Source organism: Buteo buteo, chromosome Z (assembly GCF_964188355.1).
Source record: "Buteo buteo chromosome Z, bButBut1.hap1.1, whole genome shotgun sequence".
NCBI classification, from domain to species: Eukaryota; Metazoa; Chordata; class Aves; order Accipitriformes; family Accipitridae; genus Buteo; species Buteo buteo.
Window position 1 is genome coordinate 6,597,013 of NC_134204.1, and position 144,179 is coordinate 6,741,191.

At 38.8% G+C, this 144,179-nt stretch overlaps 1 protein-coding gene across 5 annotated transcripts; it reads right to left on the reverse strand.

Annotated features, from left to right (window-relative positions):
• Positions 1–14,179: 14,179 nt before the first annotated feature.
• On the reverse strand, positions 14,180–95,423 carry PIK3C3 (phosphatidylinositol 3-kinase catalytic subunit type 3). Of its 5 annotated transcripts, XM_075021294.1 has the most exons (27): positions 95,243–95,374; positions 93,741–93,814; positions 93,291–93,479; positions 92,634–92,777; positions 90,229–90,358; positions 84,136–84,222; positions 81,889–81,984; positions 75,831–75,902; positions 75,302–75,391; positions 74,615–74,719; positions 74,040–74,132; positions 73,201–73,386; positions 71,751–71,905; positions 70,400–70,487; positions 69,122–69,189; positions 65,928–66,033; positions 64,962–65,078; positions 63,225–63,356; positions 60,767–60,895; positions 60,372–60,441; positions 59,633–59,697; positions 56,754–56,838; positions 55,574–55,648; positions 43,835–44,003; positions 38,187–38,277; positions 21,399–21,524; positions 14,180–14,965 (listed from the first exon to the last, which is right to left on the reverse strand). In XM_075021294.1, the coding sequence occupies exons 2-27, from the start codon at positions 93,755–93,757 to the stop codon at positions 14,951–14,953; spliced, it is 2,700 nt and encodes an 899-aa protein (XP_074877395.1). In that variant the 5' UTR covers positions 93,758–93,814; positions 95,243–95,374; the 3' UTR covers positions 14,180–14,950. The 5 variants fall into 5 exon arrangements, with proteins under 5 accessions (XP_074877395.1, XP_074877394.1, XP_074877396.1 ...); XM_075021293.1 differs by lacking the exon at positions 93,741–93,814 and having other exon boundaries at positions 95,243–95,420; XM_075021295.1 differs by lacking the exons at positions 75,302–75,391; positions 93,741–93,814 and having other exon boundaries at positions 95,243–95,419.
• Positions 95,424–144,179: the final 48,756 nt, after the last annotated feature.

A 144,179-nucleotide genomic window follows, 5' to 3' on the forward strand; every position in this document is an offset into this window, starting at 1 on the left:
AGCCAGTAAATCATTCCTCCTGGAAGCAGCGCATCATTTTTCATGTCTCTTGGACCAGGTGACCTGCAGACAGTAATTTCCTTTTGACAGAGGTCTCTTTTACATACTGAGAGATCACAGCATCTGGTTATAGTGGAACCCCAGAATGAACTCCATTGCCTTCAGGGGGAAACTATTCCTTCCAGAGCAGGCCCTTCTGTACTGCTGTGTCACTCTGGATTTTTTACTGTAGCATATATTATTTCCATATACTATAGCTAATCTGCTGAACAGGACAACTCCACCAGTTGAAAACATTGTTGTGAAAATAAACCCAAACTCAGTATACATGTACAAATATATCTATAGTTTTTACTTCTTTCTGGAAAGGGAGAAAACCCCAATTCCATTTGTCAGTGTGGCCAGGGTTTGCATTCATAGCAAATCCCTCCATGGAAGAATGATTAAAGAGAACAAAATCACTATATGCTGAGTTTTAGAAAAGTCTGTCCAAACTGTATGAGAGGCAATTGACTCACTGGAGTGTAGGCTTAACTTGACTGTTATGGACTAAAAGTGGTTTTTCAAAGCTCTTTGTGTTCATAAATGCTATCTATAACACCTTTCATGGTGCCTTTTCTGCAATATACGATAATGTGAGCTCACACACAGTTAATAATTAGCAGCCGATGAGCTAAGAATAATGGATATGGAAACAATTTCCAAGAGGGGATTTTTCCTCTTTTTCTCTCTTGACTTTTCAGGCGAGTATTTGAATAGTCAGACAGAGGAGGGATTATATCCTAAAGGTAATTAATATCCATCAGTCATCAAAACTAGCTGCTTTTGTGAGCTCTAATTACCGAGGAGTCCAACGGCTTGGTGGATCGTGCCGCACGGTGGGAGTTCTGGCCATCTCCTTGCTCTAGCCCCTGGAGTAATGGTGGACTTCCACTTAGTCATCCACTAGAGAGTTCTCTGAGGGAAATCAGGGAACAGTCTATGGAAACAAGCAGTGCTCTGGGAAAGGATGTCAGCCCCTGGTTTGTAGCCTGGAGCACAGAAAGGGCACAGACTGTGGCCCTCCTTCTGAAAAAGAAGTTTTATCAGCAGCAGACCACTGGTCTGATGTGGCTGGTGTGGCTCTGCATGATGTCCGAGTTTCCCGAAGGGCACTTTTTTTGTATTTCCTTGGAGCAAACCCATCAGATTGAGCCTGTCAGAAACTGAGAGGGTCACCTGCTCTCAGAATCCCTATTTAAGTTTCGGTGTTGTTTAAACCTAGCAAAACAGGCACTATATTGTGCTCATCTTGAGGCACAAACTTGAAGGTCAAAGAGAGCAACTGAGATTTATCAAAGTCCTGCCTGACTCAGTGGGTGGTGTCAGCACCACAGACACACAAATTCTGCTTAAAAGGCATTTTAAGCACTCAGGTTCCTCCTCTTTCTTTCCCTAAGATCTCAATATTTAAATAAAAGTATTTTCTATCCCGCTTCCAGCACTGCTTCACGCTTCTTTTTGTGTCTGTTGCTTTAAATGTTCTTTAATTGTCATCACACATGACAGAAGAGTATTATCAAAGCAATCAAACTACAGACAAAGGGACTTAGAACATTTACAGCTGCCTTCAGCTCTCCAGATCAAGCTCATGACAGCTTGAAGCCACAGCAAGCATTAGGCTCAGTTGCTGGCCACAGCAGGTCAGTACTTACCCAGGGCAGATGTGGAGGAAAAAAAAAAAAAAACAAACAACCAAAGAAGAAAAAAAAAAAGGGGGGGCAAAAAAAAAAAAAGCTGGACTATCCTGAATGAACATAGAGGAAGAAATAGATGTGATATTCCATGGGGCTCTACCTACCCAAACAAAACTAACAGCCTTTCCAGGTTAGTAACCTGCAGTTCCTCCTTTTTACCATCTCATTCCAAAGGCTTGCAATGCAGGCAACAGCAGGAAAAAAGCAGTCTTAAACCAATACCGACATATAATTGATCTGGGTTCCTAATCACTGCTCCACAGGGACCGGCAATGCTTTAAAAACAAGATGTATTTAATCACAGTGTCCCACTGACATCAGTTCAAAGGCAGCTTCAGCTGCTCTCATCTTCAAGAGAGAACTTTCTTGCCCAGACTTCAATTAATCCCCACGCTGTCTAATTTTTCAACATTTTCAACCTTGCACAGATTCTTTGCACAAAATGCTGTCACTTCCACTTGTTCTTTCTTCCTGGATTGAATGTACAGGTCTTTAGCCAAAAAAGGAAATAAACTCTCTTATCCAGATTTTTCCTTCCCTGCACTGTAAGTGAAGACTGTGGCTGCTTTTTGATTTGCTTTATTTGTCATAATCAGAACAAAAAATAACCCCCAGGGTTCAGTCTCCTCAATTTTAGTACATTACAGAGATTATCAGTTTTCTGTCTTGTGCAAATCAAGTTCTTCACTATTTTGCTTAAGAATTAATTATGATGAACCATTTCTTCAGCATATGCTCCAGATTTTCCTAAAACTGTATGATTTGCTTTTTAAAATGGGAAACTTTTCAGTCTACTAATATACAGCTATACTCCTGTATTTTGTAAAAGGAACAGTTTTCCTAATTCCCCTTTCACTCTAAGTCATTTAAGTAATTTTATTTATATTTACATACCTCAGAATTACACCAAGACTCTGAAAAGCATATTAAATTTTCACTTGTGCTTGAATAGTTTTCAGTATGGAATTTCCTGTATTATACATTAAATATCAATTAAAAAAAGGTCTCAAAATACAGCATTCATCAAAAGCAGACATGAGAATGGAACTTTCTTCCTCAACAAATCTGCTCTCAACGCAAATAATTTCTGTTGAAGGCATATTTTCTTTTTTTAAGATAGTCACCCATTTGTCTTATGATCTTTTCACAGAGCATTTGCCATGAAATGAATTACAAAGTGCACATTCCTTGTACTTCTAAACATATGACCAGCTATGCAAGGTCCGCTGTATTGTGCTGTCTTCAATTGAGACCAGTGAGAAATGTCAAAAGAAGAGTGAGGAAAAGAGTAAGAATATATTAGTATTTCTCTGTTGTATTTTCTCAGTTTCCAGTGAATTATAGTTTCAGGAAATTCAAGAAGTGTCGGTAATATTACATTTAACTGACCTTGATGAATGTTTCTTCCATGCATTTACCTAATTGCTATTTAGCATCCACAAAACACTATGATAAGGAGCTCCATAGTTCAATTAGGCACTGTGTGAAAAGCACTTCCTTTTATTTGTTTCAAACCTTTCTCTTGCTGAGTTCCTTTTGATACCATCTGTTCATTACGAAAGAGAAAAAACCAATCCTTTCTTGTTCACTTTTTTCCATATTACTCAGGATTTTCCACAGCATACCTTAGTTTAGAGGGGGCCTCTTGAGACCACCTAGTCCAACCCTCCTGCTCAAGCAGGACCACCCAGAGCAGCCGTTGTCCCGTTGGGTTTTGTGCATCCCTACTGATGGAGGCTTCAAAGCTTCTCTGGGCATCCTGTCTCCAAATCTGACTACCATCACAGTAAAAAAAAAAAAAAAAAAAAAAAAAAGAGAAATGTTTTCTTGTGTTCAGATTGAATTTCCTGTGTTTTAATTTGTGCCCATTGCCCCTTGTTCTGTCACTGGGCACTACTGAGAAGAGTCTGACACCCTCTTCTTCATCCCCAGCCCCCAGGGATTTATAGAAGTTGCTAAGATCCCCCTGAGCCCTTTCTTCTCCAGGCTGAACAGTCCCAGCTCTCAGCCTTTCCTCATAGGAAAGATGGACCAGTCCCTTAATCGTCTTTCTGGCCCTTTCCTGGACTTGCTTTAATAAGTCTGTATCTTTCTTGTACTGAAGAACCCAGAACAGGACACACTACTGCAGGTTTTGAAGACCTCTGTCTCACCCTTCTTCAGCCATCTCTTTTCTAGACTGAAGCTTCCTAGTTCAGCTATTGATCCCGTGTTGGGAGACATTTTCCCTTGCTTATCCTTCCTCAAGTTCCCTTGCTTATCCTTTTTACTTATCTTCATATTCTCTAGAACTAATATATCCATTTTGGGATGGGACAACCACAGCTTTGTTTGCATTCCGTGTGCGGATGCACATGCACACATGCAGCGGCAGGAGGATTTTTTTCTGTACATTCTCCATTCCTTTTCTAACAACTCTTAATGTTCAATTGCTCTTTGGCTGCTAGGGAGCATGAAAAGATGTTTTCCTAAAACTGTGTATTAGAACTCTGAGATCTCTTTCCTGAATAAACCTTTTAACAGATGGGGTTGTATAATGCAATTTTTTACTTACGGTATTATTATTAGAATCACTTTCAAATGCTTCCCCCTATTCTTCCTTCAGTTTTTGCTTTGCTTTCTTAAATAAAAACTGAAAAAGGAATTTGTTTTGCATTAGCATTTTTGCCCCCTTTCAATTATTTTTCTTATGGCAAAACAGAAAAGTGAATGAAAAGGAGGAAAAAAAGAGAAGGATAAAAGGGATAGAAATGTATGTGTAAAGGTGGAATATTGAAGTAATATATTGATCCTACAAGTTATTTTCTTTTTGAGATCGTTACAGCATAGCTTATGCAAACGCTTTCTACACTCACATACTGGTCTATGCAATGACAGAATAATTCAGACACCTCTATCATCAACACTGTGGGCACAATTTTGGACATATGTAAAGTAAGAAGTCCAAGGGCTGAAAGACTTTTGGCTTGTGAAATGGAGAAGGAAGCAGAACAGCCATGCCTTCACTACCTGCTTCTGCCATATAACTTGCTTTTCAAAGCCCAATTAGCTACCGTGACCTATGACTAGACACTTGGAGGGGTCTGAAGTCCTTGGATCTCCCCTTGTACCAGACAGACATGCATAGAGACTGCTTTACTGTAAATCTTTGCATCGTTTTCTTCCGTTTCACATTTCCAAGAAAGTCGTCTTGTCTTCTGACATGCAGATTAGTGGATGCAAAACTCCGTGGGATTTGATCAGAAACAGCTGCTTGTTAAAAGACAGGAGAGGTGTGTCACCCTACGGTGAGGTAGGACTTGGAGTACTTTAGAATTTCATTCCAAAAGCATGAGAAGCACTTAAAATACACTCACTACACTCATGGCCAAAGGCACAACTATTTTGTTACAAAGCTTGGCTATCTCTTTCTGCAATTCAACACACGGCTTCTTGGTGTGGAGACAGAAATTCACAGGAATGCATTACTGCCACCTTAACAATAACATTTTTCTGCCTCAAGTTTTAGACAAGACATTTCTTTCCAGCTCTATCCTACATAACGGTAAGTTATCTGAATATATTAATTGTTTTCTTCTCCACCAGCAATTATTGGGCAGAGTCTAGAAGGCACACTAGAAGGATTTCACTGGGTGATTATACAGTTTGCTTTAACAACAACAGTTGACAGTTCTTCTCACTGATTTAGAAAACAAAAAATGACATTTTTTTTTTCTCATGTTTTCAGGTTGACCAAAGTGAAAATATGTGAGGTCAGTTACTTCTAGCAGAAGGTATAAATTTTCTTCAGAAGGCTTCTGTATTCTATGCATATTCTATGCAGCTATCTAGCGTCCCTTCTCATTTTACAGTTAATTTAACTATCAAGATCCAGCTATGTTATTTACATGTGCCTTTTCATTTGGGCTTGGATTGCTGGTGTCTTCCGTAATTGTTTGTCTTATAGGAACACTCAGAGATTCTAGACCTATGGTGAGAATCATTATGCAAATGTAATGATATGGTCCTTGCTCGGAAGAGCTTACAAATTTAAAAGGTCAAGAGAAGACAACACAGATGTATGCAACAGGTGGAGTAAGAACCACTTGGATCTCTAATGGCAGATATATAGAATTTAAAGGAGACTGGATAAACTGTTCATACATGTGAAATGGCAAACAGCTGGCATGGTATCTGTGGAGCACTGGGATCAAGCCTGTCCTTTATTGCGCCAGCAGAAATTCACTGTAATGATTGCAAATTCAAGTAAATCTCCTTTCTTAAATTATTTAGATTGAAAATAAACTAAAAAAGAAAATAAAAATAGCCTCCTTCCCACTCTCAATCATGATGCATATTATGGAATTAAAAAATATAGGAGGGGAACAATCAATAAAATCCTCAAGAGACATTCAAAAACTGCAGTATCAGTACAAATACACATTTAACTTCAGATAAGTCATGCAAATCTCTACCTTACAAAAGTTAATAATTTATGCCTCACTTGGCATCTTTCCACTACCAGGACCTGAACACATTTGTTATTTTAAACTTCACAAAACACCTGAAAGCAGGTAAAGAATAAGAGATCAGAACAAGCACATCCGAAGCCTAGCTACCATGGCAATCGGATGCTGCATGAAGATTTAGAGCCCAAAGCTGGGCATAAGCTAGTTGATTTCCTAGAGCAATGTAATTATCTACTCTGTGATTTAAGCTTGGTTGATTGTGCCTAGTGGTGTGAAATGCATTTGACTCTGCTCTGGCTTCTGAGACGATGGCATTTCTAAAAGGTGGTATTCTCTCCTGCAACATCATCCACTAATAAATTTAGGTAAAATCAGTCTGTCTTCTTGGGACAGCACCACCTCCTCTGGTTCTGGCGGGAGACCTCTTATTCTAGTTAAGTTTATGGGCATTTGAATGTAGGAAAAGGATCTCAGTGTTCAGTGACAGGGCTGTACTCCTAATACTTTACTACATGTGAAGCTCTGAACTTCTGCAGAAGTTAGGCTCATGGAAACAATGATCTTTTCAAGGTAACCAGCTGGATGAAAATGTGATGGGATTAACCCTTTCTCTGAACATTCCTGTACCCATGACTCCTCTCAGAAAACAAATGTGGGACCATACAGTCAAATAAACGCGATTTGGATGCACACTTAATCCACATGTCACAGTGAATTCCACTGCTCAGAGAGTAACATCATGTCTGCATACCAAAGACTGTGACCTCCTTTTAGAGGAGTGCCTTGAACCTCTCCCCTGCCACCTAATAGGACCTCAGCCTCCCTTAATTATCCAAACTTCCATGGCTGGGAGATCCAGTTAGGGATACCCTCTCTTTGGTCCTTGCAAGGAACATGCCAGTACTGGAAAACAGAACTGCCACGCGTGTATTTCGGCTCCATATAAATACCTGCATCTAAGTTCCCAGCATGGTCCATGGAAATCCTACTCAGAACAGTCAGTGAACTATAATATTTCAGAGTCAGCTCATCCTAAAGTTAGGCACATAAGGCTTGATTCAATTTGGTTAAAACTAAGCACACAGTGCCATTTGAAATGGCCTGAGGTAGCCAAGACCTCCGTGACAGGCTGGCAAACGTAACATGGAAAATACGTGTAACCCGTGCTCTTCTAGAGTAATAGCTAGAGTCCAGGAAGGATACTGGTTAGATCTGGGACCTACCTTAAACAAACCTCCTTCAGAAATCCTGATCTGTGATCCAAATATCACAATATAAAGCTAAGGGTAATGATCCTTACCTGCTTGCCTGGCAAGACAATGGGAAGGAAGAGATTATTCGTTAACCAGGGACGGCAAAGAATTTAACAGGATCCTGTACATACTGTAATCTGCAGGATTAGAACACACATACACCTGGCAGCTTTATCTAGTACCAATAATTGCCCCAAATCTGTGTCTGTATGGCACCAACTGCAATGGTCCAAGATTCCTTTTTCATGCTCCCGTATTACAGTACAGTACATTGTGTACACTGTAGTCAAGTATTTAAGCAGTGATTGCACCTTCAGAGATATTCTAGTCCAGGGTCAACAGTCTGCAGCCACAAAAATTAGGATAGCTGGTAACCCTACCACCACACCTGTGCTTGCCTTTGCACTAGGACTAACACCATGGCGGAAAAATGGCAAGCTACAATAGTAATGCACTAGAACTCAATATGCAAAAACCCGAGTAACAAAGAGAACAATCTTTATGATTGCACAAAAGGCTCAACACTAAAACTGCCATTGAGGAACATTAGTTGGTACATGACCAGGGATATTAATACGGGCAACAAAATAATGAAATAATGGAAAAACATATGCTAAGTAAGCCTTTTGTATACATACATAATGGAGATGTAAGACTGAACTGTGGGTGTCCTGATTTATGCTGATTTACACATCTAAATGAGCTGGTCTTCTTGCTTATTATATAGCTCTAACTGTAAATGAGAAAATAATCTCTGGAACTTCTCAGTTGTTCTTGTACACCCCCATTTACAATCCATATGGTGTTAAACTAGAAAAAACGTACAGCCTTTAGCTACCCTTCTGGCTATATCTCTTCATTGAACAAAAAAAATAATTATCTGTTGCAGCTTTTTAAATCAGCATCAGGTACCCATTAAGCTGGATGATGCGGATGCAGAAAACGTGGACCCTGATAAAAAGGCCTGACAATGTATCTTGTGGCTATTGCTTGCTTAAGCTGAAAACCTGATCATTTTATTTTGCTGTGTTTCAGTTAAGCTTTCTTTTTGCACATACTGAACTTCAGGATTAGTTAATGAAAGCAAAGAAACATTTTCCTTCTCCCTATTTTTACTACATCTTTCTAAGACAGAAGGATGGAGAGAACCGCCAGAACAGTGTTTGACAGGAACAGGAGTTCCAGCAAGTACATTTCTTCAGGCATCTTCAACTCTAAGGTATGGAACAAATACAAGCCAACAAACCAAGGCTGAATGGAAAATGCAATCAAAACGCATTGCTATTTGGTAGATTATAATGGCACTTCCCTGATCCATCTGAAATTAAAGCCCCAAGCTATGGTACCTCCCGTGTGAGACAAGTTAAAAACGGGTCCTGCACCACTGAGTTTACAGAGCTGGGAGGGAAACAGAAGTTCAAAAAGTGAAAAATCTTCAAGGCCAACGGACAACAAAAGCCACAGCCAGGGCTGTAACACAGTCTCTCAGCTCTCATTTCAAAAGTAGCGTCTGTCAAGTTAGAAGCAGAATGAGAGCTAAGACCTGTCATCTCCTCGTTTGCAGAGTAAGATGCCACTCAGCACCTTGTTATTGGCATGTTGTTTGCAACTTGGAAAAGATAAATGCAATATGGCCCAATATCCTTGAAAAGATACCACCTACAGGTTTTAGTAAATTGTGCAGACTAACTGTGCAAAACACCTCTGAACTATACAACCACATTTTTTCCCCCATTCAGGATTTCAACAAGTACAGCTCTTATGGTAGCCAGCTCTCTGCCATGTATTTTATTTTTAAGACCACCTCATTCACTGTCCCGAGTTCTGTTGTTGTGCTTTCCCTTGGAAAAGAAACTGAATTAGCTTCCATTGTAATGCTGCCTTGGCAGAACCTGGTCAGAGACCTCAGCTGAGTCACTCCTTTCAAGAAAGAGCTTTCTGCCACGCAGGCTGCTGTCCTCACCCTTGAGGTTGGTGAAAGAATCAGATAATCATTACAGCATCAACCACCTCCCCTTCACCTCTGCTGGGTCAGAAAACTTAGTACCCGAGTCAGTCACTGCATGATCAGACCTGAGCGTTAGAAGCGAAACAGTTATCCACACAAGAATGGCTCCCAGCAGGGACAGCCAGAGTGAGAAAAATCTCAAATTCAAGCTGAAATGGAAGCTGCCTACTTCAGGGAATAGACACCGCTACTAGACTAGTTGTGCTTTTATCAGCAATCTCTCCCTCGTATGTCAGCTGACGACAACACAGCATTAGAAAGGTGACAGACAGCTGACTGGACTGAATGAGTACAGTTGACACCACCAGATATAGGGAAAAAAAACAATCCAGTATTTACTGAAAGAGAAAAAAAGCTCTGTCCTGTCCTACGGACACAGTGCCCTTGTCACAGCGTGCTACAACACCAGCTAGGCAAGATTAAGTAGGCACCTCTCTATACCTGCACGTAGACATGGAGCTTGTTATTCCACCTCAAGTTCAAAGGGAAGTAGTTTGTGAATGGTTTGTTAAAAGTAGTGATTTTTCCCTAATTACTTCCCACCTTCTCAGCTAGAAAACTGTTATAGATGACTGTGCCAGAAAAGAAACCTATTATAAAAAAAAAGCTATTTTTCTTCCGCAATATGGGTTCTTCAGTCTCTAATCAGCGAGAAATGTTATATTAAACAGACACGGGAGATAAAAGCCTTTGGTTACAATTAACTTCACAATCTGATTCCCAGTGAAAGAAGACACACTGAAGAAAGGACTGCACAAAAACTCTTCCTATTTTATAGATCAAGGACAGATGAAGCAGCTTGTTTGACACTGTGGAACGTGTATCCATATGATTTACCCATTACATATTCCAATTAAAGTCTAAGCACCTAGCGAGATGGGGAAAAGTGCCGTTATCCAACTGTCACTGTGAGGACTACAGGCTGGAGCAAACTGAATGGCTCACCCACGGAAGAACTGATCTCAGAGTTCCCCTGAGTCCCCACATTGGCTCAGCCCTCCCTTCACATCACTTTACTTTCCGTGCACCGTAGTTTATGAATTGAACACCCTCCTCAGAGCAAGTCTGTAAAATCTCCATCTTCTGATCCCTCGCCATTGATGAGGGCGATGGGGAAAAATTTAGGACAAACACATTTCTGTCAAGGGAAGGAATTCAAAGTGGCTCTGTTAATTTTTGCACAACCGCTAGCTGTGGAGAGGTTTTATTCAGAATTTAAGTACCTCCCTGTGGTATAGCTTAATTCACTTTGGAAAGGACCATCCCACACACAGCTTAACTGATTAATGTCTGTGCGCAGATGAGCTATTACCTCCTCTCCAAGCACTGTTCCTGCCATTTCAGGTTTGAACCCATGCAGGTGAACTGTGTCGCTGCTCGATTCTCTAGAACCAAGAGGGGTTCGGTATTTTACCCTCCAAAGTGAAATTTCTTCCTCCCCCGGGAAGAGTCCTTTCTAAATCACCGATGCTTGGAAGGACAGGAGGACACCAATATTGCACTTCAAGTAGCTTCACTATTACAAAGAATCATCACATCAGCTGAAGAGGTTACAAAAATCTATTTTAACACAATCCACCTGCAATCTGTTTTCGATGACTCCCTTAAGACTCCTTAAATGTACGCGCTTCAGATACTTCATAATAACCACAGTATTTTACTATCCAGTGATGACACCGGGTCTTGCGAGTAAAACCTCTGCTGACTACAAAGGGAAGGCCATTTAGTGATACTACCTCTCTTTGCTGCTACCCCCACTCTGCGAGGTGTTAAGATTCCCATTCTCTGTTCCTCCTTCCCTTTTCCATAGCCATTATTCCTCCAAAGCCTTGCAAAAGTGCTTTTTATTTTAGACTGCACACAAGAAGAACAAAGACAGGTAACTGCAAGAACCAGGACATTTTGTGCCAAAAGGGTATATGCCTTTTCTATTAAAACCAAGGGCCCATCCCTCTCTTTCTTACTCCCCTAACTCACCACCCCACCCAAAATACTACTTTGGCAATTACTGCTTCCTCCCCCAAAAAAAGAAAAGAAGACTGTGCCACTTTCTGCTCCTGAAGCACTGGCAGTTGAAAGCAACCAGTGACAGTCTATAGGTAGGGGAGAAAAAAAAAAAGGCAAAAAAACCCCCAAACAATTTCTTTCACTTCCCTCACCCTCGATCCCAAGGGAAAGACCACTAGAGATTCCAGAAGAAAATAAAATCAGGATGAAACCAAGATAGATGTTGAAAGGCAAATAAAGCACCCACAAGCTGGCTTTATAGTACTTTTTACCTCTAGTTATACAAAATACAACTGCTAGGTAAAACAAGGCCATGACAAAAAATATTTTTTGACTGTTCTGTTCTTTTTCTCTGCAGTACTTCCTGGAGAGACTTAATAGGATGACTTTTGACAAGTTATTCTACAACACAACTGGTACAGCCTGGTTTCCTACTAGCTACTGCATCATGCTTTGATACATGTGATGGACCTCACAGCCTCACTCTACGCAGAATTTTGTGTGTGTATGTAGGCCCACATATGCATACATGCAAATACACGTGCAGGGTGAAACTGCTGTCTGACATCCCCCGGGGGACCTTCCTCTGACTGGGGATCTACCTTTGTGAAACGCAGAAGGATTTCACCTTTAAGACTTGTACTCCTCAAGACAAAATCAGTAGTAGTTATTCAAGGGACTCAGAAGTTATTAGAGACAGATAAGTAAGATACTCACAGAACTGGATTACAAAGATATCGAGCCACGATAGATAAACTATTAAACATTCTTACTCCAGTAAGTAGAAGCTTTAGACTAACATACCGAAAAAGAAAACCCTTCATTTAAAACAAAATAGCTTACTCCCCCCAGTTTTGTTTTTTTCTGTTTTACTTTAAATAGATGATGCTGCACGAAATGCTAAGAGCCATCAGATTTTGCAGAATAGTCAGAACTTACTTTGTATATGAGGAATAAAAAGATATATATATATATAAATCTTTTGATGTGTGGACTTCTAAGAACAATTTTCAAAAATATTTGGTATTTACAACACAAGGCTTAAAGTAATAAATTTACTTACATCTAGTATATTGTAGCTGTCCCAGTGCTGTCCTGTTCTTCATGCTGTAAGGGTTCAGAGCAGCTGAGAACAGACTATGCAGATCAGCCCCCAAAAAAGTCACTAGTTGGATCAGAGACATATCCAGTTAGTTTGTCAGTGCTCAGCTGGTACATGTTCTACAAAATTGTTTGGAAAATACATTGAAAATATAAGCAGGGTGACTCAACAAGCAGAAAGAACACACTGGTTAGATTATGTTCCACTGACTCAGGCAAGCTTTTCCATTTCTGTGCCTGATGTTCTCCATTTAGAAAGCAGTCAGTGATTTACAGTGAAGTCAGGGTCTTCTTAAGCCTTACCTGTGATACTCAGATTCCATTTTGGGTTCACATGCTAACATTTATAACTGACTTAGTGTACAGTTTTAACAGGCTGTTGCATAGTCCAGCATATGAACAGGTTATTGTGTTAATTTTAAACCACAAGACATAGTGAAAAAACATGTATTAATCCATAATGTGTTTACAAAAGTTATATTTAACACTTTATAAACCTCTCTGCAAAGTGGAATGTGCTGTAGGATCCGGTTGATGATGTCTTTTGGGTTTTAACAAGGAGTAATCCTTGGCCTGTCTGGTCAACTGGTACAGAGCGGCTCATGGCCATAATTAGTCTTGGGCAGGGGGAAGAGGAAGTTTTCTTCAAAAGAAATAGAGGAAAAATCTAGAGGAATATATACAGTGGGAAGGGCTGGGGATCAGGACTTCAGAACTCAAGTCAAATAAAGTGTGGCTACAACATACAAACCAAAGTTGTGTGAGCATGTAGGATGCCCCTTCAAAACAAATTAAAAAGACAATTTTTTTTTTGCAGAATTTACTCTGAATGTCTGAGAAGTCCATGCTCTCAGAAATATCCTTGGAAGATACCACAAAGTACTGTATGTAAAATGAGTTCATGAGAAATGGAGGCAGTAAAGAAATAGGTATTTCTGCCAGATGAAGTAAGACCAAAAAAAAAAAACCCCACGAGAAAATGGTAATTACTACTTCTCAGAAGAAAAGCCAGGTAAAGATAAGAGGTACTACTGTGGCTCCTCTGTGGCATTGTGTTTTGCCAGCTAACACAAGCACTAAGTAACTACGGTAACATAGTTCCTCTAAGTCGCAGATACAGGGGAAAAGAGGGGCTGAACCAATGTTGTGGTTAACTGGCAAATTTGGGTAATATGCTAAAATAACTAAGGGCCCATCACAGCCCTAGTAGATTTTCCTCCATCAAAGCTCTTCTGGTGTTTGCTAGCAAAAGCAGCACAAAGCAAGACTGACTCACAAATATCAGTCAGATTCAGATTCAAATCAGTCCTTCTTATCTTTGTAATTGGGAGGGATTTCTTCCTCACTTGAATTCTTATTAAAAAAAATAATACAGGAGTGTAAGAGCACTCTTTGAAGAGATCCACACGTTTATGAAGAGCTAATTACATTGTTGATCATTCAAACCAGATTCATTATGAACTCAACATGTGGCACAAAAGTCATTTTATGAGTGGCCTTATTCCTGCATCAAGCGAAATGAGAAGTGAAAATCCTTGCAAAAAGCCAAGAGTTATGAACATAATCCTCTAGTATGCCATGTCTCAGCAGGTAAGATTAAAAAGACAAAACAGAACACCTCAAGACTGCAACAACAAAGACTTTATTAGAGTCAAGAATATATAATCACTGTACAGAAAACATTCAGAGTTAAGGTGTGAAATACTGAACCGCTCACTGTGCATTCTGGTTGCTGAGCCTGTTAGTGATGATTTAATTGGCTGCCTACAGCTGGCTAACTTATCAGCACTTAAAAACATTTTTGTAAGCAGGGAAGAAATGATTGTCCTTTCTAACTGATAACATTGCCCAAGGTGGGAAATAAAGGATCATACGCATTACATTAAAACTTACTCACGGAACAAAGCTGGTGGGAAGGGAAGAGAGGAGATTGCCGTAGTTTTGTGTTTTTTCCGCACTGAGGAACTGTAACCTCAATGTTCTAACTTTGTACATACTCTTGTTCAGTACAGCAATAATTTCTATTTTTAAATAAGAAAATATATTAACAGGTACAAGAATTTACCATCAAATGCAGCCTCTTCCAGTTATCTTTGGCTTGAGAGGAAGTTGCTTACTTCAACTTTTGAGGCTCAAATGTTTTCAGTGGAAAGAAATGCCATAGCATCTGAGCCCCAAGGATGATATAAACAACCATTTTTCTGTAAAAAATGGTTGTTTTTAAACCTTCAATGAACAGAGACTCAAAAAAGCCTCTCTACCTCCTGAGCTCTCAATTCTCCATGCTACCAAAACTGCAGCTTTTGCCTTCCAAAACTGTTTGGTGAAGTCCACAAGGGCTTGAGAAAGTCTCTTTCTTGAGCATTTGCTTGTTTCCACCACAGGTAGGCAAAAGGCTTATTTTCTCCAATACTAAAAGAAAACAAAAAACAGATAGAACAGCATTTATTCAACTTGGCTTACTCTCAGAAACAGAAGTTATCCATAAATTGAACTCTGTGTTTAAAAACATGGTGAAATGCCTAAGGGCATGCGATTTTCACAACCCTTCAGGAGAGCAAACAACATGGAAACCAACTCTATCTGCCTCTTCACAAACAGTTTCATCCAATCTACACAATCCTGCTGGCAGACGTTCCCTATTTTATTTTGGCATCCAAGAGAAGGAAAACAGAAGCCCTGTCCTGAAGGAAAGGAACCACAGCTGCATTCCAGAATGCAACAGCACTGGGACCACAGCTTGGAGATATTCTAAAGCCAGGTAATATTTACAGCTTAAACTGAGTCTGCTCCTAAGCAGACAGCAGCCAAGCATTAGTACAACCCCAAATTGGACACCTACATTTTAGGTGGGACACCCATCATCTCCCAAGCTTTTACTTTTTTAATCACTGCTTAGCACGAGCCCTGAATGTAACTGACTTAACTTGTAAATTTACAAGGGAAATAAAATGTGAAATTAGTCACTTCAACTGGAGATTGTTTCCTTCCTCTACAGAAATAAATAATGCTGTTAAAATGAAAATGACTCTCCAGGGAGAAATGGCTATCCAGTCTTCATTAGTATCAACTAAAATTAGTATGCACTTTTTCTCCTCTTGAGCACTATTGTACAACTCCATTAACTTATTCTAAATGTTAAATTTATTTACTTTTGAGACAACAGTTTTTTGATAACCATTAAGAAGGAGACAAGTACTACATAAAAAGATCTGTAAAATATCTGGTAAGATAATAGATTAGAGATACATTAGAAACTAAACTAAAAGCTTCATAACACAGCTTTAAACTGAACTCAGTTTACAATACTGTTACAAAATAACAATACTAAGCCAATACCAAAATATCTAGACTGCTTTATCCAAGAGCTTTACTTACTACAGAGTGACATATAGAATGGTGATACACAACAGTTACTATAATAAACAACCTTATTAAAAAGCTCTTAAGTGTTGCAGTAGACAACACACATTGCTTGTAGACCTATTTTGAAGGCAGTAAGAGAATAAATATCTATCGATAAACAAAAAAACATGTTGAAGGGCATTTCAAAGGAAAAATTGTGTGGCAGCATTAGGCCAAAATCTGCTGTTTATGCTTGTGTCATAATACCTGTATAGTGTGGGTTGTTTTTTTCTGGGTTTTTTTTTTTTTTGACAACTTACATTACTATTAAGAGCAAGGCCATTGGCAATTCATTGCAGCATTACACATGAACAAATTGCAAGCTTCAATTGGCCATTGTGTAAGATGACCCCTTTACAGCAAATTCAATGATGCATTAATTGTTCATTTGTTCAATGATTTACAGACTCTGTGAAGACTCCAGCAGCAAATTCTTAAGACCACCTCAGACAAAAGGGAAAGATCATGATTTTGGCTAATGAAGTACTAAATATCACTAAAAAGTGTCCTATTTCACTTGTAATATAAATAGACATTAATTACATTTTATTCTGATGGATTTTTCTGGTAAGTTTTTTAAAAAAATACATACATAGAGCTCAGATTCTTAAGACTTGTCAACCGCTGATTAATCTGTGACTATTCTTTTTGTATCCTTCTCACTCTTATAAACATCCAGTATTCTTGCAGGGGGAAGCCTGCATGTGTAATTGTTTACAGAACATAAATGAAGGCAATAATCTGAACTCCAAAACTAGCAGAAGAATCCGACATCACATGGAGCCAAGAGATGCCTTAAGCACTTACAGAGCAACACACTATTGTTTTCATTTTAGGCACCTGATCCCAAAAGTAGAAAGGAAAGCTAAAGGCATATAGGTAGCAAACTCCGCAGCAGTGCACGAGGAGAATTCAGGGCCTCAGGAAAAGCAGCCCAAAAGTCTCCATGCTGGAACTCAGCATCAGCCAGCTGGAGAGGTAAAAACCCCCAAATGAGACAACTGGATCAAGCCTGCATTAGTGGCTGTCATATCTGCTTATTTGGCATCCAAAGTGCAATACACACTGTGGGCTTGCTTTTTAACTCCCCAAAATGTGAAGGGAAGATGCAACTGGTGCCTGCTGCTGTATGTATCAGCCTCTTGCTTAGAACACCATTCCTGGCAGCTAGAAGCCTGGGGTTCAAATTCTTGGGTACTTTTAAATATTCTGAACAAATCTGTCCTGTGATTTTAAAAGCAGTTTTAAGTGCTGAAGAAAGGTCAAGCAAGAACAAGTCTGAATGGAAAAAGAAAGGTCACCTAAATCAAACCTGTAAACTCTGACTTACTAATACAGCTTCACAAATGCAATAACAATTATCTGGGAGAGTCTGGCAGTCACCTAAAACCAATGAAGTAAAAAGACATGTCTTAAAAAAAGTGACTGTCAGTATGGGATTAAAAGCAAGGTCTACACACATATTGGAAGCACTTAAAGTTTTAATCTTGAATATTTGTAAAGGCTGGGTTGGTTTTTTTTGTTTTTGAACCCCAAGGTAGATACTAGGCATTTTTCACTTTGTCTTATGAAATTATGGTCCTCCATCCTATGATCAAAGCAATCCATAATGAATGACAGCAAATTTTGCAACATTTTCACATAATTACATTCCTTTTTTTTCACATCATGTAAAAGATCACCTTTATTAAATATATATGCAGATGGAAATGACATTTTTGCTTCTTACCCTGCACTATAGTGCAGTTCTTCAAAATAAAAATAAAGTTTGCAGGAAACAACATATTACTTGGAACACCTTTAGCAAAATCCATAGCCATAAAAATACTTTTCCTTGGTTCATATCAGAATTTGATCAGTCTTTTGAAGAAAGAATCAATAAAAAAACCTGAGATAAAGACTGGCTTTTCAGACTGGTTTCATTTTTCCTCTCAATTCCGTTTCTTGTCATGAGTCTAATACTTAAGGCAAACAATGTAATATCTTAAATCCCTGATAAACACAAACTAAATATGTCAGATGATTTTAGGGAAAAACCATTGTAAATTCAAAGAAGAAATGCTTTTGTGAACACAGTTTTATTCAACATGAGAATTAAACATTTTATTGTCTTACTGTGGCTTGTAGTAAGACAGCACACATAAGTGTGGTTAAACATTTCATTCTCCATACTAGAGCAAGGGTAAATTTTAATAATAAAAACAGTAAAGACAATAATTTATTGTCACCCCAGACCATTAGCAAGAATCAGATAGTGTGTGAGGGTGCATGGAACCTCCAGAGATCATTTAGTCCGAACCCCCTGCTCAAGCAGGATCAAACACAATAGGCTGCTCGGGACATTGTGCTGTTGGATTTTAAGTATCTCCACAGACAGAGACTCCGCCACCCCTCTGGCAAACCTGTCCCAGCGTTTGATTACCCTCACAGTAAAAAAAAAAGTTCTTTATGTTTAGATGAAGTTTTCTGTCTTTCAGTTTGTGCCCATTGTCTCTTGTCCTGTCACTGGGCACCACTGAAAAAGAGTCTGACTCCATCTTCTTTACTCCCTTCCATCAGGTATTTATAGACATTGATAAGATCCCCCTGAGCCTTCTTTTCTCCAGGCTGAACAGTCCCAGCTCTCTCAGCCTCTCCTCGTATGACAGATGCTCCAAGTGCTTAATCATCTCCATGGCCCTTTGCTGGACTCGCTCCAGTATGTCCATGTCTCCTGTATTGGGGAGCCCAAAAGGGGCACAGCACCTTTTGGTGTATCTCATGTAGCACTGGGTAGAAAGGAAGGATCACATCCCTCCACCTACCAGGAACACTCTGGTGGCCCTTTTTCACCATGAGATCATGTTGCTGCACAGAATCATAGAATAGTTTGGGTTGGAAGGGACCTTTATAGGTCATCTAGTTCAACCCCGCTGCAGGGGATCATCAGTAAGCAGGGACATCTTCAACTAGATGAGGTTGCTCAGAGCCCCATTCAAGCTGACCTGAAAAGTTTCCAGGGATGGGCCATCTACCACCTCTCTGGGCAAACTTGTTCCAGTGTTTCACTACCCTCATCGTAAAAAATTTCTTCCTTTTATCTACTCTGAATCTACCCCCTTTTAGTTTAAAACCATTACCCCTTGTCCTATTGCTACAGGCCCTACTAAAAACTCTGTCCCCATCTTTCTTATAAGCCCCCTTTAAGTGCTGAAAGGCCACAATCAGGTCTCCCCAGAGCCTTCTCTTCTCCAGGCTGAACAACTCTGACTCTCTCAGCCTGTCCCCATAGGAGAGGTGTTCCATCCCTCTGATCATTTTTGTGGCCTCCCTCTGGACTCACTCCAACAGGTCTATGTCTTTCCTGTACTGGGAACTCCAGAGCTGGACGCAATACTGCAGGTGGGGTCTCACCAGAGTGGAGGGGCAGAATCCCCTCCCTTGACCTGCTGGTCATGCTTCTTTTGATGCAGACCAGGATATGGTTGGCTTTCAGGGTTGCGAGCACACACTGTCAGCTCACATCCAGCTTCACGTCCACCAGTACCCCCAAGTCCTTCTCCACAGGGCTGCTCTCAATCCCTTCATCCCCCAGCCTGTACTGATACCAGGAGTTTCCCAGACCCAGGTGCAGGACCTTGCACTTGGCCTTGTTCAACCTCATGAAGTTCACATGGGCCCACTTCTCAAGCTTGTCCAGGTCCCTCTGGATGGCATCCCATCCCTCAGGCTTATCAACTCAGCTTGCTGTCATCTACAAACTTTCTGAGGGTGCACTCGATCCCGCTATGTCACTGATGACGATATTGAACAGTACTGGTCCCAATATGGACCCCTGAGGGACACCACTTGTCACTAATCTCCATCCAGACATTGAGCCATTGACCACTACTAGTGGTCAGCATCATGTGCAACGCGTCCACCAGAACCTTCCGGGCTTTCTCTGAAAAGCTGCTTCGCACCTTATCACCTAACCCCGCTTGCCCATGGGGTTATTCCACACCAGATGCAGTACTCGGCACTCCCCTTTGGTGAACTTCAAGAGGTTCCTGTGCAGTCATTTCTCCAGCCTGTCAAGGTCCCTGTGAACGGCAGCACACACTTCTGGTGTATCAGCTACTCCTTGTGGATTTGCATTGTCTGCAAACTTGCTGAGGGTGCACTTCAAACCATCATCCAGGTCATTAATAAAGATGTTAAACAATTTTGGCCTCAGTATCAACCCTTGGAGTACACCACTAGTGAATGACCTCCAGATGGAGTTCATGCCACTGATCACAACCTTCTAATCCCAGCACACTGACCAGTTTCCAATCCACATCACTGTCCAGTTCTCTAGTCTGTATTGCTCCAGTTTGTTTATGACGATATTATGGAAGACAGTGTAAAAGCCTTGTGAAAAATCAAGACAAAGAACACCTAAAGCTCTCACCCAGTTCACTGAGCTATGCTTTTTATCTTAAGTGGCCATCAGGCTGGTCAGGCATGATTTCCCTTTTCTAAATCCATGCTGACTACCCCCAATCACCTTGAATCTATTCTGCAGATCTGCATATAGAGCAGAAGCCATCCCTCCTAATGCCAGAAGTCTCAAGGTTCCAGCCATCACCATCCCAGGAGTCTCCATTTCCTAACTCGATGAGCACAATGTATTCTTGCTCCTCCTTCAGTGCAGCTGGAGGTTCAGGCTCTTCTATCTCAAGGTCTCTGTGAAGTTCTGGTCAATCTCTTTCTTGTCAGCCCTGATACTGTGCCGTTCGCTGACCTCCTCCCACAGCTCCTTTACTTGGTGATATAGACATTCCACCACCGCACACCTCCTGCAAGCAAGGAGCCCAATTCCCACTGCCCCAGCGAAAGGTCTCAGCCACCCCCTACAGCCCCAAATCTGAAAAACTGCATTATCCCTCAGGATCTCCTTCTGTGCCGACGCCTCTGACATAGGGGATAGCTGTCCACGTAGCTGCTAGGGACCATGTTCTATGGTACGGTATCAACATTGCAGAAGATGTGGATGCTGTTACGAGCAGAGTTCCTGGCCCCTTCTGCGCAAGCTGCTACGTCTGTCAATGATCAAAATGACTAGCTGGAATGCACACTCAAGGAAGTCTAGCAAAGGTATGAAAGAAAGGAAGTTATCTTCACTCATTTACTTTGGGAATGAAAGCTAAGGAAGTTGTGGATCCTTCCCTCAGAACTCCAGCTTTCCAATTTGCAGTTCGTACCCTTAGTAATACAACCAGTTACATCCCACTTAGCATGTCTGCTAAGGTGCTTTAAAAAATTTTCTAGAACCACCAATGACTTGCTCTCCAGTCCTGGCAGCAAGAACACACTTTTAACTTGTTGGAAAATGAACTAAAAAGATCATAAACAATGAAGTTAAGTGTTGAACTTACCACTCGCAACCTCTCACCTTACTGAGCTTTCACAGAGACCACCAACTGAGAAGATATCTCACCTGTGCAAACTTGTGTATCTGCTCCACCACAGCTGCAAAGAGGGCATGGACACTTTCATCAATTAGACTCTGCATATAATGGACAGCTTCTTCATCAGACAGGTCCAAACGAAACTTGTCCTGCACCTGGAATGGAGGCAGAGATGACAAAAATTAATTCAACAGTTAACACATGCACTATTCTATCTGAAGTATACAGTAGCAGACGACGACTTCAGTTATGAAAGTTTAGTAAAGAATCACTCTTTCACTTCTAAATGACAGCAGATTACTGGAAATTTACAATGTTATGTAAAACACCCATTTTTCACTGCTTCATAAAAACAGGTATTTAAATAAGCTAGAAACATCCACCTGCACCTTATCCTTCCAACTAGTAATTTCAAAGCTTGAGGCCAGAGAGTCAAGAGAAGTACCTGGACATAAGAGTTTAAACAGAACTAAAATGCTCTGAGAAAAAGAGAAAACACTCTAAGTTCACTAAAAAAGAATTAAATGTCACTTGAGAAAAAAACCCACACAACTTTGCATATTAAATACAAAGTTGGAAAAGTCTGGACGATCCTAAACGTTCTTGAAAGTATGTAACAATTCCTTATTCTAAACTTATTTTCAGGTAACACTGGCTTTCAGAAACTGTAAGACTATTAAGTAAAGAATACATAATCAGAGGAAGGGGTGGGCAAATCAACCACGTCAAAACTGACCTTTATATGGCAGGTGAGAATTTCATTAACTTTTATTATATTCACCATCCATAAACAGTTAGCTGGCGACACTGCTACCTACCCCTTACATTGTTTTTCCTTTTGACGACAACATATTTTTATTATTGTACCAATAACACATTTTGCAATTTATACATGAATTAAAAGGGGAATGCACTATTAATTAAGAATACAGCAACATCTATACTTTTCTATTTCAGCCTTGGCAAAGCCTTGACCCATGAATATTTACAAAGGTGCAGTGGATGCCTTTCTGTGAATTCCAACTAATTCCATGGCAATTGTTCAGGACTGCTCCAGATGGCAACATCTTACAAGCCTCGTCACGACAGATATTCCTTTGGTAATACTCAAAAAACTTCTGTGCATAGAACTGGCAAGAGCTTAAACAGATCTTTCTGGAATAAAAATAAATAAAAAAAAAAATAGAAAAAGATTTTGCTTTAGAGGAGCCAAGTAAGTTTTGCAGACGTGCCTTATCCCTCAAAACATTTATGAGAGGCAGATGCATAAACAAGCATTTTGGATGAGTTCAAATATTCTGATGCATGGACCTGAGGAAGTGCTACAGATGCCAAAACATCACTTTGAGTTTTCTGAAGTGCTGGCTGTGCAGCAAAGTCTGCATATAGGAATGGCAAGTGTTCAGATTCTTTTGGGGGCGGGGGAGGAAATCATCACACTGGTCCAAAGGTGCACCAGGGGAAGTTCAGACTGCATATTAGGAAGCATTTCTTTACCGAGAGGGTGGTCAAGACTGGAACAGGGTGCTTAGAGAGGCTGTCAGTGCCCCAAGCCTGTCAGTGTTTAAGAGGCATTTGGACAATGCCCTTAACAACATGCTTTAACTTAGTTAGCCCTGAATTAGTCAGGCAGTTGACTAGATGATCATTGCAGGTACCCTCCAACTGCAACAGTCTATTCTACTTTTTGCATTAAAAAGCCCTTGAGGTGTTGAATTTGGAAAACCATTTGTGCTGTTGAATACCTCCTAGCAAGTCCATGATCTCTCAGAATTAAGAGTCAAAGACAGATTCATAGAATCGTTTAGGTTGGAAGAGACTTTTAAGATCAAGTCCAACCGTCAACCTAACACAGGCAAGTCCACCATTAAACCATGCCCTAAGTGCCACATCTACACATCTTTTAAATACCTCCAGGGATGGCAACTCAACCACTTCCCTGGGCAGCCTGTTCCAGTGCTTGACAACTCTCCTGGTGAAGAAATTTTTCCTAATATCAAATCTAAACCTCCCCTGGCACAACCTGAGGCCATTTCCTCTTATCCTATCGCTTCTTACTTGGGAGAAGAGACCGAGGCCCAAAACCTCCTTTCAGGTAGCTGTAGAGAGCAATAAGGTCTCCCCACAGCCTCCTTTGCTCCAGCCACAAAGTTTGCTTTGTGCCCAAGCCACAAGTAGCCAGTTTCTCCAGGAGAATGCTGGAAACAGTGTCAAAGGCATTACTAAAGTCTAGGTAGACAACATCCACAGCCTTTCCCTCAACCACTAAGCGATTCACCTTGTCATAGAAAGATACCAGGTTATTCAAGCAGGACCTGCCTTTCATAAACCCATGCTGACTGGCCCTGATTGCCTGGTTGTCCTGTATGTTTCATGTGGTGACACTCAAGATGATCTGTTCCATAACCTTACCCAGCACTGAGGTCAGACTGACAGGCCTGTAGTTTCCTCATCCTCCTTCCAGCTGTTCTTGTAAATGGGTGTCACACTTGCTAACCTCCAGTCAACTGGGACCTCCCCAGTTAGCCAGGACTTCTGATAAATGATTGAAAGTGGCTTGGTGAGCACTTCTGCCAGCTTCCTCAATACCCTTGCGTGGATCCCATCTGGCCCCATAGACTTGTGTGTGTCTAAGTGCTGTAGCAGGTCACTAACCATTTCCCCTTGGATTACGGGGGCTTCATTCTGCTCCCTGTTCCTGTCTTCCAGCTCAGGGGGTTGGGTACCCAGAGAACAACTGGTCTTACCACTAAATATTGAGGCAAAGGTGGCGTTAAGTACCTCAGCTTTTTCCTCATCCTTTGTCACCATGTTTCCCTCCACATCCAATAAAGGATGGAGATTCTCCTTAACCCTCCTTCTGTTGCTAATGTATTTATAGAAAAATTTTTTATTGTCTTTTACAGCAGTAGCCAGATTAAGTTCTAGTTGGGCTTTGGTCTTTCTAATTCTCTCCCTGCATAACCTCATGATGTCCTTGTAGTCCTCCTGAGTTGCCTGCCTCTTCTTCCAAAGGTCTCCGAACTCTTCCCCCCCCCGCTAATTTCCAGCCAAAGCTCTCTGTTCAGCCAGGCTGGTCTTCTTCCCCACCAGCTGATCTTTTGGCAGATGGGGATGGCCTGCTCCTGCACCTTTAAGATTTCCTTCTTGAGGAATGTCCAGCCTTCCTGGACTCCTTTGCCCTTCAGGACTGCCTCCCAAGCGACTCTGTCAACCAGGCTCCTAAACAGGCCAAACTCTGCCCTCCAGAAGTCCAAGGTAGCAGTTCAGCTGACACCCCTCCTTACTTCTCCAAGAAGCAAAAACTCTATCATTTTGTGACTGCTATGCTCAAGACAGCCCCCAGCCATCCCATCACCCACAAGTCCTTCTCTGTTCTCAAACAACAGGTCCAGCAGGGTACCTTCCCTAGTTGGCTCACTCACCAGCTGTGTCAGGAAGTTCTTCCACACACTCCAGGAACCTCCTGGACTGTTTCCTCTCCGCTGTGTTGTATTTCCAGCAGATATCTGGTATGTTGAAGTCCCCCGTGAGAACAAGGTCTAGTGATTGTGAGACTTCTCCCAACTGCTTATAGAACAATTTTTCTCCCTCTTCATCCTGGTTGGGTGGTCTATAACAGACTCCCACCATTGTATCTAGCTTGTTGGCATTCCCCCTGATTCTTACCCATAAACACTCAACCCTATCATCACCATCATTAAGCTCTAGATAATCAAAATACTCCCTAACATACAGGGCTACCCCACTGCCTCTCCTTCCTTGCCTGCTCCTTCTGAAGAGTTTATAGCCATAAATTGCAGCACTCCAGTTGTGCAAGTCATCCCACCGTGTTTCCACGATGGCAACTGTATCATAGTTTTCCTGCTGCACAATGGCTTCCACCTCCTCCTGTTTGTGGCCCATGCTGTGTGCATTGGTGTAGATGCACTTCAGTTGGGCTATTGATCCTGCCACCTTTTTGAGAGAAGAAGCCTTAATTCCTACGTGACCATTCTCAGGTTCTTCCATGGTTTCTAACACATCAATAACCCTTGTGGCTTTGCTGCCGCATGGATCTCCATCCCCCACCTCCACTGAGATGGCAGACTGAACGGCCTCATGAGCATGCCATCCCTCAAACATTGGCATGCTGTCCCAGGCTTACCTCTAGGGAGCCTGGTTTTATCCCTTTTTCCCTTCAAATCTAGTTTAAAGCTCTTTCAATAAGCCTAGATCCTCGTGTTCTCTAATCAACCCTATCCCCCAAGTTTAAAAGTACTAGTCACCTTGCAAAGTAGTGCTGATAACAATATGAAAATTGCCCAGCAAATTCACATCACTTGCAGAAAATTAATTGCTGCCATCTAATCACGTGCTTTATTCTCATAAATTTCAAATGATGCAAGCTCTTGTGGAGACCATTGTGTTCCTCTAACTTCAGTCTCCTGCATAATGAGCTAGGTAAAATGGTATAAAACAATTTTTGCATCAAATATGTAACTTCTAGTTTATCTCTAAGATTGAGAGAGAAGAATCTCTTTTACAGAGTCTTTATACTGAGATAGAATGCTTCACGTCCTAGGTAAATTGTTTCAAAGATTAATTGCCCCATTTAACAATTGTGACTTATTTCCTATCTGAATTTGTCCGATTTCCATCTCAAACAGTTGAGCTCATTAAAACTTTTTACATTAAAGAACTGTCCATCAGAAATCTATCTCATGTAGGAAAATATCAAATTATTTAAGTTGCTTCTTAACCTTCTCCTGGATATGACTAAGGAGACTGACTGTTAAGACAGAATCAAGTCTTTCCTGAACTTTTTCCATGCATTCACTTTTTTTAAGCACTGACAAAAATGCGAGCCAAATTATTTCAACAACGTTCTTAATAAGGTCACATTTGTGAGATGACACTACCTTCTCTTCCCACTCTGTATTCTTTCTATGCACCAAGGATACTGCATATACAACCACCCTCTTTATGATAGCAAAATACTGAGATTTCAGTTTAGTATTACTCTGCATTCTTTTCAAAGGCAACGTATTCCAGAACAGCACCCTTCCAGCTCTACAATAAAAAGCATGTTAGCCTGCCAAGTATGGAAAGATAACGCTGCTTTACTCAAAATACTGTTATAACTCTGTTGCTGATATGTTTGAAGTAATCATAAATAGACTTTTTCCTCAACTTCCCCTCAAATAGAAGATTGATCAATATGAAAGAATACATTAAGCCAAAAAAGTTCAAACTCTCAAGGAAGCAAGTAGCAAGGAGAGATTTAGAAGATATTTCAGGCTAGTATTTTACTACTTTTATCTTCATAACAAACATGATGAGAAGGAAGTTTATTATCTCCTGCAGACATATTAGAAGTTTGACAGCCAACGAAGCACACAGTAGAATCCAACTGAATTTAATGGACTATTCACATGCTTGCAATTACACACAAGCTTAAATACTTGCCCAAATTAGAGCACAGACTTCTATCAGATCTATTTTCACGCTCACAGAAAAGGCGATGTAATGAGAATTCAGCAAAATTGCTAACTGCAGTTTCAAAAAAAAAAAATAATTCTGTAACATGCTTTTACACAACTCTAGTAACCAAGCACTTCAGTGATCTTCTGCTTTGTTCATAGAAGTACTTCTCAGAAAGTCTTGCAGTTAGCGATATTAAGATGCAGCCTCATTCTATGAATTAATGACTATTTAAACCTGCTTCCCACCTTCCCCAGGAACAGACTGGCACACTGATACATGTGGCTTTCCACGGTTTACCCACAGCTAGATCTTAAAAGCAGTTTGCAGTTAACAGCAGGATCAAATGCTGCCGAGTACTAGATCTTTGCATGAAAGTTTTTCAGTACTGCAATTAAAACTGACTGCAGCCTGAGAAGAAACACAGCAAGATGACAAATTACCTCTTGAGCTGCAACAGCAGCAACAAGATTAATATACATTGACTTATAGTTCTTACAACAAAACCAGTAGTAATTCTTATTTGAAACCTGTGAGTTCCAAAGTAAACCATGTACTCTAAAAGCCAACAATTTCTCACAGAGGAGGTGCAACTAGGCAGAGATTTTTGCATGGTATCAAAAAAAAAAAAAAAAGAAAAAGTGAATTGGCAGGTCAAATTCTGATGAGTTACACCATTGTCTCATTCTACACAATTAAGAATGGTCACCATGAAGGCATCAAAAATATCTCACCTGAATTATTCAGAGTTCTGACTTTGGCATTTAAATTAAGTGAATTGTTTTAGTTTAGTCATTAGTATTTGTCAAATAGAAAACAAACATACTTGCTGAATCTGGTTAAACTTTTGCTTTGTTTCCAGAGAGGAAAGTTTTAAGCTCCACACTGTATACACATATTGATTTTAAACATCAGAACTCAACAGCAGGATTTCAGTGTTTAAGGATAAAAAGACTGGATAAAGAACTAGAGAGTCCGTGAAGGTACTGACATCATCTTGAAGGTTTCACGTTGTCCATTTCCTATCCCCCTGCACAGTGGGTGGTTTAGTGTTAAAGCATAAAATAGGATTGCACAGTTGTATAAATGTGCCTGACTAGAAATTTTATTATACTTCAGTTAAAACTGAAGCATCCTGTAAGAAAGCTACTGTTAGTTACCTTGATAGAGCTTTTCTTTTTCAAAAGACAAAGAAAATAAAAATTAAAAGGGGAAGAGGCCATAAATCATGAGGGACAGTTCAGAAGAAAATATGGGGAGGTGGGGGTGAGGGGAGAAGCATTTAAGTATAAATTACTTGGAACTGAACTGATGGTGAGAACAGAAAAAAAGCTGATCATCGCTTGCTGCAGAATCACACGGAGGATGGAATTTAGCAAGGTAAGAAGGCAAAAAAGTAAAAGAATATATTTTACAGTAAAACCACCAGGAAATACTACTTCGCACTGTGCTTATTCCATCCAAAATTACAGGTTTATCAACCACAGTTGAAACAAACCCAAGAAAAAAGCACAAGAGGAGGCACTGGATAGTTAGTAGCTTCCCTCACCTTCCAGCACAGCGTGCAAAACCAATAGAATAAGATGTAGTGTTTTGTTTGTGGAGATTTTTTTGTTTTGTTTTCTGTAACTGATAAGTATCAGAGGTCTTCACACATTCCATTACTGCTGCCCCATGCAATGAACTTCTCAGTATCTGGAGAGGTTTCAGATGAAACTGTTAAATAAAAAGATCCTCCTTTTTTAATGCAAAGATGAACTTACACAGCACTTATTTTTAATATGGTCTAAAGTTGCATTTACATATTTTATTTATAACCAGATTACAGTTTGCAGATATATTATTATGCTTTCTAGAATAGTTTAAACATAAGGATTAAGGTACTAAGATATGGGAGGGAGGTGTGAAATAACAAAAACGGACATCAGTTTTGACTATACTTTTGCTAAAAGAAACAAAACCACCAAAACCCCAAAACACAATCACCCTGCGAGATCCCAGTCAAAATTAGAATTAACTTTCTCTCTTCCTCTACCTGCCAAAACCAAACAAAACACCTCAACCCAAAATCAAGTGGTCACTTCATCCATCTAATGCAAAAAACCCCAAACCCAGGATCCTATGATGACACAGCCTGATCAGAGCAAATACTAACTAGAATCCCACATGTTAAGTTCTGGGGTAAGAAAAGTAACTCCTGTACCGCAAGTGTTAATATAGGGAAGTAGAACATCATGAGAGATAAGACTGAAGTAGAAATTAAACTATTTCATGATAAACACTGCTATTTCACACACTCACAAAAAAAAAAACAACAAAAAACGAAACCAAAAACACCCCCCCTCCAAAAACCCCCAACCCCAAAAACCTGTTTTAAAGACATGAAATTTCAAAACATGTAAACCTAATGTATTGTTATATTTGATATGACAATTCACTAGAAAAAGGGAAGTTGTGAAGTTAACTGAGAGGGAAAGAGCATAACATCTACCAGAATAACGGGCAGTGTTAACTGCTGGTAAACTTGCACTTTATTTTTGCTTGAAGCGTCTTCAAGGAGAACTAAAAAGACTATCATTTTGAAAATGATATCAAACATGCTGTATGAATCCAATTTCACAGAAAACTCCCAGTCACGCTCACAGAGCTGTGTACTGTATAAAATCAGGATGGCAATAAAGAAGAGATGAAATACTCAAGAAAGCCCTAATCATCATATTAAAAATTGCAGTTAAAGGTCTGAGATAATAGTAGGCCTATGTCTTCATTCACTTGAATGAATCTCCAAGTTTACCCGTCTCTCTTTTGGCATTTCGTATTGTCAGCCTTAGGATTGAGAGATCGTACACAAACCCAGTTGGGAATAGCGCTAGTGCAGGTAAGTGCACTTCATTGCAGAGTTCCAAGATCTTCACTTACACTTTTTGCTCCTTAACCACATTGTATTAAAGTCAGGAATTTTTCTTTTTTACTAAAAAACATCTCACTGCTAAAACATTACCTGAAATGGATTAGGTACTTAAGGCTCAAGGGTAAGACAAGCTTTTTAGAAATTGTTAGGAAGTTTTATAAACTTCAGGGCAGTATCCAAATCCATGCTTCATGAACATTTGTAGCTATGGTTTTTGTAATTACTGAAGAAGGGAGTAATACATTTTGAGGTAACATATCACAAGTACATATGAGAACCCTTTCTCAATGCTGTTCAGTTTTCAGACAAATTGCAAGTCAGCCATTCTGAAGACTGGTGGCTGCTCTACTATTTATTTTTCCAGCAACATAAGCAGCACTGCTTGTGTTTTCTGTCACTACTAGGTACATAATTTTATCACTCCAATATGGTATTGCTCATCGCAAAGTCAGCTGCTTAAATTTAAGAGAAACTTCAGTGTCCTTTTTTGTTGGGTCACGATATACATTGGATCTAAGCACCCTGACTACTACCAAAACGTCAGATAAAAATCAACTGATAGCCAAAAAAGAAAAAAAAAACCAACAAAATTTAGTGGGGTTTTCATGATTATTTTTACTGTTTTGACTTATAATTGTCACCAACAGTCAGCATCCAACATTCATGTAGCATAACTTGGCTGCAAAATGGTTGGCTTAACCCTTACTATGTTTCATCTTTTCCAGCAAAAGACTTTCTTGCTTTCCCTGTTGCTTGCAGTCCAAACAACTCACAGTACAAACTCCTAAGATGTTCTATTTGCATGAGCAATTTCATTTGAAAGACTATCCTGACAAAAGCTTTTGTTTTCAAGGCTTTGATTTGAACAAACTGCAGTTTCTAAACAAGCCTGTGTAGGTTTCTCTAATTTTTTTTTATTTATTTGTTTAAAATAGAAGCAATAAAGATGTTAGTGAACATCTCTAAATTGAACTTCCATGAAAATCAGGGTTTTAGCTGCTGCAAAATGCAAAGATGATACTGTTCCAGCTCAGAATTTCAACATATTGGTCAAAAACTTATAATCAAATAGACAGCGTGATATAAAGCAACAGGAGTGTTCTCACACTTGGTTCATGTTGTGATGTTTATTCCATTTTTTTTTTAATTTTGAAATGAATTAATATACATGCAAAATTAACAGCTTCGAAACAGAAAAGCTGGGTGTGCAGCTGCAGCATCATTACCCAAATGGACAGAAAGATGAACGTCTGCCTAGGCAAAATAAGCACCATGTCAATGTGACACTTTTACAAATAAAAAACCTCCCCAGAGCAGCAAGCAAATATAAATACTGAAACAAACAGACTGTAACTAGCAAAACTGAGCTTAATTTTCCAGTAAAAGTAAACTTCCTCTTGACATTAATAAATCTCAGAAATCTTTCCTAGCTCCACCTTTTAACAAATACTTGTATTTTCAGTCAGGTGAAAAGACACAGATATCCACTGCCTAAAAAGGCATGTCAAGCACCAAAATAGAAGTCCTTTCCATTTCACTAATTTGTAAGCTCAACCCTCAATTATCCATTGAGTGACTCCTGGGGAGGACAGAAGAGAAGGAAAGAGCACAGGGAGTTTTACTACAACCCAGCTGAAGAAACTGGCAACATTAGCTCAGGTTTACAAATAAGCTAGCTCTGAAATTCTTTTTTTACCTCAAGTCACATCATATCTCTGCTTCAGCTTTTATGGCTGTAGAACAAAAATCATTTTACCTTAGTATGATTAATGTAAAAGGAACAAAACATGCCTCCTCTCTCTTCTTGCTAGTTCCAAACAATTACAGTACTCATATTCTTATTAAGGAGGATGAGACCTAGTCAATGTTTGCATACATTTGGGAGACACAGAGGCTGTCTCAGTGTTACAACCTGTAGAAAGAAAATACTCCACTCTCCTGAATGGTTTGATTTTAGCCTTTTCTGTGTATACCCAAAGGTGCTATCAAACCTGAATGGGACTCCTTTCACCAACATCAGTTACCTACTGCTTGCTGGATGCCAGGTATTTGCTGGTTTGCTATGTTCACAATAACCTCGCCTGTAAATAAAACAGTTGCAGCATCTTTGCAGCACCTTCTTTAATCAATGGGCATCTGAAACACAGCTCAGTCAATTAGGACACTGTCCTTTAATGCCTGCTGGGTTCTTTGTGAGCCAATGAATCACTGGTCCCTGATGTTTTCTAATTTAAAGGTCAAATTTGCTATGAAGGACAGATAGAAACCATCTGGCTTTCCTGTAGAAAAATCAAAAGCTTTTTTTGTTAGGAGGTGACAATGCTGAATACATTAGCTATATCTGAAGAGTGATGGTCTACCTCTTCCTTATGCAAAACTGGTTATATAATTGGCTCCAGATTTTAGTCATTACTACTTAAATTTATAGCACTGGCTAATTTAAAAAAGCCCAACAGTTAGCAATTAGTGTTGCAGCTGTACTGGAAATGAAAAAGCAAGTAGCACTGGCAGAAAAAAGGTGTGCGTAGGGACATCTTCATTGTATCATCAGTTATGCACTGACAAGTCAACATTAAGAAGTTTCAGCCCAGCCTTTTTCCTGAAAACTGAGAAGTGGAAAAGCATAAGCAAAGAGTAGAAAATTTAAAGGCAATTACCTCAGAGGCCACAGAAAGGGAGAGGCAAACTGGGGAGACTCTTCCCCTACTTTTCAATTTAATTTCATTTTGTGACATTTTTGAGCCAAAGCGGGTTTTCAGAGCAGCCTAAATCAGAGGGTGGCAGTAAGAGATAGTGTCATGAACCATGAAGTGAAGCACCCTAGACTGACAGTTTTTTTTATAAATAGTATGGAGAGGACAAAAGGAGATGAAAGGATCAAAAAACCAAATAATTTTAATCTCTGCAGCTATTTTTTCTTGGTCAAAAATTGACAAATGTTTTACTATTAAACAAAACACCAAGAATGTGAATAGGGTTCTGAGGACGGGGACAATTTTGCATAGTTGGTAATCGCCGTTTTCTCGGTTTTTCTATGGGGAAAAGTAGTGATCAAAACTGGAGTGAGGGAAGTGAGTCACTAAAACAAGCTTTTCTTACAATTGAAAGGTACTAGCCAATTTATCCAGTGATATTGGGTATATGCACTGAAAGTAGATAGTTGGTTGAAAAAAAAATTTTTCCATACACTCTCAAAGAATAGTCGTGAAACTTCAAACAGAGCTTTCTGTTGTTTTCAGGCCAATGCTGACTTACTCATTTTCAGTCCAATTCTAGGTGTAAGAACGCATCATTAAGGTCAGCACTGATTTAATTTCTGAAAACAAATGTTATGGAAAGCAAGTAAGAAGTTATTGTCAAATTTTGGTATGCTCTAAATCCACATCTCTAGTTGAAGTCAATGGGAGTTTCTGGTTCTTTTCACACTAACAGGGAGAAAATATCCACAATTATCGTCATTCTCTGGTAAGAAAAATCGGTTTGTGTAGAGCTTACTTTCTTTTGAACAAGAAGAATGTGAAAGTACCTTTACAGATGACAGGAACAGAGCGCCCAGCTCTGCTTACACCATCCTGTGCCATAAACCACGTAAAACAGGTTTAATCTGTACTTATTTTACAGAAAGTTGTACATGACAAGCTGCTGTTCCAATTTTGCCTTCACTTGATACATATTTCTCCCAAGATGTTTCACAACTATTGGACAGAAATGACACCTGGACAATATGCTTTCAGTCAGATTTTAAGCTTGATTATACAATTACATTCTGCCAGTTAGCTCCTTGGGATGTCAGGTTGTTACTGGAAGGTAGATGGTATTTTGGCAAAAACAGTCGCCAGCTATAAAGATCTTGCCTTCTCTTTCGTTCTTCAAGTTAGTAATAATATTCCTTTAGAGTGCTTTCTACACTCAGATTTTTCTAAAAAGTGTCATTTAGCATACCAGCCTGAAATTCTTAACAAAAAAATAAAAATCACAATTCAAATCATTCAATGCCTCACTGAAGACGACGCCCCACATTATAGTTTCTTTCATGATCTTACTTTATGTTCAGACAAATAAGGAAACAAAGTCTAAAGATTGCTGACTTCCAACCATCTTTCCTAACTAGTGAGCATCCTGTTACAATACGCATATATGTCACAGGAAGTGACAAAAGACAGCACAAGAAATCAAGCCATACAAAATGACAGTAGTATTCTTTATCTATTTTATTCTAGCTGTCATTATCATATGATATATGCAAATTTTATTTTTATTTAGAATATGTATATGATTACAAAAATTAAACCTTCATTCTGGCTGTAAAAACTCAGTAGATTACTTTCTCTGAAAGTTTAGAAAAGGGGAACACCAAAAATATTTCCAAAGGCAGCTTTACTAACAAGCATGTCTTCAAATCTTAGCATGTTTTTCACCAGTGGGCAGGTATGTTCTGCAACATAAATCACCTCCCTGCCTATCAGAAGCGAGGATGACGCATTATTTCACTTTGTGAAGCTAAAGATTAGACTGGAACTTAGGCTACCATCTAACATCGCAATGCTTTCACTTTGAGGAATCAAAACTGTGACCATTAAAGAAAAATCTTCCTTTAGAAATAATCTTTAGAGTAATTCATGCCTACTTGGTAACAGCAATATAGCTGCACCTACTGAAAAATTCCAATATCAAAGATCTCTATACCAAATAAATTGTTCTCTAAACTAATTGAAGTATAATACTCCCTTCAGCAAACATTCCTTTGTTTAAAAACAAGAACTCTTTTTTCCCCTACTATATAATTTTCCATGTAGTTTACTCATAAACTAGTCTTCTGATTTATCACCGAATTTAGAAAAAGGTAACCTATTTAGTTACCTCAGTGACTTGACTTCAGCTGCCTGTGAGACCAGAGCCTCACCGGCTCACCAGCTCCCTAAAGCAAAAATGCAGGCTCTACAAAACAAAGAATGAGTATTACTACAGCACCAATAACGAAAATGCTGGCTATGAACTTCCAGCTACACTGTTAAGCAGGATACCTTCTTAGATACGGAAATATTTGTAAATCTCCACCTTCGTCTTCCATGAAAGTGGTATCATGGTTGAAATGGCTATTGACTTGATTCACACAAAGGTAATTTAATTTTGCAGTTCAGTTCAAAATGGATCTTTAGCTAATTTGAGTCTGTTGAAATATATATGGATTTTTTGTTTAAAGCTTTAAGAAAAAAAATAAAAATCAATTGAAATACTGAAAGCATTTATTCAATTTTCCTACAACAAGGTACAGTATTATCTTGTTAAATGACTGAACAGACTTGCCACTCAGCCCAAGAGATGCAAGACACCTTGTTGCTTTTTTTTTTATTAGTACTAACAAAGCTCATAACTGATTTGAGACGGGCTAATGGGTATTTAATATCCAAAACAAGTTTTCTAACACATTATTTAAAAAAAACAAACAATGACCTATTCACCATTCTATAATGGGTTAAGATGATTCTGATCTAGCCCATTTACAGCTGATTTGCTAACTGTTTTTTTTAAAGCAAAAAAGTAAAACCAAAATTGAGAACTAAAGAAAACTACTGTCATAGGAGCTTTGAACATAGTTGTATGCATTCAGTAGATCATAATGTCAACAGCAGCTTTATGGAAGGGTCCTCTGTTCACCTACTCTTTAGGGAGCCCATTATGATGTATTATATTTGCACGAATTCCAGGAGTATATTCAAAGGATAATTTTTGAACTAAAAGGACCAAACCTGAACAGTTAATAGCAGTTAAAAACAGCTGAGCTATCAGAAAAAAAATGAGAGTTTATATAAAATAACAATACTTGTGGGAGGGCTGAAAAGTCTATGAATTACAAATAAAACATTTATGAACAAGCTAAACAATCTGGTTATCTTTCTGATAATATCTTACTGTGTGGGTTTTGTTTTGTTTTTTTAAAGGAACAAGCACACTGTAAATGAACTTAAAGAACTTGGGAAAGTGAAACCTTTTCCTCTCAAAACATTTGAAAATGTGAAAGTGATTTGCTTTCCTTATCAGTAATACTTGTCTTACTGGTTCAGTTCTAGCTCTTTTCACATTTTAAAGCCTCTGTGAATAGACAAGACTTGAACCTACCATGAGGGTAAAAGTCACAGTTCACCAAGCTGCAGCATTGTCAGAGTCAGTATCCCAATAACTAATTGCAGCTTTTGACCTAATAGTGGTCTGTCATATAACAAGTAAGCTTATGTTCTTTTCATGCAAAGAATGCGCTATTATTTATACTTTGTAAGGGAATTTAGAAGTAACCACATTGATCTAATTCATAGCTCTTAGAACTTCCTTTTAGATTTTGCTTCCTTCATGTTCTCCAATCAGATACAATACAATCATACTTTACATAATCTTGATTTTTAACTACTGCACATCAGTGAACTGTAACATACTTAGCAGCTGTAGAAAAGACTTGTTGGCTTTCAATTCTGTATCTCAATTTGTTACTTAAAGAAAATTATATAGCAAATTTATATAGACTAAGAGTTTTAGAAGTGTCTGAAATACTCAAATGTTGCTACATTAAAACAATCCTTTACAAATATTTTACAGAATCTGACATCCTATTATCATTAACTACAGAAAGCAATATACCCTTGGACAGCACTTCTACAGGGTTTACCAACATAAAATACAATGCCAAGATACTAATAAGAAACAAGGATCTTGCATGTTAATTGGCAGTGAACGCTGGGAGACTCTGATTAATAAATGTCAGAGCTCACGAAAGAGCATCCAAGGCAAGAACGAACATAATTACGTCAAGTGACAGTGAACTCTGGACAGAGGCGAGTAAGATTAAAATACGCAGCAAGTCTCAAACTTACTGCTGCAAATATGAAAGAACCAGCACTTCTGGAATTCAATGAAACCATCAGTTTGACCTTTTGGTGACTATTGCAGTCAACGACAAACTTGCCAAAATTAGCTCCTGCACTACCTGTAGATGCATACTTTAACTTCTCCCAGGATTTATTGTGCATCTATTCATAGACTTTGCAATCTAGAAGGGTTTCCCTTCCTTACTGTTATCATGGAAATTTAAAAAAAAAAAAAAGTATTTCTCCCCATTTTTCCAATATATAGCCTGAAACAAACATGTCTTCTTTATAAAGATGAAATTCATAGGCATGCGTTGCAAGTACACTGTTAGGAAGGTCTCTTCTTTCAAAAGAAGGTCTCTCCAGGAAAATGTAGTTACTCCCAGAACTTGGTAGGTATTGAACCATTTCGGTTTTCTACTTGAAGCCTCTATCTCCCATGTTCCATGTGAGTAACTTGATCTTTGCAGGGTGTTTATGGACAGAGGTGACGTTCAAATATTGATATGGAAAAAGAATAAGCTGTGACTTTCTCAGGAAAAGTATCAAATGGAGGGAGGGCTGTCGTCTTTACCACAAAATACAGCACTTCTGGCTAGCTCAGTCTTCCTGGAAATGAAACTGAATAGCTACATGAACTCTTTGTATTAATTTGAAACCAAGAAACTCTGAACAGAAATGCTCAAATTCTTGCAGGCAAATGGAAAAATTTGGTTGGAATAACAATTTAGTTTTCTTTAAGGGAACTGTATTAGAACATGAAATATTAACTTAAAGATTCTGAATCTTTGCTTTCATAGCTTATTGAAAACACTGAAGAACAGCCTACTTTAGAGAAAATCCACTGCTTGAATAAAAATTACACTGAACTGATTTCCATTGGATACACAGGCTCCACAAAGTCTTTCGTGGAATTAAAACAGATAGCCTTTCACTATAAATCAGGTTATAAAAACCCCCAAATTTGCCTAAAATATAAGTGTAATGAAATCAAGATGAACATTTATCCAGTATTTTTTAATGTCAACTGTTGTTGAAACATCAAATGGAGAAGAATGATGCAGGTTGGTGCGAAGTGACAGAATTAGAATTACGGGACACGAGTTTGTTTTCACAACAAACAAAATTCTTGGTGATGAAGACATACTAGTCTACTGGTTTTAAATCTTCAGCAGACTGGTTTTATAAAACCATCTATGACTTACAGGATTCTAGACTAGATGGAACAATCTTTCATGATATTGTCAGTGTTGATTGCTTCACTTATCAAAAGTTTCATAAGGTAGGATCACTGTTCTTAGCAGAATGCTAAAATACCACCTGGAACAGAGTGCTAAAGCAGACTTTGCACTACCGCATGGATGATAAAGAGCAATTCTGTATTTATGGGCACATGTGCTAAGTGATCTCAAAAGTATATTCTCCTATCTTTAACTTCAATTATTCTAGAAATTGCTCAAAACTTGTGAAACAGGATCAAGTATTTTCAGGTCAGTTACAAATAAGTCACCACAAGTGACTGAAAATTTCATGACGTGATCATAACTTGGGTCACTGCAAGACCATGAAAGCTTTCCAGTTACCTTTTTTACAGTCTTATCAGGTTCGAGAGCAATATCTGGAATGTTGGCATCCACCATGAGGGAAAATAAGTTCAAGATCAAGTTGGAATACCTAAGCAGAAGAACAAATTAGGTAAAACTCTTTGTAAACTGTACAAAAGACATTTTGCAAACAACTTCATTTAAGAACACATCATCATCTTAATGTGAATTGGTAATGCTTCAGAGAAGGTGCATTCATAACACTTTAGTTGAACATATTTATGTTAAAAACATAAGGTACCTGATATTATCAGTGAAAGTTTAACCCTCAAACCGTCTCAAACTGCCAAAATTGAACAGACTGCTCTGGTTTTATTATAATTTTCTAAAAAATGTCAGAACATTTATTCAGAAACACATCAAATATAAACTGTGATTTCATATATTGAAAGATATAATGCCATTTTCTACCTCTAGTAGGACAAACATATGCTAGTATATTGATTCAAAGGTTATTTTTTATTAAAAAGGATATCAGTGATACAGCAGTATTATATAAATTAGCATTCAAACAGCTGAAGTCTTTACAATTACAAGAAATGATTTTTCAAGTTGCTTCAAGGGCTTCTGCCATCACAAGTTGAATATAAGTGATTTTACCAGATCCAAGTCTACATTTGCTCAGTTAAGCTGCAATAACATTGGTAGGCATGCTACACTTACGAAGTACAAATGTAATTTATAACCATTAAAAAAGACAAGACAGAGTATAGTTTTCAGTCTTAACGTGATATCGGAAGTACTCGCGAATCTTTTAGAGAACATCATTTTGCCCTTGCAGGAAATTAGCTGTAAGTTGCTTTTTGAAAGGATAATTTTCAAGCTGTTCAACATAAACTGAAACTTCCTTTCCTCTGTAAAGAGATCTAATCCCCTTTCAGAGACAAAGTAGGTAACTGACTTCAAAATCTGAAATATTGCTTTGCTAAGAACACTAGGAGCTTCACAGACAATAGAAAATGAATTCTTAGCAGCAAAACTTGTTTATTAGCAAGCTGCTGAATAAGCTGACAATTGCAAGGAGTACAAAGTGTTTTAACTACACAAAAGGACTGCTTCATAGCTGTATTTAACAAAGTAAATACTGCTCAACAACAACAACAAAATCTCTCTAGAAAGCATAATTCCATCAAAAACTCCTGACACTTTATTATTATCTGGGACTAGCACTACCTAACACATTCCAATATAAGTTTTAACTCTTTATAAACACAAACATTTAATATAAACTGTTTGGGTAGAAATCTTCAGTGTCTTGTTTCAGCTGTTCTGCTTCACTTTCCCAGGGGCAAGGGACTGGAATCAGGAAAATTACTTTTATCACAGATTAAAAGAAAGGTTAGACTACCATTTTGTTCCAGATCTGGTTAAGAAATCTGGCAGTCAAGTTGCTTCGGTGCCAGGAACAGACATGATAGGTTGCAATGAAAATTTTTTCTACCTGCCTGAAACAAGCAAATCTCACTTTGAACATGCATAAATCTTACAGCTATGTTCTCTCAAGTCTCTTCCTAGATCATTGGTAGTTCTCCCTTTGAACTGACCCAGGAGTCCAGAGTCTGAGTCCCTTTTGCTCTTGAATCACGCAGAGAATAAGAGCTTATGAACAGCACAGGTTACTAGGGTTATTTAAGAGATGGATGTTTGTAAAAGAGATTTCAAAGGTCTAGGCTTCATTGCTAGAGGCCAGTTAAAAGCTGGTTCTGTTCCACACAATGAAGTCTTTTGGTTCTTGGTGCTTAGAGTAAAAGCACTGGAAGCATAAAATTAACTGAAGACCCTAATTAAAAAAAAAAATTCAAGAGAAGTTAAATTTGGGGGCAGTATGGAGTGGGAAGAGACAAAAATTAGGAAACAGCTGCTCACTATGCTATCTGCAGGTCTCTCCTCTGACCCTCACCCCAACATTTCTTTAACTCAGTAATCAACTAGATGGTGGTCTAAGGGTGAAAAAGATCTTAAGTGAGTTTGTTAGCTGCCTCTAGGATCCCTGTCATGTTTCACAGATTTTTAGAAAATTTATTAAAAAACTGGGACTTGACAAGAGAGTTAAGAGCTTCCTACTTTAGACAGCTGGCAAATATGCCAAGATGATCACAACTGGTCAACTGACAGCCCAAATTCATCCTAAGACTAGACATTTTGCTGAAACACCCAAGTTAAGAATCTAACCTGTAAACACCAAACACCTTTGTCAGACAAGTCACATCACTCGTCTTTGACATCTACATTAAAGGCCTCTGCAATAGCTGACCTCCATCCACAGTCAAAATGAACTAGGAGCTCAGCTTCAATTAAGTACCTAAACCTGACCTTAAAACCCTCTCATGTAAATGCATTCTTTGTTTTCCTCAAAGCTCAGTACAAATTAATTTACAAAAGAAATGAGCACTTAGCTACACTGGAGGTTGATTAAGCTTACAGTCTGAACATAAAGTGCTAAAAGAAGAAGGTTCTGTAAAAATTTAAGAAATCAAACAAAATAACTCTACTCCTACATAGGAGAGGCCTCATATATACCAAAAAAACCCACATCACAAAAGTTAAAATTCTCACAGCCATCTTTTCTGAGAACAGCAGCTTTTGGTTTTAAGTGCTTAATATCTCATCAAATACATGCTTGATCCTAAGCACTCCTTTATGCATTTTTTCAACATTTAAAGGAACCTTTGCATATAGATGTCTTCAACCAACCAAATACTTAGGCTGTTGACATTGCAGTAGTCTATCAAATTCGAAGCCACTAACTTCTACTACAAAGACAGGACAGGAAAATATACAGTTATCTGCAGTCCCAAACTAAAGCCCTGTTTACCTGGTCTAACTCAAAAATTCCAAAGTTTAAAATGCAGTCACCTTTTCTGCAGTGTAACTTGGGACCCCCCAGGACTCTTTTTCCTCTTCACAAGGCTATGTGTACTCCCCAACCACTATCATGTCCCAGTCAGCTATAATAAACTATGGCATTTATTCTTCCAAAAGTTTTCCTCACGGTCCAGACTCAAACAAAACTGACCTGATCGCAACCAGTTTCACCTTTGCTCTTCCCTCTTCACCATCTACCCCCAGCTTTTAGAAGACTATGTAGACCCTGCACTGCCTAGCTACAACCTTCCCAAAGAATCAGCACTTCCCAAGGGCCATCAGAGCTATCCACTTGTTGCCTATAGTGTTTTCATTGAGATCTATACAGCCTCCTCTGTCCCCTGTACCATTGAGACCAGACTGGGGAAAAACACTCTGGTCTACCCAGCTGGATTCCCCATCCATACAGAGCAAATCTCAGCCCAAACTACAGCTTCTGTCCCTAGTTACCGACTAATCCTTTGTCCTTACCTACACCCAAGCACTTAAACTGAGCATCAAACTTCTCACATGACTAACACTGGGGGAAACCCTTATTTGGGAAGGAACAACACAATCTAGAACGTCCCCCTGGATAAAGCTCTCAAATGTTGCAGCTGGATTCTTCTCTGCTGGATCCTGCTGAGGATGCATAAACTGGGAATTCTCAGAGGAAGGAAATGCTGACACGTAACAGGACTTGAACATCTTAAATAGGCTCAACGTGTATAATGAAAAAGGCTGCTACAGCCCAAGTGAGGATGCAAGTTCTGCTGCCAGCCGCAATTTGCCCTGCAACACATTGAGAACACAGAGGCTGCTCTTTCATTACAGCACTGCTGACAAACACACGACTGATTACTGTTGTTCAAAAATGGAAACATCTCCCTCACCCCCTGAAAAAAAACCCACACAAAACCAACAAAAAAATGCACACTACTGATCATATGCCAAACTACTTCCAACCTAAAACAATGAACAACACTATCTTTCCCACTCATAAGTTTTAAATTGTTTTTATTTGTTTTCACTCTGCAACACCAACAGAACCAGGAATCCTGAAACACTGAGATATAGCACTTTAAAGATGTAGAGAACTGTCTATACCCCAGGGAAATAAAGAAGAAAAAATAAAACACAAATTGACAGAGATGACAAGCAGAGTTTGCATTTTGTCTTAGCAATCAGAGGTTATGATTTCCCGCTACTTAGCCAGAAGTATCTGTGAACAGGTTTGTGTCAACATGCAGAACTGTTAGAATGAAGCCATTCCACCTCTAATTATTCTTTTTTCAATAAGCAAGTAATCTTAATCGTTTTTAGTTCTAGCTGCTTAAAGAAATAGTTATAGTAATACTAATATTATCCTACGCTATCTATCTTTGTTGAAAGCCTTAAAGATATTTATCCAGAACAATTTAAAAATACTTTCCAATTAAACTGAACAAATATTGGAGAGGCTATAATTACAACTACAATCCCAGACATTAAAAATGAAACCATCTTGATTTACAGTTTAGTTTTATACCCAAATTACTGCTATACTCCATACTTAATGATGATCTTTGTAGCAAATCATTACATAAATTAATGCAATGGATAATCCTTCACTGACACAACAAACCTTTCCATTGAAACAGCTAGGTTTAAACAATAAAAACAACTCAAGTATTTCACAAATAAGAAATATAGTATTATGAAACAGTTTTAAATAAAATTTAGAACATGGAATATACATTAGCCTTTCAGATTGTTCTCTGAAGTCAGAATATCGTTTGCTAATAACATGCCACTGTTTTTTTCATGCAGCTGAATTGCTTGTAACCTATTAATAATGTCAGTTCATAAACCAACTCCTTACTCTTTCTCCTTTTAAGAATGGAAAACTACATGCTGCACTTTTGTTTCGTATCACTGACTGCCTACTCGTCATACTATATGTACTTTTCACATAGGCTTTTCATATTACTAATTTTTTTCCACATATTTGGAGGTTTACATTACGTGATCTTGATATTAAAGTGAAATAATTTCATCTCCATTGAAGATGTACCAAATGAAATCACTAGACAGACCAAGAGTGCTTACCTGTGTTCTGTTCAAACAGAACAAAGCTGAGCTACCTGGCTCAGAAAGTTGATGGTAAGTAATACAGTTGCTGCAAAAGAATGAAGCTGATTCCAAGTTTAAAGGAGAGATCTGTTGGTCCATAAATAAATACAGTCTAAAGAGGTTTTAGCTGTCACAGTTCTGGGTATCTACAGAAACTGCTAACATACTCGACTGTCACTACAAGTAGCTAATTTTTGTCCTGCAGGACCCAAACCCAGCTAAGGTTATTTATGTGCCATCTTCAAGCCAAAGAATTTGATCACCACTAATCTAAACCGGAGGAGGAGAACAGCAAATGAGTAATGACTCAGAGTTAAAAGGACAGTTACTTGATCATCAATAATCAGAGAGAAAGTTCCTTAAGGACAAAAACATATCCAAAAAGCAAGATATAATTTAATGCCTCACAGGAGTTATGGAAAAAAGCTATTTAGGTTATTAAACAAGCAAAATTGGAGGTCTTCACTTGAAAGACAATTACATTCAAGCTCCACATTACACCAATGCTGTGATGTTTTCATTCCTTTGTTTTGTAAAAATTCTTGTGTCTGCCTTCAGACTTCAAAGTTTTGAATTTTTAACGTAAATATTTTCTCTGATTCATTTACTCCTCTTGTCTCCCGCTTTACAGTGGCTCTAATAAATTTTTAGCATTAAAATAGTATTGTTACCTGCGGAGATGGAGAAAGGCTGTGTAGCACTGCTTACGGAACTCCTGGTACTGTTCACTCTGTGTGCCTCCCATACCTTCCACCATCTCCTTATTCAGCTTCATTGGGGGAGGTAGAGGCTTAGGGTCCCGACCCAAAATATAACCAAAGTCAATGTGAAATAGTTTACCTGTAGAAGGAGCAAAAGGCAAACACTTCACATAGTATCAAATATTGATGCAAAACTTGGGAAAAAAAAAATATCTTTAAATGAAATCTCTAGTAGATGCTAAGCAGCTCTCAAAAAAATACAATTCACTGTTTTCTATAAAGCTTATAACTGTATATTTTATATCTTCAGCTGCCAATTTGAAATTATGGGTTTAAAAAAAGAAAAGCTGATTTCAAATTCATTAAGAGTACTAACTAACAAGATAAGTTTTTCTGCCCCTTTTTTTTTTTAAACACATGGAGTATATTCACAAAGACTGAATCAATGTTGAAACTGGTCAGTAGATATTTAACGGAGAGTTATATAATAGATACCATAATTCTTTGTGCCTTCTTTAGAATGTTAACAAATTAAAATATTAATACACCCATTGCATTGCTTTTAGTATCCTATTTGGTTGCTGTGGCATGAAACACATTATTTTAGTTGTATGTTAAATTTACCAAGGGGAAAGTTAAGACTCATGATCCTAAGAACGACCTTTTGAAGCCACCAAATACCAAAGATTTCAAAGCTGTTTCAAAATTCTTTTAGTTCTTTGAGTAAGATTAAAATTTATCAACCATTTTCAAAGACATTGAAGAAACATCACTACAATTCCAAATCTGAAACTGTATTTCAAATGTGCCTAAGTCTGTCTTACACTTTTTCAGTACTAAAATACAAGAGTTACATCACTTGATCACTACCTTTCCCTTCTCAGATCAACTGACTACATTTAAAATGTTTCTGCAGCATTAACTTCACAAACACTTATATACATCTCTTGCTTTAAATGCATAAGGCAACTTCCCTTCCTATCAAGAGCTTGCGTGCAGCCATGCTATTTACAATATTGCTCAGACTTTTGTTAGGGAATATTCACTGTATTCTCTTTCAATAGTACTGACCATACACAAGATGCAATAGGTGGCAAAATGAACAACTGCAACACCAGCAACTTCAAAAACCCTACTAAAACATTTAGATAATATGAAGATTAAATATTATATAAATACGCAAAACAAAAATGTTGTCAACAGAAATCAAAATCGTACAATCCATAATTCTTAGGAAGCCAGTTTCTAGGAACATTCTTGACTCACTTAAGTGGAAAACATTGACCATATAAAGCAAAAAAAAAGAAAGTTTTTTAAAGTGTTCTTCAAATAAATTTTCAGTTTAAAGTATATATTTTAAACAATGACTTGGGCCATAACAGAGCTGCGTTACAAAAAGATGGTAAGAATGCAGATATGCCAAGAAACATTCATATAAAAAATTTAAAAGAAAAAAACATACGGGAAATCTGTTAAGTGATTTCCTTAGGACAGAGGGAAACCATCTTCCTGAACTCTGCAGTAATAAGTAATCAGGAAATAAATTACGAAGTACAAAAAGGTGATGGGTGTTTAAGCCGTTAGGTAAATTAAGTTCTGCATTCAAAGCAAAGCTACTCAGTGACATTAATAAATTTAAGTCTTATATGACTAATTTATAGAAGAGAATGAAATGCAGATACAAGATGGAAGATCTTTTAAACAAGAAGGTAAAAAATTATTAGTATGATTATCACCTAGACAGTCACAGATAGGACAGAACATACAGAGTCTTGCTTCAGAATTATAGAACTGAACAGCATTATGGACAGAGATCTCTTTGCTAAGGGTTATTTTAACCTGCAGAATCCATATTCATCTTAATATTTTCATAAGCTTAGGTGCTCAGCACTCTTGAAAAAAATGGAACAGTCAGTATTTTTCAATTAGTCACCCCTCTTTGGCCATTTCATTGAATAATAATGTTTTATCATCAGAAAATGCTGCTTGAGATCTGTCATAAGCACTCTTCTTCAACCCAAGAAACAAATTCCATCACAGTCAGTTTTCTAAGGGAGATCACAAAGAAGCTCAATAAGCAGGCAAAGTATTTGCTAGTTGATAAATGCTACAACCATTACATTTTGCATACCTAACTGTGCTACAAAACCCCTCCTTTCCTTCAATAGTTTTCTTCAAGCTGCTACAAGACTTACTTTTAGAGCTCATTTTTGTACACTAACTTTTTGAAGTAGGCATTTTGATATATACACCCCCTTCCACCATTAAGTTACAAAAAATGTTTAATTAAAAAGTTTGGGGGGGGTCTGTGTTCTGTTCACTTATTCAAATCTGTCACCTTCAAGAGTCAAGAGACAACATTTTGAATAAAACAGTAACTCTTGTGGCAGTAATTAAATCTTTTTTAGTTTGCTCTGGAGATAGGGAATAAGAGGCAACAATTATTAATTTAAATTGGTAACAAAGATGCATCTAAAGCATTCAAAACCATTTTAATAGCTGACTGATATACGTTCATATAAATTAATTAGATCAAGTAATTATGCATTTTCAGGAATGAAGTATCAAAAAGTATAAGATGAGGCCATCCTGCATTAACATTCTAGCTTCCCTAGCTGTACTTCAAAATCCAGCAGATTTTTAGGCCGACTTAAAAAGTATGTCAAAAGCTTTCATTTAAATACATTAAATATATTTAATATTTTTCAAATCCATGTACCAAACACAGACTTAACTAATTTTCATTTGTGCAGTTCCTCCAAGATCCAAGAACCAGCATACCATATTACAGAATACGGACAGAAGGCTCCCCTTGGTGCTTGCCTGAAGCTGCTACACCAGTGAAGACTGACCAGACAGCTTGAGGGAGGTACTGCAGTTTTAGAGCTTTCTACAAAGAAGCCTGACTTATGTTCTCCCCAAGGACTTAACTACAACTGTAACTAGCAAAGCACAAGCCTGCTTTGGACAAATTAAAATTGGTTGTATATTTAATACTGAAAATTATACATGTTAATAAATAATAAATTTATCAAGTTTAACAACAGATGATATGAAATCTTTTAACACTAAGATAAAATGTTGCAAGTATCTCAAGTGACCATCCCAAGTAAAAGTCGGATTATAGGACTGAATATCCCACTTTCAGACATTAATGACTGTGATGATTAGACTACCACTCAGTATAAGCTCTATTACAAGAATAAGACTGGAGAAAGTTTCTGGTACCTATTTGACAAGGTGTAGTGCCAGAAAATACTAAATAGTAGCAGAGAGAGCAGGATAAAAATAGGAACCTAACACTCCAGCTCTATATAAAGCAACTGTCGTAGAGTATATGAACTTCAAACAAAAATATATCACTTTGTTCTAGAAATCACTGTACTGAAGATGTAATTTTAAGAGGACAGCAAATATATTTAGTAAGAATTTTTATTCTGTAAGAATTGACTTTCACTGTGAATAGCATATTGTCTCCTAACATAGCCATCACTCCTGATACACATCTGTAAGGATGGAGGCAAAAACTGCCAGTACCAGCTCATGAATTTTTTTTTGTCAGCTTAAATGCATTTTTTCTTCAAGAGCATGGCTCCTCAAAACACTACTCATTGGAAATTTGTCAGCCTTAGGTATGACAATAATTAAAAAATAACCTTGTCTAGTAATCACAGCTGAAAAACAGTCAACAGGAGAATCAGCATCTTATTTGGGCAGGTGTTGAGTGAGTTTTTTAGTTCTGGAGCATCACACAATTTTTGCAGTTTGTATTTGAAAGTTCCTTAAAGTTATGTAGTTTGGTTGGTAAGAAACATACCTTCTCAATCAAATTTAGAAGATGACTCTTTTAAATCTTTATTTCACAGAATCACAGAAAGGCTGAGGTTGGAAGGGACCTCTGGAAGACATCTGGTCCAAGCCCCTGGTCAAGTAGGGCCACCTAGAGCCAGCTGCCTTGCCCAGGACCATGTCCAGACAGTTTATGAGTATATCCAAGCATGGAGACTACACGATTTCTCTGGGTAACCTGTGCCCGTGCTCCATCACCCTCAGTATGAGTAAAAATTCATACCCATAGCGTGGTACTTATATACAGTTATCATCTATCCTCCCAGTAAATTAGACTGCTTGTGAACTACTTTTTCTAAAGGCTTTGAACTTCTGTGTTTTATAAAACAATTACGTTTCCTTCCTTCAATATACAGTGTCAGTGCCATAACATACACACTTTGATCTCTTAAACCATCATGTTTTTACCTCAGCTTCTAATCCACCTTCTTCAGATTTATTAGATCTTAATTTAAAGGCCTCTAATTTATAAGCATGTCTAATAATTAAAAGACAAACCGGGACTTCTAGTTTTGGTTTATTACTGTTCCTGAATAACTGCTAAATCATATGTGTGAGGGTTTTTTTGCCTGAGTCATGTTTTATACTAAAAGAGAAATTAAGACAACAGGTGAAACACATTTAATCCTCTGAGCCTCTTACATTCTTGTAGGGCTAGATATAAAGGCCTTGGATTTCTAATATTTAGACACTGAAACCTTTAGACATCTATCTAGAAATCTGAGTTATTTATAAAAATAGGGGATTTTAGGTATCTGAGAAAACAAAACATACCAATTCAGCAAACACCTCAAGACCACAGACAAGTATGTATGAACCTTCTACTCTGTTTTGATGCTAGGAGCAGGACTATATGTAGGCTCCTATGTATAGTTCAAGATACACAGCTTTGGACAAACATTTCTGATGTTCAAAGTGGCTCACTCCTCAAAGTCTAAAAGATGGTATTAGCATTCTTTCAGGAAGCAAGAAAAATCCCTGCTGGAAAGACTTTGAATAGCACTTCTCACCTTAAAAAACAGTGCCCTAATAATCACTCTCCACTCCCCACTTAAGCTATTTTACTATAGAAAAAGCAAGACAGAAGGCATTTACTGACTGTGGCAGTGTGCTCCTCATGCCCCCTACCCCAGCAACCTGACCTGTGTTTCCAGTAACCCTGCTCAAGCGATAACCACCAGTGGCAGCTGTAATGGATGCGTCTGGTTGTGATGGCTGCATCCAGCTCAAAGTGGATTTGGGGGAGATGGGTAACAACACAATAGCCAAGGGCTAATTTGAACAATGTGCCCACCTAACCACAGTGTTGGTCAATGTCCAACTCAAGCCAAATTTGGGAAAAGCTAACATCTGTAGTCAGTATACAAACATGACTATGAGTCAATTAACTTCATAAATAAAGGACAGCCCAGGGCCCGTTGAGCTCTCCTGCATGGCAGCGGGCTGCATGCCAGGATCTCCCCCTGAGTAGAGATGCCTCTCAGGGTTACTCCTCGAGGTTGAGAGATTCCTTGCTGCAACAGATTCTCAGCAAGTGATTAATAGCATGCTAATCTTTGAAATCTTAGCTAAGTGATATTGCACATATATAATCCTTTAGACATAAACTGCTGACCAAGTCTGGGACTAGGACTGGATCCAGCCGCGCCTAGACTCCTCTCTGAGAAGGACTTTAGAACACGAGGGGATCCATTCTGAACCTTGGGACTCAACGGGAGGGTCTCCCTCACAGTTGTGTCTGACCCTGTCCTCTATACAGTAAATACTCAAGTGTACCTTGCCATCAAATCTTATTAAACCACTGTCACATTTACTATCAAGTTTTGTTAAATTGCTGGTTTGTATCAAACATATCATTACTTCTCTCTTGCGAGTGAAGTGCGTCACTCCATCTGCGACACTGACTGGAAGAGAATGAGATGTTTCCAAGAATAGGCAATAATGCAGCATAAACACACAAAATTATTTACTTCAAAACCTAAAAGCTGATACTGTTGTCTACTTTTAAGCTTTTTTTTTTTTTTTTTCCATTTTATGAGGTTGACTACATTTTTCTACTGAATACCTGGTTTTCTAAACATATGGAATAAAGAGGACAGGCCCTTGGAGAATTCAAGGAAATGCCATCAAACGTGGAAAGTCTCCCTGACTAGCAGTCAGGGCATGAGGGATTTGAAAGTCTACCTAAGTTCCTTTCAGCCTTGAGAGTGAAGTGATCTTTGATTAAGTGAAGCATGGGCTTGTGGAGACTAAAAATTGATATCTTGTGCTTGCAATAGCCAATAACATCTGACTGCAGCTAGAGAGACTGATTTGTCCACTGCTTTTACTGCTAATGCCTAGATTTTAGCACAGGAGAAAGTTCCCGTATAGCAGCACAGAAACTGTTTTATTTCACCAGAGGACTGTTAGGAAAGACTTCTGAAAACCTGCACAGAACTCTGAAATCCTTAAAATGCAGAAGGCAAAGCAAATTAGATGCAATTACTAAAATAAAGGAAGTCTGGTGGCAATTGTCTTTAACAGGTAAGAAAGCCTTATAAATTATTTTTAACTTACCTGTTCCCACTTTTGAGAACGGGAGGGGGGGAACAAACAAGCTCTGAATTTCAATGTATTTTCTGTAAACTGCAACTGCCACTATTATTTTAGCCTGACTCGTATAGAAAAAGTACAATTTAGTGACTATTTTAACTGAATTCCTATTTTAAATTTGAAGCAATAGGATAAAAATTCCTATGATGAAAATGAGTAGATGGACTGGTTTCCTGGCTTTCCCAGCAAATTCTGATGTTACCATCAAAATTTCTTATTTGCTAACAGAGCACTGTGCCTAATTTATTGCCAAAATTTTCATCAGCTACATGTTATAACTTTTCTAAGACTACACAAAAATGGAAGAAAATAGCATGAGTTGTTAAGGACTTGCTCAGAATACAGTTTTTAAACTCAGTATGCAGCAACAGCTGGAGGCAAAGTTTATCATTACTATCCATAGAATGGATAAGGGCCCAGCTTGTGCTAAGGATTGTAATTTTTCCCCCTCACACATCAAGCTGTCCACTCTCAAAATACACTCCATGCAGACATATTGTAAGGAAAAAAAAAGATGTCAGATATGAATTGTTAAATGAGAAGTACTGTTCAAGATACCCATAAGAAAATTTTTTAGCAGACCAACAACTAGAAGCTATATTCTTTTTGGTAGGCATCACAAATAGGAGTTGCAGAGAGAAATCTAAAGGATTACAGTATGTGTTAGTTTTGTCTTTTTTTTTTTAACAAAAAGCATGTTCCGCTATCAAGACCAGTAACATTAAAAACATTTAAAAATCCCACTGCATTTCACATACTGTAGTAGTTTGCAACATGTATTTATTAATTTACTTATCTAAGACTGATATAGAATGAAGGTTTGAATCCTATAGTTTTTCCATTTTTGTCATCTTCAAACCTGCTTTGGGATAGATGGTTTTAACTGAAAAGCACTAAAAGTACAAACACATGGTGTCACCTCACATATGGAACTGTTCAGATCTTTGCCATCTTACCTGGCAACCCTTTCTGAGACTGAAGAATAAATCAGATGTCAATTGGTGCACTTCACACTGAAGACAGACCACAGCTCTACCTCTAAGCATTAAATGAGAAGACAGTCCTGTTCTTTTGCCTATCTGCACATGATGCTAAAAGCAAACGTGGTTTTCAAGTTATGAGCCCTCAGACTTTGACATGCCCTCAGATATTAATAACCTAATTTTATCCATCTAGCAACATGCCCTACTGCTACAGAGCAAGTTCATCTGTAGAGTTCAGATCAAAGCACCTTTATTTAGGGAACCTATAATGGGAACTTGAATTTACATGTAGGTCCCTAAAGGTTATTGAAAGATTAAGCTGACCAGTCACTAGGATGAGAGTTAGTTGGTCAGACACACACATGCAGTGCTACTTAAGAATGCCATTTGAATGTCTCAGGATATCCTAAAATATCTACACATAGCCTGCAAATGTGACAGGACCTTTGTGAAACCTTTGTCTGTCTAAAGCAAGTTGAAGTTACTACGATATCTCAAATGGGACAGGAGACTTCACTGGTCTATCATAGCTGAAACTATCTAAGCTCTAACGATGGCTGTACTGACTGTCCTAAGACTTTAAAAGGCTTAGCAAACATGAAGACATCCATATCTGGATGTTATAGCAGTAGCTAGATCCCAACTCTGCAATCAAAACCAGAGTGGAACAAATGCAGACGAAAGTGTTTTCAAGGGAAGGCATAACATAATTGAAACATACTAGTGTAACGCATATTACATGGAAGTTAACTGAACATGCTACATCTCATATCTCAATTCAGCTTCACAACCATCCAGCTCTTCCTTCCAAGGCAACAGAGAGCACATTAGCTGGTAAGTCAGATGCTGTCATTAAAATATAAATCAGCCTGTAATCCTACAATATGGCACTGATGTTACTTAAAGCTGGGTATTCAGCTGCAAAACAGTGCCTTGCTATTTACAAGTCACAGTAATATCTGCTGTTATAGATTTAGAAACAAAAAACTAAAACATACAGCAATTGGTAACATATTTCATCTCCGGGATAAGTATGAAGTTGAAGGTTCTCAGAGAAAATAAATATTGCTGTTATGTAATAGATTATATAATGTGACCTTCAGGTTATAAGCTAAGGCACATTTGTGAAACTGATTGAAGTATTCTTGTAATTTTTAACATTACTTATAGATGAGGATGTTTTGACTGAAGATTCCCTGTATCTCTTTCCAAACAAGTTTCTACACCTGTCCTTGAAGAATGGTACAGCATTTAAAAATCTGAAAATCTAGATATCTTATTTAAGACTACTTAAAAAAAAAGTGTCACCCTATTTCTAGCATAAGCATAAAACAGTCATGAAACACAGCAGAAGTTATTTCACCCAGATAACAGACACTCTCATCCTATAGTGCAAAAAAAACCAACCCAAAACATTTCTAACATTAAGTAGGAAACAATTTGGTTTTATGAACTTTGGTATCTACTGCTTCATATCTAAATTATACTGAATTTATTATAAGCATAGACATCTGTATGTTAGATGATGATGCAACAGTTCTATTGGAAGGTTCTATTGTCCAACACAGATGTGGCTACATCCACCAAACTAAAAGATAAGAGTCAAAAAAGGGAATGATGTATATTGCCATATAAATCCAAGGAAAGTATGTGAACCCACAGCTGGTACTCAGCATTCTTTACCCTATTGGAAAGCTTCAATTCATTAAATAAATATCATCAAGAAAGGATGTGTATATAGTCACGCAGTTTTGAAGAAGGTACTTACGCTTCCATTCTCCAAGAGAAGAATGAAGTTAGCTTTTTCCAACTTAAGTCTAAGGGATACTCAGTAGCAAAAAACAAGCCTTTGTAGCAAGCCTTTGTTGTATTTGGAACATAAGAATTTCTCTTGTTAGCTCAAAAAACCTCTCTCAGTATGTAACAGAGCACAGGTAGCAGATGAAAACAATTTCAGACTCAGAATGTACCGTGGATGTGCACTGCCCTCTGCTGTACTGCTCAAATTCTTCCACTAAGCCGAACAGCCATTGTGCTGTTACTTTTTAACATAGAAAGGTAAGATGCACTTTACCCCAAACCAAAATACTAAAATATTGCTACTCTGAGCACGCAAGCAGTGTCTGTGATGAAAAGATTTATACCTGTCACCTTAGACAAATGATAGAGGCCTCTCAAGACAGATTTTAAATGCCCATTTATACATCTCCAAGCAGATAAGGAAAACTACACTTGTTGTAGTTGTTCCCCCATGTGCTTAGAGCAAGACCTTTTAACCTAATCAAGGTCCAATGGTTAATTTTCTACTCTTTCATACAGAGTATGCTGATTCAAAGCAATATATGTTTCAGCCTTATCTGTAAGCTAACAAGCCTTCCATGGGGATGTGTCTCTTTTCCCCAAATACCATTTTTTATTTACATGTTTCTCATGCAGTAACATTTCACTGTATTATAAACACTTAACCACATCTCCTAACTCTTAATCACTATGTAATGAAGGTATTCAAGGCATCAGAACTCCTATAGGAAGCTGTAGTTCTAAAGTAAGCAAGCAAAAAAAAAAAAAACCAAACCCCAAACCCAACAAACAAAAAAACAACTCCAAAATTATTTTCCACTACAAGAAATGTTTTTGTTAAAACTTTGTGAAGTTCATGCAGCTACACATGAACTCATTTTCAACAAAAACACTTGAATTTCCCTCCACCCCAAGGCACTGATTGTAATAGCTGAAGTAGCTTAGTTTTCAAATCCTTCATTTCCTCTGGTAAAGAAATCTTCTATTTATTAAGAAACACTAGAATTATTCACTCTACCTGGTCTGTTATTAATCCATCCAGATGACAACAAAAAATAACATTAAAAAAACTTACAACAAGTTAGGGAGACTCAAAATGCCATCTGCTATTTTGAACTTTCAAGATACATGGCTTTTGCTGCAAACTAAAGGATGGACTTGATTAAACAGTAACTTCTACTACCTTCTCTCGCCCAGCTGTGAATTTGTAATGAACAGGACACTAAAGAGTCTATTTCCTTCTTTGTTTTTAAAGAAGGCTTAAAAAAACATCTATAATCTCAACTAGAGCTGAATGGTCCAGCCAGCTCAACTACTGGATTTTTGTTGCAGTGGTTTGGTTTCATCAGGAACACAAAATTCATAGGGAATAGAAAATGCTGAAGTGAATCCTGCTCTGACAGGTCTCACATTATGTTCCCACTTCTGGGACTTATCATGTAAATTTCTCAGAAAAACATACAGACCTGGAAAGTTCACAGAACCACTTTGTTTAAAAGAAAGTCAAATCTGAGACAAGAATTCACATGGACATCTCAGTAAAGTCATCAAGATTATACCTAATTCCCTATGACTACTGATAATACTTGTCTAAATGTCTACTGTACTTGGAATAGCATACATAAAAAAGCAGAATTATTTGACAACTATTAAAATACAACTAGAATCCCACTAGTAAATCGTGAATTTGCATTCTGATAGCATGTTAAAAAAGCTACTAAACAGGAATGTAACAATTTAATGAAAAATTAAATGGTTTGATAAAGAACAATTAGGATACTTGGGGTTAGAGTCACTTTACAAGTATTTTTTAATGCATTCTTTTTTCCAGCTTCATACCAAGAGTTCTGAAGAAAACAATGTAATTATGATTTTAGCCAAGTTCAAGATAATGGTGAAATGTTTCTTGGTCTTAGGTAAAGGCAGTCAAATTTTACCATATACTATGTCCATACTACTTTCAAAAAAGGTAGCATCGCTCAAGAAAATTCTTGTGTTTAAGAAAAAACAACTTACGGGTCCAGCTTTCAGTGTAAAAAATGATGGTAGAACACAGGACTGTAAAATAAGCCAACTGAAAACTATACAAAAACTCTAGTGTTTATAAACATGTCTGTGTTGAGGTTAAGTTAGACTTCCATAACCTACAGATGTATAAATGGCTCTTAAACTGACATCAAAACCACATATCAGATACATTAGTAGGCAAGATATGAAAAAATGTGTATTTAGAGAGCAATTAATCTACTTGCTTTCTTATTCTTCAGCTGCCGTTTCACACTACTAATAATTTAAAACTAAACTTTGATTCTCTGAACCAAATATTACCTTAGATGAGACAATATAACTTTACATTTAAAAATATATATTCTAATCTACAATAACCAGTGGGTTATACTCAAGGAAAATGGAACACAACAGTACCAACACATTAGAAATTAAACAACTGCTGTTATAAAATTATACTGCTAAAAAGAATTACCTGTTTTTGTTAGCAAAAGATTATCCAGATGTCTATCTCCAACTCCAAGGATGTAAGTAATTACACAATAACCAGCTGTAACAAGTGAATTGTAAACATCAATATCAATATCTTTCCTGGAGAGCAACAAGTTCCACACAATTAACAACAGTGTATGACATTATCTCAGTTCTTGTTCATTAGTAATAAATATACCATAGAGACTGGGGCAGGGGTGGTGCTGGTGAAGAATAATCAAGATTGTCAGCACTATGAAGAACATTTGAAGTAACAGATTAGAAACTGAAGTTTATTCAGTACTGCCTAGATTTTAATTTCTTACTACACAATCATGCACTTAACACTAAAAGCCTAAATTCATTCAATATTGGGATCAAGATACTTCAAAGGAAGATGAAGTGCTCTGAGCAAAACGAATGTACTCATTTTGAACTGAAGACTGTAACAAACATTAGACATTGATATGAATCAGAATGTATACGTCAGCAGTATTCACAAGTTAAGCAGTAAGCCAGACAGTGATAAGTAGTGAACTGCTTAACTATTACTTTCACCCACTAACAAGAACAGTTTGAAGCAGCTCTAAAGACTGTGCCATCAGAAAGCAAAGGGGAAAGGAGAAGATACTGTGGAGCAACAGCTGAATTGCCTTTTTTTTTTTTGTAGAATGAAGTTGCTTTTCATTTAATGGACAGCAAATGTGATATGTTAACGTTGCCACCAGTTTACTGAACAAGAACGACACTAATGCTTTTTCTTGTCATCCAAATGGAACAAGAAGTTGAATGTAGCCTCACCCCCCAAAAAATCTGATGTTTTAAAAACAAATAAAAATTGTTCACCTCAAATACAGATGATTTCTTATTATATAAATGCTTATATCTCCCTGAATTATAAAGGCCCCAACTCATGAAGTGGAAGGGTAGGAGGCAAGGTTATTGCTAGAAAGCAAAGAATATTTAACTTCTAGTCTCCTTTAAAGAGAACAGAAAGAGGGCTAAGGAGAGGAATTGCGTATGACATGCCAGGCTCAAAACCATTCTTTTCACAGGGATTCTGACAGCAAGTACATGCGTAGTGCCCCATCTGCAGTCATCTGATGTGAAATGTCTTAATACCTCATCTACCCTGTCCTTTATACTTCAGATATGAAGTTACCAACTGTAAGACTGTAACTTACCACAGCTCTTAACATATGTGTCCATCACCTCTGCACTTATTCCATGAGGGCCAGTCTCACTAGGTGCATGTTTTCTGAAGAAGTTCTGGAGGGGAAGTCATCAACATATTTAGTTATTCCACATGATCTGAAACAGGATCTTTAGAACTGGTAGAAAAAAAAGATTTAAAATCAAGACCACAAATGGCCATCACTACAATCTGTAGTAAACTAACAACAACTCCTCAAAAAACTAGTAAGATATAATTTCATATTGCTTTATTTTGTCTTAATCATCACATTCCTATACTCAAGAGAAACAGATCTCAAGATCAAACTGAAAAGCAGGTTTTCTTTACTAACAGGTTCAGAAAGTTAACAATGCATTGAAAAGTTACTGATTAATAACTATGAGTGCAAATACTTCCACAGGAAACTGTTTAGGCCAGATCAACAAAAACTAAAATAGGACTAACAGTCCAGATTAGTAACTACATTTGGAACACACTCTCTTACAAGGTTTATCATTGCTATACGTCTCCATATGCCTCAATACAACAAACCACTACTGAATTTAAAAGGAAAATCTAAGTCATCAAATGGAAACTTCACATTTCCTGTGAAATGGGAACAGGGCCAAAACAGTCCTTCCCACCACTAAGAAGAAAACTGGTTTTTTTTTCTAGACTGAGATGAAAGGTAACTAAATTAAATCCAAGCCTAAGCACAAGTTTCTTCCAGTAAGCAAACACAAATCTAAGCAAGCACTGGAAGAGGAGCTTTGTAGGCAACTAGATGACATATAAGTGACTTAAAATCATAATGAAAAAATGAAGGGAATCTTAAAAAAGAGGAGATGGTACTGAAGGAAGGTACCTGCAGGCAATTTAAGAAAGTTTTGCTTGAAAAGTGCTCCTGTTGTAATGTGTATCAGAGATTTAAGGCCTGGAGAAAGCTTTAATTATCTTTGCTTGCAGAAAAAAAAGCCCTTCTGAAATATGTTAAAAAAGCTGATGGAGTAAAGATTCTGTTAAATGAAATCCCTAAGTGAAATGTGGAAGGAAATTTTTAACTGTTTAACAGGGTACTATAGTGAGATCTACTTTCACTGCTCCAAAATGTTACATGCTGTATGTTAAAAAATGAAACCAAAAAAAAACTAAACCAGAAACTAAACAAAAACTACACATACTTCAGACCATCCAAATGCTAAATTGTCAAGTATAGAGCAGAAATACCTCTAAAACATAAAATGTAATTTCAAGATTGTTGATAGAAGGTAGATAACACTCAAACATCAAAACACCTTTTCTGTCCTGCAGATCTGCATTACCTGCCCATATTAGATTACTTGCTTTAATTCTTTTCAGAAGTGAAACATTTTTTAATAGCTATATACAGTAGCCATCCTTATTACAAGAGCTGTGACACCCAAAATGAACATTTACAAAAAGAATAAACCAAACTTTCACAACACCTAAAAATGTTCATTTAGTTTTTATTTCCTTGGTCTACAATGCCCAGCTATTTTATCATGCTTTGGGCACAGGAAATCTGAGCTCTATAATGTATTTTGTCATTGATCTGTGAAGTAATTGCAGATCACATTCTTTTGGCGTCTTGTCTATTTAGATTAGCAATTCTTCACAGGAAGAATTGCTCCTTATGTCTGCACAGCAACTAAAACAGTGGGGCATCCATTTCAGATTGGAATATGATGTTATAAGTAATTGCAAAATTACAATTTCACAAGCATTTCTAAATATATTATTTTATAAAAACATCCAATGAACCAGAATACGACTACTATGTTTCCCAGATTACAAAGGATTGCCAAGGAAACACTTTCTAAACTGTATGATTATTGAATGTGTAGATGTAGCTTATCACCATCTTTACAAAATGAAAAGTTCAAGAAACTTAAGCAACTTGATGCTGGTCGTTGTCTGACTAATGATAAGCATTTTTTATAAATGATAAGCATTTGATATGCTTATTGTTAAGCAAACAATAATGGCAAGTGACAAGCATTTTTTAATCTCCGTATTTTTAATATATGTAGTTTATAGTAGCTGGGAGCTGTTTACTTTGGTTCCCAGTTACTGAGCTATGAACACATACAAACTTAACTATCAACTGGAAAAAAGGGAAAAAAGGTACTGTGACAAATTGAATCCAACATAAACATGCTGTGTTTTCATTAAAAAAAAAAAACCTTATTAGCTATATCTCTCATATGGCAATTTGGTATATTTTTATCTAATTATATTTATCTCAACCAGCTGAACCCTGCTACCTAGCTTATGTACTGTGCTTGAAACTAGCATGAATTCTGTGTGCCACTACTTAATTATGTGTCCCTACTCAATTTCATGACAGTTACAGAAAGTTTGCTAAAAAAAAAAAAAAAAAAAAAAAGAAAAAAATATCACACAGTATCTATACAGCCACTATGGCAGGGAAACAGACTTCAGAAATTACATGAACAAACTATGTAGTTGTTCCATCAAAAAAAATTATTAAACATACTTTGACCAGGTATCAAGCCAAAACTATCACATGAACAACAGAAACACTTAACAACAAAACAGTACAGAAAAGTGTCATGCACCTACCATTCATCATTACAGCAAAACCAGAATTTCAGTATCACAACTAAATTACACTTTAATTACTTAAATGGTATTACTTTTAGGACATGAGATACTCATGTGGTGATTTAAGTATATATTTTTTAAAGTAAAACATTTGCTGTAAATATACTTATGTTTCAAGCTATAATTTTTCTTCTAACAACAGATACAAAAATCAGTGGGAGACTAAAGACTTTTTTATGAGATCTAAGCGTGCAATTTATACTGTTTGATCAGGAGACGACTTAAAAATCCCGCATCACGTACCTGTATACTCTCCTCAGTAGCAAGAACTTCTGCAACTGGTACTGACTGAATAAACTGCATGAAGCCTGTGACAGAAGACAACCAAAAAAAAGAAAAATCTCCAATGCATAAAACTTTCAGGCTACTCTATAATGCATGTTTATTAAAGGACAACACTAATACACACTTTCATTCAGCTGCTTCTCATCAGCAAAAAAATCATTTTGTTCCAATTTTCTACACCTTCAGTGGTTTTAAAACAACTTGTCATTAACGCCAAATTAACTTGCAGAAGGTCTGTTCTTCCAAGTTTTCATGGGAAGAGAAAGTAAATCAATGGCTTCCTAAATATTTATCCAGAATGTTTCTAAAAACATAGCCAAGTTTGATTTTGTTTTGTCTCATTTTTTTCCTCCATCTCATGCAAAGATCTATAAATAGGAGATTTAAAAGTTATTTGTCCAAGATCACACAGCAAGCTAGCAGCAAAGATAAGACTACTGATCGTCACACACTCCAAAATCCAGACCAGGCTTCTTTTATGAAGATACTTGAGTCACTTATGGAATACTGTGGTCACTCAGGTTGTTTACTTCCATGACTTCTATTGCAACAAGATTTTCTTACACATTTGAGCTCCTTTTTAGAATGCTATACTACGCAAAACATGTCATGAAAATACTGTGTCACAACACAGTCTATGAACAAGGGAGAAGATTCCTCCCAATACCGTATATTTAGGAAATAAAAGTATTCATACCATGTTTTGTACTAGTTGCCAGCACTTTATAGGGTGTCAGTTTCAAATCCAGATTCTCTTTTCTTAACAGCTGGGAAAAAACAACACACAAAAGCAAAGATGAATGCAAGAGAAAAGCAGCTTCTACTTCTAAAACCAATGTGTATTGGACATTGATCTCCACTGTTCTTCATTTAAATTAGTAATGAGTGAAAGCCTGTTTGACTTTTTTTTTTTTTAAAAAAACTACACAGGATCATTGCATGTCTATAAAGAAAAGAAAAAAGCCACCTAGGATCTGAGAACCCTGGAATGTATTAGCAACGTAAACTGCATTAACAGGTTTTAAGAGTCTTGCTCTCGACAAGGAAAATCAAGAGCAGAGAAGGGCAAGGATGTGGATTAATATTTCTCACCTTATCCATGAGTGAAATAATCTGAAGAATAAGTTGATCTTGACGTAAATCATCACCATGCTTAAAAATTACAGGGTATTTGCCTCCGTCTTCTGTCTTGAAGAATAACTGAGCAGGCATTAAGGCACTCTGGAAAAGGAAACTTGTTCTACTAAACTGGTTCATATTAACATGTTGCTACAGTAGAGTTCTAAAATATAAATCTTTGTTTACTGCACTGTAGATAAGTGAATTAAGCAAGTATCAGGTCATCGCATTCAAGTATCAAATTCAGTTACAAAAAGGTTTAAAATAGTCCCATTTGAATACCAACAGTGTGGCAGTGAGTACCAGAGCTCTTTTACTATTCCTCCAGTTTGATAGAAAAGAAGCAATTCTAAAGCTTCTAAAAGCAGTTACTCATTGTTTAGGACTAAACAGTTAGAACATACCATTTCTAGTTACCAAAAGTGTGATCTAGGCATGTTTTAAAAAAGACAAAACCACAAAAAACCAAAACCCCCTTAAGGCTTTCCTCCTTTTTTAGCAAGGAGTGTGAAGGATACATTCCCTTGCCACATCCCCCCTCCAGCAGCAGAAGAGAAAGGACAGAAGTATTCAAGTTTTGTTTGTATGCATGTAATTCCAATCAACACAGAAGCACTATGCAAAAGGTCACAACAAAACAAATTTAAACTGACCAGATCAAAAAGAGACACAATTATAGGATAAACATCAAAGAAATGCTAGGGGCAAGACTTCTTAAACAATTAATTGCTTCCTTAATCTATTTAGTAAAAGCAAAAATGCCTTTTTACTTTGTTGTTTGAGAAAGCCAATTTAATTGTTTGCAATTTCTCTGCATAAAATGGGTTGAAGGGAATCAATTACCTACATGAATTATTTCATCTATTGCAACTGACCAAGTCACTTCCATCAAAACCAAAACCAAAAAAATATTCAAGGATACAGAGTTTAATATTTGAGCAGTTACATTAGATTTTCACATGCAATGAATGTTTTAAAATTATTAAGTTTGATAAATAAAGGAAAAATTATTTGTTAAATAGTCCTACAAAAGCTGCCATGTGATGTCCAAGAGCACCAAAAATTAGTCATTTATCCAACAGTACAGAATGAGAGATTAAATGGAAATATGTAACCTTTCAAAATCAGGTGAATCAAAACCATCTCCGATTTTGAAAGAAGTTATATCTCAGATTTTTGGTCCTAAGTTTTCTACATTGCTATAGTAGACCAATATGAAGAAGACTATCTGACTTGAGTTTGTCCTGATCAAGTTAAGCTATTACTCTTGATAAGAAATATTTAGTTGCTGTTCCAGCAGTATTTTTGTCAACATTCTTCCCCCAACCCTTACAATATATTCATGCTAAAAGTTGACCCAAGTTTGCAAAATCTTGTTGTCATGACAACATCTTTCCAATGCTGCCTCAAACCTGAGGTGCAAGAGCACGCAATTGAAGAAGCATACTCTTCAAAGAGACTAACTGGTATATAAAGAAGCAAGCCAAAGCTGGGAAACCAAGAGATGGTTTGGTGGAAAACTATGCAAAAATGTTCATCTCTGATTTTAAGTAAACACAAATTATATCACAGTCACCAAAGTTTGAAACTACTGGGCATAACAAAATTGTGAGCTAGTAGAGATGATGGATTAACATTGTTTGTCACAGCAGCTTGTACATTTTTTAACTGGCAGAGAATGCCTCCTGGACATAGGCCTGACTCATAAAGCACATTTTGGTCATCTTAAAATTAGATCACAGTCACCTATATGAGTTGAAAGTAAATTTATGAAGAGGTTCTACATCACCAGACACAGGTAATAAATTACATTCCAAGCAATAACTTACATTCCAAGTAGTATAGGAAGCAAAATAACCCCAGGCCTTTCAACTGTTTATTAACTAGATTAAGGGATGGCCATATGATCACAAGCAACTGCTACAGATTGGTTTAAGGACTTATCAACCATAGGGATATAGGATCTACCTGTCAGCCCACTGCAACTGCGTGAAACGGACCACCTTATTGCTTTCCAGTCTCCACCAATTTAACAGTTTTATTTTCCAATGTAATAGACATGTACATCTAGCTGACATCCAGCACACCTGACTTGATTTGTATGACTCTGATCATACATGGTATTCCTATTGAATACCATCTAACTAAAGTTCAGAGAAATTCTGAACTAAGAAGCATGCCTTGAGCTTGGGGACTTCATAAACTTTATAAACTGTATCATTCTTACAAAAGCTGCTTTAAAGTTTGCACATTAACTTGAAAAAAAGGAGTTTCACAAAGAAAATAGAGTTGCTTAGCCACTTTAAGAGCACGTTACAGTTACATCTTGCCTCGACTATGTCAGCCCCTTTAAATCTTTAAAACTGATGTTTCTAAGCTTAGTGGTCATAAGATTTGTTTGTACTTCAGCTATTCAGAATATCTTATTTACCTTGAAGAGTGTGGCTTTTTCAGGGATTATCCCTTTAATTTTCACCTGAGGTTCCAGAGGAAGTGGAATAAGTTCCATATCTGCTAAATTCATCTTTTCATTATCTGCTAACAATGCCTGAAGCCTCTCATTCTGAAAGAATAAAAAAATGAAAACTTGTTTTAAAAAAAGCCAAAAACCCCACAACCATAAAACACATACTAGGTATGTGTTAAACAGTTAAACTGTCTTTTAACAATGGATGTATTATTAATAAATAGCCAATTTATTCAATTATTTACTCTCCCAAAGAATCACGGTTTCACTCTTAAAATCCAGTGAAATAAAAATTCCCCACTTGCAGTAATGTGAATAAGGAAGCAAATACTCCATCTAGTCTGAGTAGAGTCAAGCAATTTTAAGTGCCAGATATAACAGACTTACATAAATTTATTTCTAAATTACCTGTACAAGTAGCAGGATGATTTGCTTTCCATACCAGTATCAAACATTAGCTCTGTTTCAGAAACTGGATTCAAGTCTTTAGCTCTGATCATTTAAATCCCTGAACTCAAGGAGATCCCCTACCATCAGTGAACCAAATTGCAAACAGCTTGCACAGATCTGATTTCAGGGCTTGCTCTACATTCCTACAACTGTAGTTACCAGAAACACAATACCAGTCAATTTTCAAATACTTTACACTTGGTGCCCTACATAATAAAGGTTGAATACATAAAAGTCTCTAGCCTTTTCCCTTACTGAATATAACAGGCAAAAACACACAGCAAAGTAGCCCACTACTGTTAGGAATACTTTTAGTGGTTAACTGCTGCTAGCTAGATTTTAATTGAAAAACCGAAGCCATTTGTTTCTTAGTTTTACAGAAATATCCCAGCAGTTATAAAAGACTATATGACAGAATGCTACCAATGTATTGCACAAGCAAGAAATATATTCTTACGAATTGAAAAACACTCCTCCTCTTTTACTGATTACACCTTTATTACTGATACATAGAATATTCACAAAATTTCATAAGAATGATGCAATACTTGTGTTTCATTTTCCTGCAGAAATATACCCCACAGATTTAAAGAAGGGTGATAAAAATCATTACACTGAAAAATACATGTTTAAACATACTGATGTGTGCCAGAAGAAAAAAGAAAAAACAAAACCAAAAACCAAACTTGAATAGAAATCCCTCTGGCCTTCCTGCTTCCTCCACATACACATCTGTCAAGTTCACTTAAAATATTTTAACTAAGGACAAATCTTCTTAAAATGCACCTATGATAGAAATCCCTTTCCAAAAGATGCAACAGAAGGCAAAGTTCCTTATAAAAGAATAGTTTTGTGGCTCTTGGAACAAATTAAACATTGCTGCTAGTCAAATTTCATTATCTATCCTGGCATAATTCTCACACCACAATAACCTCTGCTACCTTCCCACATCCCCCACAACTTGTTCACTCTTGTATCTTCAACTACTCGATTATTCCCCTATCTTCCTTTTGCCAAAGTATCACAAGATTTTTCTGAAGGGCCTCTTCTGTTTTTCATCTAGAAACTTTCAGAACACTTTGGAACTTTGACCCATCTAAACCTCTCCAAAGTTTGTTTCAAGTTACCTAAAGTTATTACAGGACAGATGGACATCTGTTAAAAATCTCAGTGCTAACAATTTTTAGTTAAACGCCAACATTCCTATTATCAAATTCTAGCCAGAGATAATTTTTCCAATCCTTTAGTTACCTTTTTCTTACGATTCCCACTTTCACGCTGCACTGCTTTCATTACATGAACCAGCCGATCTACAAATGTCTGCTGGGCTGCCAACAATGAACGCATAACTCTGACAGACTTATCACCCTAAATGAATTAAAAGAAACAAAATTAGTTCTTTGTTCTGTAATTATTTTATCTAGAAATTATTCCTTTATTCTTAGACCTTTGGGCTTTTAAGAGGTAAATGAATAATGATCAATTTCCTGTCAATTTGAAAGGTATTTTCTGTAAACACAATCAGAATCACTGTAGCTGGCAATCAATTATCTGACCAGCAGTGCACTTCAATTTGCATCAACAATTTCAGTGGTGAACAGTCATGCATGACAAACCTATTCACACAGCCAAAATAAGTTAGTAAGGATAAGCACATGGAATATTCTTATGAAGCGTAAGAGTCAGATTTAAGCAACATCCCTAAAATCAGAATTTTAGTATGACGTGTGAGATACATGAAAATCAGGAAAGACTGCACATTTGCTATACGTTATAGCTTGCAATTCACAAAAGTTTTTATTTTCGTTTTTGCTTTTTTTCCCCACTGCTCCAGCACCCTCTGCTGCTGATACACAGAACAACACTGTGAATTCAAAAGATAAATGTCTTGTCTCAATTTACACTGCAAGGACAAGTGCTTCCAATAAAGAAATAGTAAATAAAGTAGACTGATTACACAAGAGAGAGGATTTTAGGCCCAGCAGGTTACTAACAGGAATAAGCAATAAAACAGAGGAAAGAGTTCCCAATACTTGTTCTTTTCTTTTTCAGTAGTTTCTTTGGTTTACCACAAATTCAAATTTCAAGCAAAAGCAGAAACTTTTTTAAAATTTCAATACCTATGACATAAAAAACTGTCGTCCTCCTAGACACCTATGTCTTTTTAAAGAATGACTATCCCAAACCACTACGTATTTCCTTACGCAGAGGCATTACCTTCAGTAAAGCCTGACTAAATCTTCTCATCACATTTAAGTACATTTCGTGAGTCTTTGGGTCCCTCTGCTGAGTGTCTTGGTCTTCACACTCCACTATTACATACCTGCAGCATAAAAACAACCCAAGTTATGCTGTACTCTGGTGCTGCACAATTTGAGTGAAATACAGTAGCCCTGTATTATAGGCCTGGAACTAAAAATAAAGTCAATCTTTGAATGAGATTGCTATCTCAACCAACAGGTGAACTCTTCAAAATTGCATAGTCACAAATTCCCACTTGAATCAGGAGAGCCTATCAAAGTTTCTGAGGTCTTTCACTTGCAATGAAGCGGCATCACTCAAACAGGACAAGTCAGAAGTCCAAATCACACAAACACTCCAACCAAGCAGTACACATGGGAGGAGCAGGCATTCCACTGTGCTACTACCCTCTACACAATGTAGTGGCTGCAAACTTGTTATTCAAATATACCTGCAAAACCAAGAAGAATCTCACCCTGCCTGTTCCCTATTTTACCATTAGCAATGGTGGAAGAGATGGTGTTAGTCCTGAAGCAGCTCTGCAAATTCTACATTCCAAAATAAGTTTTCATTTCTAAAATTAGGATTCAGGTACAAGATTTAAACAGTACAACTTGGGATAGTTATACTGAAAATTTATATGTTAAGCAGTTGTTTGGAATGCTTTTGTGCATCTTTCTGTTCACAGTACTTATAATCCAAAAGAAGCTATGCACGGAAGTTATTCTTTCTGTTGATCAATCTATCTCCTAGCACCACCCAGTAAAAAAAAAAAAAATATAATCCCACTGTTAAAAAAAAGGAAAAAATTAGCAAGTCAGTCGATTTTAAAACACTGAATTTGGATTCAAAAGCGACTCTACACATTCAACAAACACATCTGGACTTTACTCTGGCAGCTAGAATTAACCCTTCCTTATGCACTTTTTCAGAATCTCTTTGCAACTGAATGATTAGGGGACAAATAAGAGGACTGTCATTTGCAGCTGATCAGATTTGACTAGTCTTACTTTAAATACACAATATATTATATACATTAAAATAAGGCATATGTAACTCATTCCATGAGTATTATCTCAATGAAATCTGTAACTAAAGATTACTTCTAGGACTTTGGTAATAAATTGCTCTACATCATTCCCTCACTAAAATGACAAAATTAGATTGCAGCAATATGTGCATAAAAATAAGTCCATATTTTAAAAGTCTGTGCACCAAAACTTAAAGGAAAACAGGAAGTAATGAATTGAAACATGCCATTTTCATCTTCATTTGTTAAAAAGCCCTAGACAGTTTCTCAAAGCTATCTTGAAACAAGGAGCAAGAGTAATGCTTCATACTCGGATAGGTGTCTCGTATGTCCGAAGAAGAGACAGAAAAAAGCAGTAGCTGACTTCTGTAGCTGCTGTTAAAGTATGAGGATAGGATAGCTTTACAGTGACAAGTGACTGAGCAGGAGGTTTGATTTTCAAGGGTTATTGTACTTTTTCCATTGATTATTTTAGGTGCATGCTGTGTCTGGATAGTTGAAACAAGCAATTGATCAGCAGCCAAGAGGATTTATGGCTACGTCAGCTGAAACAGTGGCTGCAACATTTGTATTTTGTCACTGAGAAATTGAGATGTCTGGAAAGAAAACAAAGAATAAATTGACTGGGGTTTTTTTGGTTTGGTGGTTGGTTTGGGTTTTTCTTTTTTTTTGTGTTTGTGGTTTGTCTGTCTGTTGTTTTTTTTTGTTTTTTTTTTTTTAAATAAAGTCATAAGACAAAAACTTCAGAGTTCTAGACATTTGAACTTTCTGTAGACTGAGATGTTGCCAAAATTTAAGTGCACAGTTTCTATCCATGGGGTAGAAATAAGCTAATCTACTAACAGTGATCTTAATGAAGAATATTGGATTAAGTCAAGCATTTGGCTTCTACCCACATCAATTCAGCCTGCAATTATTTTAATAATTTAAATTTGATAGCACTTTATTCTGAAGCCAAACATTATCTTTGGCCACTGCAATAGGAACTGTAGTTAAATCATCCACTTAAATATCTTAAATTCAAGCTACTGAAAAAGCAATGAAATAATAAAACTTAAAAAGGCAAATGGAATCACTCTTAGCATAGGTTAGTATTCTTTTAAGAATTTTATAAGAACATTTTGGTAGGTTTGCATCACATATCACACTGTTCCCAATCCATGACTTATCTGTAGTTAATATTCATAGTACATTAACATATGATCACGGGTCTTAGTATTTTTAATTATTAGATACATCTACAAAAGATACAAATGCAAATCATTTGACTTAAGTTTAGCCATGTAAAAGGCATCTACGCTCTCTATTTTAAAATACATGTGTATATACAAGTGAATAGCTGTATGTGTTGTGTACATGCGCATATGTATGTACATTAACTTATACACATATACACACACACCTTCACAGAGTACAGCTCTATTCATCTCAGCTTCCTTCAAATGAGATAATTCCTACCTGCAAATGCTTACTCAGAAGGCATGCAGATGACTGATTTAGGCATCTAATTTAATTCTTAAACCACTGAAGTGAGACAAGATCCTTAGCTAAGTACCTCTCCACTATCTAAATGAACTATTCACAACTGAAGTTCCCCCTTAAGAAAGCGTGCATCTGCAATGACATTTTGTTTGTGCTCATAATATACCCACAAATGGAATCTAAAAAAATAATTAGATTAGCAGAAAAGAATTAGTGCTTTATGAACCTTCCTAAAGTACACTCTTGATTAATACTAAAGTGCATAACTTCAGTATTCTAGCCAACACTGTCAAAAACTATAAACGCAAACCAAACAGAAAAGCAGAGCAGAAGATGAACTTTAACTCCACCCCACCACCATAAACAATTTGAATGACACCTTATAAACTACAGTTAGGCTTTTTTTTTTTTTTGGGGGGGGGGGGGGGGGGGGGGCAGGGAACACTGTACGTAATGCCCTACAAACCACCAGCACCCTCCTTTTACAAATCATTCTGTTCAAATGCATGTTGTTTTAAATCCACTACTTCATCCAGAGAGAAACTGAGATTCTCAAGTTCTCAAGACAGGTTATCTTTTGCTGTGCATCCTTCTGGGTATTATAGCTGTGATTTCAATTAGACATTGATACAGTATGAATAAATAGTTTCTAACATACCAGTACAAGTAGTTTGCCAACGTGGAATTTTTGCATGCTCGTGATATCAAGAAAGTGCAAAGGTCTTGCTGGAAGGGATTTAAGAAAAACAAAATTAAGTTGTAAAGAAGTGTAAGCACCTGAGAGACACACAAAGTTAAGGAAAAACCCCAAATAACTGCAGGGTATTTTGAGAGATACATTTCCTTCTAAAATCTGAATCCAATCCAACCTAATATTTAAATCGTATTAGTTTTAATATTACTCCAAATCCTGCAACAACACTACAAGTAAAAAAAGGTCTGCTATTACAGTAATATATTTACCAACATGTCAAAAGTACATATGTTCTCCAACAACAAATCTTTAATGTAAAGTTTCTATTTACAGTATATTACACTTTCTTCCTATGCAATTATCCATTGCTGTAAGATTCAACCCTGAAAGGGATTTGCTACCCTGTTTTGCATCCAGAAGATGTGAAAATCTTCAAGACGTTCTACATTTTAACATAAAGAAAAAAATCTGCAGAGGATACACAGCATTTAGCTGCTTTTTCAAGGTTTAATATTCCAACTAACAAGAAATATGTGTAACTTTACTGATATGCTCAATTTGAGGCGTATTTTCTATGCAGTAATGAGACTCAAAAAGGAAGATTTGCAACAGAAAATGGATCTTTAGTTCAAAGACCAATTAACTGCACATTACATTAAAATCAGACTCCTTCAAACCATCTTTACCTTCTATCTCTCCCTCCCTCCAGTCCCATTCTTATTACTCTTCTACTTGTGGTATAAATTGAGTATAATCCTTGGCAGATGTAAATCAATACAGCGTCTCACTTAAGTGCAAAAAAGATGACACCCATGCCAAAGAATATGGCTAAAGGAAGAACAGATTGCAGAGATTAAAACATTTGGATAACTGTTTTCCATTTAAAAAAACCTGCTTTAAAACACCTCAAACACATGCAGTTGTCAGTATCTAATCAGCATGTGACAGTCTTTGCAGTAATTTTCTCCTTTAAAGGAGAGTACTTTAATTTTATGAAGAATTCAGTGCCCAGTCCCCCAATTTTGGATAGTGTGACCATGTACATAAATAGATGCCTGTAAAAAAATAATCAGTTAAGCTATTGCTATTTTCTTAGCATTTAGTTTACATTTATATTCTCTGAGCATTCTAAGTATTCAGCAAGATACAGTAGAAAGATTCAAATATTCACAAACAAAAACTAAAACCAGTAGCAGGTCACTAAAAAAGTATCAAAAACAGAAGGTAAAGCATTTGACTTACATCAAGGTTTTCACTGTCTGCAAGCTCCTTTGTCTTAGAAGTAAGAGGTGGTGAGGAAACAGGTGGAATAGGACTCATGATCTGGGAACTACATAAGGAAAGCATGTAATTGGCATGATTCGAATTTCTTGCTTGGGGAGCAGGGGGCATGCATGGAAATAGCAATGCATTTCATTTTCACAGCATAATAAATTCAGAAAACTGGACGAGAAGTAACTTCGAAGATAGTATCTCAACCCTGTTTCAGAACAAACTGCATGAACAGCATCTTTGACAGCTGCAGTTCCTGAAAACTGCAAAAATCTGTCCCTGGTTAGCTACACAGTTTATGGCTCTGAAGGACATTCACTTACATGAAACTTAGCATTTTGTTTCATCTTCCATAAAAAATAAGCAGACATAGATGGGAATTTAGCAAATCCGCAATTTCAGGATAAGCTTTTTTTTTAAATGTTCTTAAGATGAAATTGCTAATACACAACACCTGCAAGCACTCGTCTCTGGAATGCAATTACACATAACAGAGTAGACAAACCTAATGCTTGTAAGGCAAAATTATCACATAGCAAATTTACCTGAAAGGAAGTAATCAAACAGCTCTACTAAAATCCAAGCGTCACTGCAGCCTCAAAACACACCATACATCCCAGGATACCCACTCTACAGCTTAGCAGCAGGATCAATGAAAAGCAGTATACTTGTAATACGAAAAGTACATCCTAGTGATACAAGGGATTAGACATTGAAGCTTAAGACTAAAAATCCTGGAAATCTGTATTAAATATTCACAGGAGACTTCAGTTAACCAAGTTTGTTTGCACCTTGCTTAATACTATGTTAATTAGATATTTCAGCCTTTCTTTTGGGTTCCTGCAAGAATAAAAAACTGTGCTCCCCCAGCTCCTTTACATTCACAGGACTCTCGCTACACCTTCTTCTGCAGGAGCAGGAAGAAATTTCTATTTCAGACTGATTGGACTTCTAGATCCGTAGTCTTTGATGCAAGTGGAAAGTGGAGCCTCATATAGCTTCATTGAAGACATCCTAATTTTTGCAAGGACAGAAGGAAGCAATGCCAGTGTTTTTCCTGCTCTCCAGAAGTTGTCTTCCTTTCGTGCAGTAAGGTCAAAGGCCATAACTTCAAGATTAAGAATGTTTGCTCTGTAAACTAGCTGTAGTCAGGAAATACATTCTGTGAAAGCTCAGGGGTCAGATTTTTTTTTTTAATGTTACCACTTCAGATTATAAAATAGGATGTTGAATATGCAATAGTCCCTAAAAAGGAGAAAGAATTTGAGGGCTCACAGTGTTACATGTTTCTGCTTTTCTACTGGAAATCTAAGTTTCTTACCTGTCTATTTCTGCACCGTTAGTTCCAGATGTTGTCATGCTTTCTGACATTGAACCTTGACTGTCCCTCTTGCTAGGTTCCAGTCCATTCTTTATGTCATCAAAGTTTTCATATTTCAATGCCTGGACTAACTGTAGCAGGTACATCAGCAAATCCTCATGGAGGAAAAAAATTAAAGTGAATTGAGGGGGTCAGACAAAGCTGACTAGGCCTCCATGTTTTCAAAATTCTATTTTATAGAGAACTTAGTCTGCATTTAGTGGCCTACAGAGAAATGGAAATTTGGGTCTCCCTAGCAAGCAATATACAATAGAAAAACTGGTGTAGGATGAAGTTCGACTCGCAAAAGATACTAAATTATCACACTACTAATGTTTTGTTACTCAAAGGTAGTAAGTCCTAATTAAGTAAATATTTAAGGGCAATTACTACTTTAAAGTTCTCCTTAGTTAAGCTGTCCTACTTGCTTCCAGCATCCACAAAATAAACCTTTCAGTTTGTGGCTCCAAGAAAAAAATTCAAGAATAAAATCTGGACCATGGTACCAGGAATTCAGATTCTCTCCTCATTAATGCACTATCATTTTTCTTCTTTTTTCTTTTTTTAATCCCTTGTATAGCTGGGGATCCAAAAACCCCCACATATCTGATCTATTTTAGATTGAAGTATAGAATTTTAATCACTTGCTGTTTATAATGAATTTTTTCCCTCTGCTATTCAACTTGCTCCATATAGTTGCCTTTAAATGTTTCATAAAAGGTACATTTTTCAAGTCAAAGCAGTATGACCTTAGCTATTGAAGTAGGCCTGCAAAAATTTGATACATTATGCTCCCTATTTTAAACTCTATTGATTGTCAAGGATTCAAGAGTTATGGAAATACCTTCAAAGTATTTTTTTTTTTACTGTCAAAAGAAAATTAAATACATAAATAATTAACTGATTAGCATCTATTAAGTGGGCTCTACTCACAAATCACAGCTCATCATATTCTAATCAGTATACAATTAGAAACACCTTATTTCCACAGATGCTTTTCTACTCACTTTCTTTAGCAGAAGAGTATGATGAAATACTGCTTCAATTTAGCAGGAGGATTTGTTGGAAATCTTTTAGTAGACTACTTAAGTTCAAAGCACTTCTATGCAAGTTAACCTTCAAAATTTGTCACTGGTTTCTGAGGAGAACATATGGTGGTTTCACCTTGTTTGACAAAACCAGCTATCACTGGCTGCTCACACTAAGACAATTATCAATGAGTGCCAATTAATAATGTGAAGACTTTGCTCCATAGAGAGCTTACAATAAATAGCATCACAGTGAATTTTTTTTTTTCGTTTTCCATCAGTATTCTTTAACACCTTAAAAAGTAGCAAACATTTCAAGTACTCAATGAGACTAAAAATCCTGAGACCACCTGACTTTCACGTGTCCACAGACCAATGAATACCTCATCATCAGCCTGCTGAAGCCGGGCGACAGCATAGCGCCGAACCGTTGGGTTGGTGAAGTGTGATGACAGAAGTTCTAGAGAGTCTTCCACATCCATGGGCTTCCACTTTCCCAGTAGCTCCAGTGCTTGCTTTGCCTCCTGTGGTAGGTCCCAGTTGACACATTTTAAGAATTTTGTCAAGGCCTAAATAGAAAGACATTGGACAATTCATTAGTGAAAAGCCAGGCTAAACAAATTATTTCAGAAATTAATGTTTCACATTAAGGTAGAACTAGATTCAGACTGTATTTACATAAGTGCAGACCTGGGAAACCTTACTGATATAAGTGACAATACAACACTGAATTGTTTTAGTATGTCCCCAAAAACTGCAGCTGAGTTATCTTCTAAGTAAAATGTAAAGTCAATGGTTACTGCTCTACCACCATTACCACTACATTAAAAATGCCACTGCTGAGGGATTATTTAGTTATTTAATTTACTTCGGGCTTTTGGTGTGCTGCTACTTATTCTGGTAACACTAACCTTTGTCTAAAAGGGATGAAGAAGCTACTCTTTAATAATTTTTATTTGCTGCAGACAAAATTGGCAACACTGGTATTTTAAGCTGACAAGGTGTTTGAAGACAGACTGCTGCAGTAATAGCCAGTTCACATGATTTAAGAGGAAAAAATAAAGTCACTAATTTTTATATCAGTAACATTGTAGAAAAAATAATCTTGAATAGCTTCTAAGACACTGAAGGTCTGTATGTCTGCAAGGACAGGACATTGTAGAACAAGTGCCGGACGAAGCACCTCTTGCGTTAATAAGTCTTCTCAAATCATTCAACTTACCTTCTCCTGATTAGTAAGGTAATATCTGAATTTCCAAACTAGATCCTGTTCCTCATACGTTAGCTGCTTTGTCGGTGGGTAACTCACTATGATCTATTAGATACATAGTCAGAAAGTGAGTTTAAAAACATAAGCAGGCATAACTAACAAGTTAACAGACTACACTGTGATAAAGCACAACACTGACAACACATGAAAATAGCTAGAAACAAACAAAAAATCTTTCCAACAACACGAAGTTCTCATGCTATGATGGTGATGCTCTTCAGTTATGTGGTTGAACTGGCAGTGTAGGCAAACATACACAGTTACTTTAAGACCACCATTAACACCTACCTGATATGTGCACAATATGCATTCTTATCGCTCCAAAACTGTTTTACAGAAAAATGAGCAAGTACCTTCTGCTCCTGAGTTGGACCCATCTAACTAAGCACTTGTAAGAAACACTTAACATTTCTTCATTAATCACTTTCTATAAACTGAAATTAACTGTATTTTCCTTAAATTGTCACCATATAGTAATACCAACCTACCTAATAAAATTGAATTTAGCCATCATATGACTGACTTACATTAAGCTGATCTCGCGTAGCTGCATTAGGCTTCAGATCATGATCAGAAGGTCCACTTCTTAAACTTCGAGCAAGCTTGTGATGTTTGCTTTCTACTAAGTTCTCCTAAACGCAGAGGGTAAGTCAGTATTTATAAATACTTAAAACTCCAGAGAAAATTACTACTGAAATGAAACCATCTAGGAAAGACTCACCAGTATCTTGAATAATGCATGGCAATTAAAATTCACATCTAAAACTACAGCATCTTCTGGATTTTTTTGTTGCTGTTGTTTTAGAAGAACCTCCTTCAATAGTATGTGGAGGGTTGTTGGGGATTTTGAGGTTTTGTTTTGGTTTTCTACTTCACATAATTTACAAACCCTATCTTGCCTTTTAGTGAATTGCTGCAAAATGTAAGCGTTTCAGTCGACATGTCTGTGATTTAGACAGCACTCACAACGTGCTAGACACTTTATAAGTGTTTTTTAGGATGATGTTTGCAGTATAAAGCTTTGTATGCAAGAAAAACATCTCAAAAAGTTTTCCCACTGTTAATACCATGTTAGCAACAGTAGGAGCCACAATAGGAGCCACAGTGTCAATGAGATTTCAGCAGCCAAGGCAGTTTTCAGCATTGTCAGACTTGCTCTTGCAGTGTTAGATTACACAGTGCTCAAACAGTGTTGCCAGTAGAAGCCCACTTACATTAAGGTTCCCAAAGCTGCCAATACCAGTCCCACTGAATTGGCATCCACAATAATGGAAATCTTTTCTAGAACTGTACTTAGGCACTGTCTACATGAAAGACAACATACAAGAGAGTGTAGGGAGAAAATATTTTAACAGACGAAGTGACCAAGAGTTACTGCACCATCCTCTACATTTCATTTCTTCATCTCCCTCTTACCTTATATTCCCACCCTCTGACCTCTTTTGCCAGCAATCCCCCTTTCTCTGCTTTTCTACACCTCAGAAGCAAGCACACTAGGTATGGAAAGGAGGAGATGAACATAAGCATTAAACCACTTCTTGTATTTTAATCTAGCAGCAGCAGCAAAGAAAAAAAAAATTAAAAAGTCAAACCCACTGATATTTCTCAACTGGTCAAATATATATCTTTCCACTGGAATTTTTAAATATTGAAGACAGCAATAGAGGCAAGCTTTCACCTCCATTTACGAAAACTTCAACAAAAATACTATAATACGGATTGCATTACACGGAGCATGCTCACCATAGACATCTGGGGATCTGGAATCTTCACAATTTCAGAACTTGTTAAAATTGGAGATGACTCATCACCATCCTGAATGGCAAAAAGTTAAAGGCATATTAAACATCAAGTTTTAGGGAAAAAACATGTCATATTAATGTATTGTGAATTATACTACAGTGAAAAAATGATGCCGCTGCACCCTGCTGACTTTTGAAAGTTATAAAGGGAAAAACAGAAAATAAGAAATAGATTCTTTTTCTTGTTAGTTTTTGCCAGATGATAAACAAGGTTGCAAGACAGATGAAAGTTCATTCGATGAGACACAGCTTGGCAACTCATTACCATGCTGGCACACAGGTAAGTGGAGAAATTTTCCATTATCATTACATGTGTCCTCTGGAAGCACAAAGAAAAACCAAATCAGGGTCCGTATTTCCACCGAAAACAAGTAATTTCCTAGAAATAACAACCATGTTGCAGAAAATATCTCCTAACAGTTCAACACAGACAAATTTAGGAAGATATACGTGTGCCCGTCTATCACAGGTTCCACATGGAGCATGACAGTCTCTTCTAGAAGTTCATGCTGTGCTGCTCTAGAGCACTACAACAGGAGCCCGCTAGTTTTCCTCAGGGCAGTCTAACCTGCTGCTGCATAAATAAGGGAAGGGAGAAGCTAAAAGTTTCCTGTTTCAACCAGGCAGAAGGAACAAAAAAATACAAAGCCTGCCACCACATGACAAAAACAGCAACTCCGTTTCCCTCTTTCAGTGACACCCAGCAGTTCAGTTTGTTTTTTTTTTTACCTTAGAAGTGTAACTAAGCATCAATTGACACAATCTACGGAAGAACATTTCATTTAAAAAGACAGTATAAAACAGTAAAACAGAAAAAGCAACAAGACAACACCAGCATAATACGTGCTATGCTATATTTATACTTAGTTTGTTCTCATTTATTTTGGAGTACATTTCAGCTCAGAATAAAGTTTTTTCAACATATCAACATTTCACTCAATAATGTAAGTTTTGAGATAACTTGCTCAGGTTTGCTTCTGTCCCCACCCTCCTTTTTTTTTTTTTTCCCCTCCTGCTTTTCCAATCACATATGCCTCTTGGGATGGTTTTGCTTTTATACTTTTCAGAGGTAACTTTCAAAGAACGGAGGTGCTTGTATCAAGGGGAAGAAAAGAATCAGTCGTCACCAACAAGACACAGGAGTTAAAATTGCCATTAACCTTGCAGGAGAAACATTTTTTTCCAGCCACATAAATTTTGTGTTGCTGACTACAGTAAAAGATCTCTTATTATTGAAATGCACATTCAGGAAGACACTTCTATTACATTTATTAGTGTCTTATGCCTCTCTGAAGTAACGATTTTACTGTCAAAATAATGACAGTAACTACACACACATCATTCCTAGTTAAAGGAAATACACATACAATCTGGCTGTGGCTGATGATGGTCCCAGAACATGAGCAGGATTGCTTTTCCCAGTAGTCTTTAAAAAAGTACACATGCAAACACTGAAGAGGACAAAGAGTACATTTGCTTACAGTTCCTCTGTTTTAGAAATCATACTGCCTAAATAACGAACTTAGTTTTAACCTAATTGTATATAATTAATTTTATTTCCGAAGTATTTCTATTATAACAAAATACTACTGCATCACTACAACAGTAGACTGAACTGAGTAGAGCCACACTGACAGATCAGCGCTAGCATTGGACTAAAACCTTTGCCATCTCAACAGACAGAGCTTTCAGATCATGTTATACTAGTTTTACAAAGCCATATTACATAAAAAACAATTAAATTGGTTGGGGGTGGGGGAAGAAATCCTTCTGAAAATAAACACTTCTGATGACAAGAGATGACAGACCAATTTCTATCTACTAATTGGTTATCTTCCTAATCAAAACCGTAAGGCTGCAATCTGAATTGACCTTTATAAAACAACTAAGGATTACCAATGCCCCACTGACAAACAAGTTTCCATTCTGTTTAGACCCCTCACATAAAAGCACTGTAGGAAAAACTTGACACAGGAGTGGATTCACTAGCAACTTATAAATCTTCAAACTCCTACAGAAGCATTTATAACATCCATACCCGACACAGATTCTCTAGGGATTAGTAATAACACCCATACTACTACATCTTTCTCTCAATGAAAACATTCAGATAAAATAGCTGTAAAACGAAAGTCTGACAAAGCTTTTAGGCTGGTAAAAATGGAGCACCTACCCCACAATCAAAAGCCTATGACAGCTATTACCAACTCAGAACTTACTAGGATGAGAATGACAAAAGCACAAAAGTGTAAAGCCTTCCAGTGCCTCATGTCAAAATGTTTATAATACCCTCTAAAACAAAGATTGCAGATTTTTTCCAAGACTAGTGTTAAAAGAATGATTTCTAAACTCATTGCTGGCATCTTTTTTTCTTTTAGCGTTTCAAAAGAAATACTGTAATGACTGTTCTTTAAATGCCTCTTCTCAAATGCAGTTAGATTATGCTGAAAAGCCAAGCTGAAAAGCTCTAGTTACTTAGCTCAAGCACTAGGAAAAGTCTATTCCCAGCGTTTCATTGCATTTTAGAACAATGCTTTAAGCTTCAACCAAAACTTACTATGAAACCAAGTTTTGCCAAAGATTCATTCATAGCACAGCTACAACCTGAGATGACCTGCTATTTTGCCACTGGGAAACAAAAGCAACATCAGTACTGAACAGCATTAACTTACTTTAAACTACTATGTTGCAAAGCTTTGGAGGTATTTCACTATGTTAAGGTCAGTGTGTTACTTTAATATAAATATTAGAGTTCATTTAAGAAGATCAACAAAATATGCAGAATTTTCTGAAGCAGCAACATTCTTCTGCACTTTCCTGAAAATTAGTTTCACAACATCAATAAACAAGAAAGTTCTATTTATCTTATTCTTTAGCCAAAACATCATTTCAAGTAACACCAATGGGATCCAACTTCTCCCCCACAAAAAGTAAACGGACACGCAAGGCTGTAGACACTACTTTTTCTTTCTTTCAAGCCATGAAAAAGGCTCTGATAATCAAGACTACTATTTTTTTTTTCCCAAATGCACTGGATGCAGCAGTGCAATCAATTTATTCAAACTAAGGTTTCACTTGAAACCTGCACAAAACCACATAAATAGTAAGTGCTGGTGTTATTTGCACTTGGAAAGTCACACTGAGTTTTTGCCTAAATGAAGAATCAGAAGCAATGCTCTCATTACTAGCAGACTGCTATACTTCACGTCTTGAATGCTGTATTAAAATTAATTTAACAGAGAATACGGAAAGAGCCACTGCCACTTCACTTCATTGTAATTGAATGTTGAGTCAAAGAATCTCAAATTCTATCAGCCACTGTTTAACAGGCTAGTTCTTCGTAAACACTTGAAAACAAATTTATCAACAAAACTGTGACAAGTAATCTCCACTTCGACTATCGGTCACAGGCAGGTGACAACAGAACCTACTTTCATTAGACTCAATATACTGGATTGGTGATGCTGGATACATATACTGTACACTGTAATTGGAAGCATGACAAAACTGAGAAGACAGGCACTAATTTATGTACCGTTTCCTACTGCTGCCAGAAAAGGGTCAAGAACTTGTTGAAAAGCTACTTCATAACAACAAATCCCTCAAACTGCACTTAGTTATAGCTTTAATATGTACTATTACACATTCAATTACTTTATTTCCACAAGAGCAGCCAATTCATAGTTATTTTGTTCCATGCACTTTTAATATGTTTCAGAAACATCTGTTAAAAGCAAGAGGCATGCTTCAAGTCTTAATCTTCTTTCCTGCACCTTGCACATATGTAAATCCATAATGATGACAAAAAAGCTGTGCGTTTAAATTGGGAGTAATTCATCTGTAATGGTAGGTTTCTGGAGGTGAGGGAGAAAAATCATTTCTAGGAACATCACACAACTATAAAAATACAAGAGCCAAGAGTACACACAGCTACACAGTAGCCATGCTCATCAGTTTGCACCTGTGAAAAAAAGTACAGCACATTCTAATGAAAGAAGTTAATGGGTTAGTAAAATGTTTCAATATTTTGATCATACTCTATTATGCTCTCCAGAAAAGTATTTCCTTGATTTCCACAGAAGTAACTTTATTTAGTTTATTGGAGGAATCTGACACATCGTAGGTTTCATTCTGATTTGTAACACAAGGGAGTTTTGTAATACTAAGGTCCTCTACAATAGCTGCTTCTAGGATAAGTGTATAGGAGCACTACAAACCAAGCTATTCTAAAAGGAAAAAGACTTGGAACGGTGGGAAGAGGTCTCATTGTCAACTACAGTCCGCAAAAAAAAAATGCTAAAGAGCTAACCAAGACATCTGCCTAAGGCACAGTTTCACCAAAATTACCCCCCCCAAACCCAAACCACACCACCACTGAAAAAAACCAAACCCGCACCTCCCCCCAAAAAACCCAAAATCAAACCACCAACACCCCCCCCCCCCAAAACCAACCACAAAGACAAAACCAAACAAAACAACAAAAAACACACCAAAAAAACCCCAGGAAACTCCCTCCCCCAAAACACTCCCCTGCCTCAGAGTGCAGGAAGAGACACTAAGTGCCAAGTGGAACTCCTATTTCCTCCAGAAGCATCACAAAGGCAGCTACCACTATGGGATATGTGGACAGAGCGCGCACATCCGCATGCATTATGCTTATATTGTGTCTGCAAGACACAGCTCTTAAAAGGGCTTAGAAAATTTCTTAAACAGCCACTCTTTTTTTTTATGATTACAGCAATTTGAAAAACAATCGTAACAGCTTCTTTTATAGAGGCATCTCTATTAAAATTAGTGCCAAGACTACTATTAATAGTTTCAGTTATTCAATAACACCTTCATTCAAAGGGCTACATTAATAGCATATAAACAGTTCTTTTTCAAACACTCACAAGCCTTAACTTGCACCAGATCATACAGTTGAGGTAGATTCTGATCTATGCCTTCTCAGATGTATTTTTTTTTTTTGTGGAATCCTGCTTTTTGTAATTTATTACTGTATTTTTCACTACCTTCCTCAAGAACCTTAAGTTAGATCATGGTAGTGTTGTCACATACATAGAAATACTTGTACATCTGTTTTCCATTGTATTAACATTTTGCATACTGAGTTAGATTTTTTTTTTAAGCTCTCAGAATAGATGTTCCTTAAAGTTAATGCCTCTGATCTCAACAGGACTCCAGTCTCTTTTTGTACCTTCTCTTTCCCATAAAGCTGTATTATTCAGTAACTTCCTGACTTCTTATAAATCTAAACATGCTGAAAATTTTAAGAGGCAATTAATGACAAATTTTTTTTTAAACCAGATTAGAAATACATTGCTTTTTCTATTTCAGGAGGTCTTTCCACAATACAGAGGTCCATAAAAGTACTGATAATGCCTTCCAGTGCCACACTGATGTCTGTTAAACTCAGTGTTAATCCTTTTTTCCATTAGGTTTGAACTCATACAAAACACTGAAGGCACTGCTTTGGAGATCTGTTTTGTAAACAGGAAGAAAGGATGCAAGACATTCCAATCCAGAAGTCTTTCACTTAAGTGACTTCCAAAGCATTTTCAGCATGGAAGACTGAACTTTTACATTTGTTCATTTTAGATACAATGTTCACCAGCAGAGCTCCTGTGCAAAGTTTTAACAACTTTGTAAGAGTTAAGTTACCAATCAATACAGGTACATTTCTTCCTGATATAAGACATAATTCTGCAGACAGCTACTCTGAAAGTACTACTGGAGGACTGAAAGAATCACAAATCAAAAAGTTTTTAATCACTCACACTTATTAAATTCTGTAATCTTGAACTGTATTACACAAATGATTGACTTCTGCAATCTTGTTGCATCTGTACTACTTGATTTGTACGTACATAAACAGTTGCCACTGACAGCTGTCTGCCACTATCCTGCAGCAGAATATTTCACCTCAGCAGAAAACCCCATCCATTTTAGATGCATATGTTGCTTTTTAAAGAAGACCATAAAGCCTGCAAGGCACATACCTTTTCGTAGTAAACTATTCCATATTCTTTATCATCACACTTGACGCAACGGAATTCAATCATCAGGTACATAAAATTAGAACTTCGTTTTTCCCTCTGTGAAGAGACCCACCACAGATGTGCATCATACATTAAAGCATCAATCTTCAGCATTCTCACTACAGCAATTACCTTACTTCCTTTGTGCTGTAACTGATTAATTAGATTATCAGTTGTTGTAGCAATTATTCAGTTAATCATTTCATGGCACTACTTGAAGCCATATCACCTTCTTCCTGATATTCTTACTTGCTCACATTCCTACTTCATGATAAACACCCACATTTAACAGATAAAATCACACTGTTTTCAGTGGCTTGCGACTGTGGGCTGAAGGTCTGAAAAACGGCAGTGAAGAATAACCAGATGACAACTGCATTTTTTGTGTTTGCTTTTTTTCTTAAATCATTACACACAATTATGCATGTCAGAGTCAAAAACCAGAAGACACTTTTTTAAATAACATGAAAGAGACATATTAAACATGGACTATGAGATTAGATTTGCAGCTCATTCACTTTTGGAGGAAGATTTGCTCACGTATGCATTTCTGAAATGCTTTACCTAGAAAAAGTGCTTAGAATTTTAAAATCTAGGTGGGAAACAAGAAAGAAGTTATACATAGCCACCACCAGGAACATAAATTTAATAAAAAAATAAGCACCACCTTTAATAATGAGCAACTCAAGTTCATTTTATGCATTAATAGTGGACTACCTTCCCAGGACAGGCAAAGTGGTTCTGAACTTAATTGCACAGCTCTAGGAATCAGGAATTTTTAGTTTTCTGTATTTTTACAGAAAGGGAAGGGGGGAAAAAAAAAAAAAGGAGTGGGATAAGCTGAGTTCTTAAAGAAAAAAATAAATAAATTCATAAAAGCACAAATTTATAAAAGCACAAATTTAACTTCAAAAAGAATATGATTCCTAGAGGTCTAATTATAAATAAACCAACAACAATCTCAGAGCGCAAAGCAGAAAATAACAGAGTTCTGTTGTGCAAGATGAGTATAATCGGTTCACAGTTTGGAGGCAATTTTGCTCAATGTGGGTTAACACCTCATTCAGATATTTAACTACTGGATTTTTTTAATTTTTTTTTTTTTAAATATTCATTCAAATCTTACAAGAGTTTTTCCTCAGCACCCAAAATCAAAACCAATAAAGCTGGACAGGTCTCAAAACCAAGGAACAGACTGTATGTCCAAAAAGCTTCCCATCACAATCTAAATCCTAGAGTTAAGCTAGTCATACCTAACAGCATTTGTTCAAAGCTATTCCAAATTATTAATAAGTCCTGTCTTTCACAATCAAGTTCAATTAAAGCTGAAAACTTTTAAGATAGCTGTTTATTCTGGTGGATGAAAAGCTGGACATGAGCTGGCAATGTGCACTCGCAGCCCAGAAAACCAACCGTATCCTGGGCTACATTAACAGAAGCATGGCCAGCAAGTTGAGGGAGGTGATTCTGCCCCCTCTACTCCGCTCTGGTGAGACCCCACCTGCAGTACTGCATCCAGCTCTGGGGTCCTCAGCACAGGAAAAGACATGGACCTGTTGGAGCAAGTCCAGAGGAGGGCCAGAAACATCATCAGAGGGATGGAACACCTCTCCTATGGGGACAGGCTGAGACAGTCGGAGTTGTTCAGCCTGGAGAAGAGAAGGCTCTGGGGAGACCTGATTGTGGCCTTTCAGCACTTAAAAGGGGCTTATAAGAAAGATGGGGACAGAGATTTTAGTAGGATCTGTAGCGATAGGATAAGGGGTAATGGTTTTAAACAGAGGGTATATTCAGAGTAGATAAAAGGAAGAAATTTTTCACAATGAGGGTGGTGAAACACTGGAACAGGTTTGCCCAGAGAGGTGGCAGACACCCCATCCCTCGAAACATTCAAGGTCAGCTTGGATGGGGCTCTGAGCAACCTCATCTAGTTGAAGATGTCCCTGCTCATTGCATGGGGGCTGGATTAAATGGCCTTTAAAGGTCCCTTCCAACAAAGACTATTCTGTGATTCTATGAGTCTCATTATTGCCAAAGTAAAATCAACTTTGGAAGCTTACAAGAATTTTTTTTTCCTTTTATCATATACACTGGCAGCTGAAGAAAAATAGGACAAGTACTTCAACTTAGTCCCCTAACCAAGCAAAGGTTCCGTATTAGCAAGATCCAAAAAAATATAAATTACTACCGTGACGTATGACGACCTACCTCATTGATCATTTCTATTTCTCTAAATGTCAGTCTGTCCAGCCAGTCCACTTTTACCATGTGACCTTGCCGATGAGACTTGGTGAGCTGAACAAAAAAATCACAATGATAACATTTAAATTGTTCACAGCAAGAATAGTATCAAAGTTATAATTTAACAGAGACACTAACATGAAATCAGGGGAAAAAATAAAGGAACTGGAAAAAAATGCTTGTACAGTACACACACAGTAGATGCTTGTAAACAGCTAAGCCATGCTATAAAAGTAATTCTACTATCTAAAACCCCAATAAAGGCAAAGATGAAAACCATGTTCCAAGCACATCACCTTTGCATTTTTAACACATAAAAACAGGAACCTTATTTTTTTTTTTAAAGCAAAGTCACATAACAAATATATTTCATTTTTTGAGTTACTAAGTTTCATATAGTAAAACTTACCAAGCCAAAGAAAAAGAAGATATTTCAAAAACTAGCCAAATTGAGTATTTCTGCCCTTGTTAGCCTTACCTAAACAAGTTTTCAGGCCAGGACTTACACAACGCAAAAGGTCAGCTGAATGCTTACAGCAAATCATAGAGCGCTTGTTCTCCCTTTCTTTTTAGTCACCTGAAAAGTAGTTAAAAGTTTTACTCCTACATCTACATATTGCTGTACTAATAGCAAGGAAGTTGAGTTGTTTAAAAGACTACCTAACATTAGAAGAGTGGAAGAGCAGATAAGCAAGATATGAGCCATACTACCTGTAGTTTCAGATGCACTGACACACAATAGTTTATGAAAAATTCAGCAGACCTCCACACAAATATGAACAAAAAAAATCATCTTTCTGGCTCCTAAGAAATCACAAGTGTTCCTCAAAAAATTAGTAATTCTTGTAGCATGCAAGTAGAGATGCAAAGGAACTAGAAGACATCAAGATTTTTCATGTTTCAAAGAAATCACTGTCTAGAAAATGGCCAGTGAAGAGACCCTCAAAAATATTCCTATTAAGGGAAGGGTTACAACTAACACTCCACCAGCTTTGTTCTGTGGTCACCCTGCCAACCCATGAGCATTTAAATTTGAACAGGCCACACAGTCACACCAATTGCCATTTCTTGCCCAGCTGACAGCTAGGGGACAGGCAATATACAAGGAGAACTAGGAGAGCGTATGAATGGAAGGTATTGTATGCAGGAGAACACAGCAGCCTGCTTCTTCCATACAGAACTGGAGATGAGGTTACTACAAAAAAAAAGACACAGAAGACTTAAGACTTGCAATATGCTGGGAGTTGTCTAGGTTGCATAGCTTGTCAGATACCTGCACGAGACTTTCAGTAGCTCACCATAATAGATAGGAAAAAAAAAATAAATCACTGTGAAGAAAAAAAGGTTAAGAGTTTGCACCAGTAATACTGTTTCATTATTCTCACTCAAATCCCCAGTAAACTGATGTCTTAGCAGTATGGGCACAAGTATTATTGCACACCAAGGATGACCTGGGCTAAATACATACCCCATCATGATACACTCTGGAAGGAGCATCAACTTCACATCCAGGTACAGATCCTGACTGACCTGGAGAGTTAATACATGACAAACTCTCAAGAAGCCAAGCTTCAGAAATTATGCAGAATCACATACCTTTTTACATCTCTTAGAAGTAATGCTGAGATAACAGGCAAATAATCGTCTAGTCTCCAAAAGACTATAAACAGCCATTAAAGCCATTAATGAAATGAAATTTCAGTGTTCTGCAGTCTCCCTGCAGGTGTTATTGTATCAGTGGAACTGATCTGTCAAAGATCAGCTGGTAAGCATTTAATCCTTGTCTTTTAACACCTTGATCAACTGTCCTTTCATATCCAACAACAAACCATCTTGCTTGTTCACTTTCCACAAAGTGACTTCTTGCTCTTTAAGACAAGGTCATTGGGGGTTCTTTTTCTCTTATTCACCTCCCCAGAGTTTAATTTGGTGTTATGGTCTAACAGGTTTGGATACTGGTTCCCACTTCTAAGCAGGAAAAAAACCTCCCAATTAATTTAGTTTTCTTGGAAACAGTTTATGTCAGTAAGAGTTGGAATACACTACAGCCCACACCATGGCCTCTGCACCCTCTCAAGATCTGAATTAAATTTTAAGGTTATTATTTATGAAAGCAAGCATGATGTTTAGCTCTGAATGCCAATAGTTGCTCATTTCTCAGATATGTTATCTAATTCAGCTTTTCTGATTCTTGGTTCCTACTAAGTCTACTAGTGGCGAGATTTAAATTTTTCCACCGAATATTAATCCTCAACTATAGTTAGTGGCTCCACCAAAGTAAAGGACTAATTAAAAGCAGTCACAATTTTAAAAGCAGTCAAAAAGCTATCCTGCTGGGAGGAAAATCCTGCCTTTTTTAAAAACCAAACAAACTTATTTCCAGATTTGCTAGGAACTGGACATTTCAAGAAGCATTGAAGAGTAAATCAGCCATGAGAATCTGATGCCCTTTGTCCTGAACTCATTCCATGAAACACAAAACCACAATCCCATAATGACTATGATATTGTTCGCTTAAAGCAGCTGATTCACCTAACATTTCTTTAAGCTCTAGACCACAGTATAGCTTGACAGAAGTAATAAGATTTTGATGCAAACTTTGGAAAACCCCTACAACTTCTAAGAATTAATTAACTCCATTCAGTATATAGTAAGGACTTTTTTTCATTTGTTTTGTCTCCAGTAAACTCTGGGACAGCTAATCTTCAGATTAGCTTCAATAAACTTCAGAAACTTAACAGTACAAAAGGAAAAGGAAGGGAGGGGGGAGGCAGCAAAGTATAATCCTTACTAACATTTCAGGATGCTGAGTATAACCAGTCTTTCAGTTCTTTCAACTTATCAGCAGGATTGTAAACAGGAGCACAATATAGTAATAACTTTTTGCTATCTTACGTTATATTCTGCAGCCAGTTCATAAAACTTTAGCTCAGCATTATTACAGAGACAAAATGCGCCAGGACTGTACTAACAGGATAATACAAGACTTGGCCTTTGCCTCCTATGTGACTTTATAATATATTTCAAAGGTAGAGAACCAGCAACACACAGATCAGCTATAACCCAAAATGCTGTTCCAGGTAGGCTGACATGATCACTTAAACACATTCACAAATGTCCTACCTAGTTCACAGAAAAGGTCTTCTCATTCTCAGCAATGAAGAAATTCCTTACCCTTACATGTCCACCATTTTAGCCACTTATAAATTACTCCCTGCTTTTTTTTTTTTAAATCTAACAAAAGTATTTTTTCTTACTCAAGGTGGCCCTCTTATTTCCACTACCTTGAACCGATGCATCAAAATTGTCCAACTACCACATATTCACATCCAGCATTGATACACAGATTTAGGAGAGCACTTAAAGCTTTGGCAAAAAAAAAAGTTATTTAGATATCTTGGTCACAAATTCTTAGTTCATTTTCTTGTTCACTGCACTAGAGAATAAAAAAAAAGTCATTCTGTATGTTTTAGAGGAAAATTATTAATCTCTTAAACCTGCAAACCTCCCTTGTAGAGAGGAAAAAAGTCATAACACAGTGACTAGTTAGGCCTGCATACAAGACCCAGAAGATCTGTAGGCATATATATATATACACACACATGAAGAACCGTTCTCTTGGATTAATATTTAAAGCTTAAAATAAGAGAGAAGCTCGTGCATTCCCTTCAGGGAAAGAAGCATTCATCATCTGCTACTAAATAAGAGGCATCCTTTTAGATACTATCTCACCATCGTTATTATCTAATTTCATTCAGCCAGCAGCAGGTGTGAGGGAAATGAATGGATCAAAAAGAACTTAAGAATACTTTTTGTTTAAGTAGAATAAATTAACACAACACTCATGGGAGAAACATCTTAATGTCATTAATATTTGAGTATGCTAAGGTATTCCACACACTTCCCATTAATATTCCTTAGTACAGGAAGAATCTGCATTCACAATGACCCGGAGGATGCAAAGCCATGGCTTTTTCATCAGTAGCAATTTTACAATCAACATCCATGTGTTTTGTAAGAGCACAACCATATGGCACTTCAACATGAAATGAGAGACTTGCTATAGTATCAATTATTTAAGGTAAAAGGATGCAACTCCTCCGGCAGCCAGTCATTGATTTTGTACAAATTCCCTATAATAATAAATACCACACAAACTCAGAAGCATGTCAAGAAAATAAAAAGTTATCCTTTAGATGGAGAAAAGGTCCTTCAGCAAGCTCTTCTCAAAAGTTACTTATTATCTGGCGGACTCTAATTTGGCCTCTGGTATGAGACATCAATCAATAGCATGACACTTATAAATGGTAAATCTGTGCAATAAACAGAAAAAAAACCTAAGAATAACAAAGTCCACACAAACTCATCTTGCATTTAATTAGTCCTGCTCCTCTTACCAGTATTTAAATATACCTGCACATACAGTACAGTAGCATCAGGAGACATTCAGCAACTGAGGAGTAAGTCATAGAAAAACTGAAGCTGACTGTGCTCAAACAATGGCTATTTAGGAATGATACATCACAAGAACCTCATCTGCTGTGTAAACAGCTGTACAAATGAAAGCTCTCATAGACACACTACCCAGAAACCCTATTCACTTTGCTAGCATTGCTGGTAAAATGTTTTTATAAATGAACACAACAAAGTACCAGTGAAAACACTCTCATCTTTCAGAAATTAGTATCTCCGAAAACAGCTTTCAGGAGAGAAGAATGACGGCAGCGATGTTATTAGCATTTCATTAGCCATTAACTAGGACTCTCAGCCGGGATGTGAAAGGAGAATTCCCTCCTCTTCCTCAGAGGCTTTGAGCCCTCATCTCCCATATGCCAAAAAAATGGTCTAGAAAAGACCCAGGTATTTTAAGACTGAAATACTCTACATTATTTGTATTTCTTGAGCTAGGGAGCATAAGAAAGTGAAGGGAAGAGGAGAAAAAAAACTGGTAGGGCATGGTCATATTTGCATAACAGAACTAACATGAAAGGGAAGGCTTACACTCTAAAAACCCTTTCTCAGAGACCCACTGCCTACATCATGTAACCATTTGATGAACTATAAACAAGCCTTGATATTTAGTGTCTGTCTACAGAGCTTCCTTAGGCTAAATGCGATTTATTCTACTATGATCAAGAAATGGGGCACCACCACTGGCAAAAAGCTTTAATGAGTTTTCCATTATAAATTCAAGGTGAACTAGACTAATAAAAGAGAGACCCTAAATGAAAGTTAGTTTATTGCTGTGATAAATCTCTAGATGAGAAAATGAACATATTTAGGGCACTGGACTTATCTTTCACTGGGAGTTGCACAAAGGTGAGGATGAAAACTAGGAGAACAAGATTAAGAAGAAAGTACACTGGGTAAATAAGCTGAACAATTTGGCAAGCTTGGGGTAAGCTCACCTGAAGAATGAGAAAGATCTGCTAGTAAAACAGTTCAAGAACAAACATTTACTGATCAATTCCAGAAGTAGTTTTGATGCCAAAAAAACACTCTGCCATCAAGCTGGGAGAAGAAAATACTAATATATACACATATTCATGAGCTTAAATGAATGAAACTTAGTTTAATTTTTGCAGTTCTACTCAAATTCTTTCTAATGTAGAGGTATGTCATACACATCTGAACACTACACCAGACAGCCTTAAATCTAAAGGATGGCTACTGAAAGAAACTAGGCTGTCCTCACAAGTTACTGTCAGAAGCTGCTCTTACTGAACCTGATGGAATTTTGGCTTCAAGCATCTTCAAGGCATCTTCGTATTTTCATTCTTTACAAAGAATTAGGATGTTAAGTTGTTACAACAGAATGCTATGTATATTAAAAGGTATTTGTATGTCCCCTTTTAATAAATACTTCACAAGCAAATGAGCATGATCTATTTTACTCATTTGTATAAATCCTGTGAAATATCTAAACAATCAAAGGAAGACAGCTTTCACATGAGAAACCAACACAAGACACCTGTTTTCATTAAAGCCTGTCTTAATTTCACTCCAGTGAAAGTGCAAACTTTTCACATACATCTTAAAGCTTACTTGCTACTCCATTACCTTTGCCAAGCGGCTCATTTGATCTTCAGAGACTGTGCTGCTGGTTCTCCCAGGAGTTTTGGTGGGCTCCGAGCCATCAGCTTCTACATTGGGCCAGACTTTCAAATCATGCATACCTTGACGAAACATACTGGAGGGAAAAATGCAGAATCACTTCAGTACATTCAAAATAATACAGCTGTTAGGAATCAAAGTGCAGCAGCAGCTGCAAGAAAATGAAGTAGCTTCCTTGGCCAAACCCACAATCATGCACTGTCATGCATAATTTAACTGAACTGCAAAGTGCCTTGCACCTTGTGCCCTCTACGGCCTTCATTTTTATTGGCATGTGGAGTTTAGAAGAAAATGAGTACGTCTGAGATAAGTTATTTGGCAAGTGGAAAAAAAATGGGTAGTTCCCAAAGTCAGTGGGGTGGTACAAACGCAAACTGAGGACAGAGCTTGACCTTCATAGTTTTATTATTTGTAATGAAGCAGAAAGTATTCCTCTTGACTTGCAAACTATAATACTGACTTTAGGTCTGCCAGTCTGAAAAAAAATTCAACTAAAAAACGACCTAAGTTTCATTTGAAGGTCAACTGATATAAAGCAGCCTTCTGAGCTGCCAAAAAAACCCAAAAAACTCACCCACCACTACAAAAAAAAAACAACCAAACCACACAACCCTCAACACACCGTTTTCTCCATCTATGCTTGAAATTGAATTAGTAATTGAAACTGTGCAGTGAACAGAACTTTGCAGGCTAACTGACCACATCTTTTCTCTGCAAAACCCTGCTTCCCTTGCATATTTGTGCTGATCCACCTATAAAAAATGCTCCAAGAAATCAAGTGCATTACTTTTGCCAATAAGAGCTGATCACTTAACTCTAACAACTTCAGATAAATATAACTGGAAGGAACACTTCAAAAAGTCAACCATTAAAAGTGAGAAAAACCAACTAGAAGGACCAGACCATCTGACCTTGAATTTACACATCAATTTCTAGAATACTACTATAAGGGTTTGCATTTACAAACAAATACAAAACTCCATAATTATTTGTTTCTTTCTGTCTGTCTACTTCCCCCAGGCCCCACATGCTGGAAATAAAAGTAAATTTCATTTATAAATATTGTATCTTTTTCCAGGAGCTATGCTCTAATGCTTTAAAAACTACCAGCAGTCTTTGGGACAGAGCCCAATTGAACCAGTTCAATTTTCTGCCCTAAGACAATGTCAATCTTTTTGTCAAAACAGTATCTTCAGTGACAGATACCACCTCTCCCTACAGTCATTTTTCTGCATTCAAGCATCACTAGAACAGCTTTCCTAATGTTAACCTAAACTTTTCCTGCACTTCAGTTTAGCCTTATTACTTCTTATCCACTGACAAGACAAAAAAGGCTCTTTCTCCCCATTTTCCAGTGCTACCTACATACTAGAAAAGTGTTCCTACAGTCTTTTCTTCAGCCTCACTAGTCTTCACTCCTCCTCCATCACACCTATTTGGTAGATGTTCAATGATATGGACTCCGTTAGACTCCCAGTAGTCAGCAACTTGCTTAAAGTCAGTTATCTAGAACTGAACATATCCCAGACAAGTGGACAAGTATAGAGGATACAACATTTTCCCTGATGCGCATACTTGTAAATTGTTCATATATTCAATGTTGTTCACACATTTCACAAGAGCATCACCATGATGAATCATTAAAAACTTAAGATTCACTCCAAAACACAAATCTTTTCCTCTGTTTTCTTGGGCAGCTGCTCTATTCTGTATTTGACTACAATCAATTGCAAAAAGTACCAGCGCCTCATACTTTTCCTTAAACTGCATCCTATTTTTTTTCAGTCCCCTTTGCACTTAGTCAAGATCTTTTTGATGTATTGTTGACCTTCCAGCACACCTGTAATCTTTCCCATCTTAGTGTTATCATCCACAAATTTACTAAAATCACCCTCTATTGCATCACAGATTATTAATTTTGAAAAGTCCTGATTTACTGAGTTACACTTTATTCCTCCTAAATAATATTGTATTAACAGCCCAATTGCAAGACAATTAAATCAATTACATTAAGTAATCAGTACTGGCATCCATGCATTACAAAAGTATAAATACAAAGTGATTTCAGCATTTGCTACCTTAAAATTCAAGATTATAGATTTTTTTTTTTTTTTTAAAATAAGCATAAATTTTGGTGTTATACAAGAGAAGACTTTTTTTACAACACTGTAGCATGTATGAAGTTACAGTCAGGAGGAAATAGAGTAAATCATCTATGTATCTGATTTTGCAAACATGGAACTGTTAACTTGGTTTAAAAAAATAAATTAAAAAACCCTCTCATAACCACTGCTACCTTACTATTCACAAGTAAGCTTCAAATCTGTATCACAGAAGAAAAAGCAGTATACCCATATTTCCCAAAGAGCGAGACTGTTGTTCCTCCCACAGGAACTGCTTTACCAGGTCCATATACATCCCAGATGGTCAGAGCCACTTGTGCATTGCGAGGCAAGTCCGGATACTTCACAGGCAGTTTCAGCCACTCATTCCAGCTGCAGAGAAACACTTTTTATTAGTTATAAAGCTTTAGAATTCAAGTTACTCTGTATTACTTTATACAACCCAGATTCTCCTTAGAATATGACTTTCTAAGAGCAGATGGACTATTTTCCTGTGGGCTTTAACCATTCAAATACTTGTCTTGAGCATGATTAAAAGTCTAGAGACCAAGGAGAAATACTCTGGCTTGAGACTAAGTACCAAAGATCAGTCTGTCCAGTAAATAGTATGAAAACGTGCTAGTCGAGGCCCCAGAAGTTAAGTAGCGAGCCATGCCCAAACACGCAAGTAACAATTTTATCACTTACCCATTACAGAAAAAGGTTGGTTTTCTGCTGTCAGGGTAACACTTAATAACCATACAGAGACTTGAAGATACGTAAGTTATTTGAGGAATACAATAGAAAACAAATTCTTCTGACAGAAATAAAAACCATACATATTTATTTATATAACTTGATGCCCCAGTAACTAAAAGGAATACGAAATAAAAGCCAGTCACTTACTTCCACCTAGTGCTGAAAGCCTTGTAGGAAGTTCTAACTGGTAGAGCAAGAGGCTTCCCTTCTGCAAACACCTGACAAGTTACATACAAGTCAGAGCAAGTTTCTTGATAGAGTCCTGAGAACTTCAGCATTGGATCTTCTAAGAGAGCTTTGTAACTCTTCTGTTCTCTCTTCCCTTCCAGACTTCCTCTGCGGGGGAGGGGGGGGGGGGGGATAAACAAACCAGAATTTATTTCATCCACAATAAAAATCCTATTCTATTTCCATAGCTTATATTTAGATTACCCAGTATTGAGGCTATCCTCACTTTGCATTACTAGCCGGTAGTGAAATCCAAATATCAGAGCGGAACTCCGGATGTGGAATGGTGAACAAATACAGAATTTATTTCTACGCTGATTTGGGGGGGGGGGGGGGGGGGGGGGGGGGAGCAGAGAAGGGAAGAATTACTTGTTTGTCTTTTCCATGGAGATAACTTCTTCTAGTACAACCTGCAGATTCTCAGACAGGATCAAATGAGGTACCTTAAGCAGGGCAACAATGAGATAACATATGATGCTATTAAAAAAAACCCAAACCAAACACCAGATCACATGTGCTCAAATACTATTTGGAAAAAAATAACCAACACAAGAAAAGCCTTATTTTTAAACTGTATGAAATGTGAAACGTATGACTGGCTTTGGATGCCAGTTGTCTCTCAAAACAACAACAAATCAAAGCTCAACTAAGCAGACTGTTCAAATCAACCTTGATTGAAGCCCTGCAACAATTTGCAGAGTGCTGGTATTATGAGTAAATTGATGGAATTTCTCAGGACTCAGCTGTACCACGATGAAAACAATCATGCGTATTAAATATCTGACTGTGGATGCACATGTGAAAACAAAAAAGAACTTGTGGTGGCGATGGGAAAACATGTACAATCAATCTTCTAGAAAAAAAAAAGTATCTATCAGTACCACAAGAACACTTCAGACTAGATGAACAAGTTTCTTGCAAGAAACTAGCATAGCACATTCCAGGACGACATACACTCTGATGCGCACACACACACAAAAAATCCTAGTTACATTTTTGTTTGGCAGAATGAGTTAGCAAAAAGAACACATGCATCTGACTTCAGGTGTCATCTTCCATTCAGAAGTTAAACAACCCCCGAATAAGCTTCTCCAAGTTAGTTTTCAAAAAAAGTGCAACGTAGCAACATCAGGTATACATTTTAGAGCCAGCCACGTCTCTCCTATGCAAATGTAAACATCCCATTGCTGTGATGCAGAGAAATCCCAAACTTCAAAATTAACCAGCAAATACATCAGTGCGTAATAACACCAGCTTCAAGAAGAGTGCTTACACATACCCAGTTAGGAACATACTTACATGTTGCAGCACCTGGATCTGTCTACAACAAAGAAGCCGACTAAGAGCAACTTGCTCTCAAAGGAGCATGCAAACAAGTAGGAAAGAGCGTCCCCAGTTCACCTCCTTCCCCTAACGCTGAGGGGTGAGCTGTGACACCAGCAGGTGAAATGTTATCAGAGACATCACCGCTGAACTGAAAACCAATCTTTGCCTCGAAGCACGGTCCTGCACTGCGGGACCATGAACGTTTCTAAGGCGTTTAAGGCAAAGCTTACACCCCTGGCCCTGCTGCCGCCGCGGTCCCTCGCCCGTCCCCTCCCCACGGCACCGCTCGGCGGCGGGGCTGAGGGGACGCCGACACGGCCGCGGCCGCGCTGCCTCCGCCCGGCCCGGAGCCCTGAGGGAAACAGGAGGCGGCATCCAGGGGCTCCCGGTGCCGGCGAGGGGAGACAGAGCCAGCACCGCCCCGTCACCGGACTCCCGCGGGGAAGCCAGGCTTCGGGACCCAGCGCAGCTCCGGTGAGCGCACGGGCCCAGCCTCCCCCAAACCGGCAGGGGCCGGGCCGCTTCCCCCACAGCCCCTCACTCACATCTTCAGCTGCACGTTGATGTCCAGGTCGCAGCTATAAACATAACAAAGCTTCTCGGTCTCGCCCATGGCTGCCGCCGCTCCCCGCCCGCCGCCTCAGCGGCGCCCGAGCCCTCCACCGCAACAGCCCGCGGGCATGAGCGCCGCGCCGCCAGGCCCCTGCGCGCCGGCCCGCTCTGAGCATGCGCCGCCGCCATCTTGCTGAAGGGAGGAAGGCGCCGGGACGCCACCGCCTCCCGCGGTAACGGCCCTTTACCAAGATGGCCGCCGGCCTAAGTCCGCCGAGTGGGCGGCCCCAGGAGGGTTGCGCCCGCGTCTCCCTCACCACCATGGCTGCTGCCGGCTGTACGGCACGCAAGATGGCCGCTTCCGTGAGAGGCATGGCAAGATGGCCGCTGCTCCGGCTGGGTGCGAGATGGCTGCCTGCCCCACTTGAGGGCGGCGAGGGCTGGGCTGCGCGGCAGCAGCCTCCGGGGTGATGTGTCTGAAGGTTTCAAGGCTCTGACTCTTGCTCGGTTTTCCAGCAGTTTACCTAGATCTCACGCTACCTTCTAAGGCTGTGATTCTTCACAGACAAATCCCTCATCTCCAAAACCTTTCTGTGCCCTGGAAGGCAGGTGCTGCTTCTGTGAGGCTTACAGACTGTACACCTTACGTTTTTCCAGGGGTAGTCACACGCTGGGTAATTTTAGAATTAATGATTCTTGTTTTATGTTACTGACAGCTCTGAAGAAGGCCCAGTAGAAATGGCAGTTGTCTTCAACCACCATGCAGCGAACACTGCAGTACGTGGACATTACAGGCTGATCGCTGAACTCATCATGGTGATTTTATCATAAGTCTCACCACGCTTACTTTGGGAGTATTTTTTGCTCATTTGTTATTTTTTTCCTGAAGTCTCAGCTGTCAGCAGCAGTAGGTGTTCAGTGGTCATCACCTAACAGAAAACAAAATTGTAAAATCTAAGTACAGAATGACTCTACATCTGACACAGGCAACCAAAAATCACCCACAACTTACATATTGTAAATAACAACATGATTTTAAACAATCCTTAGTGTTTCAAGGGTTATTAAGGATTGCAGCCACTTTTAAGTGACAAAAATATACACGTCATTCCTATCCTACGCTTATTCTGCCTATGTAGGCAAAGCAGCCAGGGCTGCCTAAAGAGGAGTTTTGTGGTTTATGATCCACCACAGCCGCTGAACTTCTCAGCACTGGTGAACAAAAGTATAAAAAGTGCTGTTTTGATGTAGCTCGCTGTATATACTGCAGCGCTAGTCCTGAGGAAGCATCAAGACAGAGGCGCTCTCTCCCAGCATGTGCTGCTCATATTATAAAAAGATAATTGTCTTTTGGAACCAGCACGTTCTCCTCCATTTTCACAGCAAGACCTGTTAACGGGTGGATGTGGAAGGGCATGTTGTCAGCTAGTCCTCTTCTTTTGCAAGTCAGCAGCAATGGGGGAAAAGGCCAAAGCAGGGGAGGAACTCTTCTTTAAGGAAAGAAGGACTATTTCACCCCAACACTATTTTTTCCCCCTCAGGTGCTGTGACCAGGAGGTCTTTTTTTCCTTTTTCTCCAAAACAACTAGGAAATTAGAGAAGGCCATGACCCAGAACCTTATGTCACTAAAATAAAGCCTTTGCTTTCAAGCACTGCCAAGCTGGTATGTGTCGTGAGTGCAAAATGTAATTTAAACATAATTAAATTAAGAAATTCCTTTGCACAGATGATGTTAAAATATCTTAAAAAAAAAAAAAAAAGGTGTCCAGCTTTTTCTATCTTAATTTGTCACTTTTTGATCACATTTACAGTTTCTACAGCTTTGGCAGCTGCCATTTATTGCCTGCCTCATAATTTTTGATGGCTTCTGTTTGTTTGTTAGTTTGGTTCCAGCCCAGCTTTTTACATAAAATCTCTGCTTTCCATAACAGAGATAAACAAACGTATTGCTCTTCTTGGCTATGCAAAAAAAGTAAAACATAAAACTGTAAAAATTTAAAAGATAAATAAATGTCACAATTTTAAAGCTAAGCAATGTAAATCTCAGCAAGTACATTCATATGTGTGTACCTATTTTGGTATTATTTTGTCTCAGGAAAAATTGGATCCTTTTTCAATGAACGGATTTAGTAGTATCAGTTAAGTAATCTCAACATCGATTTCACCATTACAGAGACATTTTTTTGGTCATTATTCAAGTTTTGTTTATTTATCAGAAAAAAAAAGCTAAGGGAAAAAATTACAGAAGACCTGTGAAGTTGGCATTATAAAAAGTTTTTGAAGTGGTGTATTTCCCAACTTTCTCAGATTCCAGTGTGTCTAACTAACTAAATAAATTAGGTCTGTGGGAGGCAAAAGAGGATAAAAATGTTCAGGAAAGACATTTTTGACAATGAAGTTGTAAAAAGATGCAATTTGAATCAAAAATGTCACTTCATACTACTTTTTCATATTAATAACCTTACATTTATAAGTTCTCAAATACTGCCATAGAGGCAGATAGAAAGAGTATTTTTCACCGTGAAGGACCCTAAAGTACTTCGAAAATGCAGTGATGAACGTGCCATCCATGTCTGGGAATGACTGCCCACACTACTGACACAGATCTTGCCAGAGGTGACAGATGTCTAAGCGGGCGCCGTGTCTGTACGACATGCCACACTGCTACAACCAGCCGAGGTAGCACACTAAAGCTGAGCAGGGCCATTTGGTACGGAGCAGATGCAGAGCTAGATAAGGGCATTATCCCGTTTATTCTCTGCTGCCACTTCTGTGGATCCTTCAGGGCACTCGCCGTTCATGGCAACATCTATACTGCTAAAAACAGCCACTGTAGGCTGCTGCCCCTGAATCAAGCAGTACGTGTGACTCACATCTACCCTATCTTGACTTGCTCCCTGCAGACTGGTCCATCTGTATCCCAACTGCAATAATATTTGGTCTGTCTCTTCTCTAAGCTTCAGTGACCACTCTTGTGGCCAAAAGACACGATTATTTCTGTGCGTGTTTTCCGGCTCCAAGTGCCTGATGTAACGTAAGGGTTGTTTTGCAGCCTGCAGGAAGGTTTTCACAGCGTGACATCTAGGGCATGGCATGAAGGCACGTTGTGGTGGTTGAGTGTTTCTGGCCTACTGAAGTAGGGCAGGATTATTCCAAGTGCTGGGTGTCAAACAAGGCACATCTGCTCTCCTGTTGCTGATCTGCCGCACAGCCGTAAGCAAACTCTCCTGGCAACTCTACGTGGGTTTCTTCTTTAAGGAAACTCATAAGCACATTCCAGAAGGGAGTCCGGGAGTGAACTAGCACACACACTGTACAGGCAACTGCACATATGTGATAGCAGGAACAAGTTCTGGAAGCGAACCGGAGTGTCGAGATTGCTGATCCCCCAAGTACATTGTGAAGCAAACTCTGACCTTCCTTGTGCCACCAGAAAAAGGGCATCTATCCCTTCTAGACTTGGGGTGAAACTGAGAGGGATCTGAGCGACTAACAGGCCTTAATGGTCACCAGTCTTCCCTGCTCATGGCCCAGGACCCCATTTCAGGGAGTTCCACGTCCCAGCAATGCCACAGAAATCAGTCTCCTGCTCCACCGCAGCCCTGCCTGGCCCAGCCATGGGCTCCACTGAGCCGACTCCCACTCTTGGGCTAACGTCCCATCCCCACGGAGGTGCCTAATGCCCAGGGCTGGAGCTGTCCTGGCCGCCCCCCAGTCTGCCCTGCTCTCTGGCTGGGGCAGCGGGACAGGCCCTGGCTTTCTGCCACAGCACAGCCCAGCCACGAGTTCCCATAGAGCCCTAACGTTTACCTGAGTCTTTGATCACGAAACACCAATTTAACTCAACACATGTAAGCGTTTACAAACTTTCGGAAGAAAGGTACGCAAAGTGGAATTTATTTTTTTCTCATGAAGACTAGAAGTAACTGGCTAGCTACACCTAGATTTAGTTACTTACTGATATTATGCCATTCTTGTCATTAGAAGACTATAGGAAGCATGAGATTGACACTCTTCATTGCTTTGCTCATGCATTAAAATCTTCCCCATCTCTTTTCTGTTTTTCAGTCTGATAGTTTGTCAGGTCCCAGAAGCCTGATGAGGTGAAGCATCGAGAAAAACAGTGGGAGCAATAGAGAGCTCTGCCACTGACACGATTCTCTTTGGAGGGAATGGAGCTATTTTTCTTGTTTTGAAGCAAAAGTATCACTCGCAGTTCATATTCGACTGATAGCCACAGAGAAATATGTAACCTCTCAATCCCACTAAGAAATATATACAGTCTTCCAGAGGATGGCATTGCTTCCTTGTACACCATCTATTTTCTGCTAGTGGGACTACCACGATAAGCAAGAGGACTGATCAGTTCAGATGTTCAGCCAGGTCCCACATTCTTGGTAGAGACTTTCAGCGAAGTTGCTCAAAGTAGCTGTGTTGTCAGACTTGCTTTGTTTCATCTTTTCTGAATGTGGGCATCTGTCCACTCGAAACTGGACTGAGACAACTAAGAGCTATAGATAACCCTTAGTACATCTGTCAGATGGTAATGAATTTCAATCACTAATGAACTGGAACAAAACTGAATTGGCAACCGCCTTTTTCCCTCTAGTAATATCCTGAGAAAGACTTTACATGCTGGATGTACAACAGAGAAAGTTTCTGCTGTTTGGGTACCACAATGAAGGGCAGGTTTTCGGAACCACAATGGAGAGGTGGTTAACACAGTGGTTATCTTATTTTCTTTAAAAAGGGGTAAGAATGGGGTTTAAGAAAAGAACACACCTTTCCTTTCTTCAAATGTATGTTTTACATTTATTTATAGGTGCATTAAAAGATCATTGATTCATATACTGTAAATACTGAATAATTTTAAGTATCCATGCAGAACAATAGTTAGCTGTAAAGAACCCCCCCATTAATTTGGAGTTAAATTCAAACCTAGTAGTATCATTTGGGTCCAAAACCTTATCCTTCTCACAATTCTAGCCTTGGAACAAAGCTGCTCTAGTAATGTGCTCAAAAAACATTCAGATCTAGACCATATGGAGCAGGGAGCAAATGTCCAAAGTCTAACAGAGAGTGTTTGGCCAGCAGCATATACCTCTGTAGAGAGCTGAGGCTGTCACAAGGGTGGCCCTGTGGATTCTCATCTGGATAATACAAATCCACGCGTAAAGCTCTATTTGAAAAGTCAGAGCACTGGTAACTTAGGTTTATGGAATGATGTTTTACCTAACAAGGTTCACTTTCCAGCTGATTTGATATTTTTCCATAACTAATGACTTAGATTTAGATTAGAGTTCTCTGAGGAAGAAGTCACTACCCTTCTGCATTTCTACTGTGCTTTGCTATCATAGGACTTAGCTCTTAAACACGACAGTAAGAAGTACAGTATTTTCTAATTGTCTAGTGTGTGCCATTAAGTGACGCTACCACTGGACAAACTTTCCAAGTCCTTGTTTCCCCATCCTTCTGTCCAAGAACAACAGCATCATTCTTTGTGCTCAAAGAAACCTAGCACTTGCAGGCATCTCTTCACACATTCAGTCCCATCTTCTACTATTACCAGCACCAACTGTTTCAATCTGTCTTGGCGAGTTTCACTTTACAAGCAAAAAGGCTTTCAGCTCCTCTAAGATCACGAGAAGTTTGTCCTAAAACACTCCTGGTTAGGAACCATCTTCTTTTTTTTTTGTCCCATCCATAAGAGTCTGTTTTCTCTGAGGCAGATCCAGACTGGTGCTGCATTTCTGCTATTTTTAAGGAGCCAGATCCTCACAGTCTCACCTTGCTCCTGGGACAGATGCCATACCAGTCAGCAAACCACTCCCTCAGTTGCCATTGATAGAGATGTGGTGGACAAGATGGCCATTCTGGTTGGCCATACAACTCAGAGTGCTCCAGGGAATATGTAGACGTGAACAGGAGTGTTATTAAATGCATCCTTGAAAATATTGAATGGTTTGTTCTAATCCATTAAAACGAGGTATAATTTTACCTTTTTGTGCTCTGTACTCTCAGGTTTCATCACATCAGCTGAAGATGAAAGCACTGGGCTTCTTGCAACATTTAATTTCCATTGAAATGACAACAAAGCTGTGGACTTCCCTTTTATTATAGAATCAGCCTCTGCAGTAACCCTTTTTGGAGAAGTCCCTGAACTCATTCATCTCTATATAACTTGAACTCAATAAAGTTGCACTAGGGAAGAGTTTGGCCCATTAACTTTAGTTTTCTAATGCTGTTTAGTCAATAAGCCATATAATTCCCAAAACAAAGAAGGGGAAGGAATAATAATATATAGGAAATATGAAATGTCAACACAGCCTGTTCAGAAAGGTGGGGGGGGGGGAAGCTAAAGCAAAACAAAAATACTGAGTCAGGTCATCAGCTAGAGAAAATCAGCATAACTCCAGTGAAAGCAATTAAATGATATTGGATTACACCAGCTGAAGATCTGGTATGCAATTTTCATTTTTTTCCACTTCCTCTTCCCCCTCCCCCATCATAAAATTTATTTAAAAAAAAACCTGGTCTGCCAGATTTTGCAAGTTCAGTAGTCTGTTAACTGAGTAAGTAAAGATATAATGAAAGCAGTAAGTGCTGAAACATCACACATGCAGTACATATCTCCAGCCAGTCCAATTTTATGCCTAAGGAGACTGGCAGAGTTCCTGCTGCGATTCAGATCTTATGTCAAATTTATAAACTTGTTTTCTCCATTCTCCTTTCCTATCCCCGTGCCCCATCAATCAGAGCTTATACCTGCACAAAAGGCTGATCCATCATTAAGGAGGCAGGTTGCAGCCAAATGTAAATTTGCACTTTAGAAAAAAAAGGAATAATACTCATGCTGCAGGGCAGGGTCACCCTCTGACCCTAGGCAATCTGCCTCTCAATCTGCAGAACACAGGTTAAAATAATGTGTCCGCCGAACAAGCAGTAAACTTTTCTGCTTCTGCCTTTTTGAAGATTCTTGGAGTTGCTGCGTCTGCCGGCTGACACTCTGTCTGTCTTTTAAAATATGAAAATCTCCTCCATATGCATTGAGCTCAGTTTTCTACTTAGCATTTCAAGAGCCCTAAGGACCTTCAGGGGAAAAAAAAAAACCCACCATATTCTGAATTTTCAATTTTGATGACAATTTGCTTTCCCTACAGGATGTGCAGAAACACCTTGAAAAACTTGTCAGCTGCACTAAAGGAAATGTTCCTTGCCATGGGAATGAGGGCACATCACTTTCAACTAACTTAGGGAAAACAAGTTTGAGTCTTTTATAAGAGTGGGTCATATTTTCACCTGTACCCCGTGCTTCCCCAAAGTAGCTGAACATCTCTTTTAGGTTGTTTCAAATAAGAAGCAATGATAATAGCAACTTTTTAAAAAAATGAAACACCATAAACATAAGTTTTGACCAGGCATGTAAAGGCAAAATTTAGTCCATCCATCCATCCATCCATCCATCCATCCATCCACTTACAGAGGAGTCCATTTTCATAGCATCCAAATCCAAATAAACCTTCAGGCCATAAACAAAAGATTTTTAATTGCTTTAAAATGATGCTGTTATGTTTGGAATCATAATTCTACCTTGTCTAGGCTAGCCTCACCTTGCTTTAGAGTCAAGGGAAGGAGATGGTAACATTTAAGACCAATATAATCACACTTACCTTCAATAATTGTGTGAGGCCAGGATGTACCACTGTTTGCAATCCCATTTTTCTCAAAAAATTGTAAAAGGAACTTAGATGACTGACTTGTATTAAACACTGCCTTTATAAGCTAACATTAAATGAGGTGAATCTCACCCTTAAGCTGAGATTTATGTATTTTTCTCTGTAACCACCAGATCACAAAAGGGCACATTGCAAGTGTTAGTTCTCTAAGCACCAGAAACGTCCAAATTGTTCAGGGTACGCTGGGTTTTGTTGCTTCCATGCCACAGATGGGAGGTGCTGAGGTACAGGGAATATAAAGTTCGATGCTTTACTCTCCGGTTGAAGTTAATGACAAAAAATATAATTGACCCTAAAGGGCTTAGGAGCAAGTTGTACAGGCTGACTGCTCAGAAAACCCAAGGTTACAGAATTCCGGATGAAATCACTGGATTTCAGTATTCTGGATGCTCAGTATTCAGCCTTCATTAACTCCTGACAGATGAACCACGAGCTGAGTTAGGAACAGGGGAGATAAGCCCTGATTTCTAGGCTTGTTTTCCAGCCATTAGACAGCACTTATCTTTAATGTGAAACTCCTAGTTTTAGAGATTGGACTGATGACAATTGTTTGTTTTGTTTGGGGGTTTTTTTTTTGATATTACCAGTATCTCCATGTTCTACATGGGCTAGACAGGGATGCATGAATTCTAACATCATTTAGTATTTCTGCTGCTAATCCTGGTTTAGCCTTGACACAGACAAATCTGGCATTAAGCAAAGGAAGATGTTGCATAAACACGGTAAATGCTGCCTCTCTTCCTTTCAGTGGACTCAAAAATTCACACCAGAGCAGTCAGTTAGTATATGCAATTTATACTACAGGCTATTTAAATGTTTTAAAATGGAAGGGTTTATTACAAATGCCTTTGCTAACCTTTTATCCAGGGTGAGATGCAAATACAGCAGTGACTGATAAAGACAGACATGTAAATGAGTATGAATGTTTGCATAAACTGTATTTCTTTGCTGTTGTGGAACAAATTCTGCTCTTAGTTCCATTTAAGCATCTGCTATTGATTTCAGTGTAGTTATGAGTATGCAGCTGAGGACTGGATAAATCCATCCATCCACCTATTGACTGATCAAGCGGCATTTTTTTATTATGGATCCCATTTCCATATAGAAGTGAAGGAGGCCTTGATCTCAAGGGCAGGCTATACGGCATCATCGCTGCAGCCCCACGGCACGGTATGGGTATATGCCTCACTCCAGTGGGTGCTCATGTTGGGTACAAAGGGACTGAAGTCCCCCATGCCTCTCTGCAAAATACTGAGGGCCAGGTAGACCCCAGCAATTAGAAGTTTGTTATTTTCTTTAAAAAGGTATTTAATAAATAGTCTAAGCTCAAAAAGCAAGTTGAAAATGCATAATCAATTTTGTCATTCTTGCTTTTCTTTCTTATTTGTAGGAAAAAATTAATCACTTTTCTCCCACCCTCTGATAAGACTAGGCTTTTGCACTCTATTAACCCCAGGGGCTAAAAGATAGACTGTTTTCTAACAGGTGAATTAGTGCTAGATAGCATTACCACAAATGCCAAGTCATTAAACATGTAATTGGAATTTTTTTTTTTTGCTATCTTAACTTTTCTACATTATAAAGGATCTTTACAAATTAATGTCAGAATACGAAGCTGCCCTGAGAGCTATTTGCCCATTAAAAATAGGCATGAAAAACTCCCATCCCCATCACATGAAGAACTATCCCACCAATTTCCAATTACTTCTGCCACTGACAGTTCACTGGACTGTTAAGTTATATTCTGCACCATGCTGCTTAATGTGGTTAAGTCAGGCAGGTATTTGCTACTTTTCTTTTTTTCTTTCTTCTTCTTATTTCTAATTTTTTTTCCCCTGATTGTGAAGCAATTAAGTTATGTCACTAATGAAAAAGCAGAATTTTAGTACTATAAAGGCACAGTTAATTTAAAGATGAATCCCTGACAATAACTAAATAAATCCTTCTAGCACTCTGGTCCAAAAATGTTTCTGGAAGTTTATTCAGGACCTTCGATAAAAGCCTTTCCTGTGGCAGTCACGGATATTCTGAGGCAAGAAGCCTTAGTAAAAAGAGCTAAAGAACTTAAATCTGTGTTAGGTCATGCCAATAATAATATTAGTGATAATGGTTAATAAGAAGGAGAAGGATTCGCTGTGGAATTATTTTTTCTTCCATTTGATGAAAACCTTCAATTGAAAATGCAAGAAAAGATTGACAAATATGATCACTTATGTCAAGAACTGAAAAAAAAATCTAAGGCTTTAGAAGAGTAAGCAAAATACCACTGATTCAGGGTGCTTTGAAGCTCTATGATGGGGAAATCTAAGTGGCAGTGTGTACTAGCTTCATTATTAGATGATGGAGCCTTTAAACAGAGATGTTAATAGTATCTGGGAATTGAATAAGGCAATGAAGCTTCCTAAGTTCATGGATGCCCTTATCTGAGCTCAAGCTACTGGGGTAGTTGTGTTCTGTGTGTCTTGTGCGGTTTTACTTCTCACATACAACTTCTTGAGGTGCTTGTGACATACCTGTTCTCTGTAGATTGGCGATTAAGTAACACACGATTCAGCAAATTGTTATATTCAATCTAAATGATTTAAGTGGGAATTTTTATTTAATAAAAAGTAATCCATCTCAGCATGGACAAGGGTAAGATAACCAAAATGTAAATGGACTTTATCAGAACACTGTGTCGGATGTGCATCTTTCCTTCAGGTTGCTCATAGGACCCCCTTTTGAACCAGTTTTGTGATAACACTCATAAGGAATTTTAACCTAGCCATTTCTGATTTAAATAGAGAGCTCATCAGTTATTATGGAGAAAGGGGAAAGACCTGGGCTTTCTAGAAGTTGTGTGATGTCTGTGAATCATTAAAGTGATGCAACTAAAAGAGAGGCGAGTGCAAAAAAGTTCTAACAGGAAATTGAAGGCACTAATGGCCACAAAAAGACAAATTTGAAATGGTGTGGGTACAGAGAAGGACTATTAAAATTAACAGGGGAATATAGAACCTATTTTATGTGGAAAGATTAAAAGAGAATGGGCTTTTAAACCAAAAGAGGTGGGGGCAAGGCAGGGAAGTAATATTATTACTGTATAATTATCTTTCCTCATGGGGACAAATCCCTGGAAGGAGTTAAAAATATTCAAGTTAGAGAAAAACAATGAAAAACGCAGATAAGTGCAGATAAATTGCATAGCTGGGTGCAGCTGTCCTCTGGACAGAGTGTGCTGGAAGCAGCCACACGCCACTTTGAAGCATCCTCTTTGAACATCACTATATATTCTGAAGTATCTCCTTATCACATACACTCCACATATATACTTCAGTGCGTCCTAATAAGTGTCTTCTTTAGAAGTCCAAACTCCAGTAAGTCTCTCAAGCAGATTAATGCTGGGATATTGCTGGATAAGGTGATGTTTGTACTGGAAACAGCAACTCATTCCACGCTGGCCAAAAAACAGATTACAGGCCCGATGCTTTTCACTGGAACTGCTACATGTGCAGCCTGTTTCACTTGCCAGACTTTTTCCTTTCTCCATCTTCAGCTGTGTCGCTGAAGTCTAGTTTGATATTTTCAAAATTTACTTTGGCTTTCTGATTCTGAGGATGTAGTTTGGCTTACCCAACTAAACAGAAAAAAATAACCACCACATTAATATGGTAAAATGCATTTTCTCCCCTCGTTGCTTTTCCTTTCCTTATACGTTGTTCTGACTCCTTTGGCTTCTAAGATCTGAAGGCAGAGGTTTGAGTTCAGATATTCCTTCATTTTTTAACCTTGTGCTTATTTACACTGGTGTGATTACAAGGTGGAATATATTGCTAAACCAAGGGGACATGATTTAACACCTCTTTTCAGAGTTTGGAATGATTTACCAAGGCTAATCATTTCAGAGATGAAATGAAGAATTACTGTTTTAAATGCCCATGTTCGCTTCAAGCACCCCATCGCTGCTTTACAGAGCTGCATACAAATAGTATAATTTAATAATGAGTGGAAAACCTCCTGCTTCAACCTGGAAATTAATAGTTGAAATTTACTCTTGTGCAGACAGCCGGTGGCTGGGCCAGTTCACACCTGGCATCACATCAGGGCTTGTGTGAAATTCAGGCGGGCCACAGGCTTTGTGCTGGGTTTTTGAGCAAGGCTATTTTCACTCTACAACGAGCAAGTGCAGTCATATGTTTCAATAAGGGACTTATCCGTTAGCATGTGAAAATGTTACTGCTAATTTTACACCTTGAAAACAAATCAGGGTTTCACAGTTCGAAAGCAGAAACCAACCAGCTATAAACCGTCAGATTGACTGTGATCTCAGAATTGAATAGGTCTATTTGTTCTAACAAACTGTTAGGCCATTAAATTGCAAAGCCTTCCAGTGTTTGTCCAGGTAAATAAGGACACATCCAAATTGATTATCTGTTGTTCGGAGGTAATGATACGTAATAAACTATTCGCTCTGGGTAACGTAACAGAAATGTGCTTTAGTGTGCAGATGTGCAATATCTTCCAGTGTAAGAGCAGGATCTCCCGACTAGTTTAGCTTCAGTCCAGGACTCCATTGCACCCTCCTGCCCCCCACCCTGGGAAAAATGCATTTGCCTGGTAAAACAAACATGCACATTTTTTCCTGCTCGATAACCTTGTGCGATGCTGCTGCACCTGCTAATGGGGATTCCTCAGAAATCTGCATGTGGGTACATCTGCAGCTCACAGAAAAAGACTTCAGGGACATTAAGGTTGATGCTGTTCTTTTTGGTGTCATTATACTCATTTGAAAAAAGAATATCTGTCATCACAGACATCAGATCCACTAGCTGCCCAGCAATAAATCTTGTGCTCATGTCAAAATGTCTCCAGCAGAATTTCTAGGATGAAACTTCACAGCTCAATGTTAGGCAGCAATTTATGATATATGATACAAGCAGCATGAACAGTATTCTAACAGGAAAAGGGCTAATCTCTAAATTTTGTCAAATGGGATGTACTTAAATGATTCTTGCTTTTCTCAGTTAGGAACTTAACTGACTTTTTTAAACTGTCATATAAGAATTCCTCCCATGCACACATTCTTGGTATCTCCAGAATTAGACTATGGCTACATGCAGATCTGGCTGGAAATCTCCAGTGTGGGGGTGAGGGAATAAGCAGTTGGGACGGAGAACCAGGGACAGAAACATTTTCCAGCAGCAGCAGGACATTCTTTATGGGATCCTGCTCCATCACTTGTGACAAACACCAAATTGAATGTTTGTGGGGACAAACTCTGAGAGGGTAATAACCCGTGCTGAGGCAGTGTGAGAATGATAAATGTTTTATTGTCTCTATTTTTCTCACATCACTTGCCAGTTAGACTTACAAGGTGAAATTAGCAACCTTCCGAGGTGGAATTCGTCTTGCCAAATTTTAGCTGACTAAAATATTGAGTGGGATAGCGTGCGTAAGTAAAACACCTGAATTTAGACACCTAGGGATGTTTATGCCTAGGCCGGTGTTTAAGCTGTCCTTAGAGCCGTTAGGGACTTAGTCAGTGGTGCTGGTAGCTCCTAGAGCTGTTGGAGCCGTCCTGGTCCTTGGTTTTGGGTGAGCAGCATCGTCCCCAGGCTGCCCTGACAGCTCTCCCCTGCACGTAAGGAGATGCTAGGTATGTAGGGACTCAGACGATCTGATTTCAGGCCCTTCGAGCTGCTGTTAGTATCCTCTGACCCTGAGCTGCCGGTCGGGGAGAGGAGAGGTCTCCTGAAGGCTCTTTCATACCTGGGGGAGCTTGACCAACACTGGAGGTCGACGGCGAGGAACCGAATCGTGGTCCAGGGGCCTCGCCTGACCTGCGTCGATGAGCTCCCTCCGTAATCCGGGGAGAAGACAGGTGCCTTAAGCAACGTTTTGAATTAATCTATCGTAAATGCCTGCTTTAGGATGATACAAGATCTAATTTCTCCCAAATGATTTTTTAAAGGTAACCGGCTACGACTTAACATAACTAACGTTTGGAGTCATACGCTAGAAAAGAATCACGTAGATTTTGTAGAAAGGAGGAGGTTACCTCTACCTGTTTGTGGTATAACTTTGCTGATATCAGGAGGACAACGCCGTGGGTATTTAACCAACTTCCGCTGAAACTGAAAGCAAGAAAACTAATCAAACAAGTGAACCAGGCATTATCTCTCAGTAATCATATAACAGATGGCAGACAATATGGAAAGGGGAACACACAAAGAGAGATATTAATTTAAGACAGACAGATAGATGGAGCAATGCTTTCAAAAGTAATAAATGGCTCAAATGGAAGGCCAATTCTCAAATGCGTATTCAGAGACGTATGGGTTGAGCTCTTAATGAAAAAAATCCCTTTTCTTTTTGTAAATATAAGTAAACGAAGGCTCATGCATTGACATTTATTTTCTATCTGTAAAAGAAAAAAAAAAAAGCACAGCTACATTTTTCTTGAGCCCTTTTTTCTCTGAAGTTGATTAACATTTCAGTGCTCCCAGTGGAACTGAGACAAGGTGGGTAAAAAGACATGATTTTATTTTCTTTAAAAAAAAGGAAAGAATAATAAATGAAAGAGTGTTTCTTTTTCTTTTTATTTAATTTCAGAAAATGACGAGACTAGTTCATCTCTAAAAGAAACAGAAATCGGATTTCGAAAATACGCCAACAGACATGCAAATATATTTCTAACCACTAGATGGTACTTAAAGCACAGGGTTGAAATTAACTGCTCTAGTGTGAGCTGTACAGTCAGGATACCTGTGTCAGAGGCTTGGCGAAGTCGAGGTTGGTTTTATTTTCCCCATATCCAGGAGGAAAAAAAAAAAAAAAAAAAAAAAGAAGAAAAGAACAAAAAAAGAATAAATCTCTTCTGTGCCTTTTTTGACTTAAAAAGAAAAATGGACATGGCAAAAGTGTTCCTGATTAGATTGGTACAAAAAGATGATGCATTCTTTCTGGATGAATCAGGAGATATGAGGTTCTGTCACTCTTTAGATATAGACCTGAAATACTAAGCTTAAATTTATAGCCTCTTGAATGAGCCACAGGACTCTGTTTACTCATGGAGTAGAATTGGGTGTAGTTCCAGCAGTTCTGTGTGATCAGTTACTTTATCACCTTGATCAGTTCAGAAGATACAATAACTCTCTTTTTTAATACATCCTAGTACAGTAGATCCTTTATCAACCTGCTTTGGATTTAATCACACTTCTGGGGCAGGAATCCTCTCCCCATCTCTCTCTTTCACATGCATGCAAATACATGCCCCCACAGCTATAAAATGCTTGTATGTTACTTTTTGACTTTTTACAATTTTTATTTTTTCTGGGGGAAAGGCTGGAAGAGATAGGGAGCAGGATCTAGACAAAATATAGCTTGATTGCAGCTGCTCCTTTTTTCCAGCTCTGGTTTCCAGCAAGGACAATCTATTTCCAAAAGTGACTGGGGGAGAAATCTCCACCTATCGGAACGATATTGCAGTGGATACCTGGAAATTTGAAAAGGTACCTTGGCTGCAGATTTTGGACTTTCAGTCCAAATTTATAGCATTAGGACTCAAAACTGTTATTCGCTCTGTGCTGGGTAACCTCTCCCATTCCATCCCAGGCTCAATAGTTTAATCTGGTGCTTTGGTTTGGGTTCATTCCCCACATAAATTTTTACAGCAAGGAGGAGCACTGGAGAGGTCAGTGAGATTTTTCCAGGAAATAGTGAATAACAAATATCTCCTGTAGTTCCTCTCATTGAACACCCTGCTGTGCAACTGGGAGCATTTCTTCCTGACCTCTTCTGCCTATAAACTGTCCCTGGAGGTATGCAGATCAATACTGTTGCTTAATGTACATGAAAAGGTTAGGCTGATTCTTATTCTTCAAAAAAAAAAAAAAAAGCCACTAGATCTTTTCTAAAAGTATCTCAGATGATTTGTCTTTGAGGTATTCTGTGCCATTGAGCTGTAAAACCTCCAAATATTTGTTTGGTATCTCTGACTATCCAATAGAAAAAAAAAAAAAAAACAAACCAAACAATCCTGCTATATCTTTATACAAACAACCGTGAATGACATTAAGGTTGGAAAGGTGCATCTAAAAATGTTATAAAGTGTTAGATCATCCAGAGAGTTAGTAGGGAATGACTTTGTTACCAAGGCTTAAGTTTTCTTTAGGAAAAGGTGAGTCTCTGCTTCTTCGTATTTCTTCGCTTGTCCGTAGCAAGCCTCACCAACAGCTTTCAGCCTGATCTAAAGCTCCTTGAGCACAGGACAAGTTCTCCCTGAGGACAAAGTCCATTCATTAGTTTCATGGCAGCTGCTCTGAGCAGGAACTTTTTTCACAAAACAGCAAAGTTTCAGGAATAGCTGTAGCATTGATCTCATCACTGAGGTTTGCTCTCGCATAATGGCTTTGCACCAAAGGACTTGGCTTTAGTAATGAGTCCATGTGCGAAACCTTTGAATGTGAGTTTTACCCTGCAGTTTGTGAGTTTGACCAGCTGCCGACTGGGAGTTACTTATTTTCTAGAATCAAGGTTGTTCAGAAGTAAAGTTCTGGGCAGTTTTTATTTTGTTCTGTGGTGTTTTATAAAGATGCACTACAGCATCTTCAGAAGTCACACACTGGTTGTATCTATTGGCCAGATGTGTCCTATAACATCAAGGGTGTTAAAGGCATAGGACCTGATGTAAGCATGCTTGAAAACACTTTGTTCTTTCTTCTAATTGGTAACTTCTATTTCATTAGTTGCAACTTGCCTCCAAGTACCTGAAATTACTTTCCAAAATTTTTTCTGGAACTGCATCACTCCTAGCTCAGCCATGAAAGCATTCACCATTTCTGCTTTTCAGAGCAAATCTTATCTGTTCCTGTCTGTCCATTGTTCCATCTGTCTGTCTGATCTGCTGCTTCGCAGGGTGGAAGGGAATACCTTTTGGGTTGTTTCATACATATCCTGTAATTGCTGCAGAGCTTTGCTTGAAGGGGCCAAGCTCAGCCGTGATGGTGAAACTTCACTGACTTCAAGGTAGTTATACAAGGGATGAGTTTGATCTTCCCTTGGGACCGCTCTGGATACAAAATGTGTATCTGTGTGTATGAACAGTCGAAGGTGGGGAGGGGAATCAAAGGCAAGGTTTCGCAGAGATTGTTCCAGGACAATAGTAAATCATACGCTCATTGCTGCACTGCACAGAATACGCTAAAGGAGAGCAAGAAAAATGAAGGAACATGCAATTCTGCCCACTTCAGCAGTTAGGCTTTTGTTAGAATACTCTTAAGCAATTACAAAGCTGCCAGGACTGTATTTAATTAAATATATAAATATCGGTACAAAAATAAAACCCAAGCAACACTTACATCATGCCTACAAGGTGTTATTGTTCTGTTTATTTTTTACAGATGGACATTTTGTCAGGGAGAAACTTGCCAAGTGCTGTGAGAGAGAGAGGGAAAGAGAGAGCGAAGGAGGTAGAGGGATGTAGGGAAAAGAAATGTTGATGCTACAGGAAAAATGGCAGCTCTTATATTTCAGAGAGGCAAACACACTACAGTGTACATATGATAAGGAAGTGTGACTTGAGTTCCCTACTTAAGGCTTCACTGAAATTGCCCAGTACTTACAGGAAAACAGATGACAGAGTAATTAGAGATGGTGCATATAATTTATCATCCATGGTCTTGAACTTCCTGTAGCTGATTTGAATGACCAGATGATTTTTAGTAGTAGAGTAAATATTTGGAGGGGAAAGGTGGGTGGAACAGAGCTGAATACAAAAAATAACTCTTATTTGCCTAGAATCCTGAATCTTTAACCCCTAAAAGACAAAAACCATGCCTGCAGATGCTCAGGTGAGGGGAAATACAGCCAGCCAGCGCCTATGGCTCTGCTGTTCTTTCTGAGACAGGTTTTGCACACCAAGAAGCACTGAACTGCACAGGCACACCCAGCAAAATATGGGGCTGCTTTTCCTCCTAATGGAAAACGAGTAGAGCTGTATAGAATTTCATGAGCACGCTAAGGTTTTGCCTACAGGCCAGGCACGTTCCTGAAGGGCTGTGTCCTCATGGGATCTTATGGGCTGCGGAATCCTGCCTAGTGGAAAAGCTGGCAAAAGGTTTGATCCTGGGCTTTTTTGGCATTCCTGAGACTAGTTAAAAGCTTGTATGTAGTCAGTATTTTAAACCGCAGCTGGTACAGGACAGGATAACTCAGGGGTAAAGTGATACAGTATAGAGTTTATAGCCTCTTGGTTAAATTATCTCAGAAATATATTCGTTTTTCATTCACACTGAGGGATATTTTCTGAAATGTTAGTGTGCTACATGTAGGCGGCCCAGGCATGTTTCCTTCTCAGCTACCAGTAATGCAAAGTAACATACCTGTCTACTCGGCAAAACTATTTTTAATGGCACTCAAATCCACCGGGTGCTCTCTGGAAATCACATATCCTGCCTCAGCATCCGCTCAACTGTGCCGGTGTTGTGGTGGTTTTCTTCTGTCCCGGGAATGGACAGAAGGGGGTTTTCTTCTGTTACTGCAACTCAGTAATTGGCTCGAGAGATGCAACTGCAGGTGCCACGAGTCTCTGACTTGGTCTGTAGCTTCAGCGAGAGGGATATTTTGGTCTAAATGCTGGAGTCCTGGCCTGGGTGCTATTACAAAGGAAGATAAGATGATCACCCCAAACTGTTATGGCCTGTACGTGAGGCTTTCCCATCATTTTATGTGAGCTTCGTGACCTACAAGAGTGTGAACCTGCAAAGGAAGGGGGTTTTCGTAGAGCAGGGGAAAAAGTCTGCCCTTCTCAGTCCCCAGAAGGGGGAAGAAAGCGTGGTTAAGATGAAACAACAGCTGGATTTTTCTTTCACTCCCTAAAAGCTGTGGCTATAGTTTTCAGAAAGGCTAAAGGAATTAAGTATCCATTTCTTTTTCAAGTGAAAAGTCCAAATCTCTTACCTAAGCCTAGAAGGTAAATGTTTTACTTGCTGGATTTTAGCCTCAGAACTGATCATGTGTTGGGCTTATCCGTGCTCCTTTATTACCTGAACCATCCCATAGTATTCATTATCATAGTAACAGGCTCTTACATTAATTTACAAAATGAAAAACTCAGGGACATCCGTAAGCTCCCACGCAGAAGCACTGATGAGGAAACAACTTGGCATTGGGTGCACTTTCTCTATTTTCCTCAGACTATCTCAGGTGGTGGCTGCAAAATGAAAATGCTCCGCTGATAAACACTTGTGAACGGTAGGTGAAAGAAGCTCTCATTTCAGGTGCAAATCTGATAGCTTTCCCTGCGGTTCGAGGGAGAGGATTAGTTCCCTTCGCCACGCGCTTCTCATACCTCCACCCACCCCCCGTCCTCAGGATCTGTATCCGAACCCTCCATCTGAACCAAAAAGCTATATCTGTCCCTTAGTAAAACATCTTTTATTTGCCAACTTGTTTTTCCCACAGACTCGCGCTCCCTTTTGTGTTTGCGCTAATGTTCCGAATGTCTACACCGCGTAGCCGATGATTATTTGTGAGACAGAGTGAGTTAATGCAGATTTGCAAGCTGTTCCCATTTGTTAAATGTCAGAAAAACACATGCAAGTCACTGGCTTTAGCACTTAGCTGCCAGCTGGCTCTTCTGAAAGGAGGGGACAAATGACAGTCTATCAAACAGCATGCTTTCAAAGAAAGAGGAGACCTGTTCCAGAACTGCAGCTTCAGAGGCTCTTTTAACAACATAAGCAAAACTGGGAGCCAACCTCATTTTTTCCCCCTGGCTGTAATGAACACATAGCTTAGCTACAGCATTCCCCCACCCCCAGTAAAAACAAACTGGAATTACAAAGCTTATGAAGAAAACAAGTGTCAATTTTTTTTTTCTTTCTCTTTTTTCCATCCTTTTTTTTTTAATTTTCTTTTTGGCTCAAGAGTAAGACCAAAAATGTCAAAAGGGAAAGGAGTGGGGTTCTGAGATCAGTCTCAAACCTCAGAAGATTGCGGGAAATTGTGCCAAATGGAAGTGTTTATCCATGGGTAAGTGCCCAGTGTAGATTAACATATTTTAATTATGGTCTCCGGGTTTGCTGCACTCCCCGAAGAATACATGGTTTAGGCCTCACTGGTGAGCCAAAGTTGTCGGGGGGGGATTATTTTCGGTCGTGCATGCTGATGGGGAGCTCTCTCCTCGCTGCGCCCGCGGAGCCGAGACGTGCCTTTCTCCTCCAGCAGATGCTGCAGGAGTTGCGGCCGTGCCGGTTTCTTTACGCCACCCGACATGCTCCGACCCTGACCTGGAGGCCACCGGTCCTCTGCTGCAGCTGCCAGCGCGGAGAGCCAGGCGGGGAGCTGCTTTCCCGGGTGATGTCCACCAGGACCTCCAACATCACCCGCTCATTAGGATGTCTCTGAACAGCTGTCATGTGGTGCTGACTTTTTGTCACGGTTGACAGCGGTGAGATTAAAGCAAGGTAGCCGGAGGCTGAAAAACTCTGTGTTTTGTTACGAAGCCCTGAGTCATCTAGTCCCCTGTTATAAATATTAGGTGTCAGGTTTGGATTCACACTGAGTCACTCGTGGCCTTGGGTAGATCCCATTGCACAAATGGTCCAATTTATTGCAGCAGGACTATTTGTATACAAGATTGCCGTCATTGTCAAGATGTCAAAATCTGGCCTCGTATGTTTAATGCTTGATAATTAACAAGCTGTATTGCGCTAGTGAACATCTTCCAATTATACAATAAGATTTTGAAATGAGTGGTCAGTTCCCAAAGTTTTCTCTGCTTTACACTCCGTGCTGGTTAAGACAGGGCTTTGGGAAGAAAGAGTGTTGTCTTGAGCAAGATTCATCTTTTCTGCCTCCCTTTTCTTATTCTAAGCTGAACATCTGGGTTCCTTCTTATAGGGGAAAGAGAGAAACAAAACTATGAAGAAGATAATTCATGCTGCATAGCTTACAGAAGAAGGAGTCCGTTCTGCTCACCTCTGTCACTGGAAGGAGCCCAGGTGACTCCAAGTAACTCCAAGTTCAGTGCTACCCAATGGAATGGGAAAAACTAGGTGAGATGAAACCTTTTCTAATTGCAAACGCTGCCTACAAAGCTCATTGCTCTCTGTTGCTCACAAATGCATCTCAGGAGCACTCCCACAGAAGGACTTTGGTGCCAAATGTAGTCTCAAATTGTCATCCAAACCATACCCCCTTTCAACTGTTTAATTCACAGGAATCATAAACTCTCTGGGTGTCTATGCTTTTACCCTGAAAACATACCCTGGGGACCCCTAAATTTGAACAGTGGGTTGGTTAACTCCTGCCTAAATCCCAGTGAGATCCAGGAATTAGGCAAAGTTAAGCCTCTGAATCTGATAGGTACAACTTGAACCATCCCTAAAGTCTTCAAGTTCAGCACAACGCCTTACTTCAGTCAAGGCCCCTTTCATAGATAAAACGGGTCTAGCTATTTGACCAAAAAGTGAGATATACCACGTTCCAGGCTGTCCTCATTCAGATGAAAATGAAATAAGAGACTTCAATTGCTCTAAACTTCTCATTATAGTCTCAAACTCTAGACTTTGAGACTGTCTGCGGAAAAGGGCTATAAAAGTTATTGTTCTGCAGCTGGAGGAATCTAACCCCATTTTGAATTTTGAGTGCTCAGAGTCTTCAGAGCTATGTCCACAGAGATATTCAGAGATATTTAGGCACCCAACTGCTATTTGTCTCAGTGCCTTCATCAAGAGAGATCACAGTCAGCTTGGATGTAAAGAGTATCAGAAAATGAAAGCACCGAGCAATACCAGCCTGTGGAGAGAGAGAGAAGACAGTTGTTATCTGAAAATTTCCTCCACATTAGATTCTTATTATCTTTCCTTTTGCACCATAAACTGTTCCCTGCAATTGTGCTTGGGGTCATTTCATGAACAGAAAGGCTCCCCTGTCCATCTGCCTGTCCAAAGGTCCCTCTTTTTCTTGTTCCCTTCCTCGGATCTGGCCGGTGAAGCTTATCAAACAGAGCATTACGATATAGTAGCCTCTCCAAACCTCCAGAGTCAGACTCCGAATACTGACATCACTGAATTTGTTGCAGGTTAGCGCATGGCACTCATGCATTTTTTGGTGCCTTGAGAATATTGTTAGGGAAAGACTGAATTCGGCAGCCCAACAGAGCCGAGGCTGCTGCAGATCTACGTTCCAGGTTTGACCAGTAGAGAGACTGAACATGTATTCCCAGTAGGCACACACACGAACACACATATACAGCATACATATAGATGTATATGACATATAGATGTATTCATATAGAAATATTCAGAGCCATACAGATCACGGACACACAGAGCACTCGCACAAACACAATCAGCACCAACATGTCCCTTCCCTGGCTGATCAGGGTGAAAGTCTGTCAGTGCAAAATATACACGTATGTATAAAATACGGATCGCCCTGCAGCTGGGCTCAGATGCTCAGTCTGCCCAGTAGCTGCCTGCGGATCCCTGTCTCCCCCATGCTGCTGGCACCTGGATGTAGGCACAGGGGTACAGACACCTTGCACGCACCATCTCCCTCGCACACACACACACGAGTGGATTCAAACAGCAGTGGCCAGTCCTATTTACACACAGCTGGCTGTTTTATCGCCATTTCCCTCAGTTTTCCCATGTTTGGCTCTCCCAAACCGCTTTGATCTCTACTTTCCCACCTTTTTTTTTTTTTTTTTCCTCCCCTAAACAACGCATAATAAGTCCCATTCAATCCCAAAACACTCTTCCCGTGCACCCCATAATGTGTCCCCGGGCAGTGACCCCTCTCTGTCCCTGAGGTGCTCCGCAGAGCAGCTCCCGTGACTCGCCGTGGTGGGGTGATGCTCTCCCAGGACAGCCCTGGAAGGACCACAGCAGGGACACGTTTCTCACCTAAAGTTATTTAGGTCCCCCCCCGCCTCCCCCTTGTTATGCTCTGTGCTCCTCCGCGTGTGTGGAAATGAGCTTTTTATCTCACAACCTGACAAATACCTGCTTTCTGTGAGATTTTTTTGTTGCCTGGGTAGATCCTTCTCTGTCTCTGAGGCACATAAGCTCTGTCATACTCTTTACATGAAGAGCATTGGGGTGAGTAAGCCCTTTCCCTTCATTTTCTTGAAGAATGTCAGGCTCAGACTTAAGGAGTAAATGCCGGTAACAACAAAGATGTAGTTCATGTGGGAAGATGGTGAGACGAGACAAGTCTAGTAAATAGAGTAGGGTGTATCTGGAGAGGCTCTGGGAGTCTGCTCATCAGCTCGTGTACTTTTAACCATGTGAAAATCAGCCTCCCCACTTGGTAATAGGGGTTTTTTAGTGCTAGCTTTGTCTTGGGGCATCATTGGCTGTAAGTAATGCTAGCAAAATACTTCGACAGTTTAAGAGTGTCAGACACGCACAATGGGATCTCATTTTGAAGTGCACACAAGACTCAGATTTTTCAAGGGTGCTTAGATTAAAGATCAGCAGATGCGAAGGAAGATTTTCAAGTTTTTAGGTATTTCATTCCCATTAACTTCAGCAGAAGATAAGCATCTTTTTTTAAGTTCAGTTACCACTTATTAGTATCTTTAAGTATCTAGATGTCTTTAAGAACATCTCTGAGAACTTCTGGATAAAAAATTCTTCATTTTAAAAATAAGCACTAAAAAACATTTCTGCCAGACCATTTAGGATTTCCACTGTTGCTATCATAAAGCAATGCTTTTCCTTTTCCTAACGAATGGCTATTCACTGGATAAACTGGATTTTTAGACATGATGAAGGACATACTAAATATGGTAGAAGACTTGAGAAGAGACAAAAGTGAAAGCTATGTCTTACTTTCAGATTCATCCTGAACCCTGTTTTATCAGTATAGCAGATGTACTTTAAGACTGGACAGCAGTAAAGTAGAGTTTATGAATAGAAGCATTATTTTCTCATTTTTCTGCTTCCTGGGTGAATTGAGAGAGGTTATTCTGGGCATTCGTGGTCATATTTGGTCGATACACCCTGGAGCGCTGTACACTGAGCCAGCTCTGAGTGAAGAGGCTGCCGGACCTCAGTTTACCAGCACCAAGCTGGGATGGCCAGTCTGCTCCCACAGCCAGAACTAGCATCTCTTCAGGTGGCGATGCTGCAGTGCAGACACTCAGCTATTTTGGAGCCAATTTAAATCTCTGTCTTACAGTGATGTCTTATGTAGAGCAGGCTTATGCTTAGAGCCTGATCCAGAGCCCACAGAAATGGATAGGATGCTTTTGACTGTGCTTCAAGCAAACTCCTTCTAAATCACGAAATTCTCCCCACCTCACTTCCCTTCCTTGAAAAAGGGATAACAACCTTTTCTTAACACGGTACCAGTCTTGCTCAACACAATAGATCTCTAATCATGCAGGGAAGAAGAGAAGAGAGGGGAGGGAAGGGCAGATGGTATCATCCTAATGCAAATAATAAATAATCAGATTAATCCCTGCATCATGACAAGAGTTTCATTAGGTGCAGAACTAGGGAAAAACACTGCTGCATTCTCCGGGAGCAAGTCAGAGGGGGATGTGATACAAAGTGCTCCCAAGCTTTTTTTTTTCCCTTCTTTTTTTTTTTTTTTTCTTTTTTTTTTCTCATTTATATTTGTGTTATACTGAGGGTAGAGCGATGTGGGAGGGCAAAGGCAGAAAATTATAGTGCTGGAAACCAACTTCTGTGTTTAAAAGATTTTTGTCAGCATCTCACGAGCAGGGTGACCAAATGCTCACATTGTAGGGGTCTTGTTTTCGTGATCTGCATCCATATGTCACACACTTATTCAGAGAGGCACAATCGTGGACTAAAGCAGGCAGACCTGAAATGTCAGTGCTCAGGTAGGAGGAAAGCCCTCTTTCCCCTGACTTCTTTAGCTGAAATGTTGAGCGCTTTGTGCTGCTATTGCTACTTCTTGGTTGGACTGTTTCTATTTCCACAGTGTCCTCATGCCTGTCATTGCCTGGACCTGGTTCAATAAACACATTAGCCACATCCGAGAGTACAAATATTTCTTCAGAGGCTTAAATGTCTATTTGAACATGCGATTGCAGTAACTGCACGTGCAGTCAGAGTCAGCCCTGTATACAGCGCCGGTACTGACGTGTTCAAATTTAGGAAGATCGCACGTAAGAGGAGGAACGACGCTGGAGTCGGATGGTGGGGAATACAGGCTGGCTGCATCGAGACGTCTGCCAGTAACACCAGAGTTGGGTGGGATTGCCAGTCTCTTGAAAACCCTCCGTGCAGAGGATGCCCACCACGGTCCAGCATGTGGCCGTGTTTCTCCTGAGCACGGTTTTCCTCCCGCGTCCTGCCGACCACAGGCTGGGGGTGTCATCTTTTGCCCTCTTGGTGTAGCAGCGGCACCGGGATGCCGTGCAGCAAAAGGCCCGTGGTGGCATTTGTTGGCACATTGCAATCCAAAAAGAAAGTCAGCGTGGAGAAGGTTCCCCATTAGCAAACACAAATAGGAGTGGAAACTCAGCTGTACTCCTGAAGGAATCTTCTGAGCAAAACTCCCTTCTTTTGCAGTGCTGAAAAAGGGGGTTTCTTCTAGTTCTTCTAGCAACTGCTGCTAGCCGATACATGCTTTTGCAAACAGCATGAATTGAGCAAAGTGAGTATTTAATATGTGAAGAATGATTTATAATGTGCTTTACAGAAAAGTTTTCAGCAAGTCTGCATTCTCTATTAAAAGCTGCTTGCTTCATTACAGAGTTACCAAAATAGGCAAAGAAAATATTCCTTGCTTATCCCAAGACTCCTTAACTCCTGACAATTTTAATAAATCAAGGAACATTTGTAAGTACTAAATGTTAAATGTGTATTCACAGTTAATTTTTAATCAACTAACAACGGTGATGTGTTAATTGAATGCCATTAAGAAACCATAACTTGATGCATTAGCTATTTTCTTATGCAGAAGAACTTTTCCCAAGGCTTTCAGTTGTTACCCAGGCTGCTTTTGAAAAAAAAAAAAAGTATTTTAAATGTGTTTAGACCTGGACTTTCAAACCCTAAAATTGAGCCAAGTTCACAGGGTTCACTGAGGTTTTTAGCTTTATGAACCTGAGCTGAATTTTAAACAAGCCTGGGCTAAGTTTCAAGTTATCTTGTGACTTAAGGTATGACTTACAACCTACCAAGTGATCATGTTGGCTCAACATGTAGACTCCTGGCTTCAATATGAATTGCTTAATTTGGGGGATGTCAACCAAATGATCAAAGAGAAACTCATAAGGGTGACATTCACCTGTCTCTGAGACTTGTGAAACTTGCTATTTTTGCAGCCACCTTATCAGCTGGCTCCTCATCAGTGTAAAGTCAATGGAGCTGTGCCACTTTTATCCCAAATGAGGACTTGCACTAAGGTCTTGACCACACATTGCCGTGGCTGTAGTGCAACTACATGAAGAAGTTGCTGCTCCCTGTCCTACCCCATCTGTTCACTTCTGCTTTTGCTGGCCTGCTGGATGGACTATTTGTGTTGTCTGCTTCACTCTCTTTCTAGTGAAAATGAACAAGGTTAGCTTAACCAGTCTAATTAGGAACTCTGCTAACCTGGCTGAATCTGTATGACGGTAGGCACTGGGAATGGACTGAGGCTACTCCTTCAGCCACCTATGGTATAGGTAGAAAAGAAGGTGCTAAAGCCCCCAGATTCCCCTCCATACATAGTCCTTGCTTGGGTGCTTTACATATTTCACCAGGGTCTGAAATAAGTCTGATCAGAAATGCAAGGAGGAAAGGGGGAGGAGAGATGTGAGACAAAAACAGCCAAGTTATAAATATATCTATTTTTAGATACTCAGATGAAATTTGCTATGGGGGTTTTTAGTGATGGTAATCAGGAGAAGAATGAAGGGCATCAGTAAAGATGATTGAAACCTATCCAACAAAAATAATCTACTGCAGTTGGCTCATTTTCTTTCTGATGTTGTGCTCAATGAAATGAATTTAAACTGTTTATTTTACAATTAACATGCAATGTGCATTTCCGAAGTAATTTATGAGAAACAATTTTCTTTTTATGTGGGGCTGCAGCAGACAGAGAGCAGAGCTTCAGTTCACAACAGCAAGGTGAAGTTCCAGGCAGGGGGAAGGTGCTTTCTCGTATTTGAAATCTGCCACTTTCCATAAAAGTTGCATGCCCTTTCATGGGTTTTTGCCACAATAACCTCAGGGTGCCAGGATTGGAAGCTGGAGGAGGAGGGATGCCAGGTTCATGGGCACCTGGTGCTTGCGATGTTGCAGATAGCAACCTCTGGTCCATGAAAGTCAGAGGGTAATCAAGGCAGACATTTGCTGTTTCATTAGCAACAGGTTGAAGCAGATTTGCGGGAAACCGTTTACTTCGTGAGAGGCTAGAACCATACATTGCTGAGTTCCTGAGCAATTTGTGTCCGGTATAACCAGGTCTCTTCTGTTGTGCCCCAGCTGCCACAGAAGAGGCGGAGGTAACACTGCCCTTTCCCACAGTCTCACCTGTAAAACCCATTCCGCGTGCCGCATTAGTAACCGTTACCCATCCCCATTCTCCAAAGTGCTGTCAACAGCACGGATGAGCTGATATTCTGGGCATTATCCTGAGATTGCAGAGTGTAAGGTTTGGTTCCTTGCACTCGTATGTATTTCCTTTGTGACCGTGTGCAAGTTGCGTCCTAAGGGAAATATGCTGGGTTGTAAAAGGATCTTGAATCTTGAAGATAAAGTCTTAACAAGAGTCAGTGGCTGGAAGCCAGGCAAATTCAAAAGGGGGAAAAGGTGCGCTTTTATAATGGAGAAGGGAATTAACTCTCAGAACAAACTACAGAGATGAGGGGAATTCTCTTGCTTTTGATGTCTTCAGTTCAAGACTGAAAAGTAAATGTAGCCAAATACAGATTATGTTTAAGCAAGACCAAGTGACTGGGTTTAATAGAGTTACAATTGTGTGGCAGTAAATAGCTGATGATAGCCAAGTGGCTAGGCTAGGTGAGCTAATACTCTTTTTTCCAGGCATTGCATTCCCTGAGCCTAAAACATGGAAGAATTTTTGAAGGACTGTGGGCAGTTCCCAACTCAACAGTCAAATTAAGCAAATATGCCTCCACAGGAAATATCTGGTAAGGAATTTATCACACTTCACTGAAGTTGACTAAAAGTAAGGCATCAAGTAATTAGTTATCGAGGGTTTTGCTGAAGTTGATGGCAAATGCTGGCACATGGCATGGGTGTTTCAGCCTGCCGATAGTGGATACCAGGTAAATAGACCCTCTGGTCATGCTGTCTCTCTCCATCAACTAGAAGGGGGCCTAGATGATTAACTTAGACCTGATGATGATCTTTGAAGTGGATGAGGTCGGATGAGATGAATTCCAGCCTGTACACTCCTAGGTCAGGTGTTTAGCAGCTGTACTGTTATCTTCACTCTTCTTGTCTTGTAGCACCTCTCCTTATATTTATCACTGTTGCAAGGTAGTCCTACATTTCATATCCACCCCAAAATGACTTTCACTTTGCCAAAAGCAAGAGTGAGCCTGCGGATTAATTGCCTTCTGAAGATGTTTACCTCTTTCTATTATCTGTGATGGAGCCTAGGTGTCTAGCGCAGATTTAAATCATCTTCTGTCCTGAACGGTAGATACAGTGTTGTTAGCAATTGATAAAAACCTGCTGTGTTTCATCCTAGCTGTGCTTGAATTTTAAGAGATGATTTTGCAAGGAAATCTGAGATTCACCGAGATGAGCGGAAACACGCGTATAATAAAAAGAGGAGGGACAGGAGCTTCTCATGTGACTTCAGGTGTCAAAAACTTATAACATTAACGTCCGAGGCTAGTCATGTTGGGCTGACACCTTTAGAATTGATGGCAACAGTCTCCGATGCCTGTCCCAAGATGAGGTCAACCACTGTGCAAATCAGGGTAAATTCGCTGACTTCAAACACCTTTCTGCTGATCTGCACCAGATAAGGAGAGGCATTGTTTTGTTTGGCTGATCGAGGAATTTGGAACTAGGGACCAAATTTGACTTCTAGATTTTTAGCCAACATGCTAAATAAGAAGTAATCCTATATTGGCTGCTTAGGCAGGGGATAAAATAGGCACCTCCAGAGGGTGATTCAACCCAAAAAAGATCAGAGTCTCCTTCTCAAAGAATATCTTCCTCTCTTTCTCTCTCTCAACTATAGAGAAATTCAAAGGTGACCAATGCCTAACTTATAGCTATTAACTAAATATATGAAATTGGAGAGGACGAATCTGGTCCCACAAATCTTGAAAACCAAAACAACTGAAATTTTGTTCTGCATCCTAGTTATAATTTTGTTGACATTGCTGGAACCAAGATGTATTTTAATGCTTATTCAAATCTCTCTCTATGTAAGGATATTTATATATTCATCTGTAGATATTTATGTGTTTATTTATATGAATATTTATATACTCATATAGATAGTCATATAGATCTCTCCACCAAGCAATTCTCTAATTAGGTGCTGTCAAAGAAGAGCAGTATTTCAAAAAGAATAATTTGGGATTTGGGGAAAATTTGCATGAGGTAGCAGTTTAGGTCCCAATCCTGCAAACACTTTCTGTATATTAATAGCATTACAGTGCAATTCATGGTAGCAATTGTGTAATTAACTTTCTCTGTATAACACAAGACCCCATATATACATATACAGGTACATATATAGAGTACTCAGCTAGAAGTCAGCTATAAGTCATATTGAGAAAAATCATTAAAAAATACCATCAGATGGACTCTTCTCTTAGTGTGGAAATTTCCAGTAGCATTTTGTTGTGGTTGGGCATGATATTTTTGTTGTATTTATTGGCTGGACATCCTTTTGCTATCTGAGGTAGCAAACGATAATCCAGCATATCTGCTGACAGAGACATTTAAACGTCTGTTTATGAGCCTCCGTGATGTTTTCCATTTCAGAATTTTAATTGATGTTCTCTCCTCCAGGCAATTATCTCTGCAAAACTCGCCACAGCTTCAGCCTTAAGTTCACAAACTGCTCCTAGGAACGGACGTGTTTCTCCACCTGGGTGACCTCTGCAAGAAGCAACAAAGGAATGGCAAAACTCCTTCTTCCAGTCCCTGAGATGCAGTTTCTTTCCTCCAGCATTTCTCTGCTCCTCAGCGTCAGATCTTTTCTCATTGTAGAGCATGCTTTAATGCCACGTGGATGTGCCTGGACCTCGTGCAGCTCCTTGAACGGAGTGGTCTGCTTTAATTTCCTCACTCAACGGGAAGAGACGTCTGGGTCTAGAATGGGGGGAAAAAAAGTCAACCAACCACTTTTTAGAACATCAAGGAAAGATGTGATTTCAGCAGTTTGCATTTCATCCCCAAACTAGCTATTTTGGCCCCAGGTATAATCTTCGCTGGCACTATCGTGCTTATGTTGATGTAAACCCAAACCACAATGCATTTGGAGAGGGGGCTATTTTCCACCCCCAAAATGAGCAGTGGAAGTGCAGCTTGCTGGATGGCAGAAGGGAGGTAGGAGCACCTGAGCCCAAGATTCAGGATCAGAGAGTATCTGGCTCTATGTAGCGGGTAGGATATAATTTGATCTGTACGATCGATTCACTGTAACATAGCATGGATTGCAATTTTTCCATCTACAAAAGCAAGATTTAATACTGCTAGGTCCTGGTATGCCTGAGCATTTCAAAACACATGTTAAAGGTCCATAAGAGTTAAGCAGATGCCCACCTAAGAGTATGGGTATTTTCCACAAAGCTCAAGGTCTTTCATTTGTGGAATAGTACAGGTATGCTGATGGCAAACTTTGATTATGCCTAATCCTCTTTTGTCTGCAGGGGAATAAATCAGGAGGAACATGAAGCAAACAGCAAAGGAATGTCTTTTTTTTTTTTTTTTTTTTTCTGAGGAACATTGTGCTGTATATTCCTTACCCCAGCAAAGTCAGGGATAAGCAGATTTTACCTTGGTTTGCATCTTCACCCGGAAAGCTGTGGATAAACTGCCAGGTCTCACTGCCCCTGATGTGAAGAAGGAAAAATGTCTCTTCCTTGTATTAGATTTTCTAATATTGCTTGTCTGACAAAAGTTATTTTGTCCTGGCTTCGTTCCAGTGAGATGAAGCTTGGGTTCATTACGAACTCTTTTCCTGTGTCCCTTATTCTTTGGCAGTGATATTAACAGATACAAAATACTGTGGTTTGGATTTAAAAATAACCTTCTGTTTTCATCCACCTTTCATGCTTGAAAGGAAATTTGTAAATTGTCAAGTTGACTTAATTTTTCCTCTGGACTTGCACCTATTTGCTGTAATAAGAATTTCCCCCTTGGGTTTCACTCATCTCCAGTGTGTGGCAGGAAAAAGGGATTAGGATTGTATTTGTCTTCTTTCTGAAGCCAATACCCTTTCAGCAAGTCTGCTATCAGTTCTGGCTGCCAAAACAGCATCTTAATGCCTTACCTGAGGGTCAAGTATTTTATATTAAGTTAACTTTTTCCTCTGCTGACTTTCAGTCTTCTATTTACTTTGGAATCCTCACTCCTTATGGAGCTTACTATTGTTTTATGTGCACTCAAACCTGTATTATGCTTTTTGGTTCCTCCTGCTAACCTGGCAAAGAAATGGGGAAGGAGTCTTGGGGCTTCTTCTTCCTCCAGTAATGGCCCATTTTAATGAGTTTATCCTCTGATTTGGAGAGACTCTTAACCCTTTGGCACCAAGAGATGGGATTTCTTGACACTAAGTGCTCTCCAAATGCATTTTTGTCAGAGCTACGGACCATTGGTACCTGGGGGGATTTACACGGTACTTAGCAGACCCATTTATTTACAATACAAAATAATGTTTTGTTTACAGCATCCTCCTCACAGGGCATTAATCATAAGGCACCTCATTCCAGCTGCAAATTGTCAATAATGCAGGTTTTTTTCTTCTCATTTTTTTGTCACGGTATAGAAGATCTCTTATGTCTTGTGTTAAGAAGAAGGATGTGCCTCTGTGAAGTTCTATGTGGAGTTTTTCCCAAGGTGACTTGCAGTTTTGGGAGGTTTATAAGTTCTAGCTCACAGACGGCTAGGTGTGCATAAACTGGATGGGCACAGTTACCCATCCCTGATGATGTAGTACTGTCACAGGCTGTCAGTGAAATATCTGTCACAGTAATTTAGAACTTGACCATCAAAAGGGCAAAAATTTCTATCAGCAAACTACTGACATCTTTTGTTTTACCTGAAAAATTAACTATAAACTATTACCTACTATAGCAATTATCTATTTTGCTAAAGGACATAAAATAAAGTTGAGCAGTTGTGATTTCTTCCAGGGGAAGGCTGAGTTTTACGCTCCTTCTCACCAGTCAATTGAAATATTTCCTGGTATATAGCATCACTTCATCTACTGATCTAAAATGTATCAATACATTAGATAGGTCAATGTATTTTAATACTTTCTGTCTATAATTTTGTCAATGGATTAAATAGAATTTTCCAAGTGATGCACAAGAGATACTAGTTTTCTTTTTTCTTTGAAGGTGAATGAACCAATACAAGGAAAATCCATGTAATTTTATCTAAGGAATTACAGTCTGAGTAGTACCCAATGGGGCTATTCAGGTACCTAAGTGTAGGTATGATTTTATACTGACTTTGGCACTGAAACATCCACATATGTGACACTACCAGATTTAACTGGGCACCTGGACCACTCACTGGGAGCCTTCACCTATTGTATTTTCACCTCAGCAGTATGTGTACTATGGACTTATCTATACTTAGATCCTTATTTTGCTTTTTCTCCCAACACATAATCAAGTTGGCATGCGGGCATATAGGAAAACAAGCTTTAAAAAACAGCCAACAAACAACCAAACCCATCCATCCTTCTTTTACAACAAGAAAATTAATGAATATGTTACTGGATATGGGAGTTTTCCAGTAAATCTATTGAAGGAAGAAAATACTTTATTTTCATTTAAATTTCTGGCTTTCCAAATCAGATTATTTTTTGTTTATTTGAGATTTTTGTCATGGAATTTTTATTTAAAGTGTTCAGCTGTAATTTCATTTTCCTAATTTTTTTTCTCCTTTCCCCTAGGGAAAAATGGGACAGTGGGAGGATGAAAGCTAGAAAGAAGGATATAAAAAATGGTGGAGGGAGGAAAAGTCTACTTAAAAAAGGGAAAATTTTGAGGAGAAACAAATCATGATGGGGCAAAATAGTTTTCTCCAAAGCCATTCCCTAGTTTTGAAAAGGAGGCAGTTTTATTAAAAGCATCTTTTGCTTGAAAAGTTCTACCTTACTTTACTTTTCTTTCGCTGTTGATTTCAGCTACATCTCAAAACCTTCCCCTTGTGTTACCTGTTGATGCAGTCCTGCTGTACTGCTGAAGCAAGCTGGGCTTCGGTAGACACTGACTACTCTTGTTTGTCTTATCTCATTTTCTGTGTTTTTATTAAGTTGGTCCTTATATAGCCCCAAGTCTTGCAGACCGCTCTTTACTGCAGGAGGACCACTGAATTGGGCTGATGGTGTACCAAAGTGTCTAAATTGTAGCATGCTGTACTGAAAAATAACAATAATAGTGATTATCATTGCCCAAATCAGTAGTGCTTTTAAGTGATAGACTGAGATTTCTAACTTTGGAGAACTTTTTTGCCTGGGTTTAGCAGCTATTCCTTGTGGGTTTGGAAAGACCGATATCTTTCAGTTTTGGGGCTTGCTGCTTTATGCAACATCTCCAAGCAGGATCAATCCCTGCATGTCAGCATTTCCACAACCTGACAGTAATCAATGTACATTTTAATTGGATCAGATAGTCGTCTTTTTTTTCAATTTATGAGTGACAATTTCTCTTTCTACGAGATCGAGTTTTACATTCACCTGTTCGGGAAGCACGATATCTGCTACCCAGCATGTCATACAGCATCAGGATTGTCTACTGTCTTGCGTGAGGTTATTATGACAGGTTCCTGTGTTTTTGTGGCCTGGCTCCATGAAGCATGTCACATTTGATGAATGTCTGACAAACGTGAGTTGCTATTTGTAGGCTTGATTTACATGGGAAGGAAGTTTTGCTGGGAGAGCTGTTCCCCCTGGATGTGATCTGATTCCAACCCTTTCAGTTCAGGACAGTCAGTCTGCAACCCTGACTGAATGACGGGTCGATATCCAATAACTCATGATCAAAAGCTGAAGTCTTCTTAGTCAGCAGAGCCTGGGTTTCCTTCAGGGGATGAGAACACTGTGCAACCACTCTGACAGAGATGCTATTTCCATTTTCCTTTAATCTGAGGACACTACAGGCAAAACTAACTTGGCATGAAACATTTCTTACATTAATTACCACAGCAAGATAAAAAATAATAGAATATATATTTTGGTGCCCAGCCCGGTAAGATCAAACCAGATTCATTTTAGGTCAAAGCTATGCAATTAGGGTTGGGTTTTCGTTAGGTTGTGTGTTTTCTATTTAATTGAGCTATACTATCTGCAAGTTAACTTTTTTCCTCCAACTATGGGCAGGAGTATTAACAAGACATCACAGAGTTTTTATTTTTTTGTGACTAGATTGCTAAGTGTCACATTCTTTTAACGCAGTGACTTGGGGAGAAATGACAAATGGATCTAATCTATCGCCATTCACCATGGTATCCAGGTACAGAGCATGAGAATTTATGATGGTCAAAAGATTTCGCCATAAAAAACTCTGCTGTCTTCTGCCTAGTTGAGCCAGCATTGGAGATTTCTCTGTCTTCCCTGTTGGTATGAGTCAGGTGTCAGCCCTGACTTCAGCTTTGCTTTGGGGACAGGATCTTTCAAAGGTGTATGACGCACAGAGTAGCTTTGCATTTGGCCAACATCTTCCTGAACTGTTCAGACCATATTAATCTTAAATTGCAGATTTGCCTTCTCCTTTCACGGTTTATTTATTTCACAGAAGGCATCTTCTATTGTTTAATGATCAAGTGATTTTTCAGGCATATCATTTGCAGTATTCAGCATCATTTTTAGAAATTTGTCATTTCTCTGATCCTGCTTTGTTACACTCATCTTGGAGAATTAGTCCACGTGTCTGCCAGTTGAGGATAGGAGAAAAGGATTTTGCAGAACTTTTGTCCTTCTGAGTCCTGGGCCCTAAAAGGAGAAATAGCACCATGCAGAACTTACAAGTGGCAACGTGGTGATGAGGCAAAAAGCCTTGAGAGTCCAGAAGCAAAAGGCAGACAGCACTAGCCAGAGCTAAACACAATGTGGGGAAATATTTAATGACCGGTATTTCTGCTAACTCGGAGGAAAGTGCCAAATCGCATCCTTAGTTAGCCAAACATTGAACCTACAATTTAAATGTCCCTCTTGACCAAAGCCGTTCCCTCTTTTTAACAGATGGAAAGCGACTCCATTAACAGTAAAATTTTTGATCACCAAGTTTCCGGGGTACGTTTGGGATAAAGGGAGTTCTTCCATGAGAAGGAGAGCTCATTTTGTTTGTACCTGTAAACAGACCATGGTCTGACATTGTTGAACAGCTAATGCCAAAAACCATCCAGCTTTGCACCTCATCCTTTACATTTCTTCCTGTTTTTAACTGTTACTCATTTTTACAGCACCTCAGGTGTGTAAGGTTTTCTGAGCTATCATAAAAGCCAAGCGGTCCCAGTCCATTAGTGACGCGTAAAAGCTGTTTGCAGTTTTATGTCTGCTAGTTTAATCGACTTTTCTGCAGACTACCACATGGTGTTCCTTCCATTATATCACACTGAGGTATAGCAAGAGAGCATTCAGCGTCAATAGGATCAAAGCACAATGAGCAAGAGCCATATGAAAACCGAAGAGCTGCTATATGAAAAGTATTTCCCTTTTAAGCTGGTTTTAAGAAGTTTAAGACCCTCTCCTGCCTCTTGTTGTTAAAGGTAGATCTGAGTGGGAGACTGCAGTCTTACATAAAAATCAGAAAACCTCCCAAAGAACAACAGGTATCATATTAGAAAGAAACCTACAGTTTGCTCCATAGCCATTCTGGAAGCAAAAAAAAATGCTACTGGATAACTAAAAGAGATGTGTTATATCTAAAGCCAACGATAGAAAATAAGGCCACTGACGACATTGTCTAAAATCAGAGCCATCTCCCTGGCTGAGAAGAGTGGAGTCAACAGACAACTCTCAAATGGGGAGAGGAGGATGACGTGCAGCTTAATGACTGCGGCACATGACTGTAGGTCCTGCAGTTGTCTTTTGCTTAGAGAAAACTGAAGTCAATCCTGTCAATAAAAAGGATTAAATCGTCAGTCTTAGAGACCCTAATGTGTCTGAGAAGTCCCAGAGATCATATCTGGGTCTGTAGCGTTATATGGTCCCCCTATAATTAGAGGGGTCCAAGATACCCGCTAAATAAGGAAAAAAAAAAATTATATTCTTATAGTCCTTACAAAGATCTTTATGGAACTACTTAACAATCAGGAAGACAATCTTCAAATAATTTTAGATAGTTCTCTGAAAATATCAGCTCAGTGCTGAGCAGTGGTTGAAATAGTTAATAGCATGCTAGTAATGAATAGGAAAGGCAATGGTAACTGAATGGAAAAATCCTGTGCTTGCAGGATGTTAATAGATCTCCCTGATAAGTTCTGGGCAGGAGAGGAAATTGTAGGCTACAAGTCTAAAATGCTGCATGCTGTTATGCTGTTTTACTTAATGCACTTAGTGGAGAGCACACCCTACCATGCTAATTCAGCAGCACAGTCTTGGGAGTAAAAATTTGCCTGATCAAACTCAGTTCACTGACAGCCTCGGACATAAAGGCTGCCTATAAATATCAGCAAAGTAGTTAAAAAAAATCAGGAGAGAGGTATTATTTGGATCAGGTCTTGCAAAACTGAATTAGCAGAATGGAGTCAGTTGTGGAAAATGTAAGATGAATATTTTGCATTTCAGCACCGCTAAAACAAGCAGAGTAGGCATCTGAAAGAGAAATATTAAGAATTATGCCTTGATACAGAGATGATGAAGCTTATTCCTATCATATAGGTAGATGGTAGGAGCTCTGAGTCTGGTTCTCAATCTGTTATGACAGTTTGCATCACTGTTGCTCCATTTACTCCAGATTTACGCTTCAGTTAGCCTAGACAAGCATGAGGATTCCCAAAGTCCTATCTGTGTTACTAAATGTTCTCAGCGTTTCTGCATTCACCCATGTGTGTCTGGTGCATATCCTGTGGTTCTGTGGGCTGAGATGCTTTAGTGTTATTTCCCATTGAGTTGTTTCATTATTTATCTGTCCCTGGAGGAGGATTTGTGGAAATGGCATTGGAGAACTGTCAGCACCTGTATGTTCTTGTTTGCATCCTCTTGGCAAAGTGAGTTCCAGATCAAGCAAAACACAGCTCAGACTTGAATTCATATCCCAGGTAAGCATATTTACAAAGAGCAAAGACTACACTTTTCAGGGTTTTACATGCATTTGGGGGGTGGGAGGGAGAAAAGCAGAGTGTAGGCTGCAGGTTCATTTTTGTTTAAGAGCACAGCACAAAACTATGATGTAGCCTTCCCTGAGGAAAATCAGCAGATGACACATATGTTTCCTGTGAACATCTCTGCAGTAAGGATAAAGCAAATGGATTTTCCTTCTTGTTCATTTTGTTTTGCACCTCATTCTGAATTCTGAAAGTCCAGAAGAAACCTCAGGAACTTCAATACTGTATAATTAGTCTGGACAAAGTGTAGGAGAATCTCATCTAGTGATACATACTGAAATAGAAAGGCTAGATGAACAAGTCCTTTTCATATTTCACCTTGTGGCAAGAACACTTAGTACAACCTGAGAGATTTGTGATCCATTTTTCATTCTCCCCTTGACCTATCCTATAACTTTGGCCAGGTGCCTCTGTGGACATTTTGTTTCTCATCTTTCGTCTCACTTGCCTGTTTAGAGCTTCAGGGATGCTCTGACTCATGGCATGTACAGCTCTTATCACAATGTCTATGCTGGAGTTTGGGGAACCAGTCTATCACATCCCTCAACATCAAACTCCCTTAATATCCTCACCACATAGGATATATCTCATGAGCTGAAAACTGATGAAACACGTAAAGCAACAGACATTTTGCATGTGCTGCAATTTTGACATTTATCAGGAAATTTACTTGGTAATGAGGGTGAACAAAGACTGACCTTCATAATTGTTATGAAGCAAAACAAAAACTGGAAATTTCCTCCCGACTACTGTCTGAACCTAAATATTACTTAAACTCCAGGTATGTAGGAAATGGCTTATTAGTTTATGTATTTCTAGGGGAATATATCATATTTATAATCTCCTAAGGTTTTGTAACCATCCACATAGAGTATTAAAAAGAGACAAAGCAGTGAAGTTGAAAGATAAGCATGCTGCAATATGGCATGACCTCCCTGAGCCAGTGTCAGTGTCAGAGTTGAGCTGAGTGATTTTCAAATGGAGATGACCGGCCTTTGGAGACAGCCAGAGAGACATTTCAGAGGAGACTTTCTCTGGAAAATAAGCTAACTCTGATGGACAACATGTCTTCCACATGTGGAAGCGATGCCTAGTGATTTGGGGGCAGAGGGTGCGGGAGATTTGGATTCTGTTTCTGTACTGGTGACCCCAAGTAAGCAGCTGAGCCTCTCTAGGCCTGTGTGTCCAGGAAGCTTTGTAAAAAATATTGTTAATAAAGCAAAAGCAGGAGACAAAATGTCACGCAGACTGTAAGCACACAGGGAAAGACTGAGACAGCTAACTTGGGCATCTCAGTATCTGAAAAAAATAGATGCCTGCCAGCAGCAGTGCAATCCAGGGTGGAATTCAGCCCTGTATTTGGATGTAAATATTTCCATATGTGCTGTGGGGCTATATGTCTGCTGCAGTCACTACCGTACAGTCAATGGAGTCTTAAGAGGTGTTCTTTGAACTAGTTGATAGCATTGGTGGTGAGCTACTGCTAGGCAAATGCCAGTGTCCACTTTAGGGGGGTTCAGTAGTGCTCCGTATGCTACCGACTGAATCACTGCTGAATACAATGGAAGCTCAGGCTGCTCAGCTCAGCTATAGGCGTTTCCAGCTAGACACCAAGCCTGAAAGCCTAAATCTGGCCTGACGTGTGCCACAGATCGTAGTAGCTGCTCAGTGACTAGAAGGAGAGAGTTAGCTCTGAGCTGTGATCCAGAAGTCGGCTAGGTGGCAATCACCAAGAGCTAGCCAGAAGGAAAACCGAGATGCCGAGTGTGTCTCCGGGGTTTCATCCTGCCGGCCCTGGGTTTGCGAGTTGCCCCACTTCACTCAGGTTGTCCCACTTGGCAGGGAGTTGAGGGTGACTTACCACCTTCTGCTGGTGACAAGCTCTCCTGAGAGACAAACGTACTCCTTTCTAGGCAGTGGAAGACCCCAAACGCCATCAGTGAATCCCTGGCTTGGGAGAAGCCGGTGATGATACACACTTTTGATTTCTGTGGGACAACCTCTCCACCCGATGAATTAACTTAATGGCAATACTAACAACAGTCAGTCGGTTGGTGTTAGGAGCCTGATCTATCCAGTGTTGCTGTCAGCATGTTATATGTAATGTAATCTATCTTGGCTCAGAACGATCAATACATTGCTCCCGAATTTGCTTAAAACTGCTGGAGTTGAACCAGTTGTAGCAAGAGTGGAAAACATTTGCAAAACTTCCCCTTAAGGTATACAAACTTAAGATACTCTCCCTCCTCCTCCCCTTCATGGAAAGCAATCAAGATAATGGCTAGATTCCTGTCTCACAGGTGTTTAATGAGGTTAATGGCCCCTTTATAACCAGTTTCAGATTTTTGAATGGAAAATGTTACTGCAGACCTAGGCATTGCATTATTATTCTTTCTTTTCCTTTTCGAAAGGGGAATGTACCCTTCAGAGTGTTCTGTTTAGCAACTGCATTGTTATGGTTGTTGGTGTATAAAATTGGTGCTTGGTGTGTATAATTTATAGCCTCTAAAAATGATAAATAGCCTGAGAAAGAGGAGGGATTTGTGTGTTCAAGTCCTAGGAGTTTCAAGAGGAAAGAATTTGTTTGGGAAATTGTCTTAACTTCCCACAAACTATTATTTAACCTGCTTCTTAGCAGTGATGTTTATACCTACACTGATGGAATTTAATTTTGAAGGCATCCTAGCTCTGATCTGGCTGGTGGAGTCTGTCCAAGCCTGCTGCAGTCAGTAGGAATGGAGGATCTTGAACATCTTCCAGAAGAAGTCTAAAACTCTATGGGTTCAGATGTCATAGGCATTACTGGTATCACCAAGATCTTTTTTGATAGGGATAAACTAGAAATGAATATAATTAGCCTGGAAAAAGTGATAAGGATGGTATCTATTAGTGAAATATGTCTCTGGAGCTTGTCTCCTGTTGGTGTCAACTAGACTCAACAAGGCTTTAAACAGCGTTCAGTACATTTATATGTGGGACTAAATTATAAGCTCTCCTGAGAAAACAGGGAATGGCACTGGATTCTGTCCAGGGTAGATTTCTGATCTGATTCATCTACATTGGATACTGGCCCTTACACTCATGTTTAATGGGCTGGCTGTTTTATGTTGTACTTAATAAAAACTAGAGCTGCCTGAGTAATTATTAGCACATAATATATTTGGTGATTGTTGAGAAACAGTGTCAAAAATGTATTAAGTCGTGAATCAGATTAACTTTACTAGGTTCTCTAAGAAGTATTCCAGACTAAAGAGGAGGAAGGCAGGCAAGGCGAGGCAAGGCAAGGCAAGGCAAGGCAAGGATTTAACTAGAAACTGTCATCAGTACCAAGTAAACATGCCATGGGTTTTGTTTCTTCTATTTTGGAAATGTCTTCAAATTCCTGTGCACTTTCATTGTTATTACTGTAACTAAAACATTATCTTAAGATTATAGATTTCATTGATATTGATCTCATAAAATGCTGAGCATGTCTATAATGTTAATGGAAGTTGAGACTATTCAGCATCTCACAAGTTCGGGCCCAAAATGGTTGCATTTGGTTATATAAAATGCATCAACCTCCTAACCTCATTTTACAAAAGTTTCACATTGTTATGGAATCAGCTTAAATGATTCTGTCTTAATGGAGCTCTTGAGTAGTGGTTACCAGAAGCTCTTTCACAGGTCAGCAAAACACTATTATGTTGATGGCTCCTGCTGACAGTGACTAGCAAGAAAGAAGTCTTCATAGAAGATAAAATGCATATTTCACTGGAGAAAGTAGAAATGTTATTCTGTATTTCAGCTTGCTCAGACCCACACTGCAACATTTAACCTCATGGTAACTCTGTTCTTCCCTCTATAAAAGCATGAAGTGTTCACACAAAAAGCACTTGTTTTGTCATGAAAATGGGATGAATGTATGAATCCAAAAGAAGCTTTCTAAACTTGCTAGCATTATTATTTGCAGAACTCAGACAATTCCAATTATAAGAAAAAAGTATAAGGGCAGCTGCATCAGCTTGTCAGCTGCAATTGGTATAAAAAGAGCTTCCTACATGATCCTGTTAGACCTTGTACATCCAAATCATGTATCAAGCCAACTACTGATGTCAAAGCCTGTTAGGATTTTTTTGGTACAAAGTTCTGCTTCATCCAATGTAAGACTTTTGCAGGAACCTAACCAGGTTTATGTGACTGGTGGATCAAGGGAGGAGAATGAGCACGTGTCCCTAGTCTGTGAGGCCCATGGGTAGAAGGGGATTGCATGATGTACCTCGTCTAAGAGACGTACAAGTGCTGATGGAGGTGGGGCATGTTCCTCCACGAGACTTTACAGGTCCACAGAGTAACTACTTTCCATCTCAGAGACACCTCGGGGCATAAACAACTTCCAGCACCCTTCCAAAATGGGTGCATCTCTTCCCTTCCAAAATGGCCACCTGCAATTTAACAGCCAAAGACCATGAAAACTATTTTGTTACTTCGGCATATGGTAGGGTCAAAGAAGTCTGAAGGTCCGTTAACGGTGGCATCGAGCAATTCAGCCTTGCAGGCAGCAATTTAAATAAACCAAACTCATACAATGCCAAATGAAAGCAAAGGTGGGTAATGGATCATGAAGGTTTAGTCAGCTGGTCAGGAGCAAAACCCAGCCCTCAGCTTGCAGAGCAATGTTACAAACTCCAGACAGAGGTACCCCAGCGAAAAGGATCCTACGGTCAGCTCCGTAGAAGCATTTAGGTGCCAAATGTCATTTGAAGCCCACAGAAGTCAATAGTCAAGGAGATGCCTGGCCCAGAGGCAGGTGTCTGCTGTCTTGGAAGGTTTAGCTTTCCAAGTTCGCTCCAGTTTCTTTCCTCTGGGTGCTTTAAATCATTTGAGACAATCTTGGGTGTTTAAGAGATCTGCATCACAGTGTCAGAAATGGTCCAGGATTTATGGGGACCTGTCGTTTTCTGAGATGGCAGTGGGAGGCCTGGGGCATGGCCTGGGGCTTTTCAAATGGACTCAGATTTCTACACGTGAGCAAATAAGTTTAGTTAAGAAAGAGTGCCCTTGCTTTGCTCTCTTCTCTACCATTAATAAAGTACGAGTGTGTTTTGTTGCTTTAACATGGACAGTATTTCAAATATCACTCTCCCTTCTCTCTCTTCTTCTTCTTGTTTTTTTTTTTTTTTTTTTTTTTTAAATTTATCTCCTGGAGGTTTAAAAGGTAAAATGGAGCTTTCCTGTTCAATTGCTTGGGTTCAATATTTGCTTGCAAACACAGGGTGTGATTCTTTTCTCTCTGGCCACAGGCTCACTCACGACAGTGTACAAGCTCTAACTTAGCTGTTCATGTTGTTGTCTACATATATATATCTAAAAGGAAAAAAAAGCTGCCTTCCTGTTTCTGGTCTTGTTTCCGTTCATTACTTGGTCTCTTCTCCCTTAATAGGAATCACTAACCAACAGTAACTCATTTGTTCTTAAACTTTAGGTGACCATGAGCAGAGTAATAAAAGGGAACTTTTATAAAATGACTGTATTCAGGAACCTGCAGGGGAGAAGGAATTAACACTCTTATGCCACTGACCCATTTATATTAATGGTTGTATGTAGGTAACATCAAAAAATCAACAAAGGCTCAGGAAACAAAAAGGGGTAAAAAACCAATTTGTTCCTCATTAAGGTGCTAGAAAAGTCCAAGATAAACCTGTTTAAAATTGATCTGATAAGCTGGGGAGCTCTGATTCACTGATGTGTTTTTCTCTGCTAATGGTCCTTTGCTAATATTTATCCATTGCTTTGAGTAACTATTAATCTCCTAAGTTGAGAAACTCTACAAATGCAATTTCTAGAGCATTTAACCTTTCATGTTTGTTGCCTCCAGAGTTTGGGTTGACTTGGATACCGAGCACTACATTTTACTTAGTTTCTGTGAGCTCTAAATTGCTAAAATAATGGCGCAACAAAGACTATTTAAAACTAGCTTTTCTTCTTTTTTTTTGTCCTCCTCAAAATTATGATATTTTTCTAAAGTGTAATGAAGTTGAATTCACTTTTGCTTTTCCACTTGCTCACTTCTGTCCGTTACTGAAGCTCCTTCAATTGCCATGTGCTTGCAAGTGTCATTTTTTTCCTCCATAATTTGACATCAGAAATGGCCACAGAGGTAACAGCTCAGCAGCATGAATGTCTTTCTAATGATGTCTTGGAGAAAAAAGGGGGGAAAAAAGTATCTCACTACAAGCCTAATATTTCTAATATCTGGCAATAAATCTTGATTTAAAAAAAAAGAAAAATTTCCATAAACTTCCTCATATATGCAGCCACTCAAGTTTATCTTTTCACATCAGAGATTTTAATCCTTCTCTTTTTCTCTTTTTCTTTTTATTTTTTTTTTCCTTTTTCTTTTTTTTTTTTTTTCCCCCTATCCTATTCTGGCCATGACAACTAAAGGCTTTTGAAAAAATGGCCTGGGCTCTGAACAAAGCCTGTTGTTGCAGGTAATTGTTGAAATATCAAGGGTATTCTGTCCTCCATTACTTAAGCTTTCATTTGTGGCTTTCATGGTTTTGAGGAATGTTTATGGCTGACAATCCTTTCTTTACGGCTCTATCCTTCAAGCTCTGGCTGATACCGCTGAGAATGACCGCATGAGTGACTGATAAAATGTCAAGATGCCATTGTTTCCAGGAGAGTGTTTGGGAGCAATAAGATCCGTTTCAATTTATCTCATCCACCTGACTTTAAGGCTCCAGGTTTTACTTCTTGGACTGCTACAAGGGAAAACAAAACAAACCTCCCCCCCCGCAACAAACAAAAAACTTACCGCTCCAATCTAATATTATGCAGATGGGTTATAATGGCAGCAGTGCTGTGACGTTTGAGCCATATTTCACAAAGCACGTCGGTACAATATTTTGGACTTAATTAATAATCTCTATGAAAGCCGGTTTATGGATCGTAATAACCATATTTTAAAACTTGTGAAACACTGCGACAAAAATGCAATTCGCAAGGCAGATGGTGAAGCGGGGTCTGTAGAGCAACAGAACGGAGAGTTTTACAGTGAGTTTCAGAGAGTCTTCTGCTAGGATTTAGCCCTTGCCAAAACTGTACCATTTCTCAGATGGTCTTTGAGGGTCGCCAGGCTACTGATAAGTCTGGGCGAAGAGAAGGCGGCAAAACAAACCGCCAAAGGAAATAAATAAAAATATGAATTAATATTTTGCATAGATGGTTTTCCAGCGCAATTACTCTAAAGCCATCGCACTAATTTTAAATTAAATAGCAATCACTTGATGTAATTCAACTGTAAACTTTCTGAAGTTGCAGTTTTCTAGAATGTGTATTGGAGTTTACGTGGGGACTAGGACAATCTGAGTTTTCTTCCTCTCTGGTATTTGTAGGAATAACTGGCACAATCATAATAGCGTTAATAATAGTAGTAAAAACCCCCACCTGTTTAATGTGATAATGCTACTTTAGCAACTTTTGGGGCTCCACTCCTACATGTCATGAGGCAGTTCTTGATCCTTCCCCTGGGAAGGTGAGGACCAGCCCAGTTGATCCACCTCCTGTGGCTGAGGATGGTACCGGAGAGCTGTCAGGTGCTCAGATTTGCCCTTTGTTTTCACATTGAAGAGAAAACCTGCTGCTCTGACTCAGCTTTTCCAGAGACATTTCAGATACATCCTGTCCAATGTGTAAGGTACTCATATGCTACAGCGATTAATCTGAGCTACAAGAATGTAATTAACTGTCATTTAACTAACAACTGCAGTTAAACTAGCATTTAAATTTGCTGAGGCATAGATTTGATAAAAGGTCCTGAGGTGTGGCAGAACTGCTGAGGCTGACAAAAAGCTGGTCCCAGTCTGGTTTAAATTAACCAATCTGATTTTAAAACCTCAATCTGGTTTAAAAAAAACTTATTCTAGCTAGACTCCCTGGGAGGCTGTGCTTCAGACCAGCTTCTAACTCAGCCCATTTTATGAAGAGGTTTAAAAACTGGGCTGAAGTCTGGATGCAGGGCATATTTTCCAGGAAATTTTAAAGAAGGCATGTTTTCCTGCAGCGTCTGTGTAAAAATACTCTGGGCTGCTTTTTCTTTGAAAACAGAAGGAAAATCAGAAATGGAACCGGGAAGGACAGAAGTTCCCACAATCCCCTTTTGACAAAAAATACTTAGTTTTCACAACGCTGTTAAGCTTTTTTTATGAACAAGATGCTTTATAACAGAAGGATTGCTGGCCACCAAGCCCAAGATTAACAAGCATCAGGAGTATACTTTTAGCCATACAAATCAGCCAGGCTGATTCAGTATTGCCCTACATAGTGAAAAGGAGGTACAAACCACATCTAATCAAATTATTTACACCCACTGTGAATTCCCTGCACCAGGTAAATGTCAGCAGCAATGGAACAGCAGGGCAATGGAAAGCCAACATTAACTAACCTATCCCATCACTTTGCTTTTACCTTTATAAAGATAATGTGAGCAGAACCGAATTTAATATTTCAAGGGAGGGTACAAAATTGCCTTAAATATTAAAACAATTCTGCTTTTTTCTGTTTATTTATTTATGCATACTGGTATGTTGTAAGTACAACCGTGCAGGTAGGCACATCTTTTTCCTGAGTGTTGTGGTGGGAACCGATGAGAGCTTCACCACTTCAGGCAGCCCAGATGGGAACCAGGACCAGCCCAGCACAGATGTGCAGGGACAAGGACAGCAAGAATAGCTGAGCATCGGCTGACTTTGGTGACAGTGGAGGACATTTATGGCAGATGTGACAGAAGACTTTGACAATTAGTTCTGCCGAGAGAGACTAGCTCCTTAGAGTGGTAACTGCTGACCCATGCTACTCCTGCTGCTGCAGCAGCTAGACCTGCTTTACAAAGTTTCAGGAATAAAATAACATGACTTTGGCCATTTTGCTGGAGCCCCAGTGATCTGCTGCCTTACTTAATTGCCACTCGCCCAGGGCTGGCCTTGTTTACAGGTAATTTGACAGATGAGATTGTGGAAGAATCATGAAGTAACTCACACTCTTCTCTTCTGCCAGAGAGCATCATTCTCTTTGCCAGGTCTGAATTTCATCTGCTATCATCACCCAGGCTGCTTAGTGTCTCTGAAGACCCTTTCAGTCTTCCTGAATCTTGACTTGCTACTGTGTTAAGTAAAACTTACTTCTGTGAGAAAAAGTAACAGTTCAGGCAAGCTCAAGCTTTCTAGCTGTAATTCTCAAAAGATTGTTTTTCCTGCGCTCAGCTTAGGCACTCCAAAATTGGTTTTATGTCACCCCATTTAGAACACTAAACCATCAGTTTCGGGGCTCGGAAGGACATATGAGGTGATCAAGTTCACTTACTAGATACCATTTTTACCTTTCAATGACATTTTGGACAGGAAGTAGAAAACCTGTCAATATTCTTAGCAAATCTGCTCATAGATTTCTGGTCTGGTTTTGCAAACTGAAGCAACTGGATACAAATTCAACCAGAAGACTCCTCTGAACCTAAAATGGAGTCCTAATGGTTATTACTCATAATTGCATCAAGTAGTCTCCTCCAATACCAGGGGCTCACTTGCTTTACCAGACAGGTTAGACGGAAGCTGCTAGGGGAAGTGAAATCGGTCACAAAGCAGATTAATGACAGAAACAAGATTCCTGACTTCCACTCCTGTAATTTGGTCACTGGAGCATTACTTACCTTCCAAGACCAAAAGCCTTAGCTCATGGTAACTCCTACTTTAGTGATACAAAGTTTTCACTTGGGCTTGACCTATACTGGGGCTATTAATGAAAACAAAGGTACAGATTAATCAGTAAAATGGAGCTTCAAGCTTTCTAGGGATCATCTGTTGCTGCTGCTGGGTTTGATTCTGCCATGTATGTCCATGCAAGTCATCCTGGTTGGTTAGGGTGGCAGAATCAGGTCCAGGAACATTTAGCCTTATGCCAGACAATAATAACTTACTTCCTGGGCATGTTTCATCTCTCTAACCAGATGCACTTTAAAACAGAGCAGTCCCTTATACTACAAAAAAGGTTTTTTTCCCTTATGTGAATAAAAAAAAAAAAATAATAATTGAAAACCACTTACCTGGTCAACATTATTTCATAGGGTGCTGAAGTATAAATCAGACACAGTGCGACCTTCATAGAGATTTCAGATTTATTTACAGTGGTTTGCAGTGATCGCTTTATCTACAAGGAGCTCAGTTTCCCCTTGGTGACTCATAAGTAATGTGGTCCACGCAAACCCGTGTAAATAGATCCAATATTTCAAGGAAGGTCATGCTATATACTCTCTTTGTTTCTCAAGAATAGATGATGGCTTACTGCAGGGCTGATACGACATTCATCTTCATGAGTGAGGAGGTTGATTGTGTGGCCCAAAGGGCAGTAGTCATGGCTGGTGGGCACCCAACAGGAATGAAACACACCCCATAAAACTCTCTCTATTTTTGTGTCTACGTGATGAAAGCTCCTTACTCTCCAGATAGTCTGCAGAATATACTTAATGGTAAAGAACAGTTTGCTTTCAACATGAGCAAGAGAAAGGAGATAAATCCTTATACTTCCAGGCTTGGGAAGACCTCAAGCTGCTGTGGGAAAGGAAGAAAGTTCCCTTATGAGAGAAACTTCTTGAACCTTCCTCTGATGCCTCCTTGGTTCCTGCCAGACGGCATACTGGATCAGATTGACTGTTGGCTTCATGCAGTCCAGCAGAGCCTGTATCCCCTCTCTTCTGCAGACAAATTCAGATCTGCAGGTGGGGTATATCACCTGGAAAAGTCCAAATCCATAGAAATGGATACAGTGCTATGCTCCTGGGCTTTTATTTTCAGTTTCATATGAATTGTTGTGATTTTTTTTTTTAAAGTATTACATTCTGAAATAGTATGACATCACAAGACACGTAGCTTACCGTAACACATCAACAATGTGCTGAAGAGTTTCCAGTTCAGTGTCACAACACCCACTGGTTAAGAATGTGGCCCAGACAGTGTCCTCGGAAGGAGCATCTTCTAATACAGCGATGAGCGTAAGAAACTGCTATCTTCCTCCGCTGTGTTTTTGAGTGGACGTGACAGCGTCAGACTCCTTGGCGTCAGAGATCTCTACGTATGTACAGCACATGTCTCCTGCACCTTGAAACAGCACGTAATAGTGGCAGTGACGGATGGTTTGTAATTGCCCTGCCAGGGCAATTTTTCTCTCATAGGGAGTCATCTGAATAGCCTGAGCCCTCATACGAAAAATGAATCCAAATCAGTTAAAAGATATACCTACACAGTGTAATGATTTTCTCCAAGATATCTAGATGGTATCATATTTCGTCATCTGCATGATATATTCATCCAAGCATTTCCATCAGTAATCCAAATGTTCTGTGTTGTGTTATCTCTTAATTTTATTTTCTATATAAAATAATGGGATTATTTTTTCTTGAAGTAGCAGTTTAGGACTCTGGAAATCAGTATGAAAGTCTTTGTTTTGCAACAGGTTTTCCAGGTGAACTTTGTGGAATTCTTCAAATTAGCTGGAGACAGCACTTCCAGGGGGTTGGTACAGCTGATTTCCCTGTGCCTCAGTTTCTTATTTTAAAAAAAAGGGGATAATGTTATTTCCTTTCCCTTATTTCCATTCCTATTTAAATCTTAGTGTTGCCTGTTAGACCTCATCTGTGCTGATCCTAGTATAAGTGAAGCTAGTAATAAAAATACCTTCTACCCAAAAGAGAGATTTTGGAAATGAGCAG

Bases quoted from the DNA above. Each gene is read 5' to 3' on its own strand.
- PIK3C3 (XM_075021293.1), bottom strand. From the start codon at position 95,310: ATGGGCGAGACCGAGAAGCTTTGTTATGTTTATAGCTGCGACCTGGAC. The intron at 71,906-73,200 runs GTATTCATTGGT...TTCCTCCATGAG, and splicing joins TTCAGCAGGCTGATGATGAG to GATTTGCTGATGTACCTGCT. The intron at 66,034-69,121 runs GTATGTTAGAAA...TTTATGCTGCAG, and splicing joins TTGGCAAACTACTTGTACTG to GTATGTAATAGTGGAGTGTG.